The sequence below is a fragment of the Mustelus asterias genome, unplaced genomic scaffold, assembly GCF_964213995.1.
Source record: "Mustelus asterias unplaced genomic scaffold, sMusAst1.hap1.1 HAP1_SCAFFOLD_1114, whole genome shotgun sequence".
NCBI classification, from domain to species: domain Eukaryota; kingdom Metazoa; phylum Chordata; class Chondrichthyes; order Carcharhiniformes; family Triakidae; genus Mustelus; species Mustelus asterias.
Window position 1 is genome coordinate 1 of NW_027591059.1, and position 123,705 is coordinate 123,705.

At 45.0% G+C, this 123,705-nt stretch overlaps 1 protein-coding gene across 1 annotated transcript; it reads left to right on the forward strand.

Annotated features, from left to right (window-relative positions):
* The first annotated feature begins 2,684 nt into the window (after positions 1 to 2,684).
* Positions 2,685 to 101,776, forward strand: LOC144487902 (uncharacterized). Its single transcript, XM_078205953.1, has 6 exons — positions 2,685 to 2,819; positions 28,752 to 28,821; positions 29,551 to 29,650; positions 41,112 to 41,180; positions 47,776 to 47,846; positions 101,440 to 101,776. Exons 3-6 carry the CDS (start codon positions 29,597 to 29,599, stop codon positions 101,774 to 101,776), a joined length of 531 nt encoding a protein of 176 aa, XP_078062079.1. The 5' UTR covers positions 2,685 to 2,819; positions 28,752 to 28,821; positions 29,551 to 29,596.
* Positions 101,777 to 123,705: the final 21,929 nt, after the last annotated feature.

Consider the following 123,705-nt stretch of genomic DNA (forward strand, 5'->3'; position numbering starts at 1 on the left):
CTCCCCGCCCCCCCCCTTCCCCCCCTCCCGCCCCCCCCTTCCCCCCCCTCCCCGCCCCCCCTTCCCCCCCTCCCCCGCCCCCCCCCCCTTCCCCCCCTCCCCGCCCCCCCCCCCCCCTCCCCCCCCCTCCCGCCCCCCCTTCTCCCCCTCCCGCCCCCCCCCTTCCCCCTCCCCGCCCCCCCTTCCCCCTCCCCGCCCCCCCCTTCCCCCTCCCCGCCCCCCCCCTTCCCCCCCTCCCCGCCCCCCCTTCCCCCCTCCCCGCCCCCCCCTCCCCCCTCCCTCCCGCCCCCCCTTCCCCCCCTTCCCCCCCCTCTCCCCCCCCCCCCCTCCCCCCCTCCCCCCTTCCCCCCTTCCCCCCCTTCCCCCCCCCTTCCCCCCCTTCCCCCCCCCCCCCCCTTCCCCCCCTCCCCCCTTCCCCCCTCCCCCCTTCACCCCCTTCCCCCCTCCCCTTCCCCCCTCCCCCTCCCCTTCCCCCTCCCCCCCCCTTCCCCTCCCCCCTTCCCCCCTCCCCACTCCCCCTCGCCCCCACCTCGGCCCCCCCTCGGCCCCCCCCTTCCCCCCCTCCCCCCTCCCCCCCTTCCCCCCTTCCCTCCCCCCCCTCCCCCTTCCCCTCCCCCACTCCCCCCTCGCCCCCACCTGCCCCCCCTCGCCCCCCCCCCGGCCCCCCCCCTCGGCCCCCCCCCTCGGCCCCCCCCTCGCCCCCCCCCTCGGCCCCCCCCCTCGGCCCCCCCCTCGGCCCCCCCCCTCGGCCCCCCCCCCCTCGGCCCCTCCCCCCCCCCTCGCCCCCTCCCCCCCTCGCCCCTCTCGCCCCCTCCCCCCCCCCCTCGCCCCTCCCCCCCTCGCCCCCTCCCCCCCCTCGCCCCCTCCCCCCCCGCCCCCTCCCCCCCTCGCCCCCTCCCCCCCCCTCGCCCCGGCCCCCCCCCCTCGCCCCCGCTCGCCCCCGCCCCCCCCTCGTGCCCCCCCTCGCGCCCCCCCCTCGCCCCCGCCCCCCCCTCGCCCCCCCGCCCCCCCCCCTCGCCCCCGCCCCCCCCCTCGCCCCCGCCCCCCCTCGCCCCCGCCCCCCCCTCGCCCCCGCCCCCCCCTCGCCCCCGCCCCCCCTCGCCCCCGCCCCCCCCTCGCCCCCGCCCCCCCCTCGCCCCCGCCCCCCCCCTCGCCCCCGCCCCCCCCTCGCCCCCGCCCCCCCCTCGCCCCCGCCCCCCCCTCGCCCCCCGCCCCCCTCGCCCGCCCCCCCCTCGCCCCCGCCCCCCCCCTCGCCCCCGCCCCCCCCTCGCCCCCGCCCCCCCCTCGCCCCCGCCCCCTCCCTCGCCCCCGCCCCCCCCTCGCCCCCCGCCCCCCCCTCGCCCCCGCCCCCCCCCTCGCCCCCCGCCCCCCCCTCGCCCCCGCCCCCCCCGCCCCCGCCCCCCCCCTCGCCCCCGCCCCCCCCTCTCCCCCGCCCCCCCCCTCGCCCCCGCCCCCCCCCTCGCCCCCGCCCCCCCCTCGCCCCCCCCTCGCCCCCGCCCCCCTCGCCCCCGCCCCCCCCTCGCCCCCGCCCCCCCCTCGCCCCCGCCCCCCCCTCGCCCCCGCCCCCCCCTCGCCCCCGCCCCCCCCTCGCCCCCGCCCCCCCTCGCCCCCGCCCCCCCCTCGCCCCCGCCCCCCCCTCGCCCCCGCCCCCCCCCTCGCCCCCGCCCCCCCCCTCGCCCCCGCCCCCCCCCTCGCCCCCGCCCCCCCCCTCGCCCCCGCCCCCCCCCTCGCCCCCGCCCCCCCCTCGCCCCCGCCCCCCCCCCCCGCCCCCCCCCCTCCCCCCCTCCGCCCCGCCCCCCTCGCCCCCGCCCCCCCCTCGCCCCCGCCCCCCCCCTCGCCCCCGCCCCCCCCTCGCCCCCGCCCCCCCCTCGCCCCCGCCCCCCCCCTCGCCCCCGCCCCCCCTCGCCCCCGCCCCCCCCCGCCCCCCCCCCCCCTCGCCCCCGCCCCCCCCCTCGCCCCCGCCCCCCCCTCGCCCCCGCCCCCCCCCTCGCCCCCGCCCCCCCCCTCGCCCCCGCCCCCCCCGCGCCCCCCCCCCCCCTCGCCCCCGCCCCCCCCTCGCCCCCGCCCCCCCCTCGCCCCCGCCCCCCTCGCCCCCGCCCCCCCCCCGCCCGCCCCCCCTCGCCCCCGCCCCCCCCTCCGCCCCGCCCCCCCTCGCCCCCGCCCCCCCACCTCGCCCCCCCCATCTACCCCCCCCATCTACCCCCCCGACCCCCCACCTCTCACTCCCCCCCCGACCCCCCTCAACTCCCCACCTCCTCCTCTCCACTCTTCCCCCCCCCGACACCCCGCTCCTCCCCTCCACCCCCCCCCGCTCCTCCCCTCCACCCCCCCCGCCCCCCCTCCTCCTTGCTCCCCCCACCTCCTCCTCCCGCCACCCCGACCCCCCCTCCTTCCTCTCCACCTCCGCTTCCCTTCATTTAGACTAATCTGTCGCGAAGATGAATTGCTAAATTAATCCAATGTGATGATGTGCTTCTTAAAAGTAGCACTGATTGTGCAACTGTTGATTTCAGTTGTTTTCCCTGTCAGTGAGGGATTTGGTCTGACTGCATTTATTTTTAGACAAGGGGAGGCCCATAAAACAAGTTTTGAAACTTTTAACTGCATTTTCTTGGAATGTTGATAAAAGCATTTGGTTCACAAACCTTGGCTCGGTCGGGTTCATTTTCACCTCTGAATCAGCAGCTATACTCGCCCGACCCTACCCGTGAAGTTTGAATATGTAATCTAGAACAACACAAAATCTAGAACAACACAAAATCTAGAACAACGCAATGTTATTGAGGGATGGCTGCCATGTCGGAAGTGTTGGCTTTTAGGTAAGCCCTCTTGTGTGGATGTTCAAGATCTCATTGAAATGCAGATCTTGAAGAAGAGAGGTGGTGTAATACCTCCGAAATCCGCACAAACTGATCATCTCATCTCATGTCTCCATGCTATTTTGGCAGATTGAAGTAGCTGTGCTAGAATTATAATAGATTGTGATGCATACAGAGAGTATGTTTCCTCTTGTGGGAAGAGCATAACTAGGTGCCATCAATATAAGATGGTCACCAATAAATGCAGCAGGGAATTTGGAAGAAATCTTTTCACCGAGAGTGGTGAGACAGTGGAATTTCCTCCCACAGGGAGTTGTTTTTGGCAAGACCAACAATTTAAAAAATTCATTCATGGGACATGGGCGTCGCTGGCTGGGCCAGCATTTATTGCCCATCCCTAGTTGCCCTTGGAGGGCAGTTGAGAGTCAACCACATTGCTGTGGCTCTGGAGTCACATGTAGGCCAGACCAGGTAAGGACGGCAGATTTCCTTCCCTAAAGGGACATTAGTGAACCAGATGGGTTTTTCCGACAATGGTTTCATGGCCATCGGTAGATTCTTAATTCCAGATTTAGAACCATAGAACCATAGAAAATTACAGCTCAGAAACAGGCCCTTTGGCCCTTCCTGTCTGTGCCGAACCATTTTATGCCTACTCCCACTGACCTGCACTTGGACCATATCCCTCCACACCCCTCTCATCCATGAACCCGTCCAAGTTTTTCTTAAATGTTAAAAGTGACCCCGCATTTACCACTTTATCCGGCAGCTCATTCCACACTCCCACCACTCTCTGCGTGAAGAAGCCCCCCCTAATATTCCCTTTAAACTTTTCTCCTTTCACCCTTAACCCATGCCCTCTGGTTTTTTTCTCCCCTAGCCTCAGCGGAAAAAGCCTGCTTGCATTCACTCTATCTATACCCATCAAAATCTTATACACCTCTATCAAATCTCCCCTCAATCTTCTACGCTCCAGGGAATAAAGTCCCAACCTATTCAATCTCTCTCTGTAACTCAGCTTCTCAAGTCCCGGCAACATCCTTGTGAACCTTCTCTGCACTCTTTCAATCTTATTTACATCCTTCCTGTAACTAGGTGACCAAAACTGTACACAATACTCCAAATTCGGCCTCACCAATGCCTTATATAACCTTACCATAACACTCCAACTTTTATTTTTTAAATGATTTCAAATTCCCCCATCTGCCGTGGCGGGATTCGAACCCGGGTCCCCAGAACATTAGCTGAGTTTCTGGATTAATAGTCTAGCGATAATACCACTAGGCCATTGCCTCTCCATTTGCCCATCCCTGGTTGTCCTTGAACTGAATGGCTTGCCCGGCCTTTTCAGAGGGCGTTTAAAAATCGACCACATTGCTGAGGTTCTGGAGTCATGCTTAAGTCAGACCAGGTAAGGCCGAAAAGAACTAGATGGGTTTTACGACAATTGACAATAGTTTCATGGTGACCATTAGACTTTTAATTCTAGGTTTTTATTGTTCTCAACTTTCTTTTTTTAATTAATGTTTTTATTGAGGGTTTTCCATTTAATTACAAGACATGACAAATCCCCAGAATCTAGTACAGTAGAGTGATCACTATTCCACATAGACATACTTCTATAAATGGTTCCGATTATCAATCATTGCAGTTGTTGTGGTCAGTGTCTCCTTTCGTACGGATAATGAAAGGATACCAGAAAGAATGGGGGATCTCTGGATAACAGGATAAAGCCATGAGCACTTAGTTTATTTTATTTTATTAGTGTCACAATTAAGGCTTACATTAACACTGCAATGGAGTTACTGTGAAAATCCCCTAGACACCACACTCTGGCGCCTGTTCAGGTAAACTGAGGGAGAATTTAACATGGCCAATGCATCTAACTAGCACGCCTTTTGGACTGTGGGAGGAAACCGGAGCACTCGGAGGAAACCCACGCAGACATGGGGAGAACGTGCAGACTCCGCACAGACAGTGACCCAAGCCGGGTCCCTGGCGCTGTGAGGCAGCAGTGCTAACCACTGTGCCACCGTGCAAAGACAGAGCTGCACAATATACGAGATTCCTTATGGAGTAAAATACAATTGGGACCTAACTCCGCATCCCAAGGTCTCCAAGCCCTGAAGGGATACCCCAGCGAAAGGGGAACATCAGGACACTGCCATATGTACATTACATGGTGTGGCAGTGTACACTCCAGTTTACAGGAGCCAGTAAGCCAAGGATTCTTACACCACGCCAAGGTTTCCAACAGACTTTACTCCTCTTCAGTCATATCAGAGGCACCGTTTTCCACCACGGAAACCCTAGTGAGAAGGGGAAGAAGAACCGTCAAGGCACCCATCAATGTGATATCTGGGGAAGAGATGCAATCTCCTCCTCCCAACAGGATAAGGGAGAATTAGAATCAGAGCCTGTATCAGCACTTCACCTGCCCAGATAAAGAAAGGAAACCCCAGAGAGAGGAACAGCAGGATTAGCCAATGGACGCCAGACGTGATCTATGTGCAGCTGTGTACACTTTTGCAAAAATGGTACCAGTTTCTCTGCCTGTATACGAGTTTAAAATCTGTATATTCTGCTTGTTCATCCTTGGCTGGCTACCTTTCATGATGTCCAGCAGTTTAGAAGACATTATCCATTAACCAGCTTGTTACAAGATTAGTTTAACTTTGTAGCCCTTGCTGCTTAAAATAATTCTAACTGTTACCCTACAACCATGGCTAACATAACCCTCAAAACTCTTTCTTGCCTTGATAATTTTGTAGTTTTCATATGCGTATGTCAGATATACATACATGAAAATTGCGTCTGTAACCCCATGTTGCATTATTGTTAAACATTTATCCCATGGGCGGCACAGAGGTTAGCACTGCTGCCTCACAGAGCCAGGGACCCGGGTTTGATTCCTGGCTTGGGTCACTGTCTGTGCGGAGTCTGCACGTTCTCCCCGTGTCTTTGTGGGTTTCCTCTGGGTGCTCCGGTTTCCTCCCACAATCCGAAAGATGTGCCGGTTAGTTGCATTGCTCATATTAAATCCTCCCTCAGTGTACCCGAACAGATGCCAGAATGTGGCGACTAGGGGGATTTTCACTAACTTCATTGCAGTGTTAATGTAAGCCTACTTGTGACACTAATGAATAAACTTGAACAACTTTTAAGTAACAATCTGAATAGTTTTGACAACTGGGCTGAATGGAAGCATTGATTTCCTTACAGTTGAATAAATCGGGCTAATAAGAGAATTAATGAACAAAACAATTTATTGATCTAAATCCTGAGAAGTCCTTGAGCTGTATTTTAATTTTACTGTTTAAAACTGGGTAAACCGGAGTTAAAATGATTCCATTGGTTTGAGATGAAGTTTTTAAAGTAGGAGCCTTTATAAAAAATGTGGAAGTCCACATTATGTACAGACAGAATGGAGATTCTGAGAATCAGATTAATCACTAAAGTGTGGTTTTGATTTGTCGCCAAGTGTAAACAGTCTTGGTGTGGAGAAACAGAAAGTGAAAGAAATCGAGTACAGTAATCGGGTGTGGCTAAAGAAAAATGCAACATAAAAAAACACAGAATTCTAGAAAGAAACTGGCTGCAGTTCAGTTCAAGTTACTTGATCAGAACGGATTTATAGCTTTCAATTTAAGAAGGTCCAGGGACAATAACCCAGAACAAAATCCAAGTCTTTGTATCATTTGAAGCTTTAGGATTCAGTTTCAGCCAAGGCTTGTCCCAGTCTGGAATGGTGATCTGTCCTCAGTTGGGATTTAATAAATCTATTAAACATAATTTCATGTTGTCTCTTGGCTTATGTCATCTATTAGCATCCCTGCAAAACCTTGTCCCGCATTAACTCAACCATCTATAACTGTAGTCCCCAGTGCCCACTAGGATAGTAGGCAGTAGGACAGCCACTATGTCTCCCATCGTTTAGAACTTCCCCAAACCCCTCCCTCTCTCATCCAGCTCCTTCCCTGCATTCAAAAGTTCAATGCAGCCTTTCTCTCATGATTTTGCTTCATTTTGTTAATTCCTTCACTCTATCGTTTTCAACCCACGCCCATCTCCTGTGTAAAATGTTCTGAAATGTTGTCCTATAAGAAGAATAAAAGAATTGTAAGAGCAATCTTGTTCAGTTGTTGACACCAGAGTTCAAAAAAAGAAAACCTGGTTCAGTACTCATTACCTTCGATTGATTTTCTCATCAAATAACTTTCCAGTTTCCTCTTAAAACCTTTGGTATTATCTACCTCCTTCACCTCCTGGTCAGTCCCTTCACCTTATTCACCATCCTTTGTGATTACTGTTATCTGTTCTGTTTGCACACATCTCCCTTCCTGAGCCTTATCTATGTCCTTTTGTTATGGTGCAAGATTTAACACACTGATAACCCTAAAAATCTGGAATCCATCTCAAAACATTCCCCCCTCAGCATGTAGATTAATCAGAATTGTTGAATCAATAATTGCAATTAAACCATATGATTTATTATTGTCACTACTTTTATATTCCTTGGGTGACATATTAAACGTCACTAATCATGTAACTCCAAAGTCAGGTATGAGTGCGTTGGGTTGTCATAACACAGGGTATAGCACCATTGAAAGTTAAGCCAATTAAAAATTTTGCATGAGTTTCATTGGATGATGTGCGCACTTAACAAACTTATTAAGGAAGCATTTAATTTTGATGCCACATAATCTTACACACAACCTCAAAACATCTAAATTGTGTGAGTAAGCAAGTATACATATTGTCGGCTCCTCGCTCTGATGGTGTAAGTCCAGTTGGGAACCATATTTCAATTCTGTAGCTGGTAGCCTTGGAATTTCTGCTACAGATTTAAGTGCTTTCTTTAGACACCAGCTAAGTTTGGAAGGATGATCTCTATCTGTGGGGAGGCAGTGGCGCAAATGTATTGTCTTTAGGGGCCCAGGGTAATATTGCTCTGGGAACACAGGTTCGAATCCCATCACGGCAGATGGTGGAATTTAAACTCAATATAACATCTGGAATTTAAAAAGTCTAATGATGACCGTGAAACCATTATCGATTGTCGTAAAATCCCATTTGGTTCACTAATGTCCTTTAGGGAAGGAAACCTGCCATCCTTAGCTGATCTGTCTTGCACGTAACTTCAGACCCACAGCCCTCTGAAGTGGCTTAGCAAGCTAAGAAGAAAATACAAAGGAATGAAACCAGACAGATCACCCAACATTGACCTAGTCAAGCAACAGCCTGACAGTCATACTCATGTAATCATACCATAAGAGAGAAGGTCCCAGACAACACCACCATCATTCCTGGGTATGTCCCACGGGCAGGACAGACCCAGCAGAGGTGACGGCACTGTGGTATACAAGTAGGAGGGAGTTGCTCCGGGCGTACTCAACATCGATTGTGGACTCCATGAAGTCTTTTACCAGGTCAAACATGGGCAAGGAAACCACCAGTTGATTACCACGTACTGTCCCCCTCAGCTGATGAATCAGTACTCCATCACGTTTGAACACCGCTTAGAAAAAGCAAGGGCGCAGACTGTACTCTGGGTGGGTTCTTCAATGTCCGTCACCAAGAGTAGCTTGGTAGCACTACCACAGACTGGGCTGGCTGGATCTGCGGTGAGGGAACAAGAGAGAAAAACATACTTGACCTCATCCTCACCAACTTAGCTGTTGCAGATGCATCTGTCCATGATAGTATCGGTAGGAGTGACCACCACACAGTCACTGCGGAGACCAAAGGTGTCTTCACATTGTGTTGCATGGTACTACCACTGTGCTAAATGGGGATAGACTTCGAAAAGATCTAACAATTTAAGGCTGAGCATCCATGAGGTGCTCTGGGCATCAGAAGCAGCAGAATTGTACTCCACAATCTGCAACCTCATGGCCTGGCATTTCCCTCATTTTATCATTACCACCAAGCTGGGGGATAAACCCTGGTTCAGTGAAGAATGCTGGAGGGCGTACCATTAGCAACAGTAGGCATTCCTAAAAATACGGTGTTAACCTGATGAAACTACAAGGCAGGACGACTTGCATGCCAGACAGCATGAGCAGCAAGTACTAGAGCTAAGCGATTCCGCAACCAATGGATCAGATCTGAACACTCCAGTCCTGGCCATACAGTCGTGAACAACTCACTGGAGGCGGAGGCTCCACAATTATTCCAATCCTCAATGATGGGACCACTCAGCACATTTTGATTTTATTTTCCTAAAACTGGGTGGCACAGTGGTCAGCACTGCTGCCTCACAGCGCCAGGGACCCGAGTTTGATTCCTGGCTTGTGTCACTGTCTGTGCGGAGTCTGCGCGTTCTCCCCGGGCCTGCGTGTGTTTCCTCCGGGTGCTCCGGTTTCCTTCCAGTCCGAAAGATGCGCTGGTTACTGTGCATTGGCAGGGGCTAAATTCTCCCTCGGTGTACCCGAACAGGTGCCGGAGTGTGGCGACTAGGGGATTTTCACATTAACTTCATTGCAGTGTTAACGTAAGGCTACTTGTGACACAAATAAACTTTAAAACTCTACTAAGTACGATTTCTTTTTTTTAAAAAAAAAACTTTCCTCCTCCAATATCTGATTGTGTGTCAGCCATGGCTCAGTTGCCAGCACTCTTGCCCGTGAGTCAGATTGTGGGTTCACTCCAGAGACTTGAGCAGAAAAATCTAGGCTTGACGTTCAAGTTCTGCACATTTGAAGGTGCTGTCATTCGGATGAGACATTAAATTGAGGCTCCTTTAGGTGGCCATGAAAGTGCTGGAGGGTCTATTTTGAGGAAAAACTGGGAAGTTATCACCAATGTCCTTGCCTGATGCTTACGCAATCATCATGAACTGATTATTTTGGCATTATTTTGTTTCTATTTGTGGCAGTTTGCTGCATGCCAATTGGCTGCATTTATTAAGACGGTGAATTCAAAAGTACACCTTTGACTATAAAGCACTCAGGAATTTTATTTTCATGTTCTTTCTTGGAAGTTAGCATCGTTGGCAAGGTCAGCATTTATTACCCATCCCTAAATGCACATAAGGTGGTGATGAGCCACCACCTACAGTCGCTGAAATCCATCTGGAATAGGTGCACCCACCGTGCAGTTAGGAAGGATGATCCAGGATTTTGACCCAGTGAGAGTGAAGGAACAACAATATATTTCCAAGTCAGGATGGTAACTGACTCTGAGTGGAACTTGCATGTGGTGGTGTTCCCATGCGCCTGCTGCCCCTGTCCTTCAAGATGGTAGGGATCACAGGTTTGGAAAGTGCTGTCAGAGGAGCCTTGGGGAATTGCTGCAATGCGTCTTGTATATGGCGCACACTACTGCCATAGTGAGCCCGGTGGGTGCACCTATTCCAGATGTTCGAGGCACCTATTCCAGATGTTCGAGTCACTTTGTCCGGGTTGGTTTTGAGCTTCCTAAGTGTTGGAGCTGCACTCATCCAGGAAAGCGGAGAACAGTCATAGAATTTAACAACATGGAAGCAGGCCCTTTGGCCCAACTTGTTCATGCCGCACTTTTTTTTAACCACTAAGCTAGTCCCAATTGTCTGTGTTTGGCTCATATCCCTCTATACCCTTCTTACCCATGCAATTGTCTAAATGCTTTTTAAAAGACAAAATTGTACCCGCCTCGACTACTGCTTCTGGCAGCTCATTCCAGACACACTCCACCCTCTATGTGGAAAAAGTTGCCCCTCTGGACCCTTTTGTAACTCTCCCCTCTCACCTTAAACCTATGCCCTGTAGTTTTAGACTCCTTTACCTTTGGGAAAAGATGTTGACTAGCTGATCTATGCCCTATGTGTGAATGTTCCTTCACATTCCTGACTTGTGCCTTGTAGATGGTGGACCGCTTTGGGGAGTCAGGAGGTGAGTTACTTGCTGCAGAATTTCCAGCCTCTGATCTGCTCTTGTAGCCAACGTTTTTTTTATGGTCAGTCCAGTTTAGTTTTGGTCAATGATGATCCCCAAGGATGTTGATGGTGGGGGAATTCAGCGTTGCTAATGCTGTTGAATGTCATGGGTAGATGGGCGGGGAGGCACAGTGGTTAGCACTGCTGCCTTACAGCACCAGGGACCCGGGTTCAATTCCAGACTTCTGGTCACTGTGGAGTTTGCAAGTTCTCCCCGTGTCTGCGTGGGTTTCCCCCAGGTGCTCCAGTTTCCTCCCACATTCCAAAGATGTACGGCTAAAGTAGATTGGCCGTGCTAAATTGACCCTAGTGTCAGGGGGACTAGCAGGTGTTAGAGAGAAGAGCATTGATGAAGTTGTTGGGCTGAGGACGTGGATTTGTAAGTACAAGATTGTTCTTTCAGGGTAATTAATAAGCACAGAACATAAACTCCAATCAATTTTTGATATAAAACAGCCAAAGCATTTTCGAGTTTGCCTTTTATATTCTAAAGGGACTCTTTAAATTGACAAAATTGTAATTTAACCGTGAATTATCTCGCTGTGTAACCTGTAGCGATTTTGAACAATTGAAATTCTGTGACGAAACTTGAACGAAGGAACACCAATTTTAGATCTATGTCAACCTCCTCCATCCCTCCAAGCAGTCAATGATTTGTGTTGGGACTTGCTGCAACATTGTAATGTTTCTGGTACACCGAGAACTTTGCTTTCAGAATTTTCATCTTGATCTCTGTGCACTTCTGCGTCGAGCATCTACTCGATGCTGTTGCTGCTGTCATAATGTGAAACTTGTGGTTTGATTTTTGGTTGGTTTTAATTTGTTCCTTGTGTCTGTGTTGTTGCTAGGCCTGCAGTATATAAACAGTGCACCAAATAATCTTGTTGGTTGAGGGTAAACATTGGCTAAGACACCGGGGAGAAATCCCCTGGTCGACAAAATAGCACTTATGGGATCTTTTGTGCCTACCTGGAGAGGGCAGATGGGGCCTCGGTCCTCTTTGACAGTACTGCACTGGAGTGTTGACCCCAATAATGGGTTCACGTCTCTGGAGTGGGATTTGAACCTGCAACCCCGTATGGCCAGTCAATGAAAACCTCTCCTCTTGGATCCCAAGTCACAGCACAGCGATGTATTGTGAACTCCGGTGTGTCTGAATATTGAGGCTTCCGCCATGGGTGGTTAGCACTGCTGCCTGTCAGCGCTAGGGACCTGGGTTCGATGTGTGGAGTTTGCATGCCCCCCCCCCCCCCCCCCCCCGTGTCTGCATGAGGTTGTTCCAGTTTCCTCCCACACTCCAAAGACCTGCAGATTAGGTTGATTAGCCATGCTAAATTGCCTCTTGGTATCAGGTGGATTAGCAGGGTAAATACCTGAAAATAGAGTAAATAGGGCTTGGGTGGGATTGTTGTCAGTGCAGGCTCAGTGGGCCGAATGGCCTCTTTCTGCTCTGTAGGGAGTCTATATGTCTTTTCTCGCTTGTATAAGTTTGATTGCTTAGCTCCTAAAATGTGCTGCTGTATCTGGGAGAATGTGGCTGAAGGACTCATTTATTATGTCGGCTGTTTTTAAAAACCTGATCACCTCCTGCTTGGGTCAGAGTTTCTTTTGAAGTACTTACTGATTTGCTTACTAAAGACCACTATCTCAGTCAATGCTTTGCTCAAGAGCCGCTCAGGAATTCTGCGATGCATTGCACCTTGTTGCTATGGGATGTGCGACTGTCAGTGAAGCCACTGCCCACACTTGCCAAGTTCAGGAAGGTATTTCCGCAAAGGAATGGAAAAATACGCATGACAAACTGTTTTGCGTAATTTTATTTTAACAGGGTCCTTTCACCCCTCTGGACCCTTGGCTAATGCTCTCCCATCACCTAGCATTCTCTTACCTTCTTGGTGTACATTGTGAACAGGAGGTGAAACAGCCTTAAATAGCTGTTAGGTCACAGGCTCAGTCACATTGGTCCACCAAATACAAAGAACTAGGCAACCGGGGATGGGGCAGCTAATGGTGTACAGTTTGCATTGGCCAATTATCTGTTTTTATTTTATTTCAGAAGATCATTGGGGCAAATGGTTTTGTAATGATTTGGATTTATATAGTGCCTTAGTAAAACATCATCTCTTGCTTTGCAGCAGTGATTAGCAAACAGAATTTGACACTGAGACACATACGGAGGTGACTAAAGCTCAGTCAAAGAGCTAGGTTTCTTAAAGAAGGAAAGAAAAGTAAAGATGTTTAAAGAGGGTAATTGAGGGTTTGGGCCTGTACCACTGAAGGAGTGGTGACCAATGGTAATTGACATCAGGATGGTTGAGCCAGGATTAGAGGAGCACGGAGATCTTGAAGGATTGTAGTGATGGAGATGGTGAGAGATTGGGGGGAAGGGGGGTGCAATGTAGAGATTGGAAAGCAAGGATGAGAATCTGAAAATTGAATCACTGCTGGACTGGGACTCAGTTATTTAGCGAGTTATTGGCAAAACCATATCTTCACAAACTATATTTTTCTTTTAAAATTTGGGAGGTCATTGCATTATAACCTTCACAGTACTTGAAAGGGCAAAAGCTGTGTGCTTGTTTGCACTGCAATTATTTTAATTGATTGCGGGGGGAACAGGCTAGGGATTTACTGGAAATTGCATGATAGAAATTAGCTTTAAGGTTTTGTAGTTGTTTTTTGAAATTAGTTGGGAATAAAATGAGAAGCTGCACAGCTCACATTCTCCTCGTCTTGCCCGCGATGGAGTGGTTAACAGTATCTAGCTAGGAATCCCGAGAGGCCGAGACCTGATCTGGCCATTTTTGGCATGGAGGAGACACTTTGTTGCTGAGAATCTCCAGGCCTGTACTGAGGCTAGCAAGGTATCTGCACGTGAGGGAAGTCCAGATCGACACCACCGAAGCCCTGCAAACTTTATCCTTTTTTTTCAAAGCCTGCTCTTTAATTGCCCATCTCTGCAGAGACCCCATCTGTTTGTTCTTCAATTGCTTCTGTGTGCACACTGGGGAATCTTTGAGGGGTAGATAATTATACTTCGAGATTACAATTGTGTTAACCAGTTCTTGTTTCAAAAAAGAAGTTTCATCCAATCATCCTGGGTTTATTGAAAGAAGCCTGATTAAAAAGTCTCTTTTATGCTGGGTCTAACAGTAGAGAAGGTGGATGGTTGGTCAAAGTGGTGAATTAAACTTTTAAACTAATGGTGTGATCTGTGGAGTAGTGGAGCTAGATAAACCACTCAGCCCAGTCATAACAAAGCACCTTGGTGAAGTATGAACATGACTTGGTGTGAGTTAAATTATGCACAGTAGGGCTTTGGATGAGCTCATGTTTATGGAGGACGGTAGATCATAGAATCCCTATAGTGCAGAAGGAGGCCATTCGGCCCATCGAGTCTACACTGACTCTGATGGAGTATCCTACTCAGGCACTTTTCACCGCCCTATCCCTATAACCCTGTACCCATGAAGTGGAGTTGCTGGTGTTGGACTGGGGTAAGCACAGTAAGTAGTCTCACAACACCAGGTTGAAGTCCAACAGGTTTATTTGGTAGCACGAGTTTCGGAGCGTTGTCTCTTCATCAGGTGAGTCACTCACCTGATGAAGGGGCAACGCTTCGAAAGCTCGTGCTACCAAATAAACCTGTTGGACTTTAACATGGTGTTGTGAGACTGCTTACTATAACCCCGTACATTCACCTTTGCTAATCCATCTGACCTGCACATCTTTGGACTGTGGGAGGAAACCAGAGCACCTGGAGGAAACCCACGCAGATAAGGGAGAGTATGCAAATCCACACACACGGTTACCCAAAGTCAGAATTGAACCCGGGTCCCTGCTGCTGTGAGGCAGCAATGCTCACCATTGTGCCACCTATTGCTGTGCATTGGAACAGTCAGTGTAGAAGTGGGCGACATGGTGGCGCAGGGGCTAGCACTGCTCCCTCAGTACCAGGGACCTGGGTTCAATTCCGGCTTTGGGTGACTTGTCTGTGTACAGTTTGCATGTTCTCCCCATGTCTGCGTGGGTTTCCTCCGGGTGCTCCGTTTTCCTCCCACAGTCCAAAGATGTGCAGGTTAGGTGGATTGGCCATGCTAAATTCCCTCAATGCCCCAAGATGTGTAGTTTAGGGCGATTAGTGGGATAAATATGTGGGCTTACGGGAATGGGACCTGGGTTGGATTGATGTCTGAGAGTTGGTGCAGACTTGATGGGCCGAATGGCCTCCTTCTGCACTGTAAGGATTCTATGATGAGGCATGTGCCATAGAACTGAAACTATTCCGCTGCTGCTGGACTGTCCCCAAGTTTGATTTTGAAACTACCTTAATTCGTGCCATCCCATACTCAAGTTTTTTGGGGAAAATGTACTTTTACTTTCTTACCCAAGTTACATTGAGTGTGCAGCACAGAAACAGCCATCTGGCATTCAAGCTCCACATGAATCTCTTTCCACAACCTTTCATCTTGACCTATCAACATATCTATTACTCAGAATTTAATTGTTGGTGAGAGGACTGGACAAGTTGTGAAGTGCTTATTGATTCAGCTCCCAGGTCAAAAGCACCCATCGTTAACCAGCTTTTTTCGCCGCCCTCTGCATTTTAAGATGGTTATTGTTCTGTAACATATTGTAAAGCCATGCCGCCTGTGTTTGGACTACAGGTTTTTATTTAATTGCAGTAGAAATTATTCCTGTTCTGAAAACGATTGCAATGTTGTAACTCCAGCCATCAGAAAATAAATGACAGTGTAGTTTGTTAATATTTACTTTATAAAGTGCAGTTAATATGCAATCAGTTATTGTGTTTGCCTTGTTTCAATGGCAGTGGAGATGCATTTCCCCATTGATTCCTGGTTTGTTTGCAGTCTCTGATCCACTTTTTTGGTTATTATCTATCACTGGTAAAGAAGATCGAGGGAAAATAGGTGTGGGTCAGTGGGTAGAATTGCACTCCCCTTGAATCTAATTTGCAACATAAAAGTACATTTTAATTCAATATCTTCCCAGAACTGGCACTTCATTTCACCTCGCCCTAAAGCTTCAGGTGAACTGTTAACAGACATGGGTTGAAAGGCGTCTTATACGTTTCAAAACAGTATAATGTCACACGCCATTCTGATTTGGAACTACATCGCCATTCCTTCACTATCTCTTGAGTCAATAACCTGGAATTCTCTTTCTAGCAGCACTGTGGATGTTCCTACACCACATGCACTGCAGCGGTTCAAGAAGACAGCTCATCGTGACCTTCTCGAAGGCAATTGGGGATTGGTGATAAATACTGGCCTAGCCAACGACACCCACGTACCATGAACAAATATTTTTTTTAAAGTTGAAATTTTGCAGCCCTAAAGATGCACTTCCCTGAAATAGTAGTGAAAGCATCAAGTGAGCTCCTGACAGTTTGTGTAGTAAGTGTTGTGTGCACACCTACTGAAACTGTGCTTCCCAAACTCTTTCCCACTGTGACCCCATCTGGAAGCTTGAAAATTGCCATTTCCCAATAGTATGTGGGCCAGCTGCGGGTGTTAGAGCTGGGAGGGGGAGTTTGTGGGGGGGGAGGTGGGTTTGGTAGTATGTGTTTGACCTGTTTGGATTTTAAAATGAGTTCACCTATCTTTTCAGTGGCTTTATTTGGATCACGAACCAGGCCTCCGAGATCAATCAGTTAGGGCAGGCCATGCCCTCCATTGGGGAGGCTAGAGGGATCTCCAGCTGCTATAGCACTCAGTCTCAGCTCAACGGTAGCTACAGTCGTCTTGAAGCTCACGACCCCAAAATCCCGTCTTGTTACCCCGTTGGGGCGCGAGTCCCACAGTTTGGGAAGCCCTGCACTAAAATATATCATCAGGTTTATATGGTGGCTGAGGAACCAAGTGAAATCTTCTAGATTGTGCTGACAGACTATATGGAAAACCTTTTTTCAAGCTACATCTAGTTGCAAAAAAAAAAGTTCCCTATCTGAATTTAAATTAGGTTAAGGAAAGTTGGTTTGTCCTCTGTGAGAAAATTGCAGTAAACTAAGTGATGTTTTCAAAGTTATAATGCAAAGTGAGACACATGATTCAGGATTATTGTGTATTAGGGTTTAAAAATTAGTACTTTAACAGCAGCAGGGAAGCATGAATCTCTGAAGAGCTTTGGAAGACCCTGTCCGGAACCATTGATGTGGAGTCTGACTGGATTTGTGACCCACCTGAAGAAGGAGCAACACTCCGAAAGCTTGTGCTACCAAATAAACCTGTTGGACTTTAACCTGGTGTTGTGAGACTTCTTACTGTGCCCACCCCAGTCCAACGCCGGCACCTCCACATCATGGATTTGTGAGGCCATTACATGGAACTTTCCCTGACTTCAGAACATTTAACAATCAGTGAAGCGTTTGTGAATTGCAGTTGCTCTTGTAGTGAGCGAAATCCCAGAAACACCAATGTGTTAAATGAACAAATAATAAATGATATTGGGTGAGGAATAAATATTACAGAGGACACGGGTGAATTCCCCGGCGCTTCTAGTAGTGCTGTGGGATCTTCTATGTCCACCTGAGCTTAGGGGGAGCTTCAGTTCAACATTTTACCTGGAAGGTTGCACTTCACACAGTGAGGCCTTGGGGTGTTAGCCTGGATTTTGTATCCAAGTCTCTGGAGTGGGGTTGGAACTGTCAAACCTCATGTTGCGTATTGCACTGAGTAATGCCAAAAGGTGCTTAACTGCGGGCAGCCATTATTAAACTATTTGTAGCTTCCTAACAGAGAGGGCAGCAGAGAGGACAATGCTTAAATCTTGCAATATACTACACTCCCCTGGGAAACAAAATGTTGTACAATGTGCCATTTCACATTTTAATGTATATAATTTCACAGATATAATTAAACAGTTCCTGAAAGTTAACAGGTTGTGTTGCAAATTTACCATTGCTGTAATCACAACTTAAGCATTTATGACTGATACTGCCAGAGCAATTTGCATGTTTAATTTTTTATCCTTAACAGCAGTTTGTGTTTAACACAATCCTCTTGACAAAAAGCAGGAGCAAGAACAACTTATTACTTATTCCTTCCTATTTCCTTTTAATTAATCTATCTGGCTTCTTTCTCTTTATACCGTTTCCATTAGCTTGATTCTGTTCTCTCAACATCCCTGAACTTTGACTACCAGCCCCACTTAATGGTTGGGACTGTGACATCAATTGGTTTCTCTTAATCAATGACCTTGACTCACTTGCTCTACTGGTGGACCTGTGACACTGGCAAACTTGTGACTCTCACTTTCTTCCGACTTTCAGTTCGAGCTATTGGAGGAATTTAGACTTTTGGCGGTTTCTCATGCTCTCCCTTTGTGAGATTTCCTCTTTCAGTCAAATGATCTACATGACACTGATGGGGTTTCTCTTCGATCTTCACTAGATATGTGAATGCACTTAGTCTCTTTACAGCAACTCAAATGATACACTTTTCCTTATCATCTGAGTGGTTTTTCATCATGACTTGCCCACTTTTGAACTCTCTAAGTTTCATGCCTGTTATCATGACTGATCTTCACTTTGTCTCGCTTTTCTCTCTGCTGTTTACATCAGGCTTAAGCAAACCAAATATTGTCCAAGGGCCATGTTAAACACTAACTCGTGCAACCTGTTGTGGACTGTGGTGTTATTCTATAAGAGCACAGGAAATTGTCTAGCTTGTTTTGAAAGGAAAGATGGAAATTAATGCCTAGCAAGGTGCATAGCAAATACCTCTGCAAAAGACTGTACAAAATCCGTACCATTCTGTGCAGGGTGATATAGAATCCGTCAGTACAGAAAGAGGCCATTCGGCCCATCGAGTCTGCACCGACCACAATCCCACCCAGGCCCTACCCCCATATCCCTACATATTTTACCTGCTAATCCCTCTAATCTACGCATCCCAGGACACTAAGGGGCAATTTTAGCATGGCCAATCAACCTAACCCGCACTTCTTTGGAGTGTGGGAGGAAACCGGAGCACCTGGAGGAAACCCACGCAGACACGTGGAGAACGTGCAAACTCCACACAGACAGTGACCCAAGCCGGGAATCGAACCCAGGTCCCTGGAGCTGTGAAGCAGCAGTGCTAACCACTGTGCTACCGTGCTGCCCACGGTGGTATTGGAGTGTATTTGACTCATTTCTTAGTTGGACATATATCATGCCCTTCTGATCTAAGCTGTGGACCATTATCTGATATCAATACCTCTGGAAATCAAAAAATGCAAATCAACTTCTCGAAACTCCTATGTTTCTATATCATTTAGGACGGGGGTGAGGAGACATTTCTTAACCCAAAGAGTGGTGAGGAATTCATTATCACAGGAAGTAGTTGATGCCAAAACATTTAATGTATTCAAGAGGCGGCTGGATATAGCACTTGGGGCGAATGGGATCAAAGGTTATGAGGAGAAAGCAGGATTAGGCTATTGAGTTGGATGATCAGCTATGATAATGAATGGTGGAGCAGGCTCGAAGGGCCAAATGGCCTCCTCCTGCTCCTATCTTCTATGTTTCTATGAAACCTCAATAATTTTGACACTTGTGCTGTTGGGCTTAGACCTAATATTTATCACTTGCTATAACTATTGATTGAAACAAAGCACTCATTCTCAACTTCAGAATAATTTTTCACTGACTTTTAAGTGTATGCTACAGGCATTGCCATACTCTGTGAGATGACACCACACCTAACCCTTGTGGTGAGGCATTGTATGCTGAAACCAATTGTTTCTTGGAATCATAATGGATCAAGACAGCATCAATTAATTCACTTCGACAAATGCTTTCTGACAAACCACAGACAATTCCCAATCCATTCCATCTCTCAGCTGTTGATACAGTGGGGTTTATGTATTTATGAATGCTTTAAGTTATTCTGGAATTTTATTTTCAGCCCTGTTACTCTCATCTTCCATGTGCTGTTTTTCTCACTCTTGACTGAATACAATTCCTAATCGTCCTGCTCAATGACATCAGCTTCTGTTTCCACATCTGCCATATGTGCATTTGAGGATTAACTGACTCCTAAATTGGCTTTACATCTACCAATTTGACAGGAAATGGGGGAATTTAAATGTTTGGTGGCTACCGTAGCAGCGAGAGTATCTAAATAGCCAACTCTTGAGACTGCACATTTGGCTGTTGTTATCTGGATCTTACTTAAATCTAGTGGACCTCCTCTGCTAGCTCAGGAAAAGGACTCCCTTGCAATCTACAACTATCTCTTTCTGCCATTTCTATGTCTGTGATATCATAGGCCCCTCCACATCAGCCTTTGCTCAAAAACTTTGCCTCACAGCGCCAGCATCAATTCCGGCCTCAGGCCACTGTCTGTGTGGAGTTTGTATGTTCTCCCCATGTCTGCGTGGGTTTTCTCCGGGTGCTCGAGTTTCCTCCCACAGTCCAAAGATGTGCGGGTTAGGTTGATTAGCCATGCTGAATTGTGCCTTAGTATCAGGGGGGGGTTAGCAGATTAAATACATGGGGTTAGGGGGATGGGGCCTAGGTGGGATTATTGTCTTTGCTGGCTCAATGGGCTGAATGGCCTCCTGCTGCACTGTGGGGTTTCTGTAATTCTTTAGGCCCCCTATGAAGGTGTGTCTAAGGTTGATTCTCAGTTTGAACCATTCCCACAGTGAGAAGGATGTTCCTTGAATTCGAGAATGTAATCTGCAGCAGTCTCACTTGGCAACTGCAACTCTCAGCGTGGCTGAGAGGGCAATATAACAAATTACTCCGATCTTTCAGTATATTCTCCTCCGATTCCGATTAGACGCATATCCGGAATAAGAATAAATTGAAGGATATGGTGCAAAGGTAGATTTGGGATTTGAAAAAGGACCAGGCTTTCTAGGTGTAATGCTCTTGCCCTCTTGTCTCTGCATTTTTATCTTGCTAGCTCGGTCTTCTCCCTTTTTTTTCCTGTTCAGCAAAATCTAACATTAGAAATTAAAGTGTGTGGGCAGTACTTAATTACTTAATGGTAGCTCTTGTGATTATGATACGAGATTTACTAGCAAAATGTAGTTTTTTCCCCCTCGCTTATGATCAGCTTTCCGGTTGATAGCAACTTTTGGATAATGGGTTTCACAGCACAATGCCTCTGTATCCTAGCACCCACAGCTTGTTCTGTCTTTCAGGTCACCTGTCTGTCTGCCTTTTGATTCCTATTTGGTTTGTTAATGGAGAAGTACACTTGCTGATGTCAGATAAAAAGGTTGTCTCGATCGAGTTCTCAGTCTGACCCTCGAGGTGTAGTTTCATTTGATGGCTGGTACTGTTATTGTCCCTTTCCTTTTGTAGTTTAATAGTGAATTTAGAGTCTCTTTGTCCTGCTAACTTCTCTTGTAAATGCCGTTGACTCTTGGAGTAGTGACTTTACATTTGGCGGCTTGTTTCATGTATCTCATGCAAGTGGCTGTTCTTTTGTGTTTTAAAGTTTATTTATTAGTGTCACAAGTAGGCTTACATTAACACTGCAATGAAGTTGCTATAAAAATCCCCTAGTCGCCACACACCGACGCCTGTTTGGGTACGCTGAGAGAATTTAGCATGGCCAACGCATCTAACCAGTCTTTTGGACTGTGGGATGAAACCCACGCAGACACGTGGAGAATGTGCATACCCTGCAGACTGATCCAAGCCGGGGATCAAACCTGGGTCCTTGGCGCTGTGAGGCAGCAGTGCTAACCACTGTTAGATTTGATTTGATTTATTATTGTCACATGTATTAACATAGTGAAAAGTGTTGTTTCTTGCACGCTATACTGACAGAACATACCATTCATAGAGAAGGAAAAGAGAGAGTTCACAATGTAGTGTAACAGTCATAGCTAGGGTGTAGCGAAAGATCGATTTAATGCAAGGTAAGTCCATTCAAAAGTCTGACAGCAGCAGGGAAGAAGCTGTTCTTGAGTCGGTTGGTACGTGACCTCAGACTTTTGTATCTTTTTCCCGAAGGAAGAAGGTGGAAGAGAGAATGTCCGGGGTGTGTGGGGTCCTTAATTATGCTGGCTGCTTTGCCGAGGCAGCGGGAAGTGTAGACAGAGTCAGTGGATGGGAGGCTGGTTTGCTTGATGGATTGGGCTACATTCACAACCTTTTGTAGATCCTTGCGGTTTTGGGCAGAGCAGGAGCCCTACCAAGCTGTGATACAACCAGAAAGAGTGCTTTCTATGGTGCATCTGTTAAAGTTCCACCGTGTGAAGATGGATTTGCATTTATGTAATGCCTTTCATGACTTCTGGACTTTCCAAAATATCTTGCAGCCGATCAGGTACTTTTGAAGTTTGGCCACTGATGTAGCATATGATAAGTGGCAGCTAGTGTGCATGTGGCACAACACCACAATTTGGTAACGACCGGATAATCTGCTTTGGTGGTGACGGTTTAAAGATAAATATTGCTAGTACCGAAGGGATTTTCCCTGCTCTTTGAAATGAAGCGGTGGGAACTATTTCACTGAAGAGGATAGACCTGGCCTCGGTTTTACTTCTCATGCACCCAAGCGTGTAGCACTATCTTGGTACTGCACTGAGTTTTGTGAACGTAAACAGCCGAGTGTCAGCATGCTACTCAGTCATGGGTGTTCTGCCAGTATCCACGTGCACGCCATCGGAGGTCAGCTAACTATAGACATGGCAAGAACCAGCTGCAACTCCACGGCTCACTGTATTCACTCACTGAACACGTCGGAGAGCTCCTTCTGTCATTGAACATGGCCTGTGGCATAGTGCAAAACTCCTAGGGAAATGATGGAGTGCTGTTTGAGGAACTTGTGTTCAGTTGTTTCGTGTGGTGCACAAGGCCAAAGTTGAAAAGGTGGCAGAGGAGTTGGGGAGAAACTTTTCAACCAAAGTGTTTTGTGGAATAAAAGGGAGTAAGTCGGCAGTCAGGCTTGATATATGAAGTAGAATCACATTTGTTAGTTCTGCTTTCTAATGCAACCCAATAGCATTCATTTGAAATTTGAGAATGTAATGGCATAGTGGGCTAGCTTGCGTTGACATTCCAACAGAAGCTGTGTTTGTTTGTTGAAAGTGTTGTCCTAGTTCAAGAGCACTTAAAATTCCATGATTCTAATAAAGGAAATGGGGAAAATAGATGGGACTGAATGGACAGCTTTCAAAGAGCTGGTTAGAGCAGGAGTCTGGGCCAAATAATATGCTGTAAAATTCTACGGTTAACATTGGGAGAGTCCCACAGGAGAGAGACTGGATGCTTGGCTCTGTGTACTTGTTTCCCCCGATACCCTGAATTTAACTCCCAAACAATCTTTGCAGCTATCCAAGAGACGGAAGCATTTTCATCGACCTGGTCCCATGGCTTTCTAACCTACTGAAGTCTGCGACACCCATGTCCCATGAAAGAATTTTTAAAAATGCCTTGGGTGGCACAGTAGTTAGCACTGCCGCCTCACAGCGCCAGGGACCCGGGTTCAGTTCCCGTCTTGGATAACTCTGCGGAGTCTGCACGTTCTCCCCCGTGCCTGCGTGGGTTTCCTCCGGGTGCTCCGGTTTCCTCCCACAGTCCGAAAGACGTGCTGGTTAGGGTGCATTGGCCATGCTAAATTCTCCCTCGGTGTACCCGAACAGGCGCTGGAGTGTGGCTACTAGGGAATTATCGCAGTAATTTCATTGCAGTGTTAATGTAAGCCTACATGTGACACTAATAAACTTTATTTCATTATCTATTTCAGCGAAGCATTTCAAAGTAAATTAAGAATAATAAACTTGAGAAACAGTACCCTTCAATCTTTGTGAACACAGCCTGAAATAAGTTTTGCAACATAAGTCATTAGTGGAGCTTCAGTACAAGCTCCCGTGTTGTGTAACTAGCTTGCTTGCTGTTGTGTAATTGTCTTAGCCAGAGTGGTGCTGTTGCTAGGCTTTTAGCAAAGTCTTATGGTAGACATGTGTGAAGGTTACGTACAGTACTAACTTCTATAATGAGTTTTCCAATGTAGTAGATTAAATAAAATGATGCAAATATGAAGAAAGACTAGGAAATTCATATTTTTCTCATTCGAACAATGCAGATTATGGGGGAGAGGGGGGAGGCGGTGTGATAGTGTTTTAAATGATAAAAGAAAGGACATAATAAAAGCAGATTGTTTCCAATTGTGGAAGGATCTGGAACAACATGCTGGAGGAGCAAGATTAATTGCAAGGTTTGGAACAGGGAGCAAGAGAAACTTTGCGGAGTTATGAGCTGCAGAATTCATTTTCAAGGTTAGTGGTTGAAGAAGTAAGCATGTCAACATTCAAGATTAGATTGGCTTAGATGAATGACGGAAAATGGGATAAGGAGATGAAAGGATACAGGAGCAGTTGACCCCCTCCAGTGGTCAATCTTGGTGTGATTTGGTCAGCAGATTGGCTGGTCATCCAGCCATAAGGGTGAGGAAGGAGGTGTGGCTGCAGGGCATTACAACTGAAGCCCGATCCTGCCCTCACCGTAAATCCTAAACGTCCTTTGCCATAGGAGCCACTGACTAATATTCAATTGATATTTTCTCTCTCGAGCTCAAACACTGAGGCCAAAACTGTTTCTTGGCTGAGATTTAAAAAAAATATATTTCCAGCAAGACATCTTTGATTTCAGCTGTGATAATATTCAGAGGAAGCCCGTGGTTTGTTCTCCGGATGTGTATTTTAATTCGAACCAAAGCCAGTGTTTATGGCAGCCGAGGGGTTAATAAAGTTCTGCCTGCACTGCAACACTTGAAATTCCAGCCTCCATTTTCTCCCGAACAGTTCCCTCGTCATAATTCTTCCAGTACAGTGTCGTGAAAACTGCACAGGTTGCTGCTTCCTTTCCTTTCTCTGCCTCCTCCACCTTCCAATGACTGCAGTCCGTTTGGTTATGAGGTGGGCAAACTGCCAAGTATGTGTGACAGCAATTAAGCGTATGCAAAGCAGTCTTGTATTTTGGGGAGGTGGTGTCTGCGAAACGACCATTCACCAGGACCCCAGCACCCAGCGAAAACTGCTTTACTACAGAGAGAGGGAGACAGAATTTTTGTTGCCATTTTTCAAGTTCCCGCTGTGTTGTGTGCGTGTTCATGTGTGTTTCATGTTTTGTTTTTGTTTTCCTCTCCCAAGTATTTGGCTGGCTTTCAACCGTCGGACAGCTCTTTTGTCCTATTTTACCGTTGTCTCATTGGTTGAGACACGCGCTCGAGATGGGTGAGCGTTAAAATGGGAATGAAAAAAAAATGCAATGGATTTTAAAAAAAAATGTACCCCTCATTGGGGATGGGGGCTGGAATATAAGCCATATTTGGGAAAAACCTCAGTCAATAGATCCTTATCTCTACAATTTAAAATAATGTTTCGCTTTTTATTCCCTAAGAGAATAATGACCTGTTTGAGACGTGGTTTGCATCAATAATTGGGTGCAATTTTTTTCTTTTTAAATGTGGCTTTATTTTATTATGTATTGTTGGTATTTATATTTTTATGTATTTTTAAACATTATGGTACTTTTGTGATTAATTATCATACTATTGGTTCCTCTGAGGGCAGAAGTTCTTTGCAAATTGTTGTCCTCGGAGTAATAATGAAACCCATCTGTATTTGCCACTTATTGCATACTTTTTATTCTCCCCGTTTTTTTCTCTTTTAGGATCTTTGACACCTCCCTCATGTTACGCCATATGCCATGCATTTCTTTTTAATGTGGATTTTGCCTCCTTTTCCCCTCCCCTGCCGGGATATAGTTCTGACACATTCCATCCAAATGGTCATTCGCTGAGAGCGAATCTTGCCTGTGAGCATGGTCAGACTATTCGGCTATAGAAGACGTCACAGTCCTCACCTAGCAACCACGCATGCATGTTTCCCAGCTAGGATCCCTGGGCAACAATCAGAAGCCAAGGCTGATTTGCTGCCTTTTCCCCCTCCCAAGAGCACGGGGGCCAGTTGTAATACCACCTGGCTGAGTTTAGCTAATTTAGCAAGAATAAATCTGCAATTTAATGGTTTGGAAGACTCAGCTTCACATTACCTTCGCTAAATGAAAACTCAGAGGAACTGAGGTCCGGATTCAGAGCCAGTGATAAAATATGTGATTAAAATTACGTTTATATTGAGGTTTCCAGACCAAAATGTCCAATATTTAGGGTAGTCAGCAGAAAATAATCTGTAAAAATGGAAGGGATTATTTTGGGAATTAAGCATTCACAAAACAACATCATCTTGGGATGTTTTCTTCTGGCTACTTGCCTCCTTTAGGTGATTGAATGAATTTCCTTCGGTCTGTGATGGGCTGAAAGAACTTGCACGGTGTCAACCATCCATCACGATAATCCATGTCCCTTTAACTTAAAGAATAAATGACTTGGGTGTCATCTTAGAGATAAAATATATCTGATACTTAAACAGATCGAAAAAAATAAGCTTACAGCATTGCTTTCAGATAATGCCAGTGAAGCAGGGGTAGGGTTATGAAGGCAAATTGGGAACAGATGTTGAGAAGCGTATTTTTATATACACACGGAATAATCAACAGCTGCAGCAGGTTGCCAAGAAATGTGGTTAGGACCAGAACGCAAACAGCTAGATGCTACAGTGGGAAGTGGATAGGGGGGAGTGAAATAAATGCAATGAAAGACCTTTTTCATTCAAAGTACCTGCTTTTCTCAATTCCTGAGGACTATTGGGCCATGTATGAATTGATATTTTAGGGTGATGGGGTCAAGATAAATAAAACAATTGAAATAAAACATGTAGACTAACCATCATCAAAGAGTCATTTCTCTCAAAACGCTCCAAACCAATCACTTGAAAATTATCAGTAGTTTTTGACTCTGGACAGGGAATATGCTTTCACTGTTTCTTAGGTGACACACAATGCTTTCAGCTATAAGTTAATTGAGCTTTTTTTTTATTGATTCTTGGGGTTTGAGTGTTGCTAGCAAGGCTGGTGCTTTTTGTCCATATGTGGTTGCCCTTGGAGTGGTAGCGAATGATCTTGAACTGCTGCAGTTAGTCTGGTGAAAGTACGGCTGCAGTGGACCTCATAATTGTGCTCCCATATACCTGATCTTGTCCTTTTAGGTACTAGATGGTGTGAGTTTGGGAGGTATTACATAAAAACACCCTTCCTCCCCCATACTCCTTGATCCATTTAGCCCCAAGCACTATATCCAATTACTTCTTGAAATCAGACAACATTTTGAACTCAACTACTTTCTGTGGTAGTGAATTCCACACATTCGCCATTCTCTGGGTGAAGAAATTTCTCCTCACCTCAGTTCTAAAAAGTTTATCCCTTATCCTCAAACTATGACCCCCCCTAGTTCTGGACTCCCCCCACCATCGGGAACATTCTTTCTGAATCTACCCCGTCCAACCCTGTTAGAATTTTATAAGTTTCTGAGATCCCCCCCTCACTCTTCTACTCTTTTGTTGCTGAAGAAACCCTGGCAAGTTGCTACAGTACATCTTGTGCATGTCGCACACTGCAGCCATGGTGTGTCGGTGGTGGGAGTATATGTTTAGGCTTGTTGATACTGACATTTAGAGTAATTTTGTCAATGAGTGTGGGAAAACTCTTGCTCCATGTACCACCCTTGTTTGTCTCCTGTAACTTGTGTGTTGGACAGTAGACAGTCTGCAAATAGTTGGTAGGGTTTTGATTTTTTTAAACAGGAAGTACTTGAGGCATGGTTTTCGGGCATTGCTTTTTAATCCCTGCCAGTTGCTTTTAATAAATACGGTATTATCGCTGGAATTTCAGTACTGTGTAATAGTGGGGTGGGAAATTTGCATACTATGCCCTCTTGACCTAATATAGATTTTTGACATTCCAAAATTCAAAAACAGCAATTTGAACCTTGCAGGACGGCTACGAGGTGCATGTGGTAACCGGACTGTTGCTGGTGGGAACAATTTGAGATGGTAAATTAAGAGATCATGCGTAAAGCTCGTTGCAACCAATTCAAACTGTGCTGGCCCACATACCGTCTTTATTAGTCTCAACAGGCACTATTGTGCTCCGTAACGGTGATCCAGTTACAGCTTATCGAAGATTTAGTTTGCTGTCTTCTGGTGTGGAAAAGAGTTTGTATCAGAATCGTTCAAATTCTTGGGCATCCCAAAGGCACTTTGCAACCAGCAAATTACTTTTGGAGTGTAGTCACTCATTTTGTAGGATTGTTTGTGATAACAGAAAACCACAGGTGGAAGACATCTTAAGCAAAGGTATTAGTTGAGATGAGTGGTTATTTTGGATTACAGACTTGGATAGGAAGTATCTGGAAAAAGTAGTATTGATGCTTGGTGCAATTGGAAGGCATACAATTTCAGTAATTTATATAAAAGCTTGCATTGGACAAGTGATCCACATAAGCATTCAAATTGTTCATCTGGGTTTTTAGGAAATATTGAAAGGATTAGGACCATTCTTGGCTGTATTCATGAAGGGTTGTGCTTTGGACCAGAGGTCTGTGCATTGAAGTCGGGCACCACTGACATTTGACTATGTCTCATTGGATGTTAATTTCCTGTTAAAGAATAAATAAGCTTAAACTGGGGGGGGTGGAAATAGCCACAGAGCATGAGCATAGCACCAGGCTCTGCTATGATATTCAGTTCTTCTTCTGTCTGCTCCCCAACCACCTTGAGTAATTTGTCATCGGTTCATTGTCAAGGGTTGCACACGAATAATGGGTTCATGGGGCAAGGTGTCAAAATTGATGGCCTGAGGGACCTGAAGGGCCATTTCCTGTTCCCCGAAAGTTCTTGGGTACTGAAGGGCTGTACATATTCGTGGACTCTACCCACTAAGGATGTCTTCAGGGGGAAGGAGTGAGGAAAGAATCACGGCAACAACAATGAGTGGCATCAGCTGCTTAATGCCGTGCAAAGTGAAGGTTTAATTTGTTTGACCTTCTATCAAAATGAATGGGTTTTGGGTGAGAAATCTTATGCTGTGCCCAGATGGAAACCTGATGAAGTAAATAAAGTTTGTTAATGATCTTCTATTATTTATGTTGCAGAATTTTTGCACCATATGTAGTAAGGAGAGAAGACCTGTTGGGCTTTGGACGCCCTTGAAAACTGTCACAGGTAAAATTTACATATTTTAAAATAGATAATGGTGGAATGTTTAGGAGTGAAGAGTTGCTACCCCCAAAGCCCTATTACAAATCGTGTTTTAGCAACATGCCAAAGAGAATAGATAATTTCTGGTTCAACAAACGATGTAGCGTTTACAGAACTGCAGGAGTAGTGCCCCCTCAGCTACTTACTGTTTGAATTTTGTTTCATGTCTGCCAAAATACTTAGTCCTTTCTCAGGTGAACTTTTAAAGAGAGGATGGAGAGTAGTGTTTACATTTTGTTCCTGTACGTTTGACCCACTCGATAAACGGCATGTGTGAAATAAACTTGGTCGGTTCCAATCTATTTCCCAGTAGGCATGGGCCCATAAATCAGAACTGCTTCTAATTGGACACTTAATTGGTAATATAATGATGAGTGGTGTTGCAAATGGAATAAATGTCACACCAGAGTGCAGTAGGTCATCAATTTCCTGAGGTTGGTACCGAGGTATATTGATGGTGAGTTTTCCTCTGCATACCCTAGTGTTGGATCCTGATACTGGGCGTCTCTCTCCCTGATTCAAGAATATACAGTTGTAATATGGGAGGAGGTGATGGGGTCTTTTTGGGTTTGAAATTGTGGGACAGATGTGTGTGGGGTAAGAGTATAAATGGTTCGAATAACCCTTTCATTTGAGGTGTCTTTTGATAGGTTTTTATTCTCTTCTAACCTGTTCAAATGTTTTTCCTTCCAGTGTTTGTACAAAAGTGTTTGCGGATATTTGCACAGAAACCCTTCTCATGCAGGTTAATGACGGGTCAAGGCGCCAGGAAGCGAGTCTCAAGACCTTCATGGTAAGGGTGTCCTGTTGGAGTTTCTAGGTGTATTCAGAACAATGCTTGTGGTTATTTTGAGGATTGTCCAGGGGACAGTCTGTGTTGGTTTGGATGTTTTCGACTGGGACTGGGATGCTACAATTGACCTTCGTAGTCTGGGGCTAAGTTGGGGAAAATCATTCAGAGTTCCCAATAATGGACAGTGTCCTGTGATTCCTGTGGGAAATCCTATATTTGTGGATATTGGTAGGAATATGTTTTGCTGAGTGGTGCAAGAGTGATTGCAGAGCCGGAAGCTGACTGCCTGCCTTGATGACTTGGGGTGTAATTTTGTAACACTGGGGGAGAAAATAACTGAGACAATTATTGTTGTTGATAAATACCCCAGTATTGTTGGACTTTTGCTCAGTATAACTTAAAATTGAAGCTTCATTGCAATTCTCTTAAATCATGAGGCCTTTTATCTGTTACAATATCACAGTAGGGGAGAGTCAGAAGATAACATTAAGATTGGGTTTACATATTGAATTGTTTTAGTAAGGTTTATTTTATTTGGTCGAATATCTAAGAAGTTAAGGGAACTTTGACAATTGAAAGAGTTCTATCTGTTGTAAATGAACCTCAGGTAGTTTGTTCCATTCTTGTCACTGAGCCAGAAGGCTGAGATTTCAAATGCCTCTCTAGGACTTCAGCACAACATCCCAATCCAACATTCAGGGATGATATACTAAGAGCATGAAAAATTATCCCTTAAAATTGTGGCTGATTCTTAGTCTCAACTGCACATTCCCCGTAATTTTTAGATTTTTGTTGATTGCCTTGAATATACTCAGCGACTGACCATCCAAAGATTCACAGCGCTCTGAGGGAAACAAAATTCCTGGCCGCGTTAGCCCTGAAACCGGAAAATCCCACCCAAGGTCAACGGACCTTTCCATTATCTGCCCCTCGCCCGCTACGATTCCCGTGGCGGACGGAACGGGAAAATTCGCCCCCTGGTCTCATTCCAAAACGGTCAACTCTTATCCTTTGACTGTGAGCTGTAAATCTGGACTCTCCACTTGGGGGGAACAGACCCTCAGTCTGTGCTATTGTCAAGCCTGCTCAGAATTATATACATCTTTTAGATGGGCGATTGAACTTCCTGCCTATTCCAATGATTAAATGAGATATTCAGGGTCTCTCATCACTACACGAAGAAAGACAATGAGTTCCCCAGCTCGTCGTCTTCCCTCAACCAGCAACAAACCAAGACAAAACTTGGCACGCGTTTTACTGCTGTTTGTGGATCTTGTTACACATAAAATGTCAGCCATGTTTGTCTATGCAGCCATCCTGCAGTATTTGGTGGCATGTTGGCACAGTGGTTAGCACTGCTGCCTCACAGTGCCAGGGACCTGGGTTTGATTCCTGGCTTGGCACTGTCTGTGCAGAATCTGCACATTCTCCCCATGTCTGCGTAGGTTTCCTCCCACAGTCCGAAAGACTAGGTTAGGGTGCATCGGCCATGCTAAATTCTCCCTTAGTGTACCCGAACAGGCGCCGGAGTGTGGCGACTGGGGGATTTTCACAGTAACTTCATTGCAGTGTTAATGTAAGCCTACTTGTGACACTAATAATAAATAAAATTTGAAGAGCTTTGCCATGCATCTAAAGAGAGATGCTGTATAATGGCAAACCTTTTTATCTGCCAACACTCCACTTTATCTGTTAATAAAATTAGTTTTGTATTGTGTGATTGCTCCTTCTCCCAGCTGAGTTGTATAACTTGTGTTACTTGAAATTACGGGCCCTATTTTACCATTTGGAGTCTAAGGGCCGGATCCAGGCGTAATGCAGATCCGAGCCCGGAATCCTCTTTGCAGCGCGCCCATACGCTTTTTGCCGGCTCCAGTCCGATCCGCGCAGTGGGCAGGGCTTAGTGCTGCCAGAACGATCAGAGCTCTGAACTGCGCGTGCGCAGTTCGAAAAAAAATCCGAAGCAGCGCGCCCGGGCGCTAAAGAAAAAAACAGCAGAGAGAGCAGAGTGGGGGGATGGACTTGGGAGAATCTTACAAACTGAAAATAAGGGAGCATCGTCTTTGTGCTGCCTAATTATCTATGGGAAAGGTAATTAAACTAGTGTCCCAGTGAGCAATTAGTGATCTGTATGATACATTTGCGATCTGTAACTGGATTGTTGATGTCCTTGCAGCCATGAGCTCAAATGTTCAGAGTCATGTGGTGAACTTGGAAGAATTGTCCCCGTGGTGGAACTTAGTTGGAAATAAGATTCAAGGAGATTACTAAATCTGGGAAATCAACCAGGTGGGGGGGATATATATTTTGAAATATTTTCCCAAATTTTTGACTGTCAGGTTTTTAGTTCCTGCGATTATAACTTTGACATTATCTTCCAAAGGGAATTCCTTTAATTCTGTGCAATGTTCAGATGAAAACAAGATGACAGAAAGGATCCAAGGCTGCTCCAGAGGCAGATTAGCTGCACCCAACATTGCCCATGCAAATCATGGAATGTGAGAGAAGAGTTGCCAATACAAACTTCTTTTCTCTATGGTTGGTTTCCCAGATTTAGTAATCTCCTTGAATCTTATTTCCAACCAAGTTCCACCACGGGGACAATTCTTCCAAGTTCACCACATGACTCTGAACATTTGAGCTCATGGCTGCAGGGACATCAACAATCCAGTTACAGATCACAAATGTATTATACAGGTCACTAATTGCTCACTAGGACACTGTAGTTTAATTACCTTTCCCATAGATAATTAGGCAGCACAAAGACGATGCTACATTATTTTCAGTTTTTAAGATTCTCCCAAGTCCATCCTCCCCCCGCCCCCCCCCCCCCCCCCCCCCCCCCCCCCCCGCCAAGGGGGGGGGGGGGGGGGGGAGACCAGCAATCTAGGTAGGATGGGGGAGGGGGGTCTGCCTCCCAAGAGGTTCAATCCGGGGGGGGGGGGAGTGGTCTGCTGAGGGGGGCCTGCCTCCCGGGGGTGGGGGGGTCTGCTGGGGTGGTTAGCAGGTGGATCTGCAAAGGATGGTCGCGGAGGATGGGCTTTGGAGGTTCCCCTGCAGAACAGAAATCCGCTTCAGATTTTTATTCTGCAGGTCGCTTACAGCACGGATCCGGAACGGACCAGAAGACGGTAAAGTGGGATTTGGCGGTAGATTTGGGCGCGCGGTTCATTAAGTCGATTTAAATGCACGCTAATGCATTTAAATCGTCGGGGCCACCCGATTCAGGTGCGGACCGGACCGGCGCCCGAATCGGGTGCAGATCGCGTTAAAAGCCCGACACCCAACTTTACCGCGATTTCGCGCCCGAAAACGGGTGCACGTTTTTGGTAAGATAGGGCCCTATGTATCACATTACATGAGCATAATAGTGGGTGAACTGAGTGGAGTTTGAGGACAGACCTTCCACTGTAGAATTGATGGGCTGGAAATTTCCCAGTAAAATTAAGATATTCAATGTATCACGATTGTCTCAAAATAGTTATTTTGTTCTCTTGCCAATTTTTAGTATAAATATATATAGGACTACAAAAAATAATTTCAAGCAATTGGCTGGTCCCAGGGATCAAAACAAAATACGTACAGTTCAGTATCTGTAATCAATTTATTTTACTCACTAACTGCCTGGCTAACTTCTCAAAATTACTGTTGTTATCAGACTTGATTGCCTCTCTAGGAATTCATTTTAAATATTTAGTGCCACTGGCGTAAATAATTCTATTTGATCGGCCCACTCATCATCTCCCCCTGAGCTTCATGCTATGCTTTGGGCTCATGTAAACACTTTCTCAAGGTTCAGTTTCATATCTTTAATGATCGTGAGTCATCTCTCGAGTTCCATTTTGTCCAATATACATGAATTGAATGTCTGTTGCCTCTCCTTGAAGCTGAAGTGTCTGATGCCCGATATCAGACAGGTAGCCCTTTACTGCTCTCTTCTTTTTCCCTAATAAATGATGTCCTTCAAGTAATGTTGCCAGAAATTCATTCTCAGAATGTGGGTGTTGCTGCCGGTGCTGGAATTTGCTAAGTGCCTTGCTAGGCCACTTCAGAGTGCAGTTAAGAGGACACATAAGTGTGGAATTGCATACAATATTGTATAGACTCAGTATCACACCATATGATTAATATTCTATTCCAGGCACTGTACAACCCAGAACCTATTTAGCTTATTTGCATGTGGCCCTGTGCACCACATCTAATATTGTTTTTCTGTGCAGCAACCTGTAAAGTAGCACATGTTGTGATTTTTGTCCAGTGTGTTCAATAGTTGATCCCTGCTTGGTTTTTCAGTAGTCAGATTTCCATGTGTACTCCTTGATGATGACTGTTGTCAAGTTATTTGACTGCAGGAAGCATCACAATCCGTCCTCGGCCCGTGCACATACCTGCACTTTCAACAATAAGGCCTTGGATGTGTTTTCCTTTGCCTAATCTAGGGCTCTGTCATTCCTACCCCTGATCCAATTGACTCAAGACAGGTTAAGAATTGACTCTGGGATCTTCCTTGTCTGGATAGCTCAGCTATTTCTTGGCCCCTGGTAAAGTCTCAAAAGAGCTCTTTCAACGTTGAAGTAATTTACCTTGCAATTTCTGCTTTGTTTTTGATGCAATGGTAAATTTATGATATTGGGACGTGAATTGTTAAGAGTACACCTTCCAGCTTGTGCCTGGAATTAATCAAAGCAGCAACAACATTATGGGGAATGTCTAACAGCTTCCTGCTCTAACAGTTTAAAAAAAATGAGACAGTGACACCAGTGTATAAGAATATGGACTCGAGACAGCTGGCTGAAAGAAGTTACTGAGCCTGCGTTGAATTAATATCAGCAGGAAATGAATTATCGATGTGAATCATGCTTCAGTGATCATGTCATTTCAGCTGTCTCGCTGTTAATTCCAATACTCCCATATCATGATTTAAGTTTTCCTGCAAATTTACGCCATGATCTAAATATAGAAGTGTCTGTCGTCTTAACAAATACTGCAAAATTGTTTATCTAAGGCTTGCAGGAATCAACTGTGTCCTGTAGTTTGATCAAGTGGCTCTCGCTCATGGGTGAGGTTAGACTGTGACTATTACCAAGGTGTCATCCTTGGCTCACTGGTAGCATTTTTATGTGCTTTATGTTTATTTTTATTCAGTCATGAGATTTGGGCACTGCTGGCAAGGTGAGCATTTATTGTGCATCCAATTGCTACTTAGTAAGGTGGTGGTGAGTAGCCTTCTTGCACAACTTCAATCTTCATGGTGATGTGCACCCATAGTGCAATTAGGAATGGAATTCTAGGGTTTTAATCTAACAATGTTGAGAATGGCAATTTATTTCCAAGTCAGGCGGTGTGTGACTTGGAGGGAAATTTGTAGTTGGTGACATCCCCATGTGCCTACTATGTAGTAGAGTCCTTGGTTTTGGAAGATGCTATTGAAGAGACTTTGGCAAGTTGCTCCAGTGCATCTTTGAGATGGTACACACTGTTGTCACGGTGCGTTGGTGGTGGACAGAGTGAATGTCAGCCTGGATTATGTGCTCACGCTCCTGGTGGCTCTGCAAAGCAACATCTGGGGGTTTGCGCAAAAATTGGAAGGGTTGTCCCATAGACGAGTCAAGCAACAGCCTGATCTAGTTCACTACCACTATTGCCACTTCAGTGAAATGCAGAGGGAGTGGTGTGCTGTTGGAAGTGCCATCTTTTAGGTGAGAGGTTAAATCAAGGTCCTGTCCAATCTCTCAGCTGGATGAAGATTCCTTGGTGCTTTTTAAAGCATAACAGATGTCCTAGCCAATATTTATTCCTCAAACAGATTATCTAGTCATTTATTTAATTGTTGTTTACAAGGTCATACTCTGCAAATTGACTGCTGCATTTAATCATAGAAACTGTACAATGCAGAAGAAGGCCATTCGGCCCATCAAACCTGCACCGACATTCATTCCCATCCAGGCCCTATGCCTGTAACCCCACATATTTACTCTGCTACTTCCCCTGAAACTAAGGGGCAATTTAGCATGGCCAATTCACCTAACCCACACATCTTTGGAGTGTGGGAGGAAACCTGAGGATTGGGAGCAGTTTAAAATTCAGCAAAGGAGGACCAAGGGATTGATTAAGAAGGGAAGAATAGAGTATGAAAGTAAGCAAGCAGGGAACATATAAACTGATTGTAAAAGTTTCTACAGGCATGTAAAGAGAAAAGGATTGATGAAAACAAATGTAGGCCCCTTACAGTTAGAAATGGGAGAATTCGTAACGGGGAATAAAGAAATGGCCGAGGAACTAAATTCGTACTTTGCTTCAGTTTTCACAAAGGAACACATAAATAATCATGTACCAGAAGTTCTGAGAGAAACAAGTTTTAGTGAGGAGTTGAAGGAAATCAGCATGAATCCGAATGCGGGCTCACTTTTAACATTTAAGAAAAACTTGGACAGGTACATGGATGAGAGGGGTGTGGAGGTATATGGTCCAGGTGCAGGTCAGTGGGACTAGGCACAAAAATGGTTCGGCACAGGCAAGAAGGGCCAAAAGGCCTGTTTCTGTGCTGTAATGAGTAGAGAAATAGTTTTGGGGAAATTGATGGGATTGAAGGTGGATAAATCACCAGGTCCTGATGATCTTCATCCCAGAGTATTTAAGAAAGTGGCCCTGGAAATAGTAGATCCATTGGTCGTTATTCTCTAAAATACTCTGGACTGGTTCCTACAGAATAGCGTGTAGCTAATATAAGTCCACTATTCAAAAAGGGAGGTAGAGAGAAAACAGAGAACTATAGACCATGAGCCTCATGTTGGTGCTGGAGAAGTTGCTAGAGTCCATTATCTAGGATTTCATAACTCAGCATTTGGAAGGCAGTGGTATAATCAGACAAAGTCAGCATGGATTTACAAAAGGGAAATCATGCTTGACGAATCTATTGGAATTCTTTTGAGGATGTAACTAGTAGAGTTGACTGAGGAGAACCAGTGGATTATTTCAGAAGGCTTTCGACAAGATCTCACAACAGATTACAATGTAAAGTTAAAGCACGTGGGATTGCAGGTAATGTCTTGAGATGGCTAGAAAGCTGGTTAGCAGATAGGAAGCAAAGAGTTGGCATAAATGGGTCTTTTTCTGATTGGCAGTCTGACTAGGGTTCCGCAGGGATCTGTGCTAGGACCCCAACTGTTCACATTATATATTAATGATTTGGAAGAGGGAACTGAATGTATTATCTCCAAATTTGCAGATGATGCAAAGTTGGGAGGGAGGGTGAGCTGTGAGGAGGATGCAGAGATGCTTCAGCGTGATTTGACAGGCTGAGTGTGTGGGCATGTGCAGGGCAGATGCAGCATAATGTGGATAAATGTAAGGTTATCTACTTTGGTAGCAATAATAAGGCAGATTATTACTTGAATGGGTGTAAATTGAGAGAGGTGGATACTCAGAGACCTTAGTGTCCTCGTGCATCAGTTGCTGAAAATAAGTAAGCGGGTACAGCAGGCAGTAAAGAAGGCAAATTGTATGTTGGCCTTCATAGCGAGAGGATTTGAGTATAGGGATAGGGATGTTTTGCTGCAATTGTATAGAGCGTTGGTGAGGCCACACCTGGAGTATTGGGTATTGTTGGGTCCTTATCCGAGGAAGGGTGCCTTTGTTATAGAGGGAGTCCAGTGAAGGTTTACCAGGCTGATTCCTGGGGTGGCAGGTCTGTCATATGAGGAGAGACTAAGTTGGTTAGGATTATATTCATTGGAGTTTAGAAGAGTGAGAGAGGATCTCATAGAAACTTAAAATATATCAGGGTAGATTCAGAAAGAATGTTCCTGATGGCGGGGCAGTCCAGAACTAGGGGTCATAGTTTGAGGATAAGCAGGTAAACCTTTTAGAACTGAGGTGAGGAGAAATTTCTTCCCCCAGACGGTGGTGAATGTGTGGAATTCACTGCCACAGAAAGTAGTTGAGGCCAAAACGTTGTGAGATTTCAAGAAGAAATTAGATATAGCTCTTGGGGCTAAAGGGATCGAGGGATATGGGGAGAAGGGGGGATCAGGATATTGAATTTGATGATCAGCCACGATAATGAATGGCGGAGCAGGCTCGAAGGGCTGAATGGCCTAATCCTGCTTCTAGTTTCTATGAGCACCGGAGGAAACCCACACAGACATGGGGAGAATGTGCAAACTCCACACAATCACCCGAGGCTGGAATTGAACCCGGGTCCCTGGTGCTGTGAGGCAGCAGTGCTTGCCACTGTGCCACCTCACACAGTGCACTAGAATGTTGACTACACTTCAAAAAAACATAATTTTCCTGTAAAGCGCTTTTAGACATCTCGAGGTAATGATGAGAACTATAGAAATGCAAGTCTTTATGTCCCATCTTGAGAGACTTCACAGTCAAGCTGGCTGTTATCCCAATCGAGTCCCCCTCTCAATCATGGGGTCACTGACACGCGACCAGAAATTAGGATCTATTGTCATACCTTTCTCTGCTAGTCCAGGGACGCAGATGGGTTTGTAGCATCCTATTGCGTTTCAAATGGAATTTAAAGCTGAACCTTTTCTGCTCTGTAATTTCTCCCATTGCTCCTTTATTTTAGTTTCATGAAAGGTGGTGTAATAAAATGGTCGCCCCAATGTTCTCACCATGTACAATCCCATGTATTTTCATTATTAATTTCACTGACCAGCCCGTGCTGCAATAGTTGACTGTGGTTGAGGCAGCAGTTGAGAAACTAGACTTGGCCTTCACCTCGACTAGTGAGGAGGAAAACGAGATTCTTGCTGCTGATAACTATCCAGTATCATCCCCTCTTCTTCCTCCAACCCCTCCCCAGGAATGTGTGGACACATTGTTATCCTCTGCATGATTCAGTCGCCAGTCTACATGTGCTTTTGGGTTTTGTACATGAGGAATAAACATCTAGTCGATTGAATGCAGAACGACTGGTGCCAATGGAATCATATCCCCTCATGAGACAACAAATTGAGACAAATGAAGAAGGCATTCACTAGAGCACATACCTCTGCAATGCTGTGTGAACCCAACCTTGAATCCAGACTCGCACCTTCGCCCAAAATTAATCAGTTATTCTTTGAGCCAAACCCATTCTGTGTACCAAGGTTTCGCTGAAACCTCATCTATTGTTTTTTTTGAAAGTTTAAGGGTTTTGGTGAGCGGGCGGGTAAGTGGAGCTGAGTCCACGAAAAGATCCGCCATGATCTTATTGAATGGCGGAGCAGGCTCGAGGGGCCAGATGGCCCACTCCTGCTCCTAGTTCTTATTGTTTACAGACTAATGAACATGGAACGGAAATATTACCTCCACCCACCTTCAGCGGCGGAGCTACAAGGGAGAGGGAATAACAGGTTCATTGTTTTGTTTTTAATATAGGTTTGGGAAAAATCAAGTGTTAATGATAATCGCTGATGTTCAGCTTTTCCAGAGGGATAATGTAGGTGCCAATTCTTAATTTCTACAGCAACTAACTGGAAAAATGGTGACCAGTTTTTGACTATTGCTCAGCATTCCAAGCACTTTATCCAGGCAGGCTGGAACTCAAAGTTAGTCAGCATTGATATTTGTTCATTTATCTCATTGAAACCTACAAAAATACTTAAAAAGGGATAGACATGTTTCTATAACCAAGGGACACAATTTCAAAGTAAGGAGAAGCCATTTGGGATGGAGATGAGGATTTATTTTACTTGAGCGGATTGTGAATCTTTGGAGTTGCCTACATCAGAGGCCTGTGGAAACTCGGTTATTGAGTAGGTTTAAAGCAGAGATTGGCGGATTTCTAAATGCCAATGACATAAAGAGATATGGGGATAGTGTGGGTGATCAGCCATAATCGTATTAAATCACGGGACAGGCTGGATGGATTGAATGATTATTCCTCTTATGTCCCTATTCTGAACCTCATTCGCTGTTTTAAATTTGTAACAGTGAAAAGTCTCTCAACACCAAATTAAAGTCCAACAGGTTTATTTGGTATCACTAGCTTTTGGAGCACTGCTCCTTCGTCACCTGATGAAGGAGCAGCACTCCGAAAGCTCGTGCTACCAAATAAACCTGTTGGACTTTAACCTGGTGTTGTGAGTCTTCTTACTGTGCCCACCCCAGTCCAACACCGGCATCTCCACATCTTAAATTTGTAAGTGACAAAAAATGAAACTGATGTTATGTAGAGAAGGAGAATATTCTGGATGCTGGAAATCTGAAATAAAAACAGAAAATTTGGAAATACTCAGATTATGGCACCAACTGTGGGGAAAGAAACAGGAAGAATTGAATGACTGAAGAGTTAGACTTCCGGGAGGATCTTCCGCAACAGAACAAGCTTGTTCTCAAAAGTTTACAGGCATTCATTTGTGGTCCACACATGCACTTTCCAGAAAAGAGACTCATTGGATTGCGATCAGCAGTGTGTGCTCCAGTTAGTTTTTCCCCTACATTTCATCAACCTTGTAACACCCTGTACCCTGGTTGATTTTACCCCATTTATTTTCTAGTAAGTAGCTGTGAAATAATATATATAGAGTTACACCTTCTAGAAAGATCTTGAAGCATTTCATCTGCCGTGAATTACTTTTAATGTGGACCATCAACTTGCATTCATATGGTGCCTTTAAAAGTAAAGTTTCCCACGACACTTGATTCACAAGAATGTTTTACACAGACTTTATCTCCAACCCACAAAAGGAGTTATTAGGACAGGTGGTCAAAAGCTTGGTCAAAGATGGAGGTTTTAAGGAGCATCTTAAAAGGTGAAGGGAGAGATGGGGAGTTTTTGGGAGGGAATTCCACAGTTTAGGGCCCAGGTTCAATTCCAGCCTTGGGTCACTGTCTGTTTTGACTTTACATGTTCTCCCCGTGCCTGTGTGAGTTTCCTCTGAGTGCTTTGGTTTCCTCCCACAGTCCAGAGATGTGTAGGTTAGGTGCATTGGCCATGCTGATTTGCCCCTTAGTATCAGCCCAAGCCTGAATATTGTCCACATGTTTCTGCAATCCTTCTGATGATGAGATTGCTACCAACTGAGCCAAGCTGGCACTAAGATTTGACACTCATCATTGATTTACGATCTCTCTCTGTCTGATATGTCATGTGGGTTCTGTAATTATTAAATCAGCAGACTATAGATCTTGGGTCTGCAGGGTTAGTACCTTCACCACCTCTTTGAATATTTTATCACCTGATGATGGTCCAATGTCTTTTGGTTGCTGCCAGATCTATTTTTTCTCTTTCCTTGTCGTCTTATCATCTTATTTCCTCTTTTTTTCTCTTATTTCCTCTTTCTGCATGCGTTCCCCTCTCCCTCTCTTTTCCCTTCCTGTAATCACTTTTACAATGGAATATCGTGTCTTGAGCTAACTTGACTCTTCATTCTTCCACCTTGCTGGTGGTCTAACCCACGGGCCTGGTCTTTTACTTTGCTTTATGAACAATCTGAAATGACTGCTATTCTCCTGTTTCCAGGAGATGGAGAAGATGACAGAGGAGCTGCACATACTGACCAAGGAACAGCATGTCAAGACAGAGATTCGGGTAGGACATTCCTGTCACAGATGTACCTGAGGCTTTTCTACTCAGAGGAACTGAACTCCAGTAGTTAGTCCAATGCTGGTGTTACATTATTGCTTTGTAAAGTTTAGAATAGATTTCCGCTTTCATGCTGTTCTGTTTTTTTGGTTTAAAATGGCATAACAGCAGGATGTAGCTGATGGCTGTAATAACATGTGTCCCGTGAAACAGACTGCTGGGAAAATGAAAAGGGTTGGTGAAATTAGACTGCACTAACAGGTAGAGGATTTCCCCTGATCTAATTGCTGTCCACCCCTGCAGTGCAAGGAGTCCCTGCTTTGTTTATGTGATTGCTTGAAGTATACCATAGATATTTTGGGCAATATATAAACTTCCATTACTCCGTGTTAAACTTGAGCTGTTGATACTAATAGATGTTTGTGTTCTGACTTTGACCTTAACCGCCGATGAGGCTCCAAGAACCTCCAGGCCCCTTGAAAATCAAGAAGACTAAACAGTAAATAGAAAGCTACAAATGGGATGGAGTTACTGGCAGGGGGGGGGGGGCGGGGGCATTGAAGGCTGGATTGCCAGGAATCGGTGGACCAAAGAAGGCAGTTTGGGAACCCCTGCTGAAACCCCATCTGGTTTAGCAAATCTGAATCAGGCCCGTCAAAAACAAGGAACAGAGCTTCAACTGACACTAATTTGGGAGAGTTTTCCATAACTCGAAAGTACTCAGTTCAGAGTGTTTCAGTGGGCTTTCTGGACTGATCCAGAGCATTAAGGTGCAATGGCAGCAGCTGTTGTACTTGCAGCATAACCGTGGAATGACTGCTACTCTTGTGGTTTCAGTCCTTTCATCATGTTAACTGCTTCATTTATACTCCTTAAGGTCTCTTGAGCAGATCTTTTGGAACGTAATAAACAAATCCTTTATTTTCCATCTAAATATTAGTCTGTGAAAACAGTGCAATATAGGGGAAGTAGAAATAAGGTTGTTAGAACACTAAACTCTATATAAGCCATATCATATTTTTACACTCTGATATGCTGCAGTGGTATTTGAGGAAGAGCAGCCTGGTTAGAGTCTGAGTGCTGGTGAGATATGGATTCTGACCTAAGTAGCCTTCGCATGCTAAATAAACTATTTCTACCTGTTGAGCTTTGTGCTGTTCCTGACACATGGATGGAGCTTGCAAGCCAACAAAAAACCTGCAAAATAAAATTGTCATTTATTAAGTTGGGTAGACCATTACTTCTACCATCAGGCTGACTATATATCCCATCGAAAATGACAATTGATTTACTGAGGCCAGCACTGGTGCAGTATAACTGCCCTCGTGTCCGTCTTAATTGCCACTCTGTGACTTTGAATGAGTGGGATTGAAGTAGATGGGAGCGAGGAGGTTATATACCATTAACTAGGGGAGGCAGTGGTATAGTGGTATTGTCGTTGGACTAATAATCCAGAGACCCAGGGTATGCTTTGCGGACCCGGGTTCGAATTCTACCATGGCAGATGGGGAAATCTGAATTCAGTAAAAATCTGGAATTGAAAGTCTAAGGATGACCATTGTTGATTGTTGTAAAAACCCATTTGGTTCACTAATGTCCTTTTAGGCAAGGAAATCCTTACCCGGTCTGGCCTACATGTGACTCCAGAGCCACAGCAATGTGGTTGACTCTCAACTACCCTCTGAAATGGCCGAGCAAGCCACTCAATTCAATTAGCGATGGACAATAAATGCTGGCCCAGCCAGTGATGCCCACATCCCTTGAATGAATAAAATAACCTCTCCCCGTTTCTGTAATAGCAGTGTTGATGCAGGAGAGAGAGTTGAGTGGGAGGAGGTGAAATCCTGATGCCGACTAGGAATATAGACAGCTAAAAGACGTCACTCAACTAGAAACTCTTCAGTTGGGATTGGTCTGCATTCTGTATTATTGGAAGTTCAAGATAATCTATCAGTTTCTGCCCTATAATTCATTTGTGGCTGTAAGTTTACCACACTGCTGTAATTGAGCCTGTAATTTCTTTTGGAAATTAGATTTTTTTTTCTGCGTTGCTTGTATGAGAGGGAAACTAACCAGTGCTTTCCCGTCTCTTTGTAGCATTGCAGAAAGATCAGTAGGAACTCCAAATAATTATAGCTGGCCTGTGATATTGATTTATGCTTTGTTTATTACTTTTCCCCATGATTGTGCAAGGTGTACTGTTATAGTATAAAACATCTGAGCCTTGCTGAAATCCTGATCTAATTGTTCCATTCAGTCCACCATCTCTCTTCAGTTCAGTGAAGTTAATTAATAGGTCTATAGTTTTGGCCATAGTGGGGCTGATTAATCTGCAGGGCTAAAGTAATTTCTCGGTGATCGATTATCTTTCTACGGCTCGCACCTTGACATCTGACACTTTTCAGGAGTTTAAATAGAAGGGGGAGTTTTTGTAGTGTGAAATTTCAGGTTCTTAAAGGGGAAATGGTTTGAATTGATATGGTGTCTTTCTGGTTGCAAGGAAACCCCAAACTACTTTACAGACAGCTAGTTTTGAAATGTGGTCAACATGGTCTTAGAGGCAAACGTGTTTGCCACTTTGTGCATGCTGTTAGGAATGGGAGATGACTAAGTAATTTATATTTGTATTGTGTGTATTAGAAATAAGGTGTAAGGTTAATTTGTGTTCCTACACACATTGAATACAGGAGCTGGGATGTCTTGTTGAAGATGTACGAGACATTGGTAAGGCCATACTTGGAATACTGTGTGCAATTCTGGTCACCCTATTATAGAAAGGATATTATTAAACTAGCAAGAGTGCAGAAAAGATTTACTAGGATGCTACCGGGATTTGATGGATTGAGTTATAAGGAGAGGCTGAATAGACTGGGACTTTTTAAATCTGGAGCGTAGGAGGCTGAGGGGTGACCTTATAGAGGTCTATAAAATAATGAGGGGCATAGACAAAGTAGATAGTCAATATCTTTTCCCAAAGGTAGGGGAGTCTAAAACTAGAGGGCATAGGTTTAAGGTGAGAGGGGAGAGATACAAAAGTGTCCAGAGGGGCAATTTTTTCACAGAGTGGTGGAGAGTGTCTGGAACAAGCTGCCAGAGGTAGTAGTAGAGGCGGGTATAATTTTATCTTTTATAAAGCATTTAGATAGTTACATGGGTACGATGGGTATAGAGTGATATGGGCCAAATGCGGGCAATTGGGATTAGCTTGGGGGTTTTTTAAAAAAAAGGGCGGCATGGACAAGTTGGGCCGAAGGGCCTGTTTCCATGCTGTAAACCTCTGACTCTTTGACTTGTGTGCTAAGAAAGGGTTAAAACTTTGGTTTATTTTCATGTGCCCGCATCTCTACAAATGTGAGTTTCACTTTAAACCTTATCTGCATTGTAATTAAGGTTTACAACGTAAAAGCTATTAGAGGTTTGAAAAAAACTATGCTGTTGCTTAGCAACCAGAGATTCACACTGAACAGCCGAAGCATTTTGAGTTCACCCAGATCACCCAGAAGCAACATGCTTTTCACAGAAGCTGCTAGTGCAGGCAGGACAATTCAACAGTGCAGGAAACAAGTCCCAGAAGCTCAAGGACACCTAGAAATCAGGGGATGAGAATTCCAGGAAATTAAAGTTTATTTATTTTATTTGTTTATTAGTCTCAAGCGAGGCTTATATTGCAATGAAGTTGCTGTGAAATTCCCCTAGTCGCCACAGTCCGGCGTCTGTTCGGGTCAATGCACCCTAGCCAGCATGTCTTTCAGTCTGGGAGGAAACTGGAGCACCCGGAGGAAACCCACGCAGACGTGGGGAGAACGTGCAAACTCCGCACAGACAGTGACCCAAGCCGGGAATCAAACTTGGGACCCTGGCGCTGTGAGGCAGCAGTGCTAACCACTGTGCCACCATGCCGCCCACAAATTTAAAGGAATAAAGAACAGAAATATGGAAAAAAAAAAGGTTCTGTTCAATGAAGTCAGGAGCAGAGAGAGAGAGAGACAGGCTCCCAGTTAAAGATAGCTGCAAGATACAGACCTGGAGAAGTCAGCTGGTGAGAAGCCAGCCACCTGAAGTAAACCTAAAGCTGGTGGCATCTTAATACAGCTTGTGAAGCAGTGGTATTCTGTTGGTGTGGCTGGTACCTGAAAGATTGTGTGGAAGCTTGAGTACACGTGGCGTCTCAGGGCAGAGGAATATTGAAAGGAGGTGTTCAAATCCTGGATGTGGATCCTTGCTGAAGACATCTGAGAGAAAGCATTTTTGGGAGAAGATTCCAAGCATTTTCTTTGAGAGAGGGGAGTTTGGAGAGCCTCAGTGAGAGCAGTTCCAACGAGACCAGTTGAAACAAACATCTGAGGGGACTTGATGAAAAATCCATAGACGTTGTATTGAGTGGCATCTGTCACAAGGTTTCAGAGTGTGGTGTGTCTGACCACATTTTGTTTATTGCTTTACATGGACTGTGCACTTACTGAGAACATTGTAACTTGTGTTATCCTTACAAAGCTGTATATATCTGTGAAAGTACAGCTAGGGTGAAGGACCCCATTGTTTAATAAATCTTTTATTCTTCTGCTAAAAGTTTATTGGCAGCCATGTGACTCAGTTCGTCCACGTCTCAAAACAATAAATAACAGTTAGGACCTGTCCTATCAAACGGGGTTCCACTCTAGACTTGACTGACCAGTAAATACCATCAGCTGGGATCGTACAATGGCAAGATCCAACAGGCAGATGATTTGTTGACATGTTTTAGTGGTGTTAATTCAGTGACGAATGTTGACCAGGATACCACTTTTTAGCACTGTCAGAGTAATAGTTGGGTGCAGTTGTCGCATTCTCCTGTCAATGTTGTGCTTGCTGAGCTACACTGGCTCCGAACCAAGCAACATCTTGAAAACAAGGTTGAGAATATTAAAGTTAAATCCCCCGTGGCCTTGTCCTGCCCTGTCTTCCAATCCTGTGACCGTCTGGTATATCTGCCTTCCTCTAGTTCTGGCCTCCTTGTGCATTCCCGATTATAATTGCTTTCAGTTGCCGAGGCCCCAAGTCTGGAATTCCCTCCCTACGCCCCACCACCCCTCCGTGTTGCTTTTCCCCTTTAAGGTGCTCCTTAAAACCTGCCTTTTGACCAAGCTTTTGGTCATCTGTCCTTTTGTGGCTCGGCATCCTACTTTGTTTTATAATGCTGCTATAAAGCACCCACGGGTATTTCATTATATTAAGGCGCTACACAAATATTTGTTGGCAAAGATCCTGATGAGAATCACAGAATGGTTACGGACAGAAGGAGGCTATTCAGCTTGTCGAGTTCGTGCCAGCTCTCTGCAAGAGCAGTCTAGCTAATTCGCTCCCCTACCTTGAATTTCTTTCCCTTCAGATGCTTATCCAATTCTCTTTTAAAAGCTATGATTTTAAAAGCTTTCACTGTCCTTTAGTCAGTGCATTCCTCATCCTAACCACCTGCTGCATAACAATAATTTTCCTCCCGTTGCTGTGGTTCTTTTGTCAATCACCTGAAATGTATGTCCTCTATTTCCCAACCCTTCCACCAAAGGGGAGAGTTGCTTGCTATGTACTCTGTCTAGGCCCCTTATAATTTGAGCTACACTATCAAATCTCCTCCCAGCCTTTTCTCAAAGGAGAACAGCTTCAGCGTCTCTGATTTTTCCATACAACTGAAGTCCCCCGTCCCTGGAACCTTCCTCATAAATCTTTTTGGCACCGTGTCTGAAGCCTTCATGACCGTTTCAAAATGCATTGCTCAGAATTGGGCACAGTACTCTAGTTGAGGCCGATCCAGTGCTTTATAAAAGGTTCATCGTTAGCTCTTTGCTTTTGTACCCCACACCTATTTATAAATCCTGTGTAGCAATTACTGACTCACTGAGATGGAGGACCCGTTTTATGATGGGAGAGGTGCTGACTAAACAGGGATTGAAGTGATAGTCAACAGGGTGTACAGTCGTAGTTTGGAGGGTGCATCAGGATGCAGTAAAATTGTTGGGTCAGCTGTTTTCTTTGTTATTTTAAGCTTTCCACAAAGTAGAAACACAAAAGTGTCACTGAGGGGGGGGGGGGGGGGGGGGGGGGGGGGATAGATGACAAATCAACCCCAGAAGTATATTCTCATCAGAAAAGTTGTGGAAAAAATACAGCAAATCTGACCCCTGCAGTAAAGAGCTAAACTTAAGAGCAACTCAAGTAAAGTTTATTTAGTTATTAGTCACAAGTAAGGCTTACATTAATACTGCAATGAAGTTACTGTGAAGTTCCCCTAGTCGCCACACTCTGGCGCCTGTTCGGGTCAATGCGCCCTAACCAGCACGTCTTTCAGACTGTGGGAGGAAACTGGAGCGCCCGGAGGAAAACCCACACGGACATGGGTAGTATGTGCAAAATGCACACAGACAGTGACCCAAGCCGGGAATCGAACCCGGGTCCCTGTCGCTGTGAGGCAGCAGTGCTAACCACTGTGCCACCGCGCTGCCCACAGTGTTAAGGTCTGGAGTGAAAGTGATTTAAGGGAGGGCTCGATGAAGAAAATTTATATGGATGAAGTTTGGAATGGCCCCTTTCTTTTAATCTCGTTGACTCTTTATTTCTGTTGCAGGCGGAATCTGAGGATTTTACCCGAGATGAACACAATGACGCAACGGAATCTCCCATCGAAGAGAGCAAGCAGTGAGTAATGAATAATCAGGGTGGCTGTATTGTCTGCTGGATAATTACAATTCATTTACCACCAAGCTGCCTCTGAAGAAAGGCGTCGTCTCTTTAGGTAGTTTCAGTCTGTGCCAGCATAAACGATTGATGCCATGAGTGTTTGTGGCCGGGGTTGTTGTTTACCTTTGGTTCTGAGCCGTTGAGGCTCTCAGTCCAACGGTATGGACTAACAGTGGGAATTTACATTGCTGGCCGGTGTGTACCTTCACTGCCCCACCACCAGCCTCGGGGAGGATTTACAGTCAGAATTCAGCATGTAACTTTACAGCAGTTGTTCATGATAAATATGATATATTAGAAACACAGAAACAGAATATAAGAGCAGGAGTAGGCTGTGTGGCCTTTCAAGCCTTCTCTGCCATTCACATAATCATGGCTGATCTTCTCTCTCAATGCCATGTTCCTGCGCTCTCTCCATACCCCTTGACGCCTTTAGAGTCTAGAAATCTAAATATTTCCTTCCTTAAATATATTCAGTGATTTTGGTCTCCACAATCTTCTGTGGTCGAGAATTCTCCAGATTCATCACGCTTTTGAGTGAAGAAATTACTCCTAACCTCAGTCCTAAAAGATGTACTCCTTATCCTCAAACTATGACCCCTAGTTTTAAACTCTTCTCCCCTCCCCCCCCCAATGAATTGCCCCCCACTCCCTCATGAATTGCTCCTCACCTCCGTCCTAAAAGGCCACCATACCATTTGCCTTCTTTACTGTCAGCTGTACCCGGGCACTTGCTTTCAGTGACTGATGCACGATGTTCCTTTCATAAACCTGTGCTGACTTTGTCTAATCCTGTTGATTAGGATCCTTTATAATAGACTAGCATTTTCCCTACTACTGACGTTAGGCTTAGCAGGTCTGTAATTCCCTGTTACTCCCTCCCTCCTTTTTTAAATAGCGGGAACGTAGAAAGAGAAGTAGGTCGTTTACCATCAAACCTGTTCCACCATTTGTGGCGCATCTCTACTCTAACTCCATCCAGATCAAACAAAAACCTCAGTGGAAATTCACAGAAAAGCATATTCACGGGATCAATATGATAGAATAAAATTTATCTATATTTGAAGGTTGCAGAATGGAGTACACACATTAAAGATTATTTAAATCATAAGGTCAATCACTCAGTTTGAATTTATAAAATTCATTTATGGGAAGTGGGCATCGCTGGCCAAGCTAGCATTTATTGCCCATCCCTAATTACCCTGGAAGTGGTGGTGATGAGCTACCTTAGTGGTTTACAGCATGGAAACAGGCCCTTCGGCCCAACTTGTCCATGCTGCCCTTTTTGTTTTAAACCCCGAAGCTAGTCCCAATTGCCCGCATTTGGCCCATATCCCTCTATACCCATCTTACCCATGTAACTGTCTAAATGCTTTATAAAAGACAAAATTGTACCCGTCTCCACTACTACCTCTGGCAGCTTGTTCCAGACACTTGCCACCCTCTGTGTGGTGGGGGGGGTGGTTCTTGAACTGCTGCAGTCTATGTGGTCTCGATACACCCACAGTGCGGTTAGGGACGTAGTTCAAGAATTCTGACCCAGCAACAATGAAGGAACGTTGAAATATTGCCAAGTAAGGATGGTGAGTGGCTTGGAGGGGAACTTGCAGGTGGTGGTGTTCCCATGAAGTCTGCAGCCCTTGTCCTTCTAGATGGTAGTGGTCGTGGGTTTGGAAGGCGCTGCCTGAGGAACCGGATTGAGTTTCTGCAGTGCATCTTGTAGATGGTACACACTGCTGCCACTGTTCGCTAGTAGTGGTGGGAGGGGTGAAAATTTGTTGATGGGGTGCCAATCAATTGGGCCACTTTGTCCAGGCTGGTGTTAAGCTTTTGGAGTGTTGTGGGCGATGCACTCATCCGGACAAATGGAGTGTATTCAATCACACTTCTGACTTATCCCTTGTAGATGGTGGACAGGCTTTTGGAAGGCAGGAGTTGAGTTACTTGCCACAAGATTCCTAGCCTCTGACCTGCTTTTGTAGCCACAGTATTTATATGGCTAGTCCAGTTCAGTTCCTGGTCCATGGTAACCACAGGATGTTGATAGTGGGGAATTCAGTGAAAGTCAAGGGGAAATGGTTAGATTCTCTCATTGGAGATGGTCATTGCTTGACACTTGAGTGGCTTTGCTACATTTGGGCATGGACACGGCCGGCAACAGTGCATCCCTCCCCGATGAGCTCAACACATTCTACACCCGTTTTGAGCAAGAAGTCAACGAGGGAAGTGTTCCACCCTGGAAGGCTCGGCCGAACCGGTTTCCGAGGTCACTGTCGCAGATGCCAGATCGGCTGCCTTGCAAGTTAAGCCACGGAAAGCGACAGGTCCAGATGGGGTACCCGGATGAGCACCCCAATCCTGCACAGACAGCTGCCGGGGCTATTCGAAGATATTTTTAACCTCCCCTTACACCAATCTGAAGTCCCTACCTGCTTCAAGAAGACGACAGTCATCCCTGTACCAAAGAAAAGCCAGGCAGCGTGCCTTAATGACTACCGTCCGGTGGCTCTGATATCCATCATTATGAAGTACTTCGAAAGGTTAGTCACGGCACAAATCAACTCTGGTCTCCCAGATTGCCTGGACCCAGCACAGTTTGCCTATCACCACAACAGGTCTGCAGCGGATGCCATCTCCCTGGCCTTACACTCAACCGTGGAGCACCTGGATGTCAAACTTCTATTTATTGACTGCAGCTCAGCCTTCAACACCATTATCCCAACAAAACTCATCTCCAAACTCTGTGGCCTAGGGCTTGGCTCCTCCCTCTGACCGGATCCTAGACTTGCTAACCCACAAACCGCAATCAGTAAGGATAAAAATAACAAGCCTTCCATGATTATCCTCAACACTGGTGCCCCACAATGGAAGTGCCCCTTACTATACTCCTTATACATTATGACTGTGTGGCCAAATTCCCCTCCAATTCCATTTTCAGGTTTGCTGATGACACCACCGTAGTGGGTCGGATCTCAAACAATGACGAGACGGAATACAGGAAAGAGATAGAGAATCTGGTGAAATGGTGCGATAACAATCTCCTCATTGTCAGTAAAACGAAGGAGATGATCATCGACTTCAAGAAGCGTAGTGGAGGACATGCCCCTGTCTACATCAACCATGACACTTTAAGAAAGTCCTCTACTTTCTCAGGACGCTAAGGAAATTCGGCATGTCTGCTACAACTCACCAATTTTTACAGATGCACCATAAAAAACATCCTTTACGGATGTATCTCAGCTTGGTATGGCTCCTGCTGTGACTAAGAAGACAAGAAATTACAAAGGGTTGTGAACGAAGCCCAGTCAGTCACGCAAACCAGCCTCCCATCCATTGACTCCATTTACACTTTCCACTGTCTCGCGAAAGCAGCCAGCATAATTAAGGACCCCACGCACCCCGGACATTCTCTCTTCCATTGGGGAAAAAGATGCAAATGTTTGAGGTCACGTACCAACCGACTTGAGAATAGCTTCTTCCCTGCTGCCATCAGACTTTTTGAATGAACCTACACACCCTATCTGTAACTGCAACACTGTATTCTGCACACTCTCCTTTCCTTCTCCCCTATATACTCTATGAACTGTGTGTTTTGTCTGTATAGTGCGCAAGAAACAATATCACTGTATTCCAATACATAGAATCCCCAGAGTGCAGAAGGAGGCCATTCAGCCCATCGAACCTGCACCGACAACAATCCCACCCAAACCTTACTCCCCATAACCCCATGTATTTACCCTGCTAATCCCCCTGACACTGGGGGGCAGTTTATCACGGCCAATCCACCTAACCTGCACATCTTTGGACTGTGGGAAGAAACGGGAGCACCCAGAGAAAACCCATACAGACACGGGGAGAATGTGCAAACTCCATACAGACAGTGACCCAAGGTCGGAATTGAATCCAGGTCCCTGGCATTGTGAGGAACCAGGAGCGCTCCTCGTCACAATGGATGTCTCAGCACTCTACACCAGCATCCCCCATGACGATGGCATTGCTGCAACGGCCTCAGTGCTCAGCGCCAACAACTGCCAGTTTCCAGATGCAATTTTACATCTCATCCGCTTCATCCTGGACCACAATATCTTCACCTTCAACAACCAGTTCTTCATCCAGACACACGGAACAGCCATGGGGACCAAATTTGCACCTCAATATGCCAACATCTTCATGCACAGGTTCGAACAAGACTTCTTCACCGCACGGGACCTTCAACCGGTGCTATACACTAGATACATCGATGACATTTTCTTCCTTTGGACTCATGGTGAACAATCACTGAAACAACTCTATGATGACATCAACAAGTTCCATCCCACCATCAGGCTCACCATAGACTACTCTCCGGAATCGGTTGCATTCTTGGACACGCGCATCTCCATTAAGGACGGTCACCTCAGCACCTCACTGTACCGCAAGCCCACGGATAACCTCACGATGCTCCACTTCTCCAGCTTCCACCCTAAACACGTTAAAGAAGCCATCCCCTACGGACAAGCCCTCCGTATACACAGGATCTGCTCGGATGAGGAGGATCGCAACAGACACCTCCAGACGCTGAAAGATGCCCTCATAAGAACAGGATATGGCGCTAGACTCATTGATCAACAGTTCCAACGCGCCACAGCGAAAAACCGCACCGACCTCCTCAGAAGACAAACACGGGACACAGTGGACAGAGTACCCTTCGTTGTCCAGTACTTCCCCGGAGCGGAGAAGCTACGGCATCTCCTCCGGAGCCTTCAACATGTCATTGATGAAGACGAACATCTCGCCAAGGCCATCCCCACACCCCCACTTCTTGCCTTCAAACAACCGCACAACCTCAAACAGACCATTGTCCGCAGCAAACTACCCAGCCTTCAGGAGAACAGTGACCAAGACACCACACAACCCTGCCACAGCAACCTCTGCAAGACGTGCCGGATCATCGACACAGATGCCATCATCTCACGTGAGAACACCATCCACCAGGTACACGGTACATACTCTTGCAACTCGGCCAACGTTGTCTACCTGATACGCTGCAAGAAAGGATGTCCCGAGGCATGGTACATTGGGGAAACTATGCAGACGCTGCGACAACGGATGAATGAACACCGCTCGACAATCACCAGGCAAGACTGTTCTCTTCCTGTTGGGGAGCACTTCAGCGGTCACGGGCATTCGGCCTCTGATATTCGGGTAAGCGTTCTCCAAGGCGGCCTTCGCGACACACGACAGCGCAGAGTCGCGGAGCAGAAACTGATAGCCAGGTTCCGCACACACAAGGACGGCCTCAACCGGGATATTGGGTTTATGTCACACTATTTCACATAAATATTTCTGCTTTTTTCCTCCTGAGTCTTTATCATGCGATCCTAGAATCAGAATTTATGTCACACTATTTGTAACTCCCACAGTTGCGTGGACCTGCAGAGTTTCACTGGCTGTCTTGTCTGGAGACAATACACATCTTTTTAGCCTGTCTTGATGCTCTCTCCACTCCCATTGTTTTGTTTCTTAAAGACTGGATTAGTTGTAAGTATTCGCATTCCAACCATTATTCATGTAAATTGAGTCTGTGTCTTATAAGTTCTGTTTGTGAACAGAATTCCCACTCACCTGAAGAAGGGGCTCAGAGCCTCGAAAGCTTGTGTGGCTTTTGCTACCAAATAAACCTGTTGGACTTTAACCTGGTGTTGTTAAACTTCTTATTGTGAGGCAGCAGTGCTAACCACTGTGCCACCCAATGTGACGAACCAAATCAGAACTGCTTCAGCATCTGAGGAGTCGCGAATGGTGCAGTCATCAGTGAATATTCCCGCTTTTGACCTTATGATTAAGGAAGGTTATTGAAGCGGCTGAGGATGGTGGGCCTAGGATACTACACTACAGTGATGTGCTGGAGCTGAGATGATTGACCTCTAACTGCCGCAATCCTTTTCCTTTGTGCCAGGTATGACTCCAACCAGTTTTTCCCCTGATTCCCTGTGACTCCAGTTTTGCCAGCGCTCCTTGATGCCACGCTCAGTCAGCCTTGATGTCAAGGGCAGTCGCTCTCATCTCACCTCAACTCTTCTCCCTTTTGTGCAACCTCAACTTTGTATCGCCTAGTCTTGATTTATCTAGTCTTTCTGTACTCGGGGTAAATCTCAAGTAACTTTACCTTCAGGGAGTGCTCATTTCCTCAGACGTATAGATCAGCGAAAAGGCATGAAGACCCATTGCCTTGAAGGGGTAGAGCTGGGCCTGCGTAATGCTTATGGCCTCGTGACCGATTGTCCTGGGGCATCGTTGGCTGGTGCAGTTGTCTGACTGAAGGCCCTGTGCATTTCTCAGGGCAAGCTGAACACGGGCAAGTTCTTTCCTCCAATTCCCCGTCTCCCCTGGATGCAGTGAAAGACCTGATCTGGAGCTTCTGAGAGTTTTTCAATTATGCTGTTGTTTCCTGCCAATGCCAGTCCCTGTCATGTGCTGATGCTCCATAAGACATAGGAGCAGAATTAGGCCACTCGGCCCATCGAGTCTGCTCTGCCATTCAATCATGGCTGATATTTTTCTCATCCCCATTCTCCTGCCCATTCCCCATAACCCCTGATGCCCTTATTAATCAAGAACCTATCTATCTCTGTCTTAAAGACACTCAATGACCTGGCCTCCACAGCCTTTTGCGGCAAAGAGTTCCACAGATTCACCACCCTCTGGCTGAAGAAATTCCTCCTCATCTCTGTTTTGAAGGATCGTCCCTTTAGCCTGAGGTTGTGCCCTCTGGTTCTAGTTTTTCCTACTAGTGGAAACATCCCCTCCACATCCACTCTGTCCAGCCCTCATCTTTCAACGAGTACAGACCCAGAGTCCTCAACCGCTCCCTGGACCTGGATAAAAGCAGTGAGCTTGTGGGTGCACTATTTTCGTTTGGTACTGAAGGAACCTTGGAATATCTACTCCCTCTATTGTGGACAACTTTGTTGACACGCATTGATTTTTCCAGTGGGTTACTTTGTCTTGCAAACTGCCTCCTGGACCCCTCCAAGATGTAATTCCCTCCGACTGATTTTGCCTGTTTGTGTAAAGTTTTATCTCAAAACAGAATCTCGGAATTATCTGTGTATTTGGAACTCTTGATTGTTGTGGATACGTATGCTGAATTAGCATTAGTTCAGAGGCAGCACTGGCTAACAGTTATGTTTCTAAAGCACCAATTCCCAGTTGTACAGTAAAGCAGCACTTTTTCCATTTGAGTGCAGAGGGATTGACGAGAAAGTAGTTGCTTGATTTCGAACCTCCTGCCTACCCAAGATTCTGTCCAGTCCAGCTGTTTAATCTAAATTAATTATACCAAGCGCTAGTGTGTGATGTAGCAGCCCATACTGTATAAAATGCAATAGCTTGCCTCAACAGTGCAAGGTGACAAGGAAAGGATTTTGTATATCGTCTACTAAGAAAATCTGTGTGGGTGTGCAGATAAAGTGAATTGACATAGGCATTGACTGAATTTGAAAAATGCTGAGAAGTCCAAAACCTAACATTTGAAAAGAACAAGACGGTTAATATTTCCAACAAGGGGTCTGTGCTCAAAATATTAGCTTTTTGCCCCCTCAAAGTATTGGTGAACTGTCTGCGTGTAGTCAACAATTTCTGTTTTGCTTCCATTTACCAGCATTTGTATTTTTCCTTGATTTATCTCTATGGTTTTTGTATGGTTTTATTGAGATTTTTTTTGGCACTGCTTGCTGAGTTTTATCCCTCCCTTTCCTCTGCTCAAAAATAGGGGAATTGTGTGACTCACTCTCTCTCAAAGACAAGGGGGAAATATTTATAGGGTTTTCACGTTGGGGACAGAAGTGCAGGAACTACAGCTAATTGGGAAGTGAACAGGAGAAAAAATTGCCTTCAGTAAACCTGTTATGCTAGTGCAATGTTGGCTAAAATGGATGACTGAATTCTCATGTGTACAGTGCCTTGGATCACATTGGTGAGGCCACAGATGTTTCCTTGTTAGATGAGATATTAAAAGTCAGGAGTGTTTAAAATGTAAGTTTTGGCAGCTGAGATTAAAACATTAATTGAGGCAGTAACGAGTAAAATGTTATACTGGTGTTGTGTCTTGTATATTAAAGCAAACTGCCATATCTCTGTGTTTTATAAAGTCAGATGAAAGGTGTAGTTCAGAGTGGTCATTTGACCATCATACCAAGTCTTTGAAATAGCTATCCAATTAGTCCCAATAATCCTGCAGATTTTCCCTCTTCTCAGATTTATCTGATCCCTTCTGACTATTGCTATTAAACTTGCTTATACCATCCTTTTAGTGCGTTCCAGATCATTATAACTTATAGTCAGTGTTTTCTCATCTTGCTTCGAGTTATTTTGCCAATTATCATTGGTGTAAATTTCTGCTCCGATAGACAACACTACTATGGGGGAGAAGGAATTGCATAGAACTTGGCAGTAGTTAAACTTGAGGAGGAAACCTAAACTCAAGGCCATAAAAATAAGATGGTCACTGATAAATCAGAAAAAGAATTCATCAGCAGCTTTTACCAGAGGTTTGGAGTTCATAGAATCATAGAACCTTACAGTTCAGAAGGCCATTTGGCCCATCGAATCTGCACCGACCACAATCCCACCCAGGCCCTATCCCCGTAACCCCATGCATTTACCCTAGCTAGTCCCCCTGACACTAAGAACAATTTAGCACAGCCAATCCACCTAACTTGCACATCTTTGGGATATGGGAGGAAACCGGAGCACCTGGAGGAAACCCATGCAGACACGGGGAGAACGTGCAGACTCCAGGCAGACAGTCACCCGAGGCCAGAATCGAACCCCGGGCCCCTGGCACTGGTGAGGCAGCAGTGCTAACCACTGTGGCAGCGTGCCACCCTTCTGAATGAAGTCGGTCCTCCTTTCAGATGTATTTGAGAAATCCAGTTGAGAAAAAAAATTGAAGGGTGTGTTAATAGGATTATAAGGCGGCAGTGGGGAAGTTTGTGTGGAGATTAAATACTGGCGTAGTCCAGTTGGACTGAATGGCTTTTTATGCTGTATAATCGATTTTAAATCTGTGTTCTCTGATTACTGACTCTCCTAGCACTGCTGCGTGTGTGAAGAACTGTAGCACAAACCAATATCTGAATTTTTATTGATGTAGATGGCTGCTCCAGTGGGTAACACTGCTCTGAGGGAACGGTGGGTAATTATGTAGCACGGATAATCAAACTTTTGAGCTGCCCATTTGAAACTTCCGAAGTTTCTATCTGTCCTGGCCCTTTTTTATTATGTTCATGCCAGCCCTGATGAAGAGTACAGCCACCCACAGTAGGTGCTGTGCATTGCCAGTATCTTTTTATTCCAGATTTTTTGTTCTCCTGTTTAGCAGAACTTGTTTGGTCACATCTGATCAACGCGGACGGAAGAAGTATTCAACTTGGGATTCTCGGATGTCTTGCGGTTAACTGATTGACGGATGAATCTATTACTGTCTAGTAACAAGTAGTGTTTGTGTAGTTGCTGAGGATGAAATTATTTGCAAATTGATCAGTATTGTTCACTTGTCACCTCGTTTAATTACCTACGTGAGAAAGAAGTAGCTAATATATGAAACACTTTGATAAGCAGCCAGTCTGGTTTGGAGGAAATTCACCTGATTACACCCTCAATTTCCATCAGCTGCTTTGCAGGCTGCATTTGACAAAACTCTTCCTCTGTCCATACCCAAGAGGTCAGCGCTATGGGAGGATTACTGTTGAAGTGTTTAAAAGCTTTGTCAGAGTCCCAGGCTATTGTACCACGCAGTAATCACTGACCAGACTCAGATTTTGAAGGAGCTTGAGCAAGATCTCCCATTTTTTAATGTAGGACAGCTGGCTCTAATTCAGCCTCTGTGAAATGCATCTTCCCGTGCCCTTTGAGCATTCCGAAGGGACTGCTGCCTCGATGACATCCTGCACCGCTCCTCCATCACTCCTTCCTCTTCCTGCTGTACCTTCCCGTGCGCGCGCACAGGAGTCCTTTTATCTCCTACGGTCTCCATGCTCTTTGCAGCAGAAATGCCATTTGTACTTTCAATCTGTATTTGAATAGAATAGAATCCCTACAGTGCAAAGGAGGCCATTCGGCCCATCAAATCTACACTAACCACAATCCCACCCAGGCCCTATCCCCATAACCCCATGCATTTACCCTCGTTAGTCCCCCTGACACTCGGGGAGATTTTGCTCAAGCGCATCAAGCTCCTTCAGAGTCTGAGTCTGGCTTGTGATTACTGCGTGGTACAATAGCCTGGGACTCTGACAAAGCTTTTAAATGCTTCAACAGTAATCCTTCCATAGCGCTGACCTCATAGATATGGACAGAGGAAGAGTTTTGTCAAATGCAGCCTGAAAAGCACTAAGGGGCAATGTAGCATGGCCAGTCCACTTAACCCTTTGGACTGTGGGAGGAAATCAGAGCGCCCGGAGGAAACCCGCGCAGACACGAGGAGAACGTGCAGACTCCACACAGCCAGTGACCCATGCTGGGAATCGAACCCCCCCCCCCCGGCGCTGTGAGGCAGCAGCGCTAACCACTGTGCCACCATGTTGCCCGTGCTAATGATGCGCTCTTCTGTACTTTGGGAAGACCAGATGCAGACTGGGTGTCTACTTTGCTGAACACCTCTCTTCATTCAGCAAACATGGCCTTGAGACTTTGGTCACCTTTTGTTTGAATTCTCCATCCCATTCCCACTCTCGTCTTTCAGGTCAGGGACTTGACAGCCTACTGGAGTTCCACAATTTAAGATCGTAATCACTCTCCCTGTTTTTTTTGCACTGCAGTTGTTGTTAATGAGCATCCTGCTAATTTCAAACTTCTGTTGGGCACTGTTCACAGATCCGTAAATTTCTACAAGAGAGAAGAGAAATTAAAAACTAAACAACTACCTGACTGAACTGTCTTTTGCCAATAGAAATGAATAAAACAGTTTTAAAGAGAGGTGATAGGGGAGTGGTATTAACAGCACAGTTTAAATGCAGGGGGCCCACTTAAAGATTTCTGCATTCTTTTGAACTTTTCACTTACACAGCGAGGTTGCTCTACAAACAGTATACTGGTGTTAGTGCTTTCATAACTGGGCCACAGTGATTCCGTTTGTACGAGATTATCATCAATGGCCAACCTCTGCTGAAATACTGCAACTTGGAAATAGGGAGATCTGGAATTTAAACATTATTATTTAAGACAAAAATCTTGCCTGCTTTGCATTTGTTGTTTCATTTCACACTTCTAACCGATAGCCTGGTTTCTCCTGATGCATTAGCCTGACAGCATAACTGCCTGTTTGAGTATGAACATCGTGTAAACAAACCAGTGTCTATGGGCTGCCTAGCAAATTTGATGACCCACCAGAAAGCTTGTGCTTCTGGGCCGGGAGCCATTTCTTTTTGCCTGTCCAAGTTGCGCAAGTCTTGGCTTGGTCTTCGCACGAAGGGCCACTGCTCAGCAGGGTGGAAAGAAATTGGTCATCTACTTCACCTTTTTCTTCTCCAATTGCACCTTCTGTCAGGAAACTGGCAATCTGGACTGCTCTGCTCCAGAGGCTGTTGTGCTGAAAGCATTGGTCGACATTAGGAAGTAATTGAAAATCATCCCGATATCAGAATGTGGAACAATCTGTCCTTCACTTGGTCAGAAATAAAATTTTGAGTTGGATACAAGGGACGTGATGCATTCTGTTTTACTTCATAACTTGATATATGAACCTAGTTATTTAAATGATTATATTTTGGCTATTGGGAACTGACACTAGAATAGATGAAGGTGGATTTCCTCACCTGCTCCCACTAGGTGTTGAGGAATTATGGCAAGTTTTTAGTGGGCGAAGAATTGGCTATGCCTTTTATGCCTCGCATTTGGGGAGTGGAAAGGAACAAGAGATGAACAAAAGCTCCAAAAAACTCAGTCAAAAACCAAAGTGCAGGATGGACAAGGGTCCATCAGTATTTATACAATGGTTTCTTCCAGACTGCCAGTCATCAACCAGTATTGTGGCTAACTCTCCTTCCCATCACCATGGGGATCCTGAGGCAATTTAGCACCTTACAAAAACCCTTGCTATATTCAGCCAACTCGGCAGATGTTAGGGCTTGAATTGAGGAGCTTCTTGGCCTCCTCAAGCTGGCCACTCTTGCACTAGAGTGTAGCAGCGTATTCTTAAGACATTATGTATTTGTAGATGTGTTGCAACATTTGTGCCACAGTGATTGTTGGAGTATGGAATCTGAAGTCAGGAATGGAGCAGTGACTCACTTGTGTCGAGTGGACCACTCGAGTGGTCCACTCAAGTGGACTATCCGTGGACCACTTGAGAGGGAATTGGCTATGTAGAACTGTTCAGCGACCTTTCTATTCTGCAACAAAATGCAGCAATTGGTATGTATATTTTACACTACACATCTGCAGTAACTCAGCAACGCAGATTGAATATTCTGAAGTATTGGAGTCATTGTAAGTTTCAGACGTATGTGTGTGGCCAGAAAGGTATTTTTTTAAAAATCAGTTGCAGCTGTTGGTGCTATGGGTGGAGTCTACACAGTAAATACTACACTTGTGGGGAATGAGAAATTAAAAGCAAAGTATGTGTTTTGGAACTTGAACGGAAGCAACAGATTTTGTGGAGTGCATGGCATTGTCTGTTGTTCAGACCTCAAAATGATATTGCAATATGGTTGCTTGACCAATTGGTGAGGTTGAAGATTTTCCAGCGGGAAAGGACACCAATCCCACGTAACAAACACAAATTTAAAAATGCGCAAGTTAGCAGTGAGAAGGGAAGTTAGATGAATATTTTGGCTTGTTAGGTTAGGGAAGGCCATTGAAACAATGTGTGGGTTCAAGGGGCAGATACATGTTTAGCGAGAGAAAAGTTTTAAGGGATAGGGTGTGAAGGTGGGTAGCTGGGATTGTTCTAATATTTAAAAAAAAAAAGCCCCCTTTGACCTTAATGGTTTTTTCCACTCCTAGAAATCAAAAATGTTCTATATACAGTAAGGTTCAAAGAGAACGGAACAGAACACTCTGTGTACCAGTGTGTACCATCTTATAATTCTCCTTTACCCTGAAATGTGTAATATTGGACATATTGTTTTCTTACCAACTTCTTCTGCTCAGCTGTAGAGGCAGAAAAGCTGCAGGGTCTTTGCCCCGTTCATTTAGCCAAGAAAAACAGCATTTTTAGTGTTAACCAGTTGAGTACTGAAGGGTGATGCTTCATTTTCTCAGTTGCACAACACTGTACAATTATTCTATGCAAACATCCAATCTTCCGCACTGAAGATTTGATGCACTGCTTCTGATTAAGTGATGGGGTTCTTTTTTTTTAAACTTTGCGTGGAGTGTTAATTTCTTTTGCTTCCTGTTTCCAGCAGTGTGACCTTATTGCTGCAAACATTTCATTCATTTTGATTGTGGAAATGCTAGAAATATTCCTCAGATGATGGAGCAGTTTGTGTCCAAATGGACTGGCATTGGGCATGTGCCAGGCATTGGCCATCTCCAACAAGTGTACATCCACTTTCCCATGACATTTAAAGGCATTACCGTCATAAAACTCTGCCTTCCTGTCAATCCTGGGGGTCACTACTGACCAGAAAATTAACTTGACCAGTCACGTAAATACCCAAGAGAAGGTCAGAGGCTGGCTGTTTTGTGATTAATGACTCACCATCTGACTGTTCAAAACCTTTTTTTTCATTTACAAGGCACAAGTCAGGTGTGTGATTGAATATATTTTACCTGCTTAGATGAGTGCAGCATCAACAACACCATTCGGGCAAAGTAGTCCATTTGATTGGCACCATACCCAACGTTTTAAATGATCAAACTCTGCTGCCAGTATATGTGGCAGCCATGTGTCCATCTAAAAGATGCACTACAGAAATTCACCAAGTTTCTTCCACTGCACCTCTCCGACCTGCGACATTTACCACTTACAAAAGTAGCAGGTGCTTTAAAACACATCTGCAAGTTGTCCTCCCAAGCCTCGCACCATCTTGACTTGAAAGCATATGGCCATTCCTTCAACATTGTTGACTCAAAATCCTGGAGCTCTCTTCCTAATTGCACTGTGGGTATATCCGTGCCATATAGCCATTCCGAAAGATGGGTCGTTACCATCGTTCTGGAGGGCAGTCAGGGGCAGGCAATAAACTCGAGTGTTGTAGCTAAAGGAGCCAACACAATAGTGGAAACATGGCTTTTATCTTTGCTTCCGTCCTGAAGGTGCTCATTCTCGCGATGTTGTGGGGTTTTCCAGCCTTTGAAACTCTTAACCTTGCTCAAGTGAGCATTTTTCTTCTGTGAGCTGCCTTCTGCAATATTGAAGACCATGTGTCAATATTTGAGTCAGAGAGATCTACAGCACAGGAAAAGAGGCCCTTTGGCCCATCATGGCTGCGCTGGTCACAAACAGCCACCTAACTATTTGATCCTGGCATATCTGTATGCTTTCTGTTCCCAGCTGGAGCCGCTGGACAAGTGTGACCAGCAGTGGCAACTTGAAATGAATTTATTTTAACTGTTTTATGCCTAGGCCAAGGAGTATGAAGCGAAATGACAGGATCCCTGTAGCAGAAATTGAAAGTGGAACCTTGTGGTCTGCCTGGCCCAGCATGATACAATCATTACTTTCATCAGTTTAGCTGTACGAGCAGCTAATAATGAAGCTCCTGACTCTTGTTCTTTCAGTCTTAATCCTGAAAAGCATACATCATGCAGATTTAAGCTGCGTTTGCAATATGTTAAGACTGTACTCCTGGATTGGTAGTAAGTCAGTGATAGCCCCATACTATTTACAATCTACCTGACAGTGGCTACTCACCTCATCAACCGCCCTCTGGTCTCAGCATTCAATACTAGATGGAAAACCCTTTAACCTCAGTTACCTTAATGCCAACACTAAACTGACTACCATAAATATATGTGATCTCCAGTTGTGGAATACTGCAATGTTGTTGCCCACTCTGTGCCAGATTTTCAAACCACTCTTGATTTCTTTAATTCTGCATACAAGAAACTCTGCCTGTCCTTGACTATTGCCAGAACCTGTCAACCTAGTCAGCCAAGCATTCCATCTCCCATCTCTCCATTGAAGGAGAGATTCAGGAATATGTGGAGCACTTCACATACATTGCAGCTCTCACTCTCTCAGAAGGCCATTATTGACTAGGAGATCCAATACCAGATCAATTGTGCAAACTCAGCCTTCTACTAATTATGGCAGTGAGTGTTTGACGACAGAGACCACCACAAGTCACTAAAGTCCTATTGTACAGAGCAGTTGTCACCATACTCCTGTACTGCGGTGAAACCTGGACTGTGTATCGATGACATAAGAGCGCTATAGAAATTCAATCAACAGTGTCTCTGTTGGACCCTCTGGGTTCGATGGGAGGTCCAACTACTTAAGGCTAGTGTCTTTCTCCAGCTCCTCGAGCATGTAGACAAAAATCCTACAAAGTCAATTAAAGGACTGGACATTGTCCAAGTGGCTGAATGATGTGGAGATGTCGGCGTTGGACTGGGGTAAACACAGTAAGAGTTTTAACAACACCAGGTTAAAGTCCAACAGGTTTATTTGGTAGCAAATGCCATTAGCTTTCGGAGCGCTGCTCCTTCGTCAGATGGAGTGGAAATCTGCTCTCAAACAGGGCACACAGAAACACAAAATCAAGTTACCGAATACTGATTAGAATGCGAATCTCTACAGCCAACCAGGTCTTAAAGATACAGACAATGTGAGTGGAGGGAGCATTAGGCACAGGTTAAAGAGATGTGTATTGTCTCCAGACAGGACAGCCAGTGAGATTCTGCAAGTCCAGGAGGCAAGCTGTGGGGGATACAGATAGTGTGACATAAACCCAAGATCCCGGTTTAGGCTGTCCTTATGTGTGCGGAACTTGGCTATCAGTTTCTGCTCAGCGACTCTGCGCTGTCGTGTGTCGCGAAGGTCGCCTTGGAGAACGCTTACCCGAAGATCAGAGGCTGAATGCCCGTGACTGCTGAAGTGCTCCCCCACAGGAAGAGAACAGTCTTGCCTGGTGATTGTCGATCGGTGTTCATTCATCCGTTGTCGTAGCGTCTGCATGGTTTCCCCAATGTACCTGTGCTGAAAACAGTGGCTGAAAACAGTCTCCCCGCCAGTGCTTTTTCCCAACTCTCAAATGGCTAACATTCGAGGGAAGGACAGAAAATGTTCTTGAAGTGAGGCAGTACTGATATTAACTGCAAGGAGTTTGCTACCAATCATCCAGAATGGTGACAACTTGTTTATCACGCTGCATCATTTAATGATTCGTAACATCTTAATGATGAGGCAGATTGGAGGCAGGGAAGGAAACAAATCCTGCTTTCCGGATCCCACTACTTCCCAACTACTATCCAAAAGATATGTGGGTCTAGAATCACCGTATTCCGTTACATGAAGAGCCATGTCAGAAACACTCGATTCTGAGTAGATATGACCCTGGAATCGAAGACAGCCACTGCTGCCGACGAGTAGAACAACTTGGCAAATCCATTCCACCAAACTTATTGCTGGTTTGCAGCCAGCTATAAGAGACCTAGGTATCCATAGCAATGGCAGAATCTTATCACACCATGAAAACAGCTTCCCTCTCTTTACAATGCTTGCAAGTATAGAATCATACGGTGCAGAAGGAGGCCATTCGGCCCAACAAGTCTGCACCAACCAAAATCCCACCCAGACCCTATCCCCATATCCCCATGCATTTACCCTAGCTAGTCCCCCTGACACTAAGGGGCAATGTAGCATGATCATTCCACCTAACCCGCACATCTTTGGACTGTGTCATAGAGTCATAGAGGTTTACAGCATGGAAACAGGCCCTTCGGCCCAACTTGTCCAAGCCACCCCTCTTTTTTAAAAACCTAAGCTAATCCCAATGACCTGCATTTGGCCCATATCCCTCTATACCCATCTTACCCATGTAACTGTCTAAATGCTTTTTAAAAGACAAAATTGTACCCGCCTCTACTACTACCGCTGGCAGCTCGTTCCAGACACTCACCACCCTCTGTGAAAAAATTGCCCCTCTGGACGCTGTGCAAGGAAACCGGAGCACCCGGAGGAAACCCATGCAGACACGGGGAGAACATGCAGACTCCGCACAGTGACCTGAGCCGGGAATCGAACCCAGGTCCCTGGCGCGGTGAGGCAGCAGTGCTAACCACTGTGCCACCGTGCTGGTATAACATCTACATTTACTACGTCTAAAATTGGGTAGTGAAATGTAGGGGCATATTTTGTTTTTGATCAAAATCAATTGTTAACCTTAATAATTAAACTGGGTGAATAGTGTACATGGTAAGTACTGGATACCCATATGGACTAACAGGGCTTGAAATGTGCAAACAGATTGAGGCTTAAAACTGTGTTAAGTGAGCTGCATGCATAACTCCAATTCTCCTCCGTCTCCTCGTTCTTCTATGTTTGTCCATCAATCTCTCTGTCAGAACATTCTGCTTTCAAAATTGTTCCCACCCTTAGATTGGCTAAGACAGAGTTTGGTCAAGAGTGTTACTTTCAGGATGGCAACCTGTAACAAGTGGGTTGCCACAGGGAGCAATGATGAGGCCATAATTATTTACACTATAAATTAATGGCTTGGACAAGAGAAGTGTACTTTTCCCAGGTTTGCAGATGACACAAAAATAGATGAGAAGCCAAGTGGTGAGGATGACAGAGTCTACAGAGGGATGTAGACAGGTGAAGTGAGTGGTAGATGGGGTATAATGTAGGCAAATGTGACGTTGTGCACTTCAGTAGGAAGAATCAGAGAGCTGAATATTATTTAAATATAGAAAGATTGCAGAAAGCTGCAGTACAGAGGGATTTGGGAAACCTCCTGCATAGATCACAAAAAGCTAGCATGCAAATTCAGCAGGTAGTAGGGAAGGTAAAGTGGAATTTTGGTTTTCCGTTCAAAGGAAATGGAGCTAAAAATAGGGAAGTCGCGCTAAAGCTACACCTGGACTACTGTGAACAGTTTTGGTCCCTTTATCTAAGGAAAGATATACTGGCATTGGAAGCAGTCCAGAGAAGGTTCACCATGTTGGGGATCCTGGGTATGGGGGGATTTTCTTATGAGGAGAAACAGAGTAGGTTGGACCTGTATTCATAGAATTAGAGAATCCCTACATGCAGAAAGAGACCATTTGGCCCATCGAGTCTGCACCAACAACAATCCCACCCAGGCCCTATCCCCATAATCTCACATATTTACCCTGCTAATCCCTCTGATACTAAGGGGCAATTTAGCACGGCCAAATGAACCTAACCTGCACATCTTTGGATTGATCTTTGGACTTTGGTATTCATTGAAGTTTATAAGAATGTGGGGCGACATTATTGAGACACATAGGATTCTCGGGGAACTGGACAAGGTAGATGCCGAGAGATTGTTTTCCCCTTGTGGGAGATTCTAGGACCAGAGGGCATAATCTCAAGAGTAAGGGGTCACCCATTTAAAACAGAGATGAGGAGGAATTTTCTTCTGAGGGCAGTGGATCTGTGGAATACTTTCCTAGTAAGAAGTTTAACAACACCAGGTTAAAGTCCCCTACAGGGCTGTAGAGGCTGGGTCGTTAAGTTTGTTCAATGCTGAGACAGAGATTTTTAATCAGTAAGGGAATCGAGGGTGATGGGGATAAGGTGGAAAAGTGGAGTTGAGGTGCTTAAAAATTCAGTGTGGATCCACAGCAACTCGATGGAGAATTCTAAACTGCAGTCTACCAAGCCTGTGTCTTTTGTGCACTGCTCTGTATTGGTAAGACCTGGACAACATACCCTCAACAGGAAAAAAAGCAGAGCAGTTTCCACCGTTGCTGTCTCAGATGTATCCTTGATATCTCTTGAAGGGACAAGGTCATCATGAGCACGCTGGAGCATGCTAATTCCTTCAGCATATAATCATTATTAAGCCAACAACATGTGATGACTCAGCTACATTCATCAGATGGCTGACTGCCGTATACCCAAAGACCTTCTGTACGGCGAAGTGACCATGGATGATGACCTACTGGACGTCCCTATCTGGTCATCCATGAACACCTGTTAGTAAGATCTGTAGATAGCAGACAACTGGGCGAAATCCGCTGAAGGCTGACTGGTGGGGCACCAGAAGAGGTGAGGGAAAAGAGAAAACGGAGGCCAATGAATCCTACACATTCTCAGCCCACTGCCTTTATCTGCTGCAAGTGTGACAGACTCCATGCCAGGCTGCAGTTCTGAGTCACCACACTGATGTCTAACACAGAAGTTGACCATCATCTCGCGAGTCGGAAGGTGACAAAACCGCTGCGCCTGATGTACGTGAATAATGGTTTAATGAGAGGAAACTTTCAGTGTTGTGGCCTCAAAGATTAAATAAACTGACGTGAGCTCAGCATTGTTCAGGCTGATTTGTGTGCCCATTCTGATGAATTGGGGGGGGGGGGGGGAGGTGTAACTTGACATCAGCAAAACGAGCCCAGTTTTTGGGCGGTAGTATCCGGGATGCACCCAAGGCAGAAAAGGCCGGCCTTTAGAGATTGACAAATGAGGCTTTTCCTCCCGTTCTAGAATGTTGGTGGAAGTGGCTCCAACACTGGAGCAAACTCCTGGATGAACAGCAGATTATTGTGAGCAGAACAATGAAATTGCTGATTCTGGACATTCGCATCTTGCAGTGAGCAGACAATGGGGAAAGTTCACCGTGGTGTACGTGGCGCACTGCAGGCTGAAAGGAGCAGCGAATGGCGGGCGGGCGGGTGTCAAGTGGAAAAGGTAGCCTGCAGCAAGGCGGTGCAAGGGTTAACAACGTTGCTAAGTTGCAGAGTGCTCTGGTGCTGTACGCAGAGGGATTAACCTTACAGAGTCCTACTGCGTGTTAGAACATGCAACCTACCAATTGGAGTGGCTCTCCTCCCAGTGAAGGTGGAGTTAAGCCTCCTCCTCCTCGCTTGATTGATGGGACAATAGATCACATGACAGCCTCTCTCTGAAGGTCACAAATAAAAGCTTCCCACAGAAGCTGGTTCCTAAGTTCCTGCCAAAATGGCCGCCACAGTCTCAACTGGCTTTTGAACGTTTGTTTTTTTTTAAAAAAAAAGAATCAGATTTTTTTTTTTGCTTTAGTTTTCTCCTTTTTGTTTTTGCCTCGAATGCCTCAACTTGCTGGATCCTTGCACTGCTGCACTTTATGAGGTTTGTGGTTGATTCTTCTTTCTGTGGGCTGGGTGTTTTTTTTAATTCTCCCCCTCCCCTCCCTCCCCAAGAACACTGTTTAGACTGTCTGTCTGGCTGCAAGCAGCTACAGGGTTGGAACCTGGCTTAAAAAGGGCCACAGCCATTTTATGCAAACGGATGGGAGGGGAGAAAAGATGGTGGCTTTAAACTTTAAAGATGCTATTCCTTTGCAAAAGTCGTCAAGATTGAAGGTTTAGCGAAATGCAGCCAGGCTGCAAATTAGCCACTGATGCATTTTCGTTGCGATTAAGTCTTGTGTGACAGATCGGTGAATGCCAAGTTTTTTTTTTCGAAGCAGTTTGCTCCCTGGTGTGGTTTGTCAGTTCTTGAATTAAATGGTGAGACAGCAAAGGGAGGATTGTCCTTGCAACCGGCATTTGGCTATGAAGGGAGGTTTTTTTCTTTGACGGGTAAGGCCGATTTCTAACCAATTGGAATTCATATGTAAACTGCCAAGTAACTGGTTAAACTTATTTATAGCACTGCGGGGAAGCCTGGCTGATTGTAATTACAAGGGGTTTGTTGGAAATCGGTGGTGCAAAGCTGTTAATAGCTGGAATGTGCTTTTTAAAATCTTAAACCTGTTCTGTTTTATATTGTGTTTTTTTGTTCTGAACGAAGCCACTAGCGACAATTTTTAGAATTTTTTTTTTAGCTGCAACTGATTAGCCAGCTACTGGGTCCAGGAGCTGCGAGCCTGTTTTACCGGCCGCCCAGCCAGCTGACCCTGAAACCCGTAGCTCTGAGCATGGTTGGCAGACTCTTAATTCTTTGGGCAAATAATTAAGTTCACAGTGGAGTTTATCTTCCTGTAACTGCTGCTCCCTCTAAGGATCCCTCTGAAATGTGTGCGCTCGCAGTTTTTCTAAGGCCTGGCTTAAAATGTGATATCTTGTTTTTGGATGTCGTATGTTCTGCTGCTTTACTTACCATTGGAGGCCAGGTTGGGGGGCGGGGGGGGGGAATTAATGTGGCCTGATAAAAGCAGTTGTCTCCGAATTGAGAGGTCATAGGTTCAAGTATGTGGGTCTACGAGGCACTCTAATCTGCCTGCCTTTTTGTCTCTTCAGGCAGTAGTTGTTCAGGACGGGTTGCAATGATGTAGAAAGTGATCTCTTGTGGAGGGAGGTGAGCAGGATTGCGGGGGTGGGAGATGGTTGTTGGAGGGGAATGTGTCCCCATTGCAGGCTTTACATTTACTGGCTGGTGCGATCAATGTTCATTATTCTGTCACACAACAATGTGCGGAATATGTGCTTTCTGTTTCCCCTTTTAAAAAAGTTAATTGAGAATAGTTTTGCTTTGCTGCCGTTCTCTGAGGGGTCAGGGGTTAGGGGTAGGGGAATTAATTCCAGGCTGTTTTTTTTTTCATTGTGAATCCCAGATTGAAGGATCAAAACCGAGTGCAAGGCACCACCGAGAGTGAAAGATTTTGTCACAAATGCTTAGCTTTGTTGGTGGTGTCAGTCAGTAGGCTGTATATAAAACATGGGTAACGTGTGCATCTTTTTCAAATGGAATCCTGTGGGATAGATGTAGATTTTTTTGGTAAAGGATTGAGGTGAAGTGGCTCAGACTGGCGTCTGTAGAAAATCTTAGACCCAAGTCATGGTTATGTACTTTTTTTTTAACAGGGCTGCAGCAATATTTTGCTTTTCAAAACATACTGTTTATGGCCTGGCAAAAAAAAATCAGAGACTTGGATACTGTGTGCTTGAATCCCAATTGAGACCCATGTTGCAGCTGCTTGTTTTTGATGGCCATTTTCAAGGAAGCATTGAACCCCAAGATTTGTACCTTAAATCCAATCTCTGTGTCACAGCATGATTTGATTTATTATCGTCACATGTATTAACACACAGTGAAAAGTATTGTTTCTTGCGAGCTACACAGACAAAACATACCGTTCATAGAGAAGGAAAGGAGAGAGTGCAGAATGTAGTGTTACAGTCATAGCTAGGGTGCAGCGAAAGTTCAACTTAATGCAAGGTAAGTCCATTCAAAAGTCTGATGGCAGCAGGGAAGAAGCTGTTCTTGAGTCAGTTGGTCCGTGACCTCTGACTTTTGTATCCTTTTCCCGATGGAAGAAGAGGAGAATGTCCGGGGTGCGTGGGGTCCTTAATTATGCTGGCTGCTTTGCCGAGGCAGCGGGAAGTGTAGACAGAGTCAATGGACAGGAGGCTGGTTTATCCTCTGGGAGTGATGTGGTTGTTGGGGACCAATGGTAATTGTCATATGCCTTGTTGGCATTCTCTAAGCTGAATCTGCACCCTATCGCAGGTTACACGGCCTTGTACTCTCCGATCCTCGCTGCTGCCACTGTTTCATTAAGTTGACTAGTATGACAGCAAGGGCAGCAAGTGCCCCGATGTATTGTGAGAAAAAGGAGCATTAGCCATCACCGTTAAAGAATTGGCCTGCTGTAAGTAGCTCTGGAAGCGAGCTTGTTCTGCTGGTACTGGTTTAGGTTGCGGAGGCTTGGTGTATGTCAGCTAAACAGGCCAAGAGACCACTTCATTCCCAAGATGGAGGGGAAGGGGCAAGGAACTTGTACGATTAGTTTCACACTACAACAAAGCATTTGGTCATATTATGATCTACTCTCGGCATTGACTAACCTGTCTTTCAACCTAAAGAAAATTTACCTCATTGAGAGGCAGTTCAGTGAAGCTAAAAGGCCAGGCGGGAATGGGGTGATGACTGGTTTCTAATCTGTTTAGTGCTGTATTGCAGCTGCATATCTGTAAGGTATTCAGATCTGGTTGTTCCAAGTGAGCATTCGAAATCTAATTGAGCAAAATAATATTTCTGTACGAAAACACTCATCAACTTTGTGTGATCTTAGCAGAAATTAATAACAGGCTGGTGCTTTTTTTTTGGTGCAGATTTTTAGAATGGGAATATAGTGTATAGGTGTGGAATGTTAAATGTGGATTGGCTGTCTTAGACCAGCCTGCTGTGCTTGCATCTCTGGGACCTGTGCTTGAATTAAGATGGATGAAAGGCTCTTCCTCTTCCTGTTGATGAGAAGAAACCCAAGTGAAATGAGTGTGGACAGTCTTGACCCAGTTCCTTCTGGGTGTGAGCCCACGACACAAAGTTACTCAGAAACTTGCACGGCTGAGCGACTTCATGTAGAGAAACTATAATGGTGTAGAAGATACAAGTGAAACATTGGAATTAAGGAACTTGGGAAGAACTCCGTAAAGAATAAGGATCTGTATGGTGTACGTAGCTATGTTTCACCTTGTCTGGGGGAAAAGGCTTTCCTCAGATGGCCATCCCTGTGTAGATGAGCAGAAAATGTTCAAATTATTTTAATGTGATATATAATATCATTGATATTGTGAGCTGATAAAGAATTGTGTATGGTTGTGCCAAATGATTGATGTAGAAATCCAATATTCAATCAATCACAGAAAAGCTTAATTTATATATTGTTCCTTTGATGCCAAGTGGTCCCAGTTTTGTCATGTTGTGGCTTGCAGCCTGTGTAGCCCCAGCCAAATGGTCTGCAACTGCCAGCTAATCTCCGTTTTCCAGCTTTCTAGACACAGACACCGTTACCACCCATATTGGTAAATATTTCAGTAGCTTTGTGTAAGGACCAAGCACATAACTATTTTGACACAGCTGACTGACAGAGCACTGCAGTAACCTGACTAGATTGCTAGTTAGCAATTGTACAGTGGTTAGCACTGCTGTCTCACAGCTTCGATTCCTGGCTTGGGTCACTGTGCGGAGTTTGCACATTCTCCCTGTGTCTGCATGGGTTTCCTCTGGATGCTCCGGTTTCCTCCCACATTCTGAAAGATGTGCTGGTTAGGGTGCATTGGCCATGCTAAATTCTCCCTCAGTGTACCCGAACAGGCGCCAGAGTGTGGCGACTAGGGGAATTTCACAGTAACTTCATTGCAGTGTTAATGTAAGCCTTACTTGTGACTAAGAAATAAACTTTACTTTAAAAAAAAAGTACTGTCTTTAAGATTGTGACTTGATTCCAGGAGTGTTTATTGTACTTATCTGGCGTTGTTATTCTGCAAGTGAGAGCCAAGGCAGTGTGGTTAATTATACCATGGGGGTATCACAGCTGAGCCCAGACCTGCACCCCTGAAGTCCAGAGCCGTGCACTTCACTATTAGACAGTGAATAGCTGCAGAAACTGTTGATTATTTCTCTAGCCACTCCTTGCCAGGCGATATTAAGGCTGACTTGAGCCCCAGCTAAGGTCAGTGATTAAAGCTGAAGTGACGCCAGCATTTACTCACCGAACCATTCAGAGAGCCTTTGCAGCTTTTATGATTATCCTGGCCTCTTCATAGAATCACATAACACAGGAGGAGGTCTTTCAGCTCATCGAGGTATGGCATAAGAGTTGTGCCGTATCTTTGAAACAGCTATCGAATTAGTTCCAATCTTCTGCTCGTTCCCAATAGCCCTGAAACGTTTACCCTGCCAAGTATTTATCCAGTTACCATTTACAAGTTATTATTGAATCTGCTTCCACCAGGATGGGCAATTGCACATTCCAGATTATCATAACTCGCTATGTAAATAAATGATCATTTAGCTTTAGTTTTAGTCCCTGCCTGTTCCCTCAGCTCTTGCCCATCTTTGGTACAGTGCATTTACCTTTGGGCCACGCTCTTATTCAGGTAATCAAAAGTTCTACTGAGTATGCAAATTCTAACTAAAATAGCTTTCTGGCACAGTATCTTGCCATTACTGACCACCTGAAATTAATCTCATTCAGGCGTTCTCAGTTACCAAGAATAATCCCTAGTTTGAGGCCCAAGAATTTAAACTCGTGGCGGCACAGTGGTTAGCACTGCTGCCTCACAGCTCCAGGGACCCGGGTTCGATTCCTGGCTTGGGTCACCGTCTGTACGTTCTCCCTGTGTCTGCGTGGGTTTCCTCCCACAGTCCAAAGATGTGCGGGTTGGGTTGATTGGCCATGCTAAATTGCCCCTTAGTGTCCCGGGATGTGTAGGTTAGAGGGATTAGCGGAGTAAATGCATGGTGTTATGGAGATGGGGCCTGTGTGGGATTGTTGTTGGTGCAGACCCGATGGGCTGAATGGCCTCCTGCACTGTAGAGATTCTATGATTCCTTGACTGCTGTCGATGAGCAGACACATTGGAACCACAGTTGTGAGTGAATTTTTATTGTAACAGCCTTTCTGATAAAAGTGATTACTCCCCAACAAACAAATGATACCCAATCACTTTCTAACATTAACTCTGAGAGAGGATGGTTATAAAAGTAGCAGAGTTTTAATTGGTTTCGCACACCCATTGATTCCATGTGGCACTGTAAGCTCTCATACTGTGCCAGGTACAACAATGTTTTTGTTTATTGTAAACTTTTTATTTTGTGGTTTTCTTTCAAGCACATTTAATTATTTTTTTCATTGTCAATAAAATATAACAAAAGCAGATGGCTGAATCAATTAGGGGTTATGTTCTAGAGTTCAGATGCCATTGGGTGTAAATCGCAACATCACAGAAGACTGTTGTGTGGCTCTTGCCATGCTGAAAAATCAGCTTGTAACACTATTATTTCCCATGGCCCAGATTTAAGATATTCTCTGTCTTGGTTAAGTTTATTTATTAGTCACAAGTAGGCTTACATTCACACTGTAATGAAGTTACTATGAAAGTCCCGTAGTCGCCACACTCCAGCGCCTGTTCGGGTACACTGAGGGAGAATTTAACGTGGCCAATCCACCTAACCAGCATGCCTTTCGGACTGTGGGAGGAAACCGGAGCACCCGGAGGAAATCCACGCAGACACGCGGAGAATGTGTAAGAATCCTAGTGCAGAAGGAGGCCATTCAGCCCACCCAGTCTGCACCAACCACAATCCCACCCAGGCCCTATCCCCATAACCCCATGCATTTACCCTAGCTAGTCTCCCTGACTGTAAGGGTCAATTTAGCATGGCCAATCCACCTCTAACCTACACATCTTTGGACTGTGGGAGGAAACCGGAGCACCCTGAGGAACAAAGAAAATTACAGCACAGGAACAGGCCCTTCGGCCCTCCAGGCCTGCACCAACCATGCTGCCTGACTTAACTAAAACCCCCTACCCTTCCGAGGACCATATCTCTCTCTTCCCAACTCATTCATGTACTTGTCAAGACGCCCCTTAAAAGTCACTACCATATCCGCTTCCACTACCTCTCCCGGCAACGTGTTCCAGGCACCCACCACTCTCTGTGTAAAAAATCTGCCTCGTACATCTCTTTTAAAACTTACCCCTCGCACCTTAAACCTATGCCCCCCTAGTAATTGACTCTTCCACCCTGGGGAAAAGCTTCTGACTATCCACTCTGTCCATACCTCTCATAATCTTGTAGACTTCTATCAGGTCGCCCCTCAACCTCCGTTGCTCCAGTGAGAACAAACCAAGTTTCTCCAACCTCTCCTCATAGCTAATGCCCTCCATACCAGGCAACATCCTGGTAAATCTTTTCTGTATCCTCTCCAAAGCCTCCACATCTTTCTGGTAGTGTGGTGACCAGAATTGAACACTATATTCCAAGTGCGGCCTCACTAAGGTTCTATAAAGCGTCAACATGACTTGCCAATTTTTAAACTCAGTGCCCTGGCCGATGAAGGCAAGCATGCCATATGCCTTCTTGACTACCTTCTCCACCTGCATTGCCACTTTTAGTGACCTGTGTACCTGTACACCCAGATCCCTTTGCCTATCAATACTCCTAAGGGTTCTGCCATTTACTGTATATTCCGTATCTCTATTAGACCTTCCAAAATGCATTACCTCACATTTGTCCGGATTAAACTGCATCTGCCATCTCTCCGCCCAAGTCTCCAACTGATCTATGTCCTGCTGTATCCTCTGATGGTCCTCATCGCTATCCGCAAATCCACCAACCTTTGTGTCATCCGCAAACTTACTAATCAATCCAGTTACATTTTCTTCCAAATCATTTATATATATATATATATATTACAAACAGCAAAGGCCCCAGCACTGATCCCTGAGGAACACCACTTGTCACAGCCCTCCATTCAGAAACGCACCCTTCCACTGCTACCCTCAACCCACACAGACCCAGGAGGAATGTGCAAGAATCCTACAGTGCAGAAGGAGGCCATTCAGCCCATCCAGTCTGCACCAACCACAATCCCATCCAGGCTCTATCCCCATAACCCCATGCATTTCCCATAGCTAGTCCCCCTGACACTAAGGGGCAATTTAGCACGGCCAATCCACCTGACCCACACATCTTTGGACTGTGGGAGGAAACCGGAGCACCCGGAGGAAACCCACGCAGACGCGGGGAGAACATGCAGACTCCACACAGACAGTGACCCAAGCCGGGAATTGAATCCGGTTCCCTGGCACTGTGAGGCAGCAGTGCTAACTACTGTGCCACCGTGGCACCCCATTTATAGATTTCCATCTGCAATATGGGCGCCTTGCTCTTTTTATCAGTGATTTTCTGAACTTCGCCCTCTTGGCCCTCCCGATGCGCTGTCCTGAATGTGGTTTTTTTTTTTTCCCCTTAGCCCTCACAATATTGAAATTGAGAAGTATCATGTTCTCGTTCTTATCTCTAAACCGAGGCACTCCTTACTTCCCCCATAATCTACTGAGGACTTTTAAAAACCCAAGCCTTGTGTCCGCGACCTCATTCTCATTACTGTTTCTGTTTGCGATTTCTTAATACTTCAAAAGAAAGAGTATATTAGCTGAGCATTTAATTTGTAATCGATTCCAGTTGAATTATTCAGCAAATCTTGAAATTGATGGAATTAGAAGCAGGGAAATTGCTGTGTGTGCCCAGCCGAAACGGGCAAAATTTCTTTCATGGACCGACTGTTCTGTCTGCTGCTTGTCCTCTTGAGGCAGGTGGAATATGGAGATAGAATCACTGAGACTTATTTAAATACATGCTGTGAAAAGGTACTGAGGATGACAAGGGTATCACATAGCTCAATACTTGGGGCGTATCGTCAGTAACCAGATGAGCTCCAAACATCATTGACGAGATCCTTTGATTCGATTTATTTCTATCAGAGAAACAGTATGAGACCTACTTAAACTTGGTAGCAGAGTGTTTGATTCCAACGTAGTGAAGCCCGCATGATTTTTTTTTTTAAAGGAAAGTGCACTAAAGTCTGATCTTTTTTTCCTCCCATCTCCCTCTTGAGGATAGACATTTTCTAATTGCTACGTGTTTCTTTGAGAATGGGAGTGCTATGCACTTTCTCTCATGCTGTGCTTCCTGGCTGTAACATTTTCCAAAAATAAAATTGGTGTTACAGATGTTTCAGGAGCTGGAAAACCAGAAGCGGGTTACTCGTGAAAAGAGAACACCAGTGGAAACAGGGCAGAAATGAAAAGGATCGTATCGAAATGGGAGGCAGACACAGATATTTTGGAAAGCTTATTTTTATTTTTTTTTATGAAAGGGGGTAAGGCTTTGCTGATGATTGCAAACTCTTTAGGTAATCTGGAATTTTGTGATTTGTTGAGAATTCTGTTTGCAATCTCAGTTTAGGCCGGTCCAATTCGTAGAATCATAGAATCCTACAGTGCAGAAAGGGGCCATTCAGCCCATCGAGTCTGCACCAACCACAATCTCAGCCAGGCCCTACCCTCATACATTTACCCTAGCTAGTCCCCTCTGACATTAAGGGGCAATTTTAGCATGGCCAATCCACCTAACCCCTGCGCATCTTTGGACTGTGGGAGGAAACCGGAGCACCCGGAGGAAGCCCATGCAGACACGGGAAGGATGTGCAAACTCCACACAGGCAGTGACTCAAGCCAGGAATCGAACTTGGGTCCCTGGCGCTGTGAGGCAGCAGTGCTAACCACTGTGCCACCGTACTGGCTGGGAAGAGAGGGGTGACAGGGTGAAAATCATAGTCATAGAGGTTTACAACCTGGAAACAGGCCCTTCGGCCCAACTTGTCCATGCCGCCCTTTTTTTAAAAATCCCTAAACTAATCCCAACTGCCCGCATTTGGCCCATATCCCTCTATACCCATCGTACCCATGTAACTGTCTAAATGTTTTTTAAAAGATAAAATTGTACCCGCCTCTACTACTACCTTTGGCAGCTTGTTCCAGACACTCACCACCCTCTGTGAAAAAATTGCCCCTCTGGACACTTTTGTATCTCTCCCTCTCGCCTTAAACCTATGCCCTCTAGTTTTAGACTCCCCTACCTTTGGGAAAAGATATTGACTATCAACCTTGTCTATGCCCCTCATTATTTTATAGACCTCTACAAGGTCACCCCTCAGCCTCTTACACTCCAGAGAAAAAAGTCCCAGTCTATTCAGCCTCTCCTTATAACTCAATCCATCAAGTCCTGGTAGCATCCTAGTAAATCTTTTCTGCAGTCTTTCTAGTTGAATAATATCCTTTCTATAATGGGGTGACCAGAATTGCACACAGTATTCCAAGTGAGGCCTTACCAATGTCTTGTACAACTTCAACAAGACGTCCCAACTCCTGTATTCAATGTTCTGACCCATGAAACCAAGCATGCCGAATGCCTTCTTCACCACACTGTCTACATGTGACTCCACTTTCAAGGAGCTATGAACATGTACCCCTAGATCTCTTTGTTCTGTAACTCTCCCCAACGCCCTTCCATTAACTAAGTAAGTCCTGCCCTGGTTCGATCTACCAAAATGCATCACCTCGCATTTGTCTAAATTAAACTCCGTCTGCCATTCGTCAGCCCACTGGCCCAATTGATCAGCTATGCTTCCAGAACCCAATAGCTCCTACTACACAAGATGAGTGAGAACAGGGTTTGAATTTGGCTTTGATTTCCTCTTGCACTTAATAGGCTGTTGCTGTTCTCCAGCTCGGTTTGCAGATGAAGGACAGCAGCATGGCCACGGTAGCAGAGGACAGCTGGTTCCTGTGCAACTGTAGCTCGGAGAGAGGCAGCCCCTCCCGAGGTACAGCACCTTGAAAGGGGGGGGGGGGGGGGCAATTGGCATACAAAAAAATTCTGCTCAGATTGACGATATGCTTGTCTTGATATTGTGAATGATGGATATTGTTAAAACCCTGGGATTTATCTCGACTGCCATGTACCTAACTGTATAGCTTTTGCATGCCTGAAATTGTTTAAAATGGATCACAAAGCAAGCATTTAAAATGCATAGATCTCTGCCACTTAGCACAATGTAGTCGCTTGGCTTTGTGTTTTCTAACTCTGTCCTCCTCCCATTTGAGCTGACGCAGTGTTTTTGTCTCCCCCCGATCGGCCGTATCTGCTCCCTGCCATTTTAGACTCAACCTCGGCTGATTCGCTTATTTACTCATCTGTGTGGGTGAGTGAGAGACTGTGTGCAGCAGCAGTGCCTTGCAGATATCATTAGCAGGAAGGTGGGTAAAATGAAGAGCTGGCTCAGTGGAGGGAGAATAGGTTCGCGTTGCAAAGGAGCAGGGAGGAGCTGGGGATTTGGCAGATTTCCAGGTGCATTGCTTGGGGGTTGGGGGGGGAGGGGGGGGCGAGGGGAGTAAGTTGGATGGCTGCTAAATGGAAGCACGTTATCAAGAAGCAGTGTAGGCTGGCTCGGTTGTGAGTGCATCAGTCTGAGGCTGGCTACATGCAGGTTTATTCCTAACTGCCCAGGTGCCACACAGCGCTGCTGTTTTGTTCACCTGGGAAAAATGGAAGGGTTTTGTAAATGGCTTCCCAGAGAAAATTAATTTTAACATCAATATGTGAGCAACAAAAGAATCGGGAGTTACACAATGAGATGTAGATACATGGGATTGGAAGGAAAGAGACAGTCCTGAGCAGAGATGGGAAAAGGTGCTGCAGCTTTAGGAAGGGATGGCATTCTGTTTGAACAATACAAAATAAAAATGTTTGTACAACGCCTTCACTGTCGTTGCCTGTTTCTGTTGCACTAGTGGTTTTTAATGAAAATTAAACTGATTTCGACTTTTCGGTTGAAAGTTTGAGTTCATTGCTAATGGGACATGGTCACAGTTGCCCTGGATCATCCACCCCTCAGCAGGATATTTTTCTTTTTATACTTTTCCAATTCAATCAAATCAAATCCAATTCAGAGTCTCAACAAGTTGAGACATTTCAGATCCAGGCTGACAAGACAGGGCGAGCGACCAAACCACCCTGTCCTGGGCCTGATCTACATGAGCCAAGCTGATTGGAGAAGGGGGAGGTTCCTCCTCCAAGACTTGAGCTCATTTGCATCTTAGCCAAAAGGCCGAGATGCGTGGCACTACCCTGTTGAGGATTGTATCCGAGTTGATTCTCAGTAGTTGCTTCTGTGTGCCTGTCATTTGTGGACCCCTGTCTGGGTTCAGGTGGACTGGGTCAGTTTAATCTTTCAGAACAGATAGAAAGCAGACCCTATTATGAGCTGCGGCAAAGTCACCAGATGAGGCGGGTTCTGTTTTTAGTTGTTCTGATATTTGTTGCTGCAAGGACATTAAGAATAAGTAGGCTAGTGTGGGACTGGAGTCATTGGTAGGATCAGTCCGCATAGAGATAGCTTTCCTTCTCCTTGATTGGTGAAGAAAGACTTGCCTTTATATAGTGCTCTTTGTAACCACTGGACATCTCTTTACAGACAATGAAGTACTTCTGAGGTGTTGTCACTGTTGTAGTTTAGGAAACGTGGTAGCTAATTTGCGCACAGCAAGATCCCACAAACAGCAATTTGATAATGACTGTTCATCGTAATGTTGATTGCTGGAAGTATTGGCAAGGATACTGGATTTCACTCCCCTGTTCTTCAAAAAAATGCCGTGGGATCTTTTGCATCCATCCGAACAGGCAGATGGGGCCTTGGTTGACGTCTTGTCTTAACATTCTGACAGGCGGCACGGTGGCAGAGTGGTTAGCACAGCTGCCTCACAGTTCCAGGGGCATGGGTTCGATTCCCGCCTTGGGTCACTGTCTGTGTGGAGTTTGCACGTTCTCCCTGTGCCTGCGTGGGTTTCCTCCGGGTGCTCCGGTTTCCTCCCACAGTCCAAAGATGTGTAGGTTAGGTTGATTGGCCATGCTAAATTGCCCCTTAGTGTCCCGGTATGTGTATGTTAGAGGGATTAGCAGGGTAAATATGTGGGGTTTTGGGGATGGGGCCTGGATGGGATTGTGGTCGGTGCAGACTCGATGGGCCGAATGGCCTCCTTCTGCACTGTGGGGTTTCTATGGTTCTATGCAATCCTCCTACAGTACTGCAATGGAGTGTCAGTCTTGATTTTTGAGCTCAAGCCCTGAAGTGGGTCTTGAACTCATAACCTTGTTATTCATAGGCTGGTGTGCGACTAACTGATAAACCAGCCGGGTTTCACGGCAGTTTTGTCATTTTTGTGGGGTTTTTTTTCCCCCACTGCTTGTCCGCAAAATTACAGTAACTGAATTCTATTTCAAAATTGGGAGTGAAACCCATGACCGCGAGTTGCTCGTTCAGTGACAGCTGTGCCGACTAGTTGATATATTTATGATCAGAAAGAAAAGACCAAGTCCCGCTACTAGATTCCTTCCTTTTTTAAAAATGTTATCTCTACGTGTCATAGCTGTAATTGTTTCATCATTAGCAGGAAATGTCTTGGTGTCAAGTGTTCCAGGATGTGGCTGCTACACATAAGCAGTGGCCAGAAAAATGTCTATTTTACCCCAGTCTGTGTTGTCGGTAAAATTTGAGTTCGGCTCCACTATTGCGGCACGGTGGGTTAGCACTGCTGCCTCACTCGGGTTCCATTCCCGGCTTGGGTCACTGTCTGTGTGGAGTTTGCACGTTCTCCCCGTGTCTGCGTGGGTTTCCTCCGGGTGCTCCGGTTTCCTCCCACATTCTGAAAGCGGTGCTGGTTAGGGTGCGTTGGCCGTGCTAAATTCTCCCTCGGTGTAACCCGAACAGGCGCCAGAGTGTGGCGACTAGGGGACTTTCACAGTAACTTCATTGCAGTGTTAATGTAAGCCTGACTTGTGATTAATAAATAGACTTCTACTTCTTTATTGAGTTGAGCTGTAATCAATCATTAACACCCTGGTAGTCTTTCCTCATTGGTTCCAGAATGTTTTATTTAAGAGTTGACTGGGCAAATTTTGCTTAAGAGGGGCTGAGGAAGGATTTTGGATCCTGTTTCAGGGGAATGACTTGTGTGTGTCACTTGCCTAGCTGATATCTGTAGTGAAGCTCGGTCCCATTGTCAATACGTAGACCTGGAATCCAGACCTAGCTTCCTGTACTTTAATTAAACCAGTGTTTCTAATCTACATTTATAGGTCTGGGTTTGTCTCCACTCTGCTGCTTTTGAGTAACGTGCCCACCCAGCGAGGATTGTTGTTGCATTGTACTCCTTTGATGAAAGCTTTGTTTTATTGGGCTTCCATTGCAGAGCTATGTTAGACTTTTTGATTTTCATCCACAAGTGAATCTCCCTTCGCTTGAGCATCCTTTGTCGATGGGAATTTAAGAACAAAACCTCTTGCGTCACATCACTTTATACGGTAAATGTTTGTTTAGTTTCCATGAACAGGGGTTTGGTTGTAGTTACTACTTCTGGGTGTCAGCTATGGCTCGGTTGGCAGCACTCACCTGAGCCACAGGGTTCCTGGTTCAAGTCCTACGTAAGGCCTGAACTGAGGAAATGCTGTGATCACATCTCCCTGCTCAGGTGGATGTAAAAGATCTTGTGCCCGATCTCAAAAAAAAAAAGAATCTGTGGAGTTATCCCCGGTCTCCTGGCCAGCATTGGCAGTTTGTGGGAATTTACTGCGTATTTCCGAGATTAGAGCAGTGGTTTACCCGGCCATTTAAAGAGTCACTCACGTTGCTGTGAACCTGGAGTCGCAGCAGTTAGGCCGGACCAGGTTAGGATGGTGGATTTAATTTGTGAACCAGATTGGGTTTTAACATTTCTGCGACAACTTTTTTAATTCCAGATTTATTATTGGAATTTAAATTCCACCAGCTGCAGTGGGATTAGAACCCATGTCCCCAGAGTATTAGCCTGGTGAGTTCACCAGCAATCATGTCCAGCATCACTAAATCAGTCTATGTGGACATTTATCTCATTGCTGAATGTAGAAGCTTACTGTGTGTAGATTAGCTGTTGCACCTCCCCACTTTACAATGGTGGCTACACTTTAAAAATACTTTTTTAGGCAAGTACACTGGGGTCCTCTGTGGCTATGAAAGACACTATATAAATGTGTATTCTTTCTTTCTATGGGATGATTTCAGAGATTGTATGAAGCAAAGTGGTGAACATTGACCATGAGGAGGGCCTGTACACCCAAGCCTGTTTTATTTTCTGCTCTGATAAGCAGATAGCCACATGCTCCAACAGGCAGCCACTAAAGTCCAGCAGTAACGGGGACAATGGCTGTTTCTCTCTTTTTATTTGTTCCTCCTTAATCCTGGGGTACTGTAGTTGCAGTGTTCTGACTGCCTTGCTGACTGAGATCAGCTGATTCAGCTCAAATTGAGAGTTGGATTATATTTCGTCTGCAAGTGAGCTGTTCTAGAGTGAGCGTTAACGGAGATCAGAGGAATGTGATGACCATTGCCCTTCATCATTTGCTGAAAAATTAGTGTTCTTTTGCCTTTGTACAGTGAACTCAATGCCAATACTAAGGAGATTAAACACACGGTATTTTTTTTAAACTGCAGTAATCAGCAACAAAGATGTGCTTTGCCCAGAGAACAATGGCAGGTGAGAGCGATGTGAACAAAACAATCACATTGAATGCATTCAGGTGATGTCACAAACTGCAAGGGAAGCTTTGAATAATTACTTCCATTGTAATTACTGTCACCCACCAATTGTTTCAAACATAAATCGCAGAGAGAATAGTACAACAAAAGTTAGGTTGAAACTGTTGTGAACGTTACTTTCAGTTTGTTCAGCAGTGGTACTGGTGTCATGGTGGATATTGTCTGAGTGTGTTCCATTTAGATGCTGAATAAATACCGTTTATCCCAGACGTTTGGCGAAATGTTGTTTATAATGCAAATGCAGAAGCTAAAGTGATTGTGTTGTGCTTGTCTTTAGATAATCACCTGGTATATAAATGCAGTTATTGTCTTGCGTCTAAGTACAAGTTCTGTTTGTTGTCATGAGCAGCCCATGAGCTACATGGGGGCGGCACAGTGGTTAGCACTGCTGATTCACAGCACCAGGGACCCGGGTTCAATTCCAAGCTTGGGTCACTGTCTGTGTGGAGTCTGCACGTTCTCCCCGTGTCTGCATGGATTTCCTCCGGGTGCTCCGGTTTCCTCCCACAGTCCAAAGATGTGCAGGTTAGGTGCATTGACCATGCTAAATGCTCACTCAGTGTACCCAAACAGGCGCCAGAGTGTGGTGACTAGGGGATTTTCGCAGTAACTTCATTGCATTGTTAATGTAAGCCTATTTGTGACTTTACTTTAGTTGGAGTGAGGTTCCAAGTCCAGCCTTCAAACTACTGGATTTGTTCAACCGGTTAGCCAAGTTGTTGAGGAAAGGGGATGTGGAGGGTGCATGGGGAAACAGGCAAACTAACCTTCGACTGGGATTTTCCAACTGCCCGGTGGTGGATGTGGCAAACCAGCCAAAAATCCATTGAACATAGAAATTAGGAGCGGAAGTAGGCAAATTCAGCCCTTCCATTGGCACCAGTAAATCCGCTAGCGGGTGGCGCTGAAAGATTCTGCCCCAAGTGTTTTGTTTCCGATCACTTTTCAATGATTGTCTTTACAGTCTTCTTGGTGAGGATGTGGAAACAGTGATGCCAGCAAATAGGGTTGAATAGACACCGGAGCTAGCAGTCACTGCAACCCAGCAAGACATGTACTTTTTGAAAGATTTGTTTTGTTGGGATTGAGGCGGGGGAAGCAGGAGTAGAAAGGAATATCGATCCAGCCAACTCGACATCCGTCTGCCATTGTGACTCTTACCTTAATATCGGATAATATGTGAAATATAGCTGGTGTACAATATTCCATGTATGAAAAGTTCATGTTTATTTATTAGTCACAAGTAGGCTTACATTAACACTGCAATGAAACTACTGTGAAATTCCCCTGGTCGCCACACTCTGGCGCCTGTTCGGGTAACACTGAGGGAGAATTTAGCACGGCCAATGCACCTAACCAGCACGTTTTTCGGACTGTGGGAGGAAGCCGGAGCACCCGGAGGAAACCCACGCAGACACGAGGAGAACGTGGAAATTCCGCACAGACAGTGACCCAAGCCGGGAATTGAACCCGGGTCCCCGGTGCTGTGAGACTGCAGTGCTAACCACTGTGACACCATGCCACCCTCCAATAATCCAATATGATTATTGCCGTATAGGTATTAGTTGATGCTTTATTTTGAAGCAGGGTAACATCACCCTCTTTGATTCCTTTTTCTTGTGCACCTCCAGTTGTGTAGTAATGTTCACTTGTGAATGTAGCCCAGTCCATCACGCAAACCAGCCTCCCATCCATTAACTCTGTCTACACTTCCCACTGCCTCGGCAAAGCAGCCAGCATAATTAAGAACCCCACGCACCTCGGACATTCTCTCTTTCACCTTTTTCCTTTGGGAAAAAGATACAAAAATCTGAGGTCACGTATCAACTGACTCAAGAACAGCTTCTTACTTGCTGAATGGACCGACCTCACACTAAGTTGATCTTTCTCTACACCCTAGCTATGACTGTAACACTACATTCTGCACTCTCTCCTTCTCTATGAACGGTATGCTTTGTATACCGCGCAAGAAACAATACTTTTCACTATGCCAATACATGTGACGGTAATAAATCAGATCAAATTGTTACCAACTGCCTCATTTGTACCTCTTGTGTGTACGGATATGAGTTAAATGTAACCAAGAGGATGCTCTTTTTTAAAAAATGGACCTTCAGGGTATGATGATGCAGTGGTTATTTTGTAAATTGGACCCCTGATTCAGTGTTGACACTGAACTAGAAATGTGCAAACCGCATGGGCTATGATATGCGATATGCCTGACTTTTTTTTAATTTCAAAAATATACTTTATTCATAAAAAAAACTCTCAAGTAAAACATTGCAAAACAACAGTTCCAAAAATTACAAAGTGCTAAAAAAGAATCATTTTTACAGTACAATACAGTGCTTATTTACATGACATTACATTCATTACATTTCATTACTTAAAACTATGTACATACATCAGAGTTTACTGTGTGCCGTTATTTTTCAGATTGGCACACAGTTACGCAGGCCGAGGGTATTCTGCAGTTACCCGGCCCTCGGTCTGCCTCGGTTGAAAGGCTTTACACGGGGTGGCCTTTCCCCATTGTGCCTTTGCGGCGGCTGCCCCAAGCTTGAGCGCGTCCCTGAGCACGTAGTCCTGGACCTTGGAATGTGCCAGTCTGCAACACTCGGTCGAGGACAGTTCTTTCAGCTGGAAGATCAGCAAGTTTCGGGCGGACCAAAGTGCGTCCTTCACCGAGTTGATGACCCTCCAGCAGCAGTTGATATTTGTCTCGGTGTGCGTCCCCGGGAACAGCCCGAGCTGCTCGGGACGAATCTCGACAAATACCACTGCACCTCACTCCAGGCCTTCTTTGCAAAGGCACATTCCACAAGGAGGTGTGCGACCGTCTCATCACCCCCGCAGCCGCTTCGAGGGCAGCGTGCGGTGAGGTTGAGACCTCGAGCGTGCATTAAGGATCTGACTGGGAGTGCCCTTCTCACCACCAGCCAAGCCAGGTCTTGGTGCTTGTTTGTGAGTTCTGGTGATGAAGCATTCTGCCAAATGACATTGACAGTCTGCTCAGGGAACCATCCGACATGATCCGCCGTCTCCTTTTCTCTCAGGGCCTCGAGGACATTACGTGCATATGCCTGACTCTTAATTCACCACTGTCAGTAATAGACCAAGAACAATCATTTACTTCAACCTATATTATTCAAGCACAACTCAAGGACAGGATACATTCTTGTACAGCTGACTGTTTTCACAACTCGACTGGGTGCATTAGAAATATTTCACAGATGCACTGTTTGTAATAATAGTGATAGTGTTTTTTTTGGTGGAGATGTGGGTGAATCTTGGCCGCACAGCCCTAACTAATAGAGTTGTTTTTTGGTTGCAGTTGCGATGGCCCATTTTACTGACATTCAGCATTTGAACCCTGTGTAGAAACTACTCTTGTTTGCGACCGGTGCTAGAAAAATGGCTTTTGAGCAACATGTTCCTTTTTTCAAAGATCTTTGTTTTACTGAAAAAATTCCCAAGATCGTATCTCATTATGTAGTCAGATGTTGGCAGTGGGAAATGTATGTTGATTTAAGCTTGGGGTGGCCCAGTGGTTAGCACTGCTGTCTCACAGCGCCAGGGACCCGGGTTCGATTCCCGGCATGGGTCACTGTCTGTGTGGAGTTTGCACGTTCTCCCCCTGTCTGTGTGGGTTTCCTCCGGGTGCTCCGGTTTCCTCCCACATTCTGAAAGACGTGCTGGTTAGGGCGCATTGACCCAAACAGGCGCCGGAGTGTGGCGACTAGGGGAATTTCACAGTAACTTCATTGCAGTGTTAATGTAAGCCTTACTTGTGACTAATAAATAAGCTTTAAGCTAGCTGATATGAGCAAACTTTGTATTTTTGTTTTTAGAGGAATCTAATTTTGGATATTACTTAAGGTGCAGTGTCATCTTGTCTCAGCTTCTGATTCGTGCTGCAGCGCTCTCATAACTGGAACAGCTGGGTTCAGGTTGTTATATATAGCTTGCTTTCCTTTACTGTGCACTGTATAGTCGAGTGGTCTAGGGGAGTCTGCAGAAGGTTTTGCTGGTGCAACAGAACATGTCTCAAAAATCTGCCTACACAATGAAAGAGCCTAGTCTCCATTTTTCTGGGGGTCCGTCATTACTTTTCTTTGCACGGGGCCTAAATCCTTCGCGTGGAAGCCGGGTTACTGAAGGGGAGCAGGGAAAGTCTGCTGAGATCCAGAGTAAACTTTTTCACTTTTACAAATCCAACTTGAAACAGAAACGAAGGGAGAATATCCAAACTCTGTTTTTTAATGCGAGGTACCCAAGCTTCAACTTTATTCCAGAAAATGACTTTATTCATGGAACTTGTAAAAGTATATTACATAAATGTTCAAATTTGCAAACCTGTTTCTTTCAGTACAGCCCGAGTTGCTTCACTACACTTGCCAAAGCAGGTTATATTTAAATGTACATTTATATTTCATATCAAACGTTCTCCGGTCCATACAACCTGGGGGTTTTCCACAGGTGCAAAGCGCACCTGCTTTCAGAAGTAAAGTCTGAATGCCATGAAGCTGTAGCTTGTCCTTCTCTTCCAGTGATATGACCGACCCTGCCACCACGGTGAGTGCAGCATGCCACGGAGGTCACTAATTTGATTCCTGGTCCAAGCTGTATTAGCTGATCTTTAGCTGAAAGAGCAGTAGGGCACTACTGGTGATCTCGGTGGTGTCAGTGGATAGTTGGCATGGCATGAGGCATGATAGTGCTTGCACTGATTTTTCACCCCAATTCTGTGTGCACAAATGTGGACAAACATGATTTCAGAAAGGAAACCATAGGAGAAAATGCTGGAAAACTTCAGCAGATCTGGCAGCGTTTCGAGTCCAGATGACCCTTTGTCAAAGCTCAGCTTTGACAAAGGGTCATCTGGACTCAACGTCCGCTCTTTTCTCTCCGTACAGATGCTGCCAGACCTGCTGAGGTTTTCCAGCATTTTCTCTCTTGGTGTCAGATTCCAGCATCAACAGTAATTTGCTGTTATCTATGGTTTCCATTTCTAGTGTCCCTTCCACACTGGCCAGCTGATGTGGCTTTAAGCAATCTTTATTTCCCCACTCTTCAAATTATTTTAATAGATTCTATAGCAGATGAAGGATATTGAAGCTACGAGTCTTTATATAATAGCATATAGCTAGTGGAGAGTTTTAGAAATTCGTTTGGTAAGGTACCCGCGATTGGAGAGGATACCATTCACTTTGAGCTGAGTGGTGTCCAGCCGAAGGGCAACTCACTAGATTTATTTGGCTGGGCTATCTAATGTGCTGAATCATTGCAATGATCCACTTGCAATTCCTTTTAATTTTCAGGGCAATGCATCATTTGCATTTTTCTCACACACATTTCAGAATATTTTCACTGCTTCCCTATACTGTTTCCTTTAGTCACACTATTTAGAAATATCCTGAATGAATAATGGTGTGCCCAGGCAAGCGCATTTTTAGTGTAAACATTGAATAACAATGTTTTATTATGTTGTACAAAGAATTGACATTCATAATGTTAGCTCAGGAAAACCTATTGCGTGAGAATAACGTTCCCTACTCTTTGTCCTAACTGAAATGTTAACTGTGATGCTGCCATTAAAATGTGAGACAAGTCTCGAGTCCATTAAGCATCCCTCCACGAATGTTACAATGGTCATTTTTTACTGAAAACTTATAAGTAGAACAAAATCAACACTCGGGTTTTTCAAAATTAATTCCTTTGTATTGGTATGAAAAATATGTGGTTTCTCTTCAGAAATGAATTCCTTCTTTTCCAGCAAAAGTGATTGTTTTCTGTTAATAGTTTCTGGTTGCAGAACAATAGCATAATTGTGGACTGCTCTTGGATCCAGGAGTGTCAGCATCTTGTGATAACCTAGTATATACATTGAAACAGCATGGCATTCCTCACTCCAGAAATCCTCCTCTGGTCCTCTTTCATGGTCAGCTGCAGCATTTAATTTCCGCTATAATGTGGTTCGCTCAGTTGGCTGGACAGCTGTTTCATGGCGCAGAGTAATGCCAACAGCCCAAGTTCAATTCCTGTACCGGCTGAGGTTACTCACGAAGACCCTGTGCTCTCAACCTTGCCCTTGCCTGAGGTGTGGTGACCCTCAGGTTAAATCACCACCAGTCAGCTCTCCCCCTCAAAGGGCAGAGCAGCCTATGGTCATCTGGGATTACAACAACCTTTACTCCATTTGTTAAATTTCTGCTCTGTGTTAAAGCAGGTGTACAGTACTTGATTATATAACAGTGGAACTCAAATCCCTAAGCCCTTTAGCTCTTCTGACATCATTGGTAAACATGCTACATGATGTGGGACTTCAGTCCTATCAATGCTAAGTTAACTGATCTCATCTGTGGAGGCGGTTGACTCCGGTGCTTTGGTGTAGAGATGAGAGAATAAACTCTTACTAATTTGTTGTCCCTTTTTGGAATGGGTTATGATGGAGGGTGAAACCAGAATTGAATTTGGTTATGATGCTCTCCTCCCCACGATTAAACATCTTGCAGATCCTCATGTGCGGGATTCTGGCCAGAAAGATTTCTAGATGGGTGAGTTCCTGGAAGTCATTGGTGAGTGCACTGGAACTGGGCTTCCTGCAGCCAGTTAATTACTGTTGTGAGAGGCGGAACTGTAAGCTGTAATCTTTGAGAACCCTCCAACTGGGACCCTGTAGGCACAAGGTGCACTTCTGATGGTGATGAGGTGACATTATTGAAGACGGTTAGGATCAGAAGCACATTATTTGTTTAAAGGTGACTAGGTTGCTGAGATTATCATGGTGCTGGAAGGCTTGTTTTAGTGGAATGACTCTGCTTACAATTGTAGTTCTGAATTTTGAGTAATTTCCCCAGTTAGTTTTATCATCGAACTATAATTTTCATACCCGGTCCACTTGAACTTCAGGGAAGGCGATAGTCTTGTGGTATTATCGCTAGACTATCAATCCAGAAGCTCAGCTAATGTTCTGGGGACCTGGGTTTGAATCCCGTCACAGCAGATGGTGGAATTTGAATTCAATTAAAAACCTCTGGAATTAAGAATCTACCGATGACCATGAAACCATTGTCGATTGCTAGAAAAACCCATCTGATTCACGAATGTCCTTTAGGGAAGGAAATCTGCTGTCCTTACCCGGCCTGGCCTACATGTGACTCCAGAGCCGCAGCAATGTGGTTGACTCTCATCTACCCTCTGAAATGGCCGAGCAAGCCACTCAGTGCAAGGTCAACTAGGGATGGGCAATAAATGCTGACCAGCCAGCGACGCCCATGTCCCATGAATGAATTTAAAAAATGAACTGCTAAAAAAAACACAGTGCAGTAAGAGATTCTTTCCCTCACAACTTGAAGTGTTCCTGGAGAGAACACCATGAGTTGTATAAGGTGACTGGCATCTATTGAAATCATAGAAATCATAGAAACCCTACAGTGCAGAAGGAGGCCATTCGGCCCATCGAGTCTGCACCGACCACAATCCCACCCAGGCCCTACGCCCACATATTTACCCGCTAATCCCACTAACCTACGCATCTCAGGACTCTAAGGGGCAATTTTTAACCTGGCCAATCAACCTAACCCGCACATCTTTGGACTGTGGGAGGAAACCGGAGCACCCGGAGGAAACCGGGAATGAGACAATGAATTTTGAGTGTCGCAATATAAAGAGTTGAAGAAATCAAGGTCTATTCTAAATACGCTTTCCTTTATTTCATGTTGACATCTCATTGTTATTGCATTGAGGCCATTCTGCTGAAAAAATGTGGGAATAGACCCTGTTTCCAGGCCTTAACTGCTTATTAAAAATGTACAGTAAACAGGATTATGGTGCATTAATTGGTTTCTCTATTATCCCCCTCCTGTGAAGCTTTGCTTACTTGAGGTGGGGATTTCTTTCTCATTTGGTACAGGTGAGGAAACCTGCCCCAGCGGTGGAACAATGGGTTGTTTGGTAGCTGTGCCAGCAGGGCCTTGCTTCCGATCTGATGGGCACAGTCTTCCAAATAACTACACCGTTTCCATTGGCAGTTTGTTATTCTCTGTTCTGCCTCCTTACTGCAAGGTTGTTGAATGGAGTTTCAAGATTTAGAATATTCTCTGCTCCGTGTTCCCCTCAATTTTGATCAGGATAAGGACTGGTTCAGCTTTATTCCACTTGGAATCTTCTGTCAAATGGAACAGTTCACCCTGTCCTGGATTTGGACCCATTTCTCTAAAACGAAAGGACCTTGATCTAATATGTCATCTAGAAAGGCTTTTTCAGAAAATCGCATCCAGTAGCCTTCCACTCATTAGATTTTGATTCCGCAGTGCTAGTGCATGTTTTAAATTAAATGAGCATCAGCATTCTGCAAATTATGTTAAGATTGTGTCTGTACTTGTGAGCAGGGTAAGAATATTGAGAATATATTTGGGCGGCACAGTGGTTATCACTGCTGCCTCACAGCGCCAGGGACCCGGGTTCGATTCCCAGCTTGGGTCACTGTCTGTGTGGAGTCTGCACGTTCTCCCCGGGTGCTCCGGTTTCCTCCCACAGTCCAAAAATGTGCGCGTTAGGTGGATTGGCCATGCTAAATTGACCCTTGGTGTCAAGGGGACTAGCTTAGGATAAATGCATGGGGTTATGGAAATGGGGCCTGAGTGGGATTGTGGTCGGTGCAGACTTGATGGGCTGAATGGCCTCCTTCTGCACTGTAGGATTCTATGATTTTGAGTGTTAGCACAATGATAGCACCCAAATTCACCCATGCCCTCTGGAAAACCATTTCAAAATGATACATTCTGCAAATAGACACCATTGCATTCCACAACCCCCTACCTTTATTTTTGCTGCTTTCTGTTCCCACCTAATGTGCGCCATCCATGGTTAACTTTTTAAAATTAAGTAATGGGATATGGGTATTACAGGCAAGGCTAGCATTTGTTAACATCCCTCATTGCCTTCGAAGGTGGCAGTGAACTGCTGTCTTGTAAGGTTGCAGTCCATGTGGTGAAGGGGTTTCCATGGTGCTGTTAGTTGCAGACCTTTGACCCACTGATGAAGGAACAGCTGCTGCATTTCAAAGTCAGAATGTGGTAGTGTTCCGTGCTCTTGCTACTCTTTGTTCTCCTAGATGGTAGAGGTTGCTACTTTGGAGGATGCTGCTAAAGAAACCTTGATGAGTTGCTGTCTTGAGTCTCGTATGCAGTTGGGATATTCTTCAGCCACTGTGCCGGTGGTGGGAGGCAGTGAATGTTTATCATGGTGGGTGGGGTGCTGATCAAGCGGGGCTGCTTTGTCCTGGATGGTGTTGAACTTCTTGAGTGTTGTTGGAGCTGCACTCTGGGGCAAATGGAAAATATTCCATTATATTCTTGACTTGTGCCTTGTAGATGGTGGAAAGACTTTGGGGGGGATCAGAAGATGATTTATTTGTCACCGCCAGCCTCCGATCTGCCTTTGTAGTCACAGTGCTTATGGAGCTAGTCCAGTTATAAAGTTTCTGGCCAGAGTAGGGGTTTTGATAATGGCAATAGCATTGAATGTCATGGTGATGGGTAGACTCTCGTTGGGAGATTATCATTGCGATGAGTGGCACAGTGGTTAGCACTGCTGCCTCACAGCGCCAGGGAATCGGGTTTGATGCTTGGGTCACTGTGTGGGGTTTGCCCGTTCTCCCCGTGTCTGTGGGTTTCCTCCGGGTGCTCCGGTTTCCTCCTACAGTCCAAAGATGTACAGGTTAGTGGATTGGCTGTGCTAAATTCTCCCTCAGTGTACCCGAACAGGTGTCGGAGTGTGGTGATTTTCACAATAACTTCATTGCAATGTAAGCCGACTTGTGACTAATAAATAAACTTTACTTTATCTTGTGTGGTAGAAATGTTATTTATCATTCAGCTTAAACCGAATGTCAGGTTCTCAATGACTTCAATTTAATGAGGGCTGCTTGATTCTGCATTTGGTCAGACGCTGTTAATGTCAAGGACAATAACCCTCGTCTCAGGAATTCAACCCCTTGTTCATTATATTCTAAATAATTGCTTATAAAGGCACATTGACTTGGGTTGCCCTTGTTCTTCACCTCATGTCAATGGAGTAAGTTTGTTATAGCTTAAGTGCAATAGGCACAAAAATTCTCTTTTTGCAGCTTGAAATGCTGAGATAAACTATTTTGAGTTCTCCTTTCTCTTCCACGTTGGACCAGTTTCTGGTCAAGAGACCCTGTGTTGAGGTCACTCTTAACACAATTTTTGAAACATTATTCTTTCATGAAATGCGTGCGTCACTGGCTAGGCCAGCATTTGTTGCCCATCCATCATTGTCCTTGAGAAGGTGGTGGTGAGCTATCTTTTTGAACCACTGCAGTCCCTGTGGTGTAGGTACACCCACAGTGCTGTTAGGAAGGAGGTTCCTGCATTTTGAGCCAGTGACAGCGAAGAAACGACAATTTAGTTCCAGAGCAAGATGGTGTGTGGTTCGGAGGAGAACTCCTAGGTGACGGTCTTCCCATGCATCTGCTGCCTTGGCCTTCGAGGTGTTTGAGGTTGTGGGTTGGGAAGGTGCAGTCGAAAGAGGCTAAAATGAACTGCTGTGGTGCATCTTGTAGATTGTACACACTGCTGCCAATATACATTGATCGTGAAGGAATTGAATGTTTAAGACACTGGTTGGGTGCCAGTCAAACTGGCTTTGTTTCTTCTGGATGGTGTTGGTTTCTTGAATGTTGATGGAACTGCACTCATCCAGGAAAGTGGAGAGTGTTCCATCACACTCCAGTCTTGTAAATGGTGTACTGGATTTAGGGAGTCAGGCGATGTGTTACTTGCTGCAGAATTCCCAGCCTTTAACCTGCTGTTGTTAACCAGAGTATTTATATGGCTGGTCCAGTTCAGATTCTGGTCAGTGGTAGCCCCCAGGATATTGATAGTGGCGGATTCAACAATGATAAATGCCATTCAATGTCAAGGTTGGATTCTTCCTTGTTGAAAATGCTCATTGCCTGGCACTTAGTGGTGTGAATGTTACTTGTCACTCATCAGCCCAGGCCTGAATGATGTCCAGGTCTTGCTGCATGTGAACATGTACTGCCTCAGTATCTGAGGAGTCGTGAATGGTACTGAGTATTGTGTAAACATCAGCGAACATCCCCATTCCTGACCTTGTGATGGAAGAATGGCCATTGATGAAGCAGCTGCAAATGGTTGGGTCTAGGACACTATCCTGAGGAATTCCTGCAGCAATGACCTGGGAAGGGAGAGGACTGATTGTCAATAATCACCCCATCTATTTTTGTGCTCAGTATGACTGGAACCTCATTTTTTAACTCCCCCTTTATGCGATGAGGAATTGCTAACAACTCCCAGGTGAACAGAATGTTCAAACCTATGCAACGTCATTCCATGTCCTACCATGATTGACCCAAGCGAAGGCACATCAGAGTGCTTTCCAGCATACTGTAGGGAGAAGCCAGCACAAAGTCGACCCCTACCAGAAAGAGTGTAAATAGCTTCCCAGCAGCAAAATGGGTGCTGTCAAGCTTATGCCAGTACGCATTTGATATAGACTGGCCTTAAACTGCAAAATTGATTCAAAGCATCCTCTTCTGCCAGCCCATTAACTTTGATTACCTCCCAAGTTGCAAAGTGCATTTTGTTTTTTGGAAATTGAAAGTACTTGCTGTTATTTTCTGGAAGAGACCATCTGTTCACAGCATGCGCGTACAGATAAGAAGCAAATTATGTCAGGGAGGCTAATGTGAGCAGAAATGCTCTTGCATGTCTCAACTCCGAATATTGCGTCATGCCATATATATCACATTACCAGCAAAGCTCTTGAATCTTTTCTACTGTTTTCACCTTGTTTCCTGAATTTCTGTAACTGGGCTTTATGCAGGTCACTGCACTTGACAAGTCAATAAAAACTAGAAAACTGCAATGTTCTTTTTTCAAACAGTCATTTCATAATACGCAATCTTCAGTTTTCAAAAAAACAACTTGTTCAATTGCGCAGAACTTCCAGATTGCTTAATGTCTAGAATACTTAATAGACAGGATAAGTATGATGCGGTCCTTAGACCCTTGAGTTAGTTGGTCTTCAGGAGAGGGGAACAGTTGGCGTCTTTTCGATATCTTTGGCCGAGATCTGGATTTCCATTCTATTATCCAGAGCCACTCGTACGCTAGCATAACAGCGTGTGCACGAATATGAGTTATCTACCTGTGTCTGATGTTCTCACTAGGTTTATTTAGCAATCAAAAGGATTTGCCGTGGCATTGCCCCGCAGCTGTTTTTGAGTTTGAAGCACCCCTGTGATCTTTAGCTGCTGAGCTGGGTTCAAGTGATTTGCCTCTATGATTTTGTTGGAGGCTGTTTTTCCTGGTTCCAAGTGAATGCAGAATATTGCTCTGCAGTGCTTCTTGGTGAGCAAATGGTGCTGAGTGCTGCAGGTCTGAAGTGGAAGGGTATCTGATTGTGTAGAGCAACTCCCTTTTGGTATCTTAACAATAGCCGGTTTGAGACGTTTGTTTTTAATTGCTTTCCTAATTTACAACAGAACATCCATGAAAATCAGCCATCTGTATAACACTATAGAGGCTGACAAACAAGGAGGAAGTGCCTCACGTTCTCACTCATTCTCTAATGATGATCGATGTAGATAGTGGGTGATTACAATCTTTATCGGTGGTTTATGAAAAAAGCTTTTGACATCAGTTTGATTTTGAAAACACTCCGTGCCAGGACTTCCTTGTCAAAAATGTTGATTACACACACCGGCTTAAGACCATAAGGCATAGGAGCAGAATTAGGCCACTCGGCCCATCGAGTCTGCTCCGCCATTCAATCATGGCTGATATTTTTCTCATCCCCATTCTCTTGCCTTTTCCCCATAACCCCTGATCCCCTTATTAATCAAGAGCCTATCTATCTCTGTCTTAAAGACACTCAGTGACCTGGCCTCCACGGCCTTCTGCGGCAAAGAGTTCCACAGATTCACCACTCTCTGGCTGAAGAAATTCCTCCTCATCTCTGTTTTAAAGGATTGTCCCTTTAGCCTGTGGTTGTGCCCCCTCTGGTTCAGTTTTTCCTACTAGTGAAAACATCCTCTCCATGTCCACTCTATCCAGGCCTCGCAGTATCCTGTAAGTTTCAATAAGATCCCCCCCATTCTTCTAAACTCCAATGAGTACAGATCCAGAGTCCTCAACCGTTCCTCATACGACAAGCTCTTTATTCCAGGGTTCGTTCTTGTGAACCTCCTTTGGACCCTTTCTAAGGTCAGCACATCCTTCCTTAGATATGGGGCACAAAACTGCTCACACTACTTCAAATGGGGTCTGACCAGAGCCTTGTACAGCCTCAGAAGTCCATCCCTGCTCTTGTATTCTAGCCCTCTCAGCATGAATGCTAACATTGTATTTGCCTTCCTAACTGCCGACTGAACCTGCACATTAACCTTAAGAGAATCTTAAGCAATGACTACCAAGTCCCTTTGTGTTTCTGATTTGTGTTCAAATCCAATCACATTTCTTCTCTCTATTGATTCTTGAGAGTCCTGCATTTCTCTCCCTCTTCCTGTTGTCAGTGTAATCAATTCCCCATTTGCTGTGTAAGCATGGATGCAATCCTCTTTAAACTTTTATTTTTGTTTTGGATTGACTTGAGTATTACATTCCAGCCTACTCTCTGGACTAAGCAGCTATGCTAATTACTAATTTCAACACTAAGAAATGTTTTCCATAGGAAAATGTTCTTTAGGAGATGTACGAGGCAAGTTTTTTTTTACAGAGGGTGGTGGGTGCCTGGAACTCGCTGCCGGGGGAGGTGGTGGAAGCAGATACGTTAGTAACTTTCAAGGGGCAGCTGGACAAATACATGAATAGGATGGGAATGGAGGGATATGGTCCCCGGAAGGGTAGGGGGCTTTAGTTCAGTCGGGCAGCATGGTTGGTGCAAGCTTGGAGGGCCGAAGGGCCTGTTTCTGCACTGTAATTTTCTTTGTTCTTCTGACATCGGAAAGGGGATGGTTTGGGGGAGATCATTAACTACAGGCATGTGTTCTGGATGTACACTCGAGGATATGTCCATTACAGACCTTTTTTATCCTGGAGTATTTGTATAACAATGCCATAAAATCTTGTAGCTGGAACTTTGGCCCATTTTTCCCTTGCTAGCCCAGCAGCACTGAAGCCAACGTAAATCGCTCGCCTCCGACTGGCTGTTACAGCAGAGACGACATTTTCACAGCCGCCACCTCTTCCATTCGCCCTGCTCCAGTCACACCAGCAAGCGTTTTTAAGGCGCTGAGGGATTTCAAGTGAAAATGAGGTTTGAGTGATTGGACAGAAAGCTGGGGTTTCTGTTGTGGTGGATGAATGAGTTCATGTTTCTCACATTGGTGTTTTTTGACTGCTGTGTATATGCGGCTGTGTGGTAATGTATTGTCATTGCACAAGACGGTCATTTAAACCGGGGCTTACTCAGTGCGATTCTTTGTAGCAGGGATGGTGTGAAATAGAGTGCCCCTCTTACATTGAATATGCTGTGATGTCTGTCTCGTGTGCAAACGCTTCAATGAACTGCTGTCACAGCAGCTTTCAGGGTTTTTCTTTGCCAGTTGCAAAGCAGATCCATGTAAGCTATGCTTATAGCATGTTACCAGCTGGAAAAGCTTAGTAGTAAAGTCCTTATATCCGGCACTCGTTGGAATAGGCATTGATAAGCTGAGTGTGTTTTTAGGAGAAGTTACTTTTTGACCAGTTTTTCAGTCCACAAATGGAGGATCCACCCCCTCGCCCCCTGGGGAGCATGAACACTTTCCTGCTTTGGCCATCCAGTGTCAGGTTTAATACAGAGTAAAAACTCCACTATCCTGCCCCAATAATTTGCTTTAACCGCAACTTCAGAACATGCACTGCTACGGCATTTTAATTTTGCACAACAGGCATTCATGTGAGATTGTCAATTAGTGCTGAATCACGGGCTGTTATCTTCTGTGAAGTCGTACTTGCGTGCTTCTGGCTTAAGACGAGATGAATTAATTTCCTTCATCCACTCACTACAGCACACTGTCTTTCTGCTAACCTCAGCTGTCTTTCAACTGGGAGTACACATGAGGTGAAAGGATTGTGCATCATTCTGAAACTTTGGGGACGTGGTGCACAAAGTGTCTGTTTGCTTTGTTCCCAGAAGTGCTTGATTTGGTTTCTGTGGCTGTTGCATTGGAAATTGTAAGAAGTTTCACAGCACCAAGTTAAAGTCCAACAGGTTTATTTGGTAGCAGGAGCTTTCGGAGTGCTGCTCCTTCATCAGGTGAGTGCCCCTCATCAAGGAGCAGCGCTCCAAAAGCTCGTGCTACCAAATAAACCTGTTGGACTTTAACCTGGTGTTGTGAGACTACTTACTGTGCTTACCCCAGTCCAACGCTGGCAACTCCACATCATGGCACTGGAAATTAAGCTTTTTTAAATAAAAAGGAACGCTAGTGTATCTTCTCTGGTGTTTCTAATGTGATTTGGAGGCACACATCCACTATAAGTTTATTTAATGGCCAGAACCGGTCATACTTTGTGACAGAAAAACATCACAAAATGAATTTTGTGAACGGAAACTTGACAGAAAAGCAGGACCGAAAGTTGTGACAATGGACTGCAATATTTGAGCAACGTGTGTTAATTGTTCGTTCGTGGGACATGGGTGTCGCTGGCTGGCCAGTATTTATTGCCTGAGGGCAGTTGAGAGTCAACTACATTGCTGTGGCTCTGGAGTCACATGTAGGCCAGACCAGGTAAGGGCGGCAGATTTCCTTCCCTAAAGGACATTAGTGAACCAGATGGGTTTTTCCGACAATCGGCAATGGTTTCATGGTCATCAGTAGATTCTTAATTCCAGATATTTTTTATTGAATTCAAGTTCCACCGTCTGCCGTGGCGGGATTCGAACCCGGGTTCTCCAGAACATCAGCTGAGTTTCTGGATTAATAGTCTAGCGATAATACCACTAGGCCATCGCCTCCCCATTCATTTGTTGGCTGTACCTTTGAACTGTACCTTTGGTGGAATGTAATTGGGAGAAACTTTTCTACAAAACCTAAAAGAAATTAACCACTTGGTCAAGTAAAAACTTTGTCTTCACCATTGAGTCAGTCAATATCCCTCTTCAATGAAGAACTCGCAACAAATAGGAGCAATTTCACAAACGCCTTGTAATTCCTTTTCCTGGTCTCCATGCAGACACCTGCTGTAAGAGTTTGGATGTTGGATGGGGGGTAGGAGTGAGCTACTGTCCATGCCCTCCCAGTTTAAAAGCTTATCACTGTCTCGGATCGCCCATGAAGTGTTGACGATTTTGGGTGGGTATCGAAACACTTCCAGAACACTTTACCCGATATGAGTTTCTGTTGTAGGGTGAGAATAAATAAATTTTTAAAAGGACATGAGTAAATTGAATAATCTGGGGGTGATTTTACCACGAGTTGTATATGTTTCACCTTTCTATAGAATGCATTGCAGAAACCCTGGGGGAGAATCCGGAGTGGTTTGGGGTCTGGGATCCACTGCCTGGAAGTGTGATGGAAGCAGGTTCAATCGAGGCATTCAAATAGATGATTGTTTGAAGAGAAACAATGCTCAGGGGTGCGGGGGAAAGACAGGGGAACGGCACTAAGCCGAGGAGAGCCGATGCAAGCATTATGGGGCAAATGGCCTCCTCCTGTGCCATAGCAATTCTGTGATTTATAACCGACTGAAAAGTTTATATAAAATAGATTATGTCCCATCCATTGAACCAATAATAATTCTAGTCATCCAATAAATTAGAAATTAGAATGCAGAGCCAGCCAAAAAACCTATTCACAATCTGCGATGTATATGCAATAATATTCCTGCAGCCTGCTTTGTCTGAGACTCGTCCCTTTTTAAAAACTACTGTTGTTTAAAAGGTCTGGGAACATGCAACGTGTTTATTAAGTTGAGCAGACAACCTTTTGTCAGCATATTTACAACGCTCGTTTAAAAGGAAGGAACATCAGGAGTACTTTTTGTTCAAAGCAAAATTGATATAAAAAGACCACCCTCCTCCTCGGTAAACAAAAGCTACAAAATATGACCACATTGCTTAATTTCCCTCCCTCCGTTGCCTCCTCTCTTTTATTCAATTTGTAGTGGCTTGATCCCTGACCCTGAAGGTTGTAGGTTTAAGGTCCGTGGAACTTCAGCATAAAATCTAACCTGATTCTATGCTGGAATACTGAATGAGTGCTGCAAAGTCAGAGGTCCCATCTCTCAGATGAGAAATGAATCCAAAGTCCTGTGATAATACTGTGAGAAAAGGGTGTCAAGGAATATGGAGCTCATAGATCATAGAATCCTACAGAAGGAGGTCATTTGGCCCATTGAGTCTGCACTGACCACAGTCCCATCCAGGCCCTATCCCCATAACCCCATGCATTTACCCCAGCTAGTCCCCCTGACACTAAGGGGCAATTTAGCATGGCCAATCCACCTAACCCGCACATCTTTGGAGTGTGGATGGAAACCGGAGCACCCGGAGGAAACCCACGCAGACACGGGGAGAATGTGCAAACTCCACACAGACAGTGACCCAAGTCGGGAATCGAACCCAGGTCCCTGGAGCTGTGAGGCAGCAGTGCTAACCACTGTGCCAACCGTGCCGCTAAGGCAAGTAAATCAAATTGAGGTGAAGGTCAATCATAATCTAATAAAATGGCAGTGTGTGTTTGAGGGGCTGAATGCCCACTGTCTGTTTCTGTGTTTCATTGATATTTTGGTTCTCTATTTTTAATGAATCCCGTTTGTTTACTGCATGGCTTTCTAATAGCATTCCCTGGCTTTTTCTCACTTGACAGCTAGAAGAGCAGCACTGAATCCCATTCTTGCAATATCCCACAGGTACGTGAGTCAAATGGAAGCCCAGATACACATGAAGCAGCAAGTCCTCCAAGGCACAAGCTGGGGAGAAGGGTGCTGCAAATTACCCCCAAGCTATGTAATACTTGTGGCACTAGAAATTCCAAGTAGACCATCTAAGTAGTGTCTTTGTAGCATTGAATCAACTGCACTTTCGTGGTCCTTTGCCTGTACACAAACTGACTTGGAACTGATACTTGTGTAGGAGGGGCGCCTTGGCTGATTTTTGTTCTCTGTGTCAGACCAGTGGAATTTCCACCACCTTGTAAAATAATGTTTACAGTTTCCAAGGAATTGTGAAGAAATTGACCACTGACTTAATCAAGAGGTTTATTAAATTTAGTTGCGGCTGCTTCCAGTTTAGTACCAATAATTAATTCTCCTGACAATGAATATGTGATGGAAAACCTCAAAGTGAAAATGCTCGATGCACACAGCTGGATCTGCAAAGAGAAAGGACAGATTAACCTTCCAGTTTCCAGGTGTTGACAGTTCCTGCTTTGTGATTCCAGCCTTTTCTGTTTTTGTTTTGGTTTCTCTGTTTCTGATGCTTGCAGTCCTTGCTTCCTGCTCTAATAAAGTAACCTTTCTCCTTTTTGATGCGGTCCTTTACAGAGAGAAGGAAGAAGAAAAGGAAGAACAGTTAATGGAAGAAAAGAAAAGGAAAAAAGAGGACAAGAAAAAGAAAGACGCCACTCAGAAGGTGAGACTGAAGGTCTGCTTCTTGCACCGATGTGTACCCAAGTATAACTTTCTTATCAAATCTCCTGCATCTATCAATAAATGTTGCTGGTTTGCATGTCTGTCTCTACAATATATGATGTGGAGATGCTGGCGTTGGACTGGGGTAAGCACAGTAAGAAGTCTCCGTAGTCGACGAAGGAGCTGTGCTCCGAAAGCTTATGATATTTGCTACCAAATAAACCTGTTGGACTTTAACCTGGTGTTGTGAGACTTCTTACTCTACAATATATGTCAATCTTGATTGTAATGTGTTACAGCCACATCACTGTACTACTTATCCAGATGGATGCCATGATGTGGAGATGCTGGCGTTGGGACTGGGGTGGGCCAGTAAGAAGTCTCACAACACCAGGTTAAAGTCCAGCAGGTTTAATTGGAATCGCGAGCTTTTGGAGCGCTGACTCACCTGATGAAGGAGCAGCGCTCCGAAAGCTCGTGATAAAAAAAATAAACCTGTTGGACTTTAACCTGGTGTGGTGAGACTTCTTACTGCATCCAGACAGATGAAATTTAGTGGCATGCAATTAGGAAAACATGAAAATACAGGACTGGAATCCATCTGATCAGTCCCACAAATCAATAGCTCTCAATTGCCTATTCCCTCAAATAACTGTCTAATTCTCCCTCAAATTTTCTGCAGTGTCAGCCTCCTGGGAGTGTCCATTCCTCGCATTTGCTACCTTCTGCATAATGCAGTTAAATCTCAGCTCTGCTTTTCACCTCGAACCCATGTTCACTGCTTTTGAAGTTTGTGACAATCTTGAACCTTTTTATTGCGGTGTAGTCTATTTATGTCCGAAAGAGCCTTTGCTCCCCTTGAGCGTTCTCTCCCAAATATGCAATCTCTTGCTCTTCAGTTTCTTAGATCACTATATTCTCGGCTGTCCTTCCTTAAACTAGCTCCTGTGTCTAGATAATCTTGCTGTAATATGGTAACCTGAAATGTGCACGGAATTCCAGGAGTAACCGTACGGTGCTTTTTGCAGACTTGGCATTGCCTTTTAGGATTAGTGCCCTGGCTATACATCTTTACACTCTGTACGGTATTTCTGTGAGTTGAACACCGATATCCACACACCACCCTCCAGACCCACTGCAGATACCCACTAAGTTGATGATGCCAATGTTTATTTGTCCTACTCGGAACATTACCTTGCATGTAACTGTTCAAATTGCAATTTACCACTCCTTGGACAATTTCCCAACCTTTCCAGATTCATTTGTCTCTGGTGAGCAAATTTCCTACTGCTGCTCCACCCCCAATTTGGTGTCAACGATAAACTTAAACTCTTCTCTGGCCCCAGCCCCAGTATTTTTTATATATATATTTGTTTGTGAAATGTGAACGTTGCTGACAAGGTCAGCCTTTATTGCCCACCTGTAATCGCCCTCGAGCAGGTGGTAAGCCACCAATTACTTTTATGGTGTGTAAACAGAAATGGCCTGGTTAGTTACTGTGTGTCGTGTTCGCACACTACCATTCACAGCGTTCTTTGTCACTTACAATTTCCTATCCACCTCCAATGTTTGTCCTCATTCCATGTGTTTGAACGTTGTGGACTGATTACCTGTACGTCTGAACGCAAGAAAAAGAGCAGTCCTTTAAACTTGCTTTGCTATTCAGTACGATCATGGTTGATCTCCTTCCTCGGCTCTGCTGTTCCGTCTTCAATTCCATTGATTCCCTTATTGTCTAAGGATCTCCTTAATGTATTACAGTTTTAAACACCTGCTGAAATAAAATCCAGATAATTTTCTTCAACAAAGGTCTGTTGTTCCTGTAGAGCAAGATCATTCTCCCATAACCTCATGCTATCCTCTTAGCTTAAAAGCAGAGTTTTAATCTCCTTTTCTCGGTGCCTTCTCTACCCAACCCTATGCCAGGCTCCCTGGCCTGTAGTTTGAAGGCACTCTATCTTCTCCTTGAGTTCTCTGCAGGTCCAACCCACAGCGCTACAATCTCCACCATAGGTAGGGCAAGGAGGCAAGTCTCAAATCCACTCCAGCCGGGACCATTCACTGTTGCTACCAATCTGATCCACTTTGGATATGATGTGGAGATGCCGGCGTTGGACTGGGGTAAACACAGTAAGAAGTTTAACAACACCAGGTTAAAGTCCAACAGGTTTATTTGGTAGCAAAAGCCACACAAGCTTTCGAGGCTCTGAGCCCCTTCTTCAGGTGAGTGGGAATTCTGTTCACAAACAGAACTTATAAGACACAGACTCAATTTACATGAATAATGGTTGGAATGCGAATACTTACAACTAATCCAGTCTTTAAGAAACAAAACAATGGGAGTGGAGAGAGCATCAAGACAGGCTAAAAAGATGTGTATTGTCTCCAGACAAGACAGCCAGTGAAACTCTGCAGGTCCACGCAACTGTGGGAGTTACAAATAGTGTGACATAAATTCTGATTCTAGGATCGCATGATAAAGACTCAGGAGGAAAAAAGCAGAAATATTTATGTGAAATAGTGTGACATAAACCCAATATCCCGGTTGAGGCCGTCCTTGTGTGTGCGGAACCTGGCTATCAGTTTCTGCTCCGCGACTCTGCGCTGTCGTGTGTCGTGTATCCACTTTGGATATCCAGCCAACCGGCCTCTCGGGTTTGAGTTACTAAAAGCGCACACTTTTGAAAGTATATTATAGTTTGGGGCTATGGATAATGATGGCACCGGTTTCTTCCCATCACGTGGTTGATGTGAAATCTCTCCCCTTACCACCTGCCTTTGGCGTGTGTTGGAAGGATTTGCAAGTTGATACTCGACCTGTTTGGCCACATAATGAACACAGTAACTAACCAGGCCTTTGACCATCAATTCCTGGAATGAAACCTGAATCTGCAGCTTCTGGGAGGGATACTGCCCACTCCCACCTCCTTGCCATTCCATACCCCCTTTTAAAGATTGATGTTATGTGAGCCCCACCATCTCTAATTATCTGCTTGCTGTGAATATATTTATAGAAATGATTGATATTTCTTTTTAACATCCTTGCTATGCAAACCTCACTTTCTTTTTTTGGTCATCTGACCAGTTTCTTCACTGCCTTACCCTGTTCTAGCATTTTATTTCGGCTCACAAAGCTACTTGTAGATTTTAATCTTGGGAACAATTTATTTTTGATTCTATTTCTTTATCTTCTGTTTTTTAATATTAGCCTTTTCTCCGTTAACATCGCTATATTGTGGCCTGTATCTGTTCTGTGCTTTATGAATAGTATCTCTCTACAGAGTGTACACTTTGCAGTGACATTGCGTATAGATATCCACTTCTAATTGCTATCCATTTACTTCTAAAGCACCTGTGCCCTGATAATGGGTGCGGTCAGGATAAGCCCTTTGCCGTGAGGTGTGGGAGTGCAGAATGTGACCAGGCCGGAGTGTGATGGCTAATTTAGGAATTTGATGCAGATGGGAATCTCTCTGCATCGAGAAGTGTTCAATGTTTTAATTAGGTTAGCAGACAGGTGATTATTTGGTGAGTTAATATTTTGTCCCTTAATGTGGGCAGTAGTTAAACAGGTACTGGGGCCATATAGTATTCCTTAAATTTATAGCTTAACTATTTATAACTACAGATATCAGTTGGGTGGTAGTTCTAAATTAGAAACCTAATAAGCTGAAGTAAACATGGCGGGGCAGGTGATGTGTTGCAGTTGTAGCATGTGAGAGTTGGTGGACACCATTGTGATCCATGCCAATCGCACCTTCTGTAAGTATCTGCAGCTCTGAATTGGTGACCTGGAGTCTGAACTTCAGATGCATCAGGGAGGGAAATCATCTGGGCATTTCCTTCCAGGAGGCATTCACACCGCTTGGGCTAGGTGAACCTTTGGTTCGTGGTCGGGGACAGGGAGGTGCGAGTAAGGCAGGTATTGAGATCCAGGAGATAGTTGTCATCTGCCTTTGTAGTCATCCAATAAGTTTGGGGTTCTTGCAACCTTTGGGGGACAAAAGCCAGGAGCACAGGGAGGATGAGCTAGGTGTTGGTGCAGGGAGCGATTCAAGTGTGGAGGTAAAAAGAAACGTAGTAGTAGGGGGACAGTGTAGTAAGGGAGATAGTTATTGTTCTTTGCAGCTGAGAAGATGAGTCCCAAAGGCTGTGTGGCCTGCTTTGTATCTCAGTTAAGAACAGTATCTCAGGGCTGGAGAAGGACTTGGAGTGGGAAGGGAAGGATCCAGTTGTCATGGTCCAAAAACATCAGTTAGATTTGAAGAGGTTCTGCTAAGGGAGTATGAGCAGCCAAGGACTAAATTTAAGACCACCAGATACAGGAGCAGAATTGGGCCATTCGCCCCATCGAGCCTGCTCCATTCAACATGCTGATATGATTCTCATCCCCATTCTCCTGCCTTCTCCCCATAACCCTTGATCCCCTTATTGATAAAGAACTCATCTATCTATCTCTCAAAGATACTCAATGACCCGGCCTCCACAGCCTTCTGTGTCAATGAGTTCCACAGATTCACCACTCTGGCTGAAGAATTTCCTCCCAGCTGTTTTAAAACCCCTTCGCTCTGAGGTTGTGTCCTGGAGTTCTAGTCTCTCCCACTAGTGGAAACATCCTCCCTGTGTCCACTCTATCCAGGCCTCTCAGTATTCTGTAAGTTTCAATTAGATCCCCCCTCATCCTTCTAAACTCCATCGAGTACAGACCCAGACTCTTCAACCGCTCCTCATATGACAAATCCTTCATTCCGGGGATCATTCTTGTGAACCTCCTCTGGTTCACCTGGTGAACCTCCTTTTGTGAACCTCCTACTCTTAACCACAAAGGTAAGAAAGGATTGTGACCTGAGCCGTGAGCAAATTGGCATTCGGTAACAAAGATTAGGGAGTTAAATGTCTGGCTCAAAGATTGGTGTGGGAGAAATGGCTTTTGGTTCATTGGACACTGGCGTTAGACACTGGGGAAAGAGGAACCGGCACCATTGGAATGGCCGTCATCTCAACCACGTGGGGGACCAGTGTACTGGCGAATCGTATAACCAAGGCTGTAGGGGCTTTAAATAGTTGAGGTGGTGAGTGGGTGGAAGGTTCATGTGAGGGGAATTTTAGAAACTTAGAGTAAGGATAAGACATTTGTTCAGGATAGAGATCGGACAATGATGGCCAGAGTGTGACAGGAAGGAACAAGCGTGTGCATGTGTAAATAAGGTCAAAGAGTAGGGAAAAATGATTAAAAATAAAGACAGAATGAAAAGTTCTTTATCTGACTGCATGCAGCATTCGCAACAAGATGGATGTATTTGTTCATGAGAATCGGGCATTGCTGGCTGCACCAGCATTTATTGCCCATCCTTAATTACCCTCTAAGATGGTGGTGAGCTGCCACCTTGAACTGCTATAGTCCATGTGGTGTAGGTAAACCCACAGTGCTGTTCGGAAAAGAGTTCTAGGATTTTGACCCAACGACAGCGAAGGAACAGTGATGTATTTCTGTCAGGACGTTGTGTGACTTGGAAGGGAACTTCTGGGCGGCGATGTTCGCATCTTTCTCGGTGATAGAGGTCACGGGTTTGGAAGATGCTGTGGAAGGAGCCTTGGTGAGTTGTTGCAGTGCATGTTGTAGGTCATGCACACAGCTGCCACTGTGTGTCGGTGGTGGAGGGAGTGGATGTTGAATGTGATGGTTGGAATGCCAATCAGGTGGGCTGCTTTGCCTTGGATAGTGTCCAGATTCTTGTGCTGTGGGAGTTGCACTCATCCAGGCAAGTGGAGGTGTATTCCATCACTCTCCTGACATGCGATGGTGGGGAGTCTGGATGTGTGTTACTCGCTGCAGAATTCCCAGCCTCTGACCTGCTCTTGTAGCCACAGTATTGGTACGGCTGGGACTAGCTCAGTTTCTGCTCAGTAGTAATCCCAGTATGTGGATAGTTTGGGATTCAGCAAAGTATTGCTGTTGAATGTCAATGGGAGAGCATTAGATTCTTTCTTTTGGGAGATGGTCATTGCCTGAGACTTGTGTGGTGGAATGTTCTTTGTCAGTTAAGCCTGAATATCGTCCAGCTCTTGCTGCATATGCACGCTGTATCTGAGGAGTGGCGAATGGTGCTGAACATTGTGCAATCATTAGCAAACATGCCCACTTCTGACCTTATGACGGAGGAAAGGTCATTGATGAAACAGCTGAAGATGGTTGGGCTTAGGATACTACCCTGAGGAACTCCTGCAGTGATGTTCCAGGGCTGAGATGGTTGACTTCCAGCAACCATAGCCACCTCCCTTCCTTTGTGCCAGGTGTGCCTCAACCAGTGGAGCATTTTCCACTTGACTCCGGTTTTGTCAAGGTCCTTTGATGCCATATTTTGTCAAATTGATAGCACAAATGAGTATTATAGCCACTATGGGGCATGTTTGCAAAGTGACCACAGTTGGGACCTGAACTTTCAATGTATTTGAAGGGCAAGAAGAAAGGAAAAGGAGGTGGGGTGCCTCTGTTAAGAAAGAATGAGTTGAATAGAGTGGTGAGAAATGATCTTGGTTCGGAGGTTCAAAATGTAGAATCATTATAGAACATAGAAAAGCTACAGAACAAACAGGCCCTTCGGCCCACAAGTTGCGCCGAACATGTCCCCACCTACTAGGCTTACCTATAACCCTCTATCTTACTAAGAGGATTATAGGTGGAGATAGGAAATACTAAAGGGAATGGTGACTGGTTTATAGGACCCTAACAATGGTTATATTGCAGAACAAAGTATAAATAAGTTATCATGAGGGCTTGCAAATAAAAGTACTACAATCATAATCAAATTAGCAAAAGTAGCCTGGACGAAGAGTTCGTAGAATGTATTAAGAACATTTCTTTGAAACCAAACAGGAAACCAGGCTATTTTAGACCTGGCAATGTGCAATGACACACAATTGATTGATGACCTCATAGTAAAGGATCCTTTAGGTAAAAGTGATCATAACAGGATCAGGTCTCCCATTCAGTTGGAGGGTGAGAAATTCTGGGCCTGAAACGAGAGTTTCAAACCTAAAGGCAATTAATTACATGGATTTGAAGGCAGTGTTGGCTAAAGTAGGATGGAAAATAGATAGAAGGGTAAGATGGTGGGGAACCAATGACAGACAATAAAGGGGATATCTCATAATTCTCAACAAATATATACTCTAACGTGAAACAAAGGCGCTACCAGAAGGATGTGCCGTCTATGGTTAAGTAAGCAAATTAAGAATGGTATCAAATTGAAGGAAAAGATGTGCAAAGATCAGTGTTAGCCAAGGTGGGGACAGTTTTAGAATAGAGCAAAAGATGAATAAAAATAAATAAAGGGAAACACGAGAGTATGTGAGAAAAGTAGCAAGATATATAAAAACAGTAAAAGCCTCTAGTAAATAAAAGGGAAGAGAATAGATTAAGTAAGCATTGGTCCTTTAGAGGGTGAGACTAATGAGGAATTTGCGGTGACTCTGAACAATATTTTATATCTGTCCTCACAATTGAAAACACATCAAACATCCCAAGAACAGTAGGAAAGCGGCACGGCGGCACAGTGGTTAGCACTGCTGCCTCACAGCAATTCCCGGCTTGGGTCACTGTCTGTGTGGAGTTTGCACGTTCTCCCCGTGTCTGCATGGGTTTCCTCCGGGTGCTCCGGTTTCCTCCCACAGTCCAAAGATGTGCAGGTTAGGTGGGTTGGCCATGCTAAATTGTCCCTTAGTGTCAGGGGAACTGGCTAGGGTAAATGCGTGGGGTTGTGGGGATAGGGCTTGGGTGGGATTGTGGTCGGTGCAGACTCGATGGGCCGGATGGCCTCTTTCTGCACTGTAGGATTCTATGATCTATGAGTCAGCTGGTGAAATCAAGAGGCAAAAGGGAGAAACTTAACTATTTCGATCACTAAAGAAAAAGTACTAGGAAAAGCTAATGGGGCTAAAGGCTAGCAAATTCCCTGGACCTGATAGCCTGCATTCCAGTGTCTTAAAGGAAGTGGCTACAGAGATAGTGGACTCATTAGCTTTAATCTTCCAAAATTCTCTAGATTCTGGAAACAATCATTCAAGAAAGGAAGGAGAGAGAATGCAGGAAACAATAGGTCGGTTAGTCTAACACCTCATTGGAAAAATGCTAGAATCCATTATTAAGGAGGTAGTCCCAGGACATTTAGAAAATCATAATACAATCAGGCACAAGAATGCATGGTTTTGTGAAAGTGGAATTGTGATTGAGAAATGTATTAGCTCTTTGAGGATGTAAGAAGCAGGGTGGATAAAGGAGAGCCGGTAGATGTAGTGTAATGGGTTTCCAAAAGGTATTTGATAAAATTCCCCATTAAAAGTTAATGCAGAAGATAGGAGCTCATAGTGTTGGGGGTTTAATATCTTAGTATGGATAAAGGAATAACTAACTAACAGAAAATGGAGAGTTGGAATAAATGGATCATTTTCAGTTTAGCAAATTGTAACTAGCAGAGTGCTGTAGGGATCAGTTCCTGTGCTTTCAATTGTTTATGATCTCGATTAATGACTTTGAAGAGATAATACTATAGCAAAGTTTGCCGCTGATGCAAAGATTGGTGGGAAAGGAAGTTGTGAGGAGGATACAAAGAGTCTGCAAAGGGATATAGATGTTAGAATGTAACCAGTGACAAATTTGTATTGGATTTGATGTGACCAGCGGGAACAAGATAGGGCGGCACGGTAGCACAGTGGTTAGCACTGCTGCTTCACAGTTCCAACGACCTGGGTTCGAATCCCAGCTCGGGTCACTGTCTGTGTGGAGTTTGCACATTCTCCCTGTGTCTGCGTGGGTTTCCTCCGGGTGCTCCGGTTTCCTCCCATAGTCCAAAGATGTGCGGGTTAGGTTGATTGGCCAGGTTAAAAATTGTCCCTTAGAGTCCTGGGATGCGTAGGTTAGAGGGATTAGCGGGTAAAATATGTGGGGGTAGGGCCTGGGTGGGATTGTGGTCAGTGCAGACTCGATGGGCCGAATGGCCTCCTTCTGCACTGTAGGGTTTCTATGTCTATGTCTATGTAAGGGTCAGCTGACACAGTAAACCATGGAACCAATCAGAGTGATGCAACAGTCAGCTGACCAGCTGATTCACTATAAATAAGGAACTATGTAGAATTGTAGAAAGCTTGGAGTGGCCCAGGGCGAGGAGCCAAGTTTGGAGTAATGATGTCTCTTTATTAAACTCTTGCTTTGATGAGTTGGAGTAAGTTTTGTTGTTTCATTAGCTGCATTTTGAAGAGTTCCTTCTGAGGAAACAAACTGAGTGGGCAAAATATTGGCAGATGGAGTATAATGTTGGAAAATGAGAGATTGTCCACTTTGGCAGGAAGAATAGGGAAAGAGAATATAATTTAAATGAAGGGAGACTGCGAGAGGGATTTGGATGTACATGACTCGCAAAAGGTTAGCATGCAGATGTAGCAAATAATTAGGAAAGCAAATGGAATGTCTTTTTTATGGAAGGTGATGGAGCATCAAGCAGGGAAACAAAGGGTCATCCAGACTCCATATTGGCTCTATTCTCTCTCCGCAGATGCTGTCAGACCTGCTGAGTTTCTCCAGAATTTTCTGTTTTGTGATTTATATGGTTAGTCCAGCTCAGTTTCGGACATTGGTAATCCCCAGGATGTTGATAGTGGCAGATTTAGCAATGATAATATCATTGAATGTAGCGATGGTTAGATTATCTCTTGTTGGAGATGGCAATTGCCTGGCATTTGTGTGGCGCGAATGTTACTTGCCGCTTGTCAGCCCAAGCCTGGATATTGTCCAGGTCTTGCTTCACTTGGAGATGGACTGCTTCCAGTATCTGAAGAATCGCGAGTGGTGCTGAACATTGTGCAATCATCAGTAGACATCTCCACTTCTGACCTTATGATGGAAGGAAGGTCATTGATGAAGCAGCTGAAGCTAGTTAGGCCCAGGACACTAACTACCCTGAGGACTCCTGCAGCAATGTCCTGGAACTGAGATGATTGACCTTCAACTAGCACGACCATCTTCCTTTGTGCTAGATTTAACTCCAACTTAACAGGGTAGATGCTGGAACAATGTTTCCTCTCCTGCGGGTGCCTAGAACATGCGATCTTTGGTTTAAGTTAAAGTTTATTTATTAGTCACAATTAAGGCTCGCATTAACACTACAATAAAGTTACTGTGAAATTCCCCTAGTTGCCACACTCCGGCGCCTGTTCGGGTCAATATAACCAGCACGTCTTTCAGACTGGGAGCACCTGGAGGAAACCCACGCAGACACGGGGAGAATGCGCAAACTTCACACAGACGGTGACTCAAGACGGGATTCGAACCCAGGTCCCTGGCACTGAAAGGCAGCAGTGCTAACCGCTGCGCCACTGTTCTGCCGGTCTGTCTAGGTCAGAAGTTACCAGTGTGCTCAATGGCAGCTCATGAGTGAAATGTGGCCATTTGAGCATGATACCGGCAGCTGATCAGCACTGAAGTTATTCTGCTTCAATGGTCATCAGTGCCTTCAAGAAAGTGAATTGGCAAATAAATAACCTCGACACCACAGTGGAGAGTGACACATCAGCAAAAGTGAGAGATTTAAAAGTGAGTGCAAACTCACAAGCAATGTTTGCATTCGTAGTAATTTACATTACATAGAAGTTGGGCATGGTGGCTAGTCTCGCCCAACAGAATGAAGGTAAACAAGGTCGGCATTGATTTTAAATCCCACTTTCCAAATGTTGTAGGAAACTTCCTGTATTTAACCTTTTGTCATGTTTGCACGGACGGGTGATGCAGCTTTTCAGCTCTTGGGTCTGGGCTCAAATCCAGCCTCAGCTGATGGGTTGTGTGTTTCATCTGGTTACAGGATTGGTTTATGAGAATAATTTGAGAGGTCATATCTCTGTTTCTAGTGGGCATGGAAACCATTAACGTACTGTCCCAAATTCAGCAATGAAAATATTAAACTGAAATTTATTTTGACAGGGTAGAAGGGAGGCACGCTGGTGCAGTCGGAAATGCTCGCTAGTTGGAGAAAATTATAGGTCACTTCACCAACCCTACAATTAGATAACTGGCTTTAAATCATTTTACTTGTCAAGTGAGGATATTTAAATCCAGGAGATTCTTGCGAATGCCTTGTATGTTGGTTTCCCTTTTGAGTGTTTCAGCTGGACCTGCCTCCACCACACTCTGAAACCGTGCATTCCAGCCAGATCTTAACCACTGGTTGCATGAAAAAGTTTTTTCTCATATTGCTCTGTCTGTTGCCAATTACTTTTAATCTGTGCCCTCTTGTCCTTGATCCTTTCACAAGTGGGAACAGTTTTTCCCTATTTACTCTGTCCGGACGCCTCATGATTATAAACCTCTATCAAATCTCCTCTCGCCTTTCTTTTCCCCAAGGGAAACAATCCCAACTTCTCCAATCTGTCTTCATAACTGAAGTTTCTTGTCCCTGGAGCCATTTTCAGGAATCTTTTCTGCGCTCTCTCCAGTGCCTTCACATCCTTCCTAAAGTGTAGTACTCAGAACTGGATGCAGTATTCCAGCTGAGGCAGAACCAGTGTTTTATACAAGTTCAACATAACCTCTTTGCCCTCTGTGCCCCTGTTAATAAAGCTGAGGATGCTATATGCTTTACTAACTGCTCTCTCAACCTGTCCTGGTACCTTTAATAATATTTATGCACGTACACACTCGGGTCCCTCTCCTCCTTTGTATCCTTTATTTTATATTGTCTCTCCATGTTCTCTCCACCAAAATTAATCACCACACATTTCTCCAGTTCAATTTCATCTGTCACTTGTCCGCCCAGTCCACCAACATGTCTGAATGTTTGAAGTTCTGCACTGCCCTCACCGCTCACAACGCTTCCAATTTCATCCACAAATTTTGAAACTGTGCCCAGTACAACAAGGTCTAGATCATTTAATATATTATCAGGAAAAGCAAAGGTCCCAACACTGGCCCTGGGTACTCCCATTACAAACCTTTTCCCCAGCCTGAAAAAGCGTCTGTGAACCACCACTTTCTGTTACTTGTCACTCGGCCAATTTTGTATCCATCCCTTTTATTTCATGAACTGCTCACAAGTCTGTTGCGTGGCACTGAATCAGATGCTTATTGGAAGTTCATGTATATTGTAGCAACAATCAACCTCTCTGTTACTTGTTCAAAAAACTCTCAAGTTAGTTGAACTTGATTTTCCCTTACGCAATCCATGCTGCATTTGTCCGTGTTACTATTAATATCGTCCCTGATTATTGTTTCTAGACTTTTGTCCACCGCCGAAGTTAAATTGACTGACCTGCAGTTGCTGGGCTTATCTTTGCACTCTTTTTTTTTTGAACAAGGGTGTATCATTTGCAGTTCATAGAGTCATAGAGGTTTACAGCATGGAAACAGGCCCTTCAGCCCAACTTGTCCATGTTGCCCTTTTTTTATAAAATCCCTAAACTAATCCCAATTGCCTGCATTTGGCCCATATCCCTCTATACCCATCTTACCCATGTAACTGTCTAAATGCTTTTTAAAAGACAAAATTGTACCCGCCTCTACTACTATCTCTGGCAGCTTGTTCCAGACATTCACCATCCTCTGTGAGGGAAAATTGCCCCTCTGGACACTTTTGTATGTCTCCCCTCTCACCTTAAACCTATGCCCTCTAGTTTTAGACTCCCCTACCTTTGGGAAAAGATATTGACTATCTAGCTGATCTATGCCCCTCATTATTTTATAGACCTCTATAAGATCACCCCTCAGCCTCGTACGCTCCAGAGAAAAAAGCCCCAGTCTATCCAGCCTCTCCTTATAACTCATAAGAACATAAGAAATAGGAGCAGGAATAGGCCATCTAGCCCCTCAAGCCTGCTCCGCCATTCAATAAGATCATGGCTTTTTCAAACTCTGGTTGCTTCAAAACAAAATGGGTGAATTGTTAGCGCAAATAGAAATACATATTATCATCTGATAGCTTGTTGCAGACACATGGTTGCAAATGACCAAGGCTAGGACCTGAATAGTGAGCAGCAGGAGGCAATGGAGTAGTGGTAATGTAACATCTCTCAGCTGATGAATCAATTACTCCTGCATGCAGAACTCCATTTGGAGGAGGCACAGAGTGGCTGGGGGACTTCAGTGCCCATCATCAAGAATGGCTTAGCAACACCACCAGTTATCGAGCTGGCAGAGTTCTAAAGGACATAGCTGCTGGACTGCACCCATGGCAGATCATGAGGGAACCAACAAAAGAGGAAAACCTCCTTGATCCCACCCTCGCCTGCATCAGGCCAATAGAAAGTTTAAAGTTTAGTTCAAAGAACAAAGAACAGTACAGCACAGGAAACAGGCCCTTCGGCCCTCCAAGCCTGTGCCGCTCCTTGGTCCAACTAGACCAATCGTTTGTATCCCTCCATTCCCAGGCTGCTCATGTGACTATCCAGGTAAGTCTTAAACGATGTCAGCGTGCCTGCCTCCACCACCCTACTTGGCAGCGCATTCCAGGCCCCCATCACCCTCTGTGTAAAAAACATCCCTCTGATATCTGAGTTATACTTCGCCCCTCTCAGCTTGAGCCCGTGACCCCTCGTGATCGTCACCTCCGACCTGGGAAAAAGCTTCCCACTGTTCACCCTATCTATACCCTTCATAATCTTATACACCTCTATTAGATCTCCCCTCATTCTCCGTCTTTCCAAGGAGAACAACCCCAGTCTACCCAATCTCTCCTCATAGCTAAGACCCTCCATACCAGGCAACATCCTGGTAAACCTTCTCTGCACTCTCTCTAACGCCTCCACGTCCTTCTGGTAGTGCGGCGACCAGAACTGGACGCAGTACTCCAAATGTGGCCTAACCAGCGTTCTATACAGCTGCATCATCAGACTCCAGCTTTTATACTCTATACCCCGTCCTATAAAGGCAAGCATACCATATGCCTTCTTCACCACCACCTCCACCTGTGTTGCCACCTTCAAGGATTTGTGGACTTGCACACCTAGGTCCCTCTGTGTTTCTATACTCCTGATGACTCTGCTATTTATTGTATAACTCCTCCCTACATTATTTCTTCCAAAATGCATCACTTCGCATTTATCCGGATTAAACTCCATCTGCCACCTCTCCGCCCAATTTTCCAGCCTATTTATATCCTGCTGTATTGCCCGACAAGTAAGGCTTACATTAACACCGCAATGAAGTTACCTGTGAAATTCCCCTACTCGCCCTACTCTGGCGCCTGTTTGGGTCAATGCACCCCAACCAGCACGTCTTTCGGACTGTGGGAGGAAACTGGAGCACCCGGAGGAAACCCACGCAGACACGGGGAGAACGTGCAAACGCCACACAGATAGTGACCCAAGCCGGGAATTGAACCCGGGTCCCTGGTGCTGTGAGGCAGCAGTGCTAACCACTGTGCTACCGTGCTGCCCCCGGTTAGTAGTGTTGGAAGGAGTAACCACCGCACAGTCCTTATGGAGATGAAATCCCATTGTCTTCACATTTGAGGGTATCCTCCATCATGTCTGTGGCACTACCATTATACAGAATGGGAGAGATTTTGATCAGATGTAGTAACTCAAAACTGGGCATCCGTGAGGTGCTGTGGGTCAGCAGCAGCAGCAGGATTGTATAAAGCCACAATCTGTAACGTCATAGCCTGGCACGTCCCCATTCCAGCATTATCGTTAAGCCGCGGGAACTACTCTGGCTCAACAAAGAGCGCAGGGGGGCATGCCTGGAGCAGCACCAGGCATATCTAAAAATATGGTGTCAATGTGGTGAACATTGTAGCATTGTTTCGGATTAATTAAAAGAATTTGGAGCAGGAGGAGGGGGGGGGGCCACTTGGTCTTTCGTATCTGCTCCACCATTCAATCAAATCATGGCTGATCTGACTCTAACCTCTTGCCTATCCCCGATAACTTTCACCCCCTTGTTTATCAAGAATCTGTCTACCTCTGCCTTGAAAACATTCAGTTTCTGCTTTCATTGCCTTTTGAGGAAGGGAGTTCCAAAGACTCGCTACCCTCAGTTTTTAATCTCCTTGCTGTCTTAACTGGGTCACTCCATATTTTTAAACAGTCACCCCTAATTCTAAATACTCCCACAAGAGGAAACGTCCTGTCAATACCCCTCAGGATCTTGTATGTTTCAATCAACTCGCCCCTTACTGTTATAAACTCCAGAGAATGCGAGCCTATCCTGTCTAATCATTCGTCATAAGACAATCTGCCCATGCCTGACAGGAAAACTTCTTTGAACTGCTAATGCATTTGCATCCTTCCTTAAATAAGTAGACTAATACTGTCACACAATACTTCAGATGTGGTCTCACCAACCCTGTACAACTGAAGCATAACCTCCTCACTTTTATGTTCAATTCTCCTTGCAATTAACAATAACGTTCTACTAGCTCCCCTAATTGCTTGTTGTCCCTGCATACTTGCCCTTTGTGACCCATGCACTAGGACACCCGAATGCCTCTGCATCTCCGAGCTCTGCAATATCACACCATTAGATAATATGCTTTTTTATTCTTGCTGCCAAAATAGACAATTTCACATTTTCCAACATTATACTCTATTTGCCAGATCTTTGTCCACTCACTTAACCTATATTTCTCGCCCTGTAGCCTCCAAGTCATTTGTATAAATTATAAAAGATTGAGGTGCGAGCACTGATCCCTTGTGCTGCATCACTTGTTAAATCCCGTCAACTATAAAAAGTTATATTTATGGCTACCCTCTGTTTTTGTTAGCTAGCCAATCTTCTGTCCATGCCAATATGTTGCCCCCTACGCCATGAGCTTTTATTTTCCGCAATAATCTTTGATGTGACACCTCACCAGGTACCTTCTGGAAATTGAAGTACAGTACATCCGTCAGTTCCCCTTTACCCACAGCGTAAGTGACTAAAACCGTAGAACCCCTACAGTGCAGAAGGAGGCCATCCGGCCCATTGAGTCTGCATCGACTCTCCGAAAGAGCATCTCAGCCTGGTTCATCCCTCCACCCTATCCCCGTATCCCCTCACATTTATCATGGCCAATTCACCCGACCTACACGTCTTTAGACTACTTCAAAGAACTCCAACAAATTGTTTAAACATAATTTACCCTTCACACAGCCATGTTGACTCAGCCTGATTGCTTTGAATTTTTTTATATCATCTTTGATAATAGCTTCCAACATTTTTCCGATGACGGATGCTAAGCTAACTGGCCTGTAGTTTCCTGCTTTGAGTCCCTCCCCTTTTCAATAAAGAGTTACTTTCGCTATTTTCCAATCTAATGGCACCCTCCTTGGACACAGTAAGAAGTCTCACAACACCAGGTTAAAGTCCAACAGGTTTATTTGGTAGCAAATACCAAATAAACCTGTTGGACTTTAACCTGGTGTTGTGAGACTTCTTACTGTGTTCACCCCAGTCCAACGCCGCATCTCCACATCATGACCCTCCTTGGATCCAGGGAATTGTGGAAAATTGAAAGTAACGCACCAACTGTCTCACTAGCCAGTTCTTTTAAAACCCTAGGATGAAGTCCAGGGATTTGTCAGCCTGTAGCTCCAACAATTTGCTCAGTACCACTTCCCTGACGGTTATAATTTTCCCGAGTCCCTGCTTCCCTTCCAATTCCTGATTTACAGCTATTTCTGTAATGTTACAGTAATGTCCTCATTATTAATGTCCTCTATAATGAAGACCAGTGTAAAATGCCTGTTCAGTTCGTCTATCTCTTTATTTTCCATTATTAATTCCCCTGATTCACTTTCTATAGGACCAATGCTCACTTGGTTAACTCTTAAGTATCTATAGAAACTCTTCATATCCATCTTTATATTGCTAGCTAACTTTCTCACTCGAATTTTACCCTCATTAACCTTTTAAACATTGTTTGCTGTTCTTTACGTAACCCCACAACCAACAGCTTAGTCTGCCACATCCGGTTGTGAATTGTAGTGGACTATTAAACATCTAACTGTAGGAGGAGGAGGTCCCACAAATACCCCATCCTCAAAGCTGTTGGAGCCCAGCATATGCGTACAAAGGACAAGGCTGAAGCATTTACAATAATCTTCAGCCAGAAGTGTCAAGTGGATGATCCATTTCTGGCTCCTTCTGAGGCCCCAGTGTTGCAGATGCCAATCTTCATCCAATTCCAGTCACTCCACGTGATAGCAAGAACCACAGGAACTTAAGAAATAGCTGATGGCACTGGATATGGCAAAGGCTATAGACCCTAACAACATTCCAGCAAATGTTATGCTCCAGAACTAGCTTCACCCTTAGCCAAGCTGTTCCAGTACAGTTACAACAATATTGAAAACTGTCCAGAAAAAGCAAAAATCAGTGCTGGTGCCTCAACTATTTACAATCCATATCGATGACTTGAATAAAAAGACCAAATGTATGGGGGGTAAATTTTCCAATAATACCAAGATGGGTAAGTTGTCAAGAGATGGAAAGGAGGTTAAGTAAGTGGGCAAAGCTTTGGCAGATGGAGTATAATGTGGGAAAATATGAACTTGTACACTTCGGCAGAAAGAATAGAAAAGCAGTCTACTATGTAACTGGGGAGAAACTACAGAACCCAGTGCAGAGGGATCTGGGTGCCCTGCTGTGTGGATCACAAAATATTAGTATGCACGTTCAACAAGTGATTACGAAGGCAAATAGAATGTTGTTTTGTTTTTGCAACTATATAAGTAGGGAAGTTTTACCGCAGCTGTTCAGCGCCTTAGGGAGGCCACATCTGGAATACTGTGTAGAATTTTGGTCTCCTTATTCAGAAAATAGTATAATTGTGTTTGAAGCAGTTCAGAGAAGGTTCACTTGAATCATTCCTAGGATGAAGGGCTTTCCTTACGAAGGAAGGTTGAACAGGTTGGGCCTATACCCATTGGCGTTTAGAAGAGTGAGAGGTGATCTTATTGAAACATAAGACCCTGGGGGGACTTGATAGGATGGATATTGGGAGGGTGTTTCCTTTTGTGGGGGAAGACTAGTACTGGGGGACAAAATTTAAGAGGGCTCCCTTTTAAGATGGAGGTGAGAATTCTTTCTGTTGAGGGTCATTGTGGAATTCTCTTCACCAGGATGTTGGGTCATTGAATTTATTCAAGGCTGGATTAGATAGATTTTCGATAGACAATGGAGTCAAGGGTTGTGGGTGGCAGACAGGAAAGTGTAATTAAGACAATAGCCGCGCTCTCATTGAATGGTGGAACAGGTTCGAAGGGCCGAATGGTTTCCTTCTACTCCTCAGTTCTATGTCCCTGCGCTTCCTTGTCCCCAGGCTTGGTGTTGTCACTATTTCCGATCAATATTAAGCAAATGTTGCAACCTTTTCCAATCTTTTCCTCTGTCTTTGGCTGCATAGTGATTGCATTCTTGTGCCTTGCCTAAATATGCACTATTAAACTTGCAAACCCAGGTTCTTTTTGATTTCAGTTAATGTTGAGTTATGAGGCAGGTGGCTGAGTGTTGGTGGACTTCCTAACTATAAACATCAATTTTGAACCCACCATGTTCTTGTGCCTTGTCCGCAAATACTGTTTCAATTGGCACACTTAGTAGTGACCAGAAATGGGAACCACGGCTGATTTTCCTTCCTTTTAATCTCTGGAGTCAGTTCTAGTTCTCATATTGCTGTTGCGACAGCGGCTAACAGGAGACTGACCAGTGGTCAAACCTGTGGTCTCCTGCTCTGTGTGGCTCAACAGAGGCAGTGACCTACAGTTTGTAAGTTTTATTTCAGCTGCTGCCTCTTTTGGGGAAAGTATGATGGGAGAATTGAAGAAGAACCTGTCAGGCCTGGTCAAACTTGGACTGTTTACTAGAGCAGCGATCTGGATAGACTTTCCATTCAGTGGGAGAACGGAAACTTGTAACGGAGCCAGGTTTTCATGCTGCCATGAGAGCTGGAGAGAATACTGATTTCATTAATTTGGATCAGTCTTCCATTTTGCAAGGGGCCCTCTCCTCTCTCTCTCCCTGGAAGGGGATAGACGATGTACATACCCACCTCACACTGCTGTATAGAAAGATACTGAATACAAAGCACAATTTAAATCCGAAGTAAACTGATTTTGGAAGTTATGTAAAGTAAACCATTTTTAAAAGCATTTATTCGCCATTTCCCTGTTCCCTCCCACACATTAAAAACAAAACACAAAAATGTGTTCACTCATGCTACCGTTGTCAATCACAAAATTAAAGTATCCAGGGTTAGACGGAACATGAGTGCTTCCTACTGCACAAAGAGCTTTTTGTGTCGGCGTTCATGTGACATTATCCATTGTTACGAGCTTTCTCGGAGCTTACGGAGTGGAAGGGGTGAAGGTGTTTGAAGTCGGCTATGGGGCAATTTATGCCCCATATAATCTCCAAGTTGCCTGTTGCCACCCAGCTTTCTAAATTCATCCCCGTGCATATATTTGGTCAATTCATCCTCTGTAAATATGTAAGCTGTTTTTTTTTAACAGAACCAGCTTGGATTTACTAATGAGGTTTTGTTTGTGTCTGTCAGAAAGTTTTGTTACGTACTGTTAGTCAGTGGCTCCAGAAATTGTGCTTTTTCACTTCAGTGTATGTTATGATTAATGGAGGTAATAATGTGGTGAGCAATTTTAAGCAGGTTGAGAGAGATGAACAGAAGTGTGAGGCAATTAGAAGCTGCCTACATACCCAGTCATTGTAATTGTTGAGTTTTAGGCCAATTTAAGTACACATGGTTTTTTTAATCTACTCTTGTTCTCTTTTGAAGATTATGTTCAGATATACAGTGCTACAATTTATAGTCTTAGCCTCTAATGTCAATATGTACCATCAACAAGCCTCCCACTCTGCAAAGAAATTGCTATGAAATGAGCTGAATATGCACATTCACTCTGCGCACGGCAGTCATGCCCCCAGGTTCATTGTGACTGAACAAACCGGTATTTTTATTACATGGTGTTTCTAGGTTTTTTTTTTACTGCTGTTTGGGAAGTTCGTTGCTTTGTCGCACTGGCCTTGATCTTTACATCGTAATGTCTATTTCCTGTTGCTGAACAGTTTAAGTGCAGTGTTGTGGGTTTCATCTTAGCTCCTCCCCCCCCTGAAGGGAATAGATCCGGGAAGTTGTTTCCACTGGCGGGTGAAACTAGAAATAAGGTGCATGGCCTCAAAATAAGGGGGAGCAGATTTAGGACTGAGTTGAGGCGGAACTTCTTCGCACAAAGGGTTGTGAATCTGTGGAGTACCCTGCCCAGTGAAGCAGTTGAGGCTACCTCATTGAATGCTTTTAAGGCAAGGATAGATAAATTTTTGAACAGTAAAGGAATTAAGGGTAAGTGGAGCTGAGTCCACAAAAAGGTCAGCCATGATCTTATTGAATGGCGGAGCAGAGGGGCCAGATGGCCTCCTCCTGCTCCTAGTTCTTATGTTGGAACGGAGTCAAACCAGAACCATATGTAATATTTTAGGAAATTGAGGTGTTGGGTCAATAAAGCCACTTTGGTGAAGGGGACAGTCAGCCCATCAAATCTGCGCCGGTGCATTCTTTCTGAAACCCTCCCTTGTCTATTCCAATACCTGCCTACTCCCCATACCCGTTAACATTCCTTTTCAATTAATTAATTTCTTAAAAAGAAATGTCAAGGAAGCTGCTTCAGCCGTTTGTGACAAAGGACTCCACATTATAAATTCCTCTGATTATTTTAAATCTCTGCCATGTCACCAACCAATTCAAGCCATCAGTTGCTATGTACTTTTTCATTTTAGACACCTGCCCTAACCACCTCACCTTTCATCAAATTTCTCTTTCTTTAACTGCGACCCCCTCCATCCTGGTGACCTCCTAGTGAATCTACATCTGACTTTCTCCATACCTTTGTATCCTGGCCACAGCAGCCTGTTCTTTAATTTAGATGAAGCATTGAAACCTTGTGAATCCAACTGTATTTTTGAAACCCACCTGAAGAGCTATTTTTTGGTGTCGCTTGCTGTATGGACACTGGCAGCGTTAGATCATAGAATCCCTGCAGTGCAGAAAGAGGCCATTCGGCCCATCGCGTCTGCACCGACAACAATCCCTCCCAGGCTCTATCCCCATAACCTCACATATTTACCCTGACACTGAAGGGCACTGAAGGGCAGCACGGTAGCACAGTGGTTAGCACTGCTGCTTCACAGCTCCAGCGACCTGGGTTCGATTCCTGGCTTGGGTCACTGTCCGTGTGGAGTTTGCACATTCTCCTCGTGTCTGCGTGGGTTTCCGCCGGGTGCACCGGTTTCCTCCCACTGTCCAAAGATGTGCGGGTTAGGTTGATTGGCCATGCTAGAAAAAAAAAATTGCCCTTAGTGTCCTGAGATGCGTAGGTTACAGGGATTAGCGGGTAAATATGTAGGGATATGGGGGTAGGGCCTGGGTGGGATTGTGGTCGGTGCAGACTCGATGGGCCGAATGGCCTCTTTCTGTACTGTAGGGTTTCTATGATTTCTATAATATGGCCGATTAACTTAACCTACACATCTTTGGACTATGGGAGGAAACCCATGCAGACATGGGGAGAATGTGCAAACTCCACACAGGCGGTGACCCAAAGCTGGAATTGAACCCGGGTCCCTGGCGCTGTGAGGCAGCAGCACGAACCACCGTGCTGCCCAATAAGATGTCGCAGATTTCCATGGTAATCCAGTGTAGTTTCGGTTTTTGCAGAGAAGTCTTTTTGCCGAATAGAATTAGTTTTTGTTCCCTGCACCGGCTCAGTGGTTGACCTTGACAATAGATGTCAGTGTTCTTCACGGGTGTTTAGCTGTAACAACTTAGCAGGGTTAGACTAATGGCCAAAGTTTATTTGTATAAAAACATTCCAAGAGGTTAAAGTTTACTCAGACGCAGTTTCGAGGAAGCTAGTTAGAAAACAGCGAGATAGTATGGGTGTTTATTGGGCTAATAAATAAGAGACTGCACACTGAGGGAAGTGAATGGTCCAGCAAAGGCTATTACACTGTGCCAATATGAAATGTGTCAAGCCGACATGCATTTAATGCAAATATTTTGACATTGAATTCATAATGATTGGCAGGGACTGGGCTGTGGGTGGTTGACTTTGTATTTTTTCCCCAGTACTGTGGAAAGGTAAAAGGTGAGGGCAAGTTAAATGTTAGGATTGAATAAAAATATCTACAATTTCTAACAACAGAGT

Bases quoted from the DNA above. Each gene is read 5' to 3' on its own strand.
- LOC144487902 (XM_078205953.1), top strand. From the start codon at position 29,597: ATGCAGGTTAATGACGGGTCAAGGCGCCAGGAAGCGAGTCTCAAGACC. The intron at 29,651-41,111 runs GTAAGGGTGTCC...TCCTGTTTCCAG, and splicing joins CGAGTCTCAAGACCTTCATG to GAGATGGAGAAGATGACAGA. The intron at 41,181-47,775 runs GTAGGACATTCC...TTTCTGTTGCAG, and splicing joins ATGTCAAGACAGAGATTCGG to GCGGAATCTGAGGATTTTAC.